This window comes from Callospermophilus lateralis, chromosome 11 (genome assembly GCF_048772815.1).
Source record: "Callospermophilus lateralis isolate mCalLat2 chromosome 11, mCalLat2.hap1, whole genome shotgun sequence".
Taxonomy (NCBI): domain Eukaryota; kingdom Metazoa; phylum Chordata; class Mammalia; order Rodentia; family Sciuridae; genus Callospermophilus; species Callospermophilus lateralis.
In genome coordinates, this window is record NC_135315.1 from 17951343 (window position 1) to 18078481 (window position 127139).

At 44.0% G+C, this 127139-nt stretch overlaps 7 protein-coding genes across 11 annotated transcripts; 4 read left to right on the plus strand and 3 right to left on the minus strand.

The window, feature by feature from the left end:
* The first annotated feature begins 6304 nt into the window (after positions 1–6304).
* Kif18b (kinesin family member 18B) lies at positions 6305–16534 on the plus strand. The gene is made up of 16 exons (XM_076870785.2): positions 6305–6608; positions 7241–7398; positions 7586–7690; positions 7893–8003; positions 8083–8280; positions 8428–8604; positions 9272–9346; positions 9474–9574; positions 9987–10134; positions 10379–10381; positions 10416–10543; positions 13644–13849; positions 14050–14623; positions 15576–15665; positions 16128–16213; positions 16428–16534. Exons 1-16 carry the CDS (start codon positions 6305–6307, stop codon positions 16532–16534), a joined length of 2571 nt encoding a protein of 856 aa, XP_076726900.2.
* Positions 16535–25410: 8876 nt separating this feature from the next.
* On the plus strand, positions 25411–33174 carry Gfap (glial fibrillary acidic protein). Its single transcript, XM_076870996.1, has 9 exons — positions 25411–25865; positions 26847–26907; positions 27092–27187; positions 28313–28474; positions 29607–29732; positions 29927–30147; positions 30694–30737; positions 32394–32479; positions 33133–33174. Exons 1-9 carry the CDS (start codon positions 25411–25413, stop codon positions 33172–33174), a joined length of 1293 nt encoding a protein of 430 aa, XP_076727111.1.
* Positions 33175–35417: 2243 nt separating this feature from the next.
* On the minus strand, positions 35418–36662 carry Fam187a (family with sequence similarity 187 member A). Its single transcript, XM_076869256.1, has one exon. The coding sequence runs from the start codon at positions 36660–36662 to the stop codon at positions 35418–35420; it is 1245 nt and encodes a 414-aa protein (XP_076725371.1).
* A 1029-nt stretch (positions 36663–37691) lies between these two features.
* Dnaaf19 (dynein axonemal assembly factor 19) lies at positions 37692–39504 on the minus strand. The gene is made up of 3 exons (XM_076871235.1): positions 39362–39504; positions 38837–38969; positions 37692–38144 (listed from the first exon to the last, which is right to left on the minus strand). Exons 1-3 carry the CDS (start codon positions 39502–39504, stop codon positions 37692–37694), a joined length of 729 nt encoding a protein of 242 aa, XP_076727350.1.
* Positions 39505–41160: 1656 nt separating this feature from the next.
* On the plus strand, positions 41161–81584 carry Eftud2 (elongation factor Tu GTP binding domain containing 2). 3 transcript variants are annotated; one of them, XM_077110462.1, is made up of 29 exons: positions 41161–41269; positions 41383–41451; positions 42598–42706; positions 50347–50512; positions 51169–51247; positions 52971–53046; positions 53563–53628; positions 54395–54430; positions 56077–56167; positions 57641–57723; positions 60483–60649; positions 63523–63647; positions 67888–67951; positions 68317–68407; positions 70428–70563; positions 72463–72590; positions 73412–73605; positions 74709–74820; positions 75317–75457; positions 76283–76384; positions 77189–77271; positions 77867–77953; positions 78159–78285; positions 78489–78576; positions 79349–79467; positions 79594–79688; positions 80116–80269; positions 80442–80549; positions 80914–81584. In XM_077110462.1, the coding sequence occupies exons 3-29, from the start codon at positions 42602–42604 to the stop codon at positions 81007–81009; spliced, it is 2919 nt and encodes a 972-aa protein (XP_076966577.1). In that variant the 5' UTR covers positions 41161–41269; positions 41383–41451; positions 42598–42601; the 3' UTR covers positions 81010–81584. The 3 variants fall into 3 exon arrangements, with proteins under 3 accessions (XP_076966577.1, XP_076725315.2, XP_076966578.1); XM_076869200.2 differs by lacking the exon at positions 41383–41451 and having other exon boundaries at positions 41162–41269; XM_077110463.1 differs by lacking the exon at positions 41383–41451 and having other exon boundaries at positions 41162–41254.
* Positions 81585–82025: 441 nt separating this feature from the next.
* Positions 82026–84651, minus strand: Higd1b (HIG1 hypoxia inducible domain family member 1B). Of its 2 annotated transcripts, none has more exons than XM_076869203.1 (4): positions 84565–84651; positions 83595–83745; positions 82758–82892; positions 82026–82152 (listed from the first exon to the last, which is right to left on the minus strand). In XM_076869203.1, the coding sequence occupies exons 2-4, from the start codon at positions 83692–83694 to the stop codon at positions 82091–82093; spliced, it is 297 nt and encodes a 98-aa protein (XP_076725318.1). In that variant the 5' UTR covers positions 83695–83745; positions 84565–84651; the 3' UTR covers positions 82026–82090. The 2 variants fall into 2 exon arrangements, with proteins under 2 accessions (XP_076725318.1, XP_076725317.1); XM_076869202.1 differs by lacking the exon at positions 84565–84651 and adding an exon at positions 83826–83955.
* A 10009-nt stretch (positions 84652–94660) lies between these two features.
* Positions 94661–121956, plus strand: Gjc1 (gap junction protein gamma 1). 2 transcript variants are annotated; one of them, XM_076870747.1, is made up of 3 exons: positions 94661–94771; positions 113182–113257; positions 115720–121956. In XM_076870747.1, the coding sequence occupies exon 3, from the start codon at positions 115740–115742 to the stop codon at positions 116928–116930; it is 1191 nt and encodes a 396-aa protein (XP_076726862.1). In that variant the 5' UTR covers positions 94661–94771; positions 113182–113257; positions 115720–115739; the 3' UTR covers positions 116931–121956. The 2 variants fall into 2 exon arrangements, with proteins under 2 accessions (XP_076726862.1, XP_076726863.1); XM_076870748.1 differs by lacking the exon at positions 94661–94771 and adding an exon at positions 108010–108067.
* Positions 121957–127139: the final 5183 nt, after the last annotated feature.

Here is a 127139-nt window from a genome sequence, read left to right on the forward strand (position 1 = left end):
GATGGAAAAACAAAGGAAATAAAAAATAATCTTCTACACAAAAAAAGGGAACATAACTTTAGTTAAATTACAAAGATTAAAAGAAAGTCTTCAATGGAACACCCTTTTTAAAAATGCTTTTGAAAAATTTCTAGGAAAAAACTTACCAAAACTGGCTCAAGAAGTTATGGAAATTTTTAATAGACCTCACACTACTGAGAAAACTGAATTCATTTTAAATATACCTTCATACACATAAAAAAAAAAAAGAAAAAAAACCTCACCAAATTCCATCAGGCCATTAGGAAAAATGATTCTATTTTTATATAAACTATCCCTAAAACATTTTCAGAATTTTTTATGATTCTGCAGATGAGAAAAAGAAAATTACAAATTAATCTCTTTTATAAATATAGTTGTAGAAAGTCTTAAACAAGCTGGGCATGGTGGCACACTCCTATAATCCCTGCAACAGAAGGGATTACACGTTCAAGGCCAGCTTCGGTGGTTTAGGGAGACCCTCAGCAAATTAGTGAGACCCTGTCTCAAAATAAAAAAAAGAAACGACTGGGGGATGTAATTCAGTGGTAAAAATGTCCCTGGGTTAAATCCCCAGTACAAAAAAAAAAAAAAAAACAAAAAAAAAAACCCTTAAAATATTAGCAATCAGAAGCCAGCAATGTATTAAAAATAATATGACCATGTTGAACTTATTCAGAAGTGCAAGAATGGTTTAACATTAGAAAATCTATTAACACAGGTATAGTGATATAGCTCAGTGGTAACTTGTATTCCTAGCATGCTCAAGGTCCTGGGCTTGATATTCCCAGTACCAAAAAAGGAAAAAGAAAAAGAAAGAAACTCTATTAATACAATTTACAGATTAAAGGAGGAAACATATTGCAATTAGGCACAGAAAAAATATTCAATAAAACTTTATACCAATTCATGATTTAAAAAAAAAAAAAAATATATATATATATATATATATATATATCAGTAAACTAGAAATGGAGATAAATTTCCTTAAACCAACAAAGTATAAAATACTAGGAACATTCCATATAAAATCAGGAAAGAAAAAAGAATGCTCATTTTTATTGCTTCTATTCAATATTGTACTGGAGTTCCTGTCAGAACCATAAGACAAAAAAAATAAATAAAAATAAAAAATAAGATTAGAGCTGGCTCGATGGTGCTCACCTATATCCCAGTGGCTCCTGAGACTAAGGCAGGAGGGGATCACAAGTTCAAAGCCAGCCTCAGCAATTTAGAGAGACCCTGTCTCAAAATAAAAAAATAAAACGGACTGGGAATGTGGCTTAGTGGTTGAGTACCCCTGGCTTCAAACCCTGGCACCATAAATAAAATAAATAAATAAATAAATAGGATTAGAAAGGAATGAACAAAGCTATTGTCAGTTACAGCCTTAGGATAGTCTATTTAAAAAACAAAGGACTGGGTTCAAACTAGCCTCAGCAACTAAGTGAGCCTTAAGCAATTTAGCAAGGAGACCCTGTCTCGAAATAAAAAAATAAAAAGGGCTGGAGATGTGGCTCAGTGGTTGAGATCTCCTGGATTCAATCCCAGGTACCAAAAAATAAAATAAAAATAATAAGCAAAACACAGCTCCTTCTTATATCTGCCATGCACAGGAAGAACCAGTGGTCCTGGGACACTGTCCTCTGGGTACCAAGGTGAGGAGAGGTAGGAGCTGCCAAAGCCCCATGGCAGGGCAGAACCACCTGAGGATGGAGTAGTGCCTCTGGTGACAGAAAGAGGTCAGGTTCTAGCCTTGCTTACTACCCTACCTGCTTGATGTGATAAGTTCCTTCCAGTACCTCCAGTTTCCTTGGTAGAATAAGAATGTAACATGGGCTGGGGCTGCAGCTCAGCGGCAGAGCAGTTGCCTAGCATGCTTGGGTTCGATCCTCAGCACCACATAAAAATAAATAAAATAAAGGTATTTGTCCATCTACAACTACAAAAAAAAAAAAAGAATCTAACAATTGTATCATACTCACATAATGATATTGTTGTGAAAGTTAAATGACAGCATTTGTAAAGCTGTCTGTGTAGTGTCTGATATTAGTGTAGTGTAGTGTCTGATACAGTCTGTAAACCACTCAGTAAATGATAATTATTTTTAGACTTTCGGATTCAGACTGCTCTTCTCTGGCTCTTATTCATTGATAGAACAAACATTATTCTGCATCTGCTGCATGTTCTCTTGGAGCTTAAGGATATACAAGTATAAAGGGTATAAAGGGTTCTGAAGGAACAATGAAGTGGGGTACAGAAACCCCTATAACAGTAGAATATCTAAGGGCTGGGCTCCTTTCCTGACTTTCCTAACTCCCAGCGTCTGCAGGGGGATCCCCTCAAGTCTTCAATAATTCTCCTTTAGAAGCTTCTATGGAACTTTTGCTTGTTGGGTCTGTCCCTAAGAGGGTGGAAGAAAAGGCCACCCCCAAAACAACTGAATCTTGGCTTCCCAGCCCTAGCTCAGTAGCACACTAGCCTCTGGGTTTTAATGAGCTGCCCTGGGTTAGAAATAGGACGTGACTGTGGCTGGCTGAGAACCCTGAAGATCTTATTAAAGAATCATCTCCCTTGTACTTTGGGCTGAAATGCTCTTTCCAACCAAGGATCAAAGCAAACTTGACAAACGGTCTCTCATTAATCTCCCCATCCCCCTAGGGTGGGAGCAGATAGGTAGCTTTCTCCCTGGCTCTCAAAGCGGGAAGCTGATGTGACATTGATGCTGGGTGGCTCTTGGAAAGACCTCCCCCTAAGTCAGATACAGAACAGAGACTAGGACCCAGGTGTCTTAGGGGCTCCCATGGTAAGTGTCACCCGTATCCCATACCCTGTGCCCCCAGCACTGTCTCAGGAAGAGGAAAAACATCTCATTAGGCAAACAGACTCGGCCTCGCTGGCCCTCAGGAGGCGGGGAGGAGAGAAACTGTAAAGGTTATGCACACTCCTTTGCCAGTGCCCTTTTTAATTTCCTGCTTGGAATGTTAGGCTGCTCTGTGTCTCCTCCTCAGCCAAAACCCTCCTGGTGGGATGCTGGGACTGCCAGGAAGGAGCTAGTGCAGACTTGGGCATCCTCTGACTTTATTTCCCACAGTAAAAAAGTGGAGTTTCCTGGGAGTAAGAATTCAAGGGCAAGAAACTCAAGCGCTAAAAATTAGGTTCAATCCACATGTCTACAAGTGTTTACTGAAAACATAATGTTAGTCCCATAAAGGGGATTATGATTATTATACTAACATAAGGGGCTATTACAAAAATGTGATCATCAAAGCATAATATATAATATTATCAGACACTCTGCGGTCAGACTGCCTGGGTTAAAATAGGACTCCATCACTCACTAGCATTGGGACCTTGGGCAAATTGCTTAACCCTCTCTGTCTCAATTTCCTCACTGAAAAATGAGTATAATAATACTATCTATCTTGTGGGATTGCAGTGGAGATAAAAGGAGATGATATGTGTAAGGTGCTTTGAATAGTCCCTGATACAGTGATAACTTAGCTAATATGTTTATTATGACAATCTGATTGCTGGAATAGAAATCAAATTATTCCACATTATTGTTCCTTGATGTCTTTCCCTTGTCTGCTGTGGGGAAGAAGTTTAGGAATAAGGGGATAAGAATTCCAAATCAGCTCAATTTGGCTCATTCTCCAGTGAGAGTGCGCTTTTCTTTGCTGAGTGCGCTCAGTAATTGTGACCTATCAGCCATACCTAGCCTTTACTGGGAAAGAGTTCTTTTGTTCATATCCTCCAGTAACAGTTTCCTTCTGCATTTCTTAACTCCTGTTAATATGTCCCTAGAATTGGGCTAAAGTTTTCCAGGAGATCTGTTAAGTTCTACATTCCATAATTCCATCCCCACTCTTGGTAAACTGCCTCAAAGGAGAAATGAAAAGCCAAGGGGTACCAGGCATGGTGTGACTGCCTGTAATCCTAACAACTCAGAAAGCTGAGGCAGGAGGATCACAAGTTCAAAGCCAGCCTCAGCAATTTATTGAGGCCCTAAGCAACTTAGTGAGACCCTATCTCAAAATAAAAAATAAAAAAGGGCTGGGAATGTTACTCAGGGGTTAAACACCTTTTGGTTTCAATATCTGGTCTTCCCCCCCCCCCCAAAAAAAAAAAAAAAAAAGAGAGAGAGAGAAAGGCCTGGGGAGCTATGAGAAGGAAGGGGACTTAAGTGTTTGTCATAATTACCAGATCAACACTGGGGAATCTGTTGTGTCACCCCTGGCATAAGAAGATTAAAGGAAAAATACAGAATGATCATTTCAGCAAGCCCCAAAAAGCATTTGATAAAATTCAACACTCATATCTGTACCCCTAATGGGCAGTAGAGGGTGGGCAACTAAATAAAGAAAAAATAGAACATAAAAATAGAACATAACTGTCATTATTTGCAAACTATATTATCATTTAATTGAAAGGCCTAAGAGAATCAATGGCAATCTATTAGAACTAATAAAGGAGTCCAGCATTGTGACCAGATACCCGATCTGCATACTGATCTGAAGCTTTGCCATATTCTGGTAAAAAGTGAATTTGAAAATGTAATTTTAAAAGGAGCCTATTCACAATATAACAAAGACTGTGTAATAATCAGTAATAAACCTATCAAGAAATATATATTACTCATGTGAGGAAAATTATAAATTTTTTCTGAAAGATTATAAAATTGTAAATAAGTAGGAATAGATACCAGGTCCTAGATGGGAAGACTCGATAACATAAAGGATTTTTCTCATATTAATCTACAAATTCAAAATAATCCAAATTAAAATCTTAGCAAGATTTTTCATAGAACTTCAGAACCACCAGTTTGCAGCTACACATGCTTGCAATCCCATCTACTCAGGAGGCCGCAGCAGGAAGATAACAAGTTTGAGGTGAGCCTGGGCAACTTAGTAAGACCCTGCCTCAAAAAGTTCAGTGGCAGAGTGGCCCTAAATTCTATTTCCATAAAAATCTAAATGTAAGAGAAGAAAAAAGTATTAGATTATATGAAAAGTGTTTATTACCTTAGAGAAGGAATGTCTTCTTAAATATGACATAGAAGCCACAAAAGAAAAGACTGGCATATTTGACTATTTAAATATTAAAAGTATTACTTTAGCCCAGGGTAGGGATTTTTTTTCCAGAATATACAGTTGGATTGATATCAGCAATAATATACCACAAGGAACAAAGACATGTAATGTATCGGTAGATGCCAAAAGGGTATTGAATAAAATTCTAGACTTTCCTAATAATAACTCTATATAAAATAAGAATAAGAGGAATAATTAATATGATAAAGACTCTTTATCCCAAACTCATTTCTAGAGAATGAGGCAATAAGGCCATTTTCTATTAGATCAGAAGCAAAACAGCATGTCTGTTATCATCAGTTATTCAAAATCATTTTTTATAAGTTCTAGAGACTGTAATATATAAGAAATAAAATAGGCATAAATATGGAGAAGAAAAGGTCAAACATTTTTTTATTTACTGGCACATAATTGTATACTTGAAGAATCAAAAAAAAAAAAAAATCCTAATAAGCAAATTGGAATTAAGAAAGTTTGAGGGTGGTAGATATAAGGTGAATATCTAAAAGATCAGTTGTTTCTCCATTTTAGCAATTACCAGCTGGAAATGGGAGAAAGTTTTTCCATTCATGAAAGCAAATAAATGTATAAAACACTTAGGAATTATATTTAAAGAACAACAAAATAAATATGTAAATGCAGATGTTTTGTTTTGAGGGGAGAAGGGGATCTGGTTTTGAGCAGAACTGATAAGGTTTTATGTTTAGGGTTTTTTGTTTGTTTGTTTGTTTGAGACCAGTCCTTACTAAGTTGCTGAGGCTGGACTTGAACTTTGTGATCCTCTTGCCTTAGTCTCCTGAGTTGGGATTATAAGTGTGCACCATCACTTCTAGCAGTAAAATTTTCTTAAAGACATTAAATACCTGGGAATAGCGAAGAAAATTATGAAAAAGACTTGTGAGGGGCTCTTGCCTTACTAGATAAAATCACAGTAAAGTTTCATAGTAGGAAGAGTGTGATGTTGGCATGGAGTAGATAAATAGCTCAGTGGAACAAAATAGAAAGTTAATACACCCATGGAAACAGAGTCATTTTTAAATATGGCAAAGGGGTATTTCAAGTGAGAAAGAGATATGTATAAATAATTGACACTGGTGCCAATATGGGAAGGGAGAAGGAGGAGGCCCCTGGCTAGGTCTGGGTTGGTTTGGTCCTCATCTCCATCATCTCTCTGCTCAGGTGTTGCCATGGTGATGGCTGTGGAGGACAGCATGGTGCAGGTGGTGGTGCGGGTGCGACCCCCCACCCCTCGGGAGTTGGAGAGTCAGCGGTGGCCTGTGGTTCAAGTCGTGGATGAGCGGGTGCTGGTGTTTGACCCTGAGGAACCTGATGGGAGCCTCAAATGGGGTGTTACCCATGATGGCCCCAAGAAGAAAGGCAAGGGCCTGACATTTGTCTTTGACCGGGTCTTTGGTGAGAAGGCCACCCAACAGGATGTGTTTCAGCACACCACAAGCAGAATCCTGGACAGCTTCCTCCAGGGCTACAACTGCTCAGGTAAGAACCTGAATCCTGCTTGGTAGCAGCCTTGCTTCCTTCTAAGGGGGGGTTTCCCCTGTCTCCTGACATAGGTCTGCCTGTCCCTCAGCTGGCATGACCTGTTGAGGGGAGCTCTGGCCTTTTCATCCTGTCTGGAGGGGGCCCATTCATTCACTGTACTGTGTGAGGCACTATAAATATATACACTAGAGCCTAGCATACAGTAGGCAGTCAGACAGACGCAGCTCCTGGTCTAAAGAGGAGAAGACACTGATCACAAAAACACAGCTGCATTTGTGTTTATGAACCACAGTGAATGCTAGTGAGGGAAATAGTGGTGGGTCTTCATTGGAGGAAGCTCCCTAGACTGGAGGAGCTGGTGATAACACCCACCCACAATGCAGCTCCCTGGAGTCCACAGACTTGTGGGAGCCAGGACAGATGTGTGGAGGACCAAGAGGCTGAGCATGAGTGCTGGGTAGGGTACAAGAGGTAGGAGCAGTGGAACGGCAGACTGGTGGACATGGATGAAAAAGGAAAGGGGCTTGGGAGAAAGGCAGGGCTGAGCTGGGTGGAATATGCTGGTAGCAACCCTGGGGGAGGCGGGCCTGGCCTTGCTGACACCCTTCTCCCCACTCTGTCCTCTGCAGTGTTTGCCTATGGGGCTACTGGGGCTGGGAAGACACACACCATGCTGGGAAAGGAGGGGGACCCTGGCATCATGTACCTGACCACCATGGAACTGTACAGGCGTTTTGAGGCCTGCCAGGAGGAGAAGCAATTCGAGGTGCTCATCAGCTACCTGGAGGTAGGGCTGCTGCCTCTCTCCCACCCACCACCCCAGGGCTCCATCCCTCATTCATCTTCACCCTGCAAAGTGCCTTGTGTCTGGTGCCTCAAATACACACCTGTTTCTTGCTTCCCTGTCCAGCAACTGTTCCCATTCCAGCCTGCACTGAGTTGAGAGTCCTCTCCCTCTTGTCCTTTCTCCTCAGGTGTATAATGAACAGATCCATGACCTCCTGGAGCCCAAGGGACCCCTAATCATCCGCGAGGACCCTGACAAGGGGGTGATGGTGCAAGGACTTTCTTTCCACCAGGTATAGGATTGGGCACAGGTGGGAACAGCAGCCCCACTTGTCCTCCAGGGTTTCCTCATAAGGCAATTTGGGGATATCCTGGATGTTGGGGTAGTGGCAGTAGCAAGAGAGGGGTGACATTGGCTCTGAAGATCAGCCCTTCCTGTTAGGGGAAAAGCCCTGGTGGGAGACCACAGCCCCCTCCCTGCCGTCTCCTCTGCAGCCGGCCTCAGCTGAGCAGCTACTGAAGATGCTGACCAGGGGGAACCACAACCGCACCCAGCACCCCACAGATGCCAATGCTACTTCCTCCCGCTCCCATGCCATCTTCCAGGTGAGCAGGGTCATGGACTGAGCATGATAACTGGGCTCCTGGTGTCCACATCCCCCTCACTCCTGCCCTTCCCCTCCAGATTTTTGTGAAGCAGCAGGACCGAGTCCCAGGACTGACTCAGGCCCTACAGGTGGCCAAGATGAGCCTGATTGACCTGGCTGGCTCAGAGCGAGCATCCAGCACCCATGCCAAGGGGGAGCGCCTGCGGGAGGGTGCCAACATCAACCGTTCTCTGCTGGCCCTCATCAATGTCCTCAATGCCCTGGTGGATGCAAAGGTAAAACAGTGCAGACCCAGCACCCAGGACAGCATCTGAGGCCTAAACCCAGTGGTCCTTGTCTTCAGCCCTGGGCGGGAGGCCACCAGACCCTGACCAGGTTAGTCTAATACAGCTGTGTCTCCCCTAATCCACTGACTGCCCCAGGGCCGCAAGTCTCATGTGCCCTACCGAGACAGCAAACTGACCCGCCTGCTGAAGGACTCCATTGGGGGCAACTGCCGCACAGTGATGATTGCTGCCATCGGCCCCTCTAGCCTGTCCTACGAGGACACTTACAACACCCTCAAATATGCTGACCGGGCCAAAGAGATCAAACTCACGGTGTGTACCAGTTAGGGATGGCCAACCTGAGTGTGGAGGGATCTCCTAACCTGGTAGGAGGATGGGACAGGACCAAGACAACTTCCTCAGATCCCTATTCAATGTCCCCAAGCAGAGGAAAGAAGTTCCCTGGGCTGTATGATAGGAACAACACTGTCCCTGCCTTTGGGAAGATTCCAGTTGGACCAAGACAGACAGTCTACTCTGAGGGAGACATGGAGCAGGGGGCCCAGTGGGCCAGTAGCCTGGTTCTGACTTGTTTTAAGCAGTAGGACCATAGTTTTAGCAAAATGACAAACACCCATGTATGTTAACAAAAGCAGAGGTGCTTTGGCCTCCGCCATACTTGCTGGGCCTTCCCTTATGGGCCTCCCCTCCCTACCTCCTCGGGAGCCCTGGCTCACCTGGAACTGCTGCAAATCAGCCCCCATCAAGCAAGAATGTCTTGTCCAGAGAGTCAGGCATCAGGTTCATAGGCAGGCACTCCTCTGTCCTTTGCTGTGGTCCCAGGCACATTACTGACCTTCTCTGGTCTGTTTTTCTACCTGTAAGAGAGAGTCCTTGGTACTGTAAGTGAGGTTCCTGTGTGATGCCTGGTCACCAGAGGTGGTTGATAACAGCTGCTTTGTATGAACAAACCAATCTTTTCCCTGTGTCTCCGTCTCAGCTGAAGAGCAACGTGATCAGTCTAGACAGTCACATCAGCCAGTATGTCACCATCTGCCAACAGCTCCAGGCTGAGGTGAGGAGCTTACCTGGGGAACAGACTTGGGGCAAGGAGTAAGAGACAGGAGCTGGGGTGCAGCAGGGCTCTCTGCCCATTCCTCACCTCTTGGGCTCAGCTGAGTTTAAGACTGCTGTCATTGCAGGTGGCCTCCCTAAGGAAGAAGCTTCAAGCGTATGAGGCAGGAGCCCGGGCCCCACAGCAGGGTCTCCCACAGTCCCCCAAGTTGAGCCCTCAACAGCAACAGTGAGTTCTACTGCCCATATACGTCCCACCCTTCAGCTCAGCTGGGACAAGGAACTGGGCCCCTTCTCTGTCTTTCAGATGTTCCATACCTAGGGTTGGGGATTCCCACCAAGGGCCAGCAACTGATTGTCTCCTAGAATGTCTTGTTTTGTCAAATGAGCATATAAGCAAGTGGAATCTACTCATTGAGAGAAAGTGAACTTAGAGTTTGGGTGTTATTTTTTTTTAAAGCAGAAAATCCCTGAAACCTTCTTCTACCCATCTGTCACTCAAGCATTGTTTCTGGGCTCTGCCACCTGGTGCTGCAGAGGTCCCCCTCCCTACTCACCCTTTCTGCCCCCATATCATATCTTTCAAACTTTTATTTCCCCCTTAGCCTTCTTAGCTCCCCTTTAGTGTCCCGTGCCCGCAGCCAGCCCTGGACCCCAGAACTCCACGTGGGATCTGGAGATCTTCAAGAGGGGAGCCTGGGGACAGAGGCCCAGGAACAGAAGGTCATAGAAGAAAGCTCTTCAGACCAGGAGCAGACTCCAGAGGACAAGGACGAAGACCCTACTGAGGTAGGGCTTAGGGGCAGGAGGCCTCGGCCTCCTGGGGGCTTGGGACTGGTAGAATATTTGAATAAATGTGTCTCTTTAACTCAGCGTCCCTTTAGTCCCAGTTCTCCTCCTGGGTTTCTTACGTCTGTCAGATTCTTGTGTGTTTGGAAGTGACTGGGAGAAAGCAAGCTTCTCCCAGGGCATGGCCATTCTGCAGGGAGCTGCCATCCTGCGCCTGCGGGAGGGAAGGGTTTTAGAGTTTTAGGAGGTCATTCTGGCTCCTCTACCCCCTTTTTTTTTAGGTTCCAACCCAGACACTGGAGCAGAACCTCAGACCTCCACTGTCAGAGTCTGCTGGTCCCACCCCGCAGCCTAAGCCGGTGGCCAGCTACCTATCACCACAGAACCTGGATGGGGACCGTTCTAAGCAGTGAGTGTCTTTTGCTTCTACTCTGGCCTCAAAGGTGGGAAGTGAGGGGCTTTATCCTCCTAGGGGTGGGACCTGGTTCTAATTAAGAGTCAAGTTGCTTTTCATTGATGTTATCCCTTATCTGCTTTCAACTCCTGGATACTATCACCTATCTATTTACTTAGCATCATCTCTATTCCTCCACGTAGCTGGCAGCCCAATAGGCGAGAGAAGCAAAACACCAAATTCCATCCGGACAGCCAGCAAGTGCTGAGCTAGGGCAGGCTGCTAGGGCTAGCACTTGGCCTGGCAATTTGAGGGCAGAGCTGCTGTCAGAGTGAGGAGGGTGCAGCTGGGAGGAGCTGGGTGTCAGGCGGAGGAGGGGTCAACCTTCCTGAGTCAGTTGCTTCTCATGCATCTTCATCAACAGATCGACTGTGGCTATTTTTTTCTCAGAAATAAATACAAACTTCCAACTTCAGCCAGAGAGGAAGGGTTTGGGGACCTTCCTTCTGTGCTTCACTGAGGGGTGCTGCTGTATTTTTCCCTTGGCCCCAGGTCCATAAATCCCCTGCCGCTTAGTGGTGCTACTGCCAGCCCTGCTCCCCCCTCCCCAGCATGCTTCACACTAGGCAGTGTATTTAAAGCTTCCGGACAGAAGGGCCTGTTTAATTTTATTTCTTGTTGGGGAGTGTCTGTTCCCGACTCAGCAAAAAATGCTGTGGCCTGAATAATCAGCGGCTCATTATCTGTCTCTTGCTGCCAATTCCCTGGGGCCTGGAGAGGCAGGGATGCACGGGTGGGATGTCCCGTTGGCCTCCCAGGGAACAACCACAGGTTCCCACAGATGACTCATGGTCTCTCTGCTTGGTGTCCCCTCTTATGAGGAGAGAGGACCAATGTCCTCATTTCTGCTCTGCCTCTGGTTTTGTGGTTTCCGGCAAGTTTTTTCAATCTTGGCTATGATTTGGGGATCATAATCTTTATTCTCCCTAGTTCTTGGAGAATACTAATGCAATATTAATGAAGTACTAATACAATATGATAGAAGACCCCCCTCGATTAAGGAGTGGCAGAACATTCTAGATCATTTCCATGTTTGGAAACACTCTGACAAGCAGATAATCGAAAATCATTTCTATTTGCCTTTCGAATTGAGAATCTTGGATCATCAGGACTTTGAACAGAGCTGAGATTTTCCAGTTCAGTGGTTTCGTAGGATTTTTTTTTTTTCAGCTGCACAGTCCTCTCTTTACATGGAATCTCACGCTGAGTTCTAATAGGTATGACAGACAGCAGAGTTGCTTGCTGTCTAATAGGCGTTTGAAACTTAATTTGAAAATTCCTGATTTAGACCAATTCCCCAATTGTTGGCTGGAGGGGGAGTGGGGGCTGAGGCTTCTGTGCAGGGCCAGACCTGGGTCATCTGACTTCCAGGCCCATTCATTTCCCTCCAAAACCCACTCTTCTCAGTAGTCTAATAGGCCTCAAAGCTGCTTTACCAAATGAGTGTAAGTTCCCTGAGCACACGTGACCGAGGGCCGTGGGGGTTCAGAGGTATCCAGACAGTAGTGTTCCCTGAAGGTAAATCATTTGCTATGAATAATCCTACTGAGGTAATTCTGTTTATTCTTTTATCATAGGTGTGCCTTACAGAAAGAAAATTTGCTTTATGAGAATCTAAATTTACAACATTAATAATCTCAATACCCTCAGAATTTCCTTTAAATAGTTCCCAGAGCATGTAAAATATGTGTTGATTCCCACATACTTTTTCAGGATCCCATACACTAAATAGAGGACACAGACCAAATGCCTTTTTGAGGGTCTTCTCAGAGCCACGGTCAATTTAACCTATCTTAGTTTGTCTCCTTTTAACCTAATGAGGTAGATGGTATTATTACCGTTTTGCATAATATAATAAACTCACAGTGTTTACTGTATGTGAGGTATTCTTTAAACATTCTATAAACAAAATAACTTTTTATTTTTGGTTCTGGTGATTAAAACCAGGGTACTTTACTGTTGAGCTATATCCCTGGCTCTTTTTTCCTTTTTTTTTTTTTTTTTTTTAATTTTATTTTGAGACAAGAGTCTCACTAAGTTGCTTAGGGCCTCTCTAAGTTGTTGAGACTGACTTCAAACTTGGAATCCTCCTGCTTTAGCTTCCTGAGTCACTGAGATTATAGGTGTACACCACCAAGCTTGGCTAAAATAACTCAATCTCTCCAACAATCCTATGAAGTGGGTGCATTTGTTATCCTTTTCTTAAGTTTATGGACCAGTGCATCCAAGATCACACAGCTGGGAAGGGTTGAGCTGAGAGTTGAGCAGGTATCTGGCAGTCTGACTTGAGCTGGGTTCTTTTTTTTTTTTTTTTGTACCTGGGATTGAACTCAGGGGCACTCAGCCACTGAGCCACATCCCCAGCCCTATTTTCTATTTTATGTAGAGACAGGGTGTCACTGAGTTACTTAGTGCCTTGCTTTTTGCTTAGCCTGGCTTTGAACTCATGATCCTCCTGCCTCAGCCTCCCAAGCCACTGGGATTACAGAAGTCCACCCAGTTTAAGCTGGGTTCTTAACTGCTACCTTATATCGCCCTCAGGGTAAATGAGCTTATGATCACAATGCTAATAAGTGGCAGGGCTTAGAGGAAACTAAGACCTTCCAAGTCCAAAGTCACTTAGCATGTTTCCCTACTTTCCATGTCACTGTCTTTGTCATGGGGCATGTATAATGGGTGATGCTTTTTTTTTTTTTTTTTTTTTAATATTTTTTAGTTTTCGGCGGACACAACCTTTTTGTTTGTATGTGGTGCTGAGGATCGAACCCGGGCCGCACGCATGCCAGGCGAGCGCGCTACCGCTTGAGCCACATCCCCAGCCCAATGGGTGATACTTATTACCCTTGCCTATGGCCATCTTGGCCTTTTGCAAGGATATGACAGAATTAGAACCCTGGATGAGAGGCCAGCCAGCTAGTGTGGGGCAAGGCAGGAGAAAACTAGGGCACCAGCTCAGGTATGCTCCTCAACCACAGCGAGTGATGGGGACAATGCCTGGCATAAAGGATCCTGGTCAGGCTGTATCTAAGTAGAGCTCCCTGTCCTTCTATTCCAGGTTGGCCCTGCAGGTGCTGTGCCTGGCCCAGAAGCAGTATTCCCTGCTCCAGGCAGCCAACCTCCTGACCCCTGAAATGATTACTGAGTTTGAGACCCTGCGGCAGCTGGTGCAAGAGGAGAAAGCCGACCCTGGGGACAAGACCTCCAGAACTCCTGGCCTGGCTGGGAGGGCCCCTCTGACCCAGGAGCTGTGTTCAGCCTCAAGTGAGTTTCACCCCTGCTCTGCCTGCCTATGGGTGCCCAGCTGGTTATACTGAATCATGCTGTGGTTAGGAGGCTGGACCCCAGGGATCGTGCACTTCTGCAAACAAAGAGGCCCCAGGAAACCTGAGGAGTTAAGGGTTCCTTCATGTCTCCAGTGTCTGGCTTCCCAAGTTCTTCACATTCTCTTTCCTCTTAGCTAGTCCCTGGTCTCTCCTCAGCACCCTCCTCTCTCTGCCCAGAATCTCCAGGGTACTGTGGCCCTGTGACCCGAACAATGGCAAGAAGATTGAGTGGCCTCATGCACCCTCTGGGGATCCCATCTGAGCCTGATTGCACCCTAACCTCAGCATCCCAACAGCCCACAGAGAAGAAGAAGAAGAAGAAGAAGAGAAAGAGCACAAGCCTCACAGAGCCAGACAGTCCCCTGGCCCCAAAGCTGGCGACCAAGCGCCAGCGCCAGTCTTTCCTACCCTGTCTGAGGAGAGGGTCTCTGCCTAAGGCTCAGCCTTCATGTGGACCCAGCACCCCCAAAGGGGCAAGGGCCTCCTCCACCTGCCATTCCCCTCGCTTCTGCCCAGCTACAGTCATCAAAAGCCGGGTGCCCCTGGGCCCTTCTGCTATGCAAAACTGCTCCACCCCTCTACCTGCTCGTGACCTGAACACCACTTTTGATCTCTCTGAGGAACCCCCCTCAAAACTCAATTTCCATGAGTTTGTTGGCTGGGAGAATGTCCCCCAGGAACTGAACCGGCTGGACCAGCCCTTCATTCCCAGGTAAGTCTCCCTCCCAACCTCCCAGCATAGGTCAGGGATCAGCAAGGGTGCTGCCAACAAGAATGGAAGACATTGGATTTAGGAGACAGGATATTTGCCATCTCTTTCCCTTTGGTCATGGTCAGCTTTGCCACCCAGTCCCAGGAGAGCAGAGTGTACAGAGGACAGGAGGCATGGCTTAATCAGGGGCTATCCTGTCATATCAGGGCCTTCATGCTCATATCCACCAGCTCTATGCTGGTTTGTGGCTTGCACATGCATAGCTAATAGAACCCCCACTTGGGAAGAGTCAGCAGGGAACCAGGAATTAATGAGCCCAGCCCTGTCTGTTCCTCTGCTTTGCTTGGGCACTATGTCCTGATCTGAGTTTTGTCCCACTAGAATAAAAACTATTTCTGCCACTTCCCCCCCCCCCCCGAGATTTTTCCCCTCTAGCCCAGCATCTGGAATAGAAAAATAAAACTTTCTTCAGTATTTTCCAGTGAGAAGGTCCAGCTGTTACCCTTGCCCTCCACCCACATGGCCAGAGAGAGGAATAACAACCAGCTCAGGACAGTCCAAGGCCAAGAACAAGTGGCAGGCTGACTGGGACCTGTGAGGCAGAGGCCACAGGCTGCCCACCTGCACTCCTGCACCTTCCATGGCCCCTGAACCTGCTCTCAGTAACAAGCTCAGAGCTGGGCAGGTGGAAGGGTGAAATTGTTTGAACTCCAGTTCCCAGAACGCACCAGAAACTGACATCTGGATGTTCTCCCAGAACAGGGCTGTCACTCAGCTGTCAGCCCAGGCCTGGTGAGGCAGGGAGAGAATCCACCTCTTAGCAGGAAGAAACTTCAGGTCATCTTGTCCAACCTCCCCGTCCTCGCAAGCTGGGAGTTAGAGGGAATAAGAGTAGCCACTGTCACTTCTGGTTCCTTCCTTATCTGCTTCTCTCCCTCTGCCCGCTCCCCAGTGAACCTATGCTCCTGCTCACCATGAAAGGTCCCAAACCAACATCTTCCCTCCCTGGAAACTCAGCCTGCAAGAAGAAGCACACCATGAGGTAAGGTCTGGAAGCTGTTGAGGTGAGGGCATGGAGAAAGAGCCCTCATTGAGGTGTTAGGCACCTAGGCTGACCACAGACCCCTTCCTGATGTGTCTCTGGACTCCTTGGAGCAAGCAGCCAAGGTCCTGTGAGCAGAGCCAGCATCTAATTCTCTGATTGGAATTTCTTTGGCCTTTGATTGCTATTATAGGATCATCCCAGAGTGATCATCCAAGGTCCCCTATCCACAGGGAGATATTCAGCATTTATTGGTTAATCCAAATGATTGGACTATCCCCTTCTTTATTCTCCTATGTCCCAAACTCCACAAGCCTCTCCAGCTCCAGCACCTGGCCTTGGAAACTCTTCCTGGTTCTCAGCTCCCCTGCCCTCAAGGCTTAGTGGATAGTGCTGTCTCCCCCCACCTACCCACAGTCAAGGGCATGGCTGTAACCTTCCTTCCTTCCCTTCCTCTCTCAGTTCCTCAGTCTCCCAGGGCCGCAGCCGCATCGCCCGCCTCCCCAGCAGCACCTTGAAGAGGCCAACTGGGCCCCTTGCAATCCCAGGTGACTGAATTGAGGGGAGGGGTGACTGGTCCACAGTGATAGTTGAAAATAGGATGCAGGAGGGGACAGAGTGGGGTTTGGATCCAGGTGAGAGGAGAGCTTAGAATACTTCTTCCAAGCATCTCAGGGACCATGAAGAGGGAGGTGGAAGATGGGACAAGAGGCAGGGGAGCTGTGGGGCAGAGCCTCACCTTCTTCCTGTACCCACCTGCAGAGCCATCCTTGAGTCCCCGCTGCCTCAGTGATCAAAGGACCCAGAAGGAACTGATTGGGACTGGAGGTGTGCTGTCAGCTGGAAACTGCATTGCCAAGGTGTCCTGACCTCCAAGCTGTCCAGCTCCTCCAGCCCCTCGAGGCTCAATGCCTTCACTTTGTCCCTGGAGCCTCGGACACCAGGAACCCTGACCTTCTTTCCTTACCTTGGAAAAATTCATGCCAACGCACCTTTCCTTTATTTAACACCCGCCCCAACAATTCATTCTGCTACTCGTCCTCTTCATTTTATTTTTGTTTTGTTGAGACAGAGCTCACTATGTTGTCCAGGCTGGTCTTGAACTCACAGTCCTGCCTCAGCCCCTGGGCAGCTGGGATTACAGGCATGCGCCACCACTCCCGCCTCCATCCTCTTTATTAATCTGTATAACACTCAGCTTCTCAGCATGTACATATTCATTTGTGAGTGTTAATGTGTTAATATTTAAAGGTTACTGCCTGTTTCCCCCTCATTTCCAAAGCCCACTATCAGGCCAGGGGCTCTTTTGGGCTCTGTTCGCTACCCATGTCTAACACAGAGCTCTGTGCGGGGATAGATGTCACCTCAGTGGAGGGATGAGGCAGGTGGGGGTGTTCTAGGGAGTCACATCTTGGCTCTTCATGTTTTCTGAGAGGGGAATCTTTAGCCCCACCCTGGCCCCTGTCCTGGTTATGATGGAGCTAATTATGGTGCCTTGATTTACAGAGGAAGCCAACTTTATTAATCTTTACCCATTATACATAGACACACATGAGTATAAGAAGAAAGGAGAATGAATGCAGCCTTAATGTTACCATCCAGGTATAAATGCTAGTGATTCCAGGGTTTACACCCTCCTGCTTCTTGATTTATGCATATATATGTATATGTATATAAATATATATATGTGTGTGTGTGTATATATATATATATGTGTGTGTGTATATATACACACACACACACACATTTACACACATATATGATGTATTTTTTTACTATAATGATTAATAAACCATTTCCATCCTTGGTGTGTGTTTTTCCTCTGTACACCTACGTGGGATGACAACACTTTCTGTTTCTCACCTTCTCATTCTTCAAAATTTCTGAGTATAGAAAACAACACCCACAGCCTCCTGCTGCAGGAGGTCTGGGGCTAGGACTGACCCCAGCTCCTCACTCCAGTTCCTAATCCTCCTCCCTAATGGGCCTTTATTTCTGGGGGAGCAGGGGTCAAAAAGCAACCTCATCTGGGGATCTGGTCCGTGCTACCACCTCAGGGGTGGGTTGCCTGGAGTCCTGCAGTCAGGGAGAGGTTTTTGTTTTTGTTTTTTTTTAAAGGGGGAGAGAGAGAGAGAGAGACTTTTTTTAATATTTATTTTTCAGTTCTCGGCAGATACAACATCTTTGTTTATTTGTGGTACTGAGGTGCCAGGCGGGCGCGCTACCGCTTGAGCCACATCCCCAGCCCCAAGGAGAGTTTTGTTTTTTTTTTTTTGGTACTAGGAGTTGAATCCACTGAGCCACATTCCCAGCCCTTTTTTATTTTTGAGACAGGGTCCCACTAAGTTGTCCAGGATGGCCTCAGATTTGCAAATCTCCTGCCTCTGCCTCCTGAGTCACTGGGATTTCAGGCATTCTGTGCCACTGTGCCTGACTGGAGAGAATTATTATTTTTTTTTTTTTAGTGGTTCAAGGTCCCACTGCTGGAACCCAGTGCAAGGGGGCTGGGGGCCTGCCTTCCTTTCCACTCAGTGGATTGTGTAGAACATAGTTATCTCTCTCCTCTCCATGAAGACATGGTTGACTGAATGAATTAATAGTGTAAATAAAATTACAGGAATCTGTGTTTAACTTGCTTCTGAAAACAAACATGTTAGGGGTATTTAGCACATTGTGAGTAGTGTGTAAATAACACTGCTAAGTTCAAGGCAGTCCTAGCTGTTCTGGGGGACCAGCCTCCCTGTCTGCTTGGTGTACCCCTCCTGCTCAGTCCCAGTCCCTTTTTGGAGGTGTGGGGAAGAATACTCCTGCAGCTGCTGGACTTCTTGGAGCTTCACAGCCTTACGAGGTGGATAATGGGAAACGGACCCAAAAAAGGGTTCACCAAACCTGCCCACAGTTAAACAGCATGTGCTTGGGATCCAACCCCCCGGGGTCTAGTTCTTTACTTAATGTTGGGCTGCTTCCCTTTGGAAGTGAACAGACATCATTTCTTTTCCCATGCCTGGGGTTCCCGCCTCTCCAATTAGCCTTAATGAGTTTTTTCCCCTTGTGTACTGTGATTCCCTTGGAATCAGTCAGTTTCACATCTGTAGCCCCTGGCAGCCTGGCATGGTGCCTTGACCTCGGGAGGCCTCACTGAATGTTGGCTGGATTCAAATTGAATAACTTCCCCATTTCCTGGGGCCCTCACATATATTATCTCATTTGATCATCACCGTCACCCTGGAAGGGCAGAGGCAGCAGGCACAGGGCAAGGCGGCTGGTGACTAGGGCCAGGAGGGCAACCTCCAAACAATAGGGTCCTTGCGCGAGGCAGAATTTGCCTGGGTTGGGGGCAGTCCTAGAGTGGGAGAGGTCACACTTGACAAGGATGTCCGGCAGCCAGCCATCCTCTTGGCAAACATTTGTGGCTCTGTGGTGCAAAATATGCTCTCGGGTGACCCATTAAATGCACAAAGACTGTGCTGATGGAGTTAAGCACGTGCAGCTCCTGCCCTCAATCATGGGAGGTCGGGCTGAGAGCGCTCGCTGTGTGGTGTCCCTCATGCCAGAGGCAGCCTGGCTTTGCAGGGAGCGGGCAGGGACTGAGGGGGGCAGCAAGCTGACAGCCAACCCTCAGCTGACCTTAGTGGGCAGTGAGGCTCTGGATTGTTCTCTGGATTGGATTGTTCTTACATAAAGAGAATCATCCATGAGACATGGCAATCGATGGCTTCCCATTCATTGCAGGCCCAGCTTGGCCTAACACCCCCTCACCTCTGCCTCATCCTAGCCCTCACTCTATTTCCGTGGGTTTAGGAGCCCCTCTCCCCAAGCCCCTCCACTCACCTCCTTTCTCATCCTGAAACTCATGCCTGGCCCTTCCTCGGGTACAAATTTTGCCCAGTTCATAGAACCAGGCTCAGTGCCAAGAGCTGCCAACGCAGAATAAGACATGATCCCGCCATGCAAGGAGTCAGGATGGCACCTGTCCCTGACACTTGAGTGTTAGCCAAATTCTCCAGTGGTGTTGGTACCTGTCAAAGGGAAAGAACAGGGCTTTCTCTTTGAGTCCAGCCTCCACCCAGCTTCGGCTTGGCCCTCACAGGGGACATCACCACCTGGGGAGCCTCCTTGACAGCAGCTAACTCAGGAGTCCTGTCCCAGAGCCCTGCTTGTCAGTCCCCAGATTCCCCCAGGAATGGGCCTCTCCCTCTTGGCTGCGTGTAGGGGATCCTGGTTCCCAGCCAGAATCTAGTTTGTAGTTGTCTTCTCCTCCTGCATAGTTCTTCTGTGAAGAGGGGCCCAGGAAGACTTGAGACAAAGGTCATGGGGGGAGAAAGGAACCAGAGTCACCCCAGGGGCTTCTGGCTATGGCTGTGCTTTCCAGCACCCCTCCCTCAACTAAGTACTCCCCTCAGCCAGGTGCATCCCTCCTGCCCTGTTCATCTGGTCCATTTGGAGAACTGCTGGTTTGGAAATAAAAGGCTACCCAGCCCCCCATCCCTCTCCTCCCACCAGGGCCACATCTGGTCCCCCACCTCTTGCCCTCCCAGAAGGACCTAATCAGGCAGGGACAGGAGGGGAGGGGAGCAGGGAACAGAACAGATCCAAGAAAGCAATTAAAAAGCCTATCTCAGGGTTAGAGGCTGGGAGTGAGGGGCAGGCTGGAGCCAGCCCTGGCTGGGGTGAGGAGAAGCAGGGAGAAAGGGCCCCAGCTTATTAACCCTGGGGTCTGTGAAGGTGAGTGAGCTTATGCCTCTAAGAACATGCTGAGAGGGGCCAGTGAAGAGGAGGGGATGGAGTCTGGGGTTCAGCCTGGAACTGTCCTGTAGCCACAGAGGTCATTTCTAAACAGAAAAGCCTGACTGGGCATGGGCTGAGCAGGGGGAGAAGGAATCGTCCCTGCTCTGAGATTGCCCCCTTCAAATGAAGGAGGAGACAAACCCTGACTCCAGGAACCATGGGGTCCAGTGGTAGGGAGCTCTGGTCCAAGGTGCCTTAGTCTAGGCAGAGGAAGATTCTACATTCTTAGGCAAACCTGGATTTGAAGGGAAGACATAGGTCCCAGGATCAGGAAGCCCCCATCTGTCGGGGGAGACATGGACCCTGTCCTTGGGAGTCCTCAGGCTGAGGTGCAGACAAGACCCACACCCATGAGAAGTGTCAACATATCCAGAGCTTCTGGAACTGGATGGAGTCGTGGGCCTCAAGTCTGGGGATGAGGAAAGGCAGATGTCAGGGAGGAGAGAATGCAAGTTAGGAAACAACTCTGCTAACCTCTGCTCCAAGTTTGCAGAGCTGACAGAAGGCACTTGCATGCATTCCCTGGAGAACCTAAAGCCACTAATGACTGGGTGTTTGAGGGCAAATTGTGCTGATTCCCTCCCTCTTCACTAGCAGCTGCCCATCTGCTGTCCACACTGCCAGGGTGGTGCCCACATAGTCCCAATGCAGCCAGTAGGACATGGCCACCCCCACTCAGCTCCCACTTCTCCCAGCCAAACCCATCCCAGATGCACTAGCATTAGACAGGTAAAGCACGCGGTAGGTGTTATTAAACGGAATGATTTGTCAAAGGCACCTGCCCTGTCCAATTTTCACTGATTTTTTGATTGTTTTTTGGGTTTTTTTGGTAACAGAAACTGAACTCAGGGGTACTCCACCTGAGTTCAGTTTCTGTTACCAAAAGAACAGAGCCACATCCCCAGCCCTCTATTGTATTTTATTTACAGACAGGGTCTCACTGAGTTGCTTAGTGCCTCAGTTGCTGAGGTTGGCTTTGAACTCGCAATTCTCCTGTCTCAGTCTCCCAAGCTGCTGGGATTACAGGTGTGCGCCACCGTGCCCAGCTAATTTTCACTGATTTTATCCTCACAATTATCTTGGAGAAATAGGTATGGCAAATCCCCATTTTACAGATGTGGAAATGGAGACTCAGAGAAGGTTCCTCAAGTCATCTGACTTTACAGCTATTGAGGAGCAAAGGCTTTGCGCTGTGGAGGACACAATCATAGCAGTCAGAGGCAAGTCTAGAGAATAAAGGGTTGATCTTTCTTGGTGATACAAACGTGGGTTTTAGAAAACCCACAGCGGGTTTTAGAAACGTGGGTTTTAGAAATCCCACAGCGACTTTTTCCCTTCCTGCGCACTGCTGTGGCCAGACGTGGGCAGCTGAGCACTGCCATCTAGTGGCACTGGGACTCAGCTCTCTTCCTCTGGTGGGAACTAAGGGGCCAACCAGAGGGACTTTAAGGCTCTTTATCCATCCTACCCAGCTTGTTCATCACATGATGGGCAGGCATTGGGTGAGAGGTGGGGGCAAAAGCACAAGCAGAGCCACTAGGAGGCAGTTAAGGGGGAAAATGGTCACTTGAGTAAGAGACTGGCGTATTTGGAAATCATAAGAACCTCATGTTGTGTGGGTTGAGGCCTGAGAGGGGTTGATTTGTCTCAGGAGGACTTCGGGATTTGCCCTGTATGCAGGAGTTCATCTAAAAGATTCTGGTTCAGGGAGAGGAGCACAAAGAGGTCATCTTGTCCCCACATCAGCTTGAGGCAGAGCATATTTTGGCTGCAGACTCTGTGAAGACACATCTGAAACACATCAGGTGTGTCTTCGATCCCAGCAGCTCAGGAGCCTGAGACAGGAGGATCACAAGTTCAACTTAGTGAAGCCCTAAGTAACCCAACAAGACCCTGTCTTGAAATAAAATATTTAAAAAGGGTTGGGGATGTGGCTCAGTGGTTAAGCATTCCAGGATTCAATCCCCAGTACACGCCCTTCACCAAAAAAAAAAAAAAATATATATATATATATATATATATATATATATATATATATATATCTCCAGGCATCTATCTACCAGTCGGCTTAGGCTTTGGCCTGAGGCTTTGGATGTTGGGGCCTTCCTGTTGGAGAAGCAGAAGAGGAGGCACCTCAGAGAATGAGCCCTAAACCAGACTGGAAGGATGGGTGTCCCATTAGAGGCTGGGAGGGCTGAGGGCTGCCTTGCTCCGGTGGCTGTGTCTGTCTGGGGCAGATGGGCATGAGGACAGTTTAGGAGAGAGAGAAAGGCAAACGTAACTGTCTAACAACAGGGCTTGGTTAAATGAACACAGATAGTAGAAAACCATGCAGCTGTTAAAATGATGATGTAGATAAATATTTATTGATATGGAAAGATGTTCACAACATATTGTTGAGTAAGAAAAGCAAATTACAAAATAATTTGTGCAGCATGAGCCTATTTTGGAAAATTGAGTTTATATGTGTAGAAAAAAGCTGGTATCTATCTCCATGTGGTAAAATTATGGCTAATTAAATTCTTTTTGTTTTTTAAAGAGAGAGTGGAGAGAGAGAGAGAGAGAGAGTGAGAGAGAATTTTTTAATATTTATTTTTTTTAGTTTTTCAGCAGGCACAACATCTTTGTTTGTATGTGGTGCTGAGGATCGAACCCGGGCCGCACGCATGCCAGGCGAGCGCGCTACCGCTTGAGCCACATCCCCAGCCCCTAATTAAATTCTTTTGTATTACTTATCTGTATTTTCCGATTTTTCTACAATAATTATTTCACAAAAAATAATGGTTATGAAAGTTTGCAAAACAACCATGACTGACTTTTGTCTCTGGTGAGATTCCTGAGAGAGTTTGGGGCTGATTGTCGGAGGGGTCTCAGGATCCTGTGGGAGTTGAGGATGGAACTGGGCTATAACAGGGCACAAGGAGAAGGCCAAGGGTGGGGAGCCTGGGTGACCCCATGTGCTGGTGCTAAAACAAACTCATGTCTGCATGCACAGGAGCAAGTCTCTAAGCTCCAGTGATGAGCACCCTCTGTTCTTATTGTATCTTTTCCCTCCAGGACCTCTTTGCCCATATTTCCCTTCGATTTACCTTAAAGAAGGCAGACCACACACTATTTCCTGTTGGGCAGCTAGGAAGGGTAGGCCACCCCAGAGATGAGGCTGGGGACAAAGTCTCCTGCCTTGTCTTGCTCTTTCTTTAAAGTACCTTGTCCTTCCCCAGCCTCCCAACCCACATCAGGATGGAAGGTCACCAGGACCCCCTCCTCAGGATTTCCCACATCATGACACTACTCAGGCCAGGGGCAAATGTCATTGGAGCCCAAGGCTGTCACCTCCCTCTCTGCACTGGGACTCATTGAGGGAAACCTTAGTAGCCAGATCATCAGATGTCCAATTGAAAAACATGTCCCCTGGTGTGGAGTTGAGGGTGTTGTTTTTACTGGAGCTTGGGGGCCTGAGCTGGCTTGAGAGTTGGGGCTAGGGCAAGCAGCCAGGCCTTGTCTGCAAGTGGGAGACCTGGCGGTGCTGGGCTGGCTACCCCCAGAGTCTCCTCCTTGTGCCTGCTGAGTGACTCACCTTGGCACAGACACAATAGTCAGGGTGGGCACACAGCCTGCTTCCTGCTGCACCCCAGCCCTCTTCAGATGCTTTCCGAGAAGCCCATTGAGCAAGGGGGCTTGCACTGTACCCCAGCCTGACATCCTGGAATCCTGGGATAAAAGCCGTACAGGCCTCTGGGGACTGCCCTTGCTGTATGGCGCCCACGCTGGCGGTGGAGAACAAAGCTCCATTCAGCAAGTGCCCTGGAGTAGAGATCAGAAGCTCAAGCCTGGGCAGCAAGGACAGAGTACTGGGGGAACAGCACTATCTGGGCACAGAAGGCTTTGGCGCCTGGGTGGGACCAGACTGGACAGGATGGATGGACCTAAAGTCTCAAGGGGCAACAGGACCAAGGACCTATGTTCCCAATTAAACCCAGTGGTTCCTGAATTCCCAAACCCACCCATTCCAAGAGGTCTTTCCCATCTCAGCCTGATGTGTGGGAACTTAAAAGACATAAATCTTCAGGGGGAGAGTGAGGGGTGACCAGGGAAACAGGGTGTAACAGGAACAAAGATTCGAGCTGGAACTGCCAGCTCATTCGTAACTGCTTTGTGGAGCTGTCAGGGACCAGGCTCTGGGAGACTGTGCAGGGAGGCCAGGCAAGCAGAGGGGAGCCGGCAGGACAAACACAGGGCTAAAGAGAGGCTCAGGGAGAAGGCCTGTCCCTCCTGCCCTATCAGGATCTCTACATCTCTTTCCCATAGCTATATAGAAACCTTAGTTGCCCCTCTAGAAATTCCAGGGAATGGGGAGAAAGCAGAAAAGCAGGACCTCTGTGCTTAGAGGGCATGACTCTGGATACCTGTTGGAATAGTGCTCAGCAGAAAACTGTAGCATAGGCTGTTCTTTGCAGCATGGCGTAGGTTCATTCTTCACCTAATTCCCTGCATTTAGCAGGCACAGGAAGAGGGAATGTGGAGTAAGGGAAGGCCTGGAAGCAGGTCAGAGGTCACTTGGCACAGCTCTTATGTGCATGTGCGTGCACACATGCATGCATATGTATAGTCCTAAGGATTGAACCCAAGGCCTCCTGCATGCTAGACAGCTCTCTCCGACTGAACTACACCCCCAGCCCAGGCCCAGTCCTTTCTTGACTCCTTCCTAGAGAGAGGGTCTCCTTGCTCATTGATCAGGGCTCCAGCCCCAGCATCCAGCCCTAGGTAACAGGAAGCCCTGCCTCTTGGTATAGTGACCTTGGTGGGGTGAGAGAACTCTCCCGTGGCTGGGCTGCAGCCCAGCCCCACCCCCTCAGGCTATGCCAGGGGGCGTCGCCAGGGCAGCCCAGGCAGGGCCAGGCTGGTCCACTCTCCCATAAAGCCCTCACATCCCAGGAGTCAGCAGAGGCAAAGCAGGATGGAGCGGCGACGAGTCACTTCTGCTCGTCGGTCCTACACCTCCTCCGAGATGTTGGTTCGGAGCCTGGGTCCCAGCCACCTCCTAGGTCCTGGCTCCCGCTTTACCCTGGCTCGAATGCACCCTCCAATCCCAGCCCGGGTGGACTTCTCCCTGGCTGGGGCACTCAATGCCGGCTTCAAGGAGACCCGGGCCAGTGAGCGGGCAGAGATGATGGAGCTCAATGACCGCTTTGCCAGCTACATCGAGAAGGTTCGCTTCCTGGAACAGCAAAACAAGGCGCTGGCTGCTGAGCTAAACCAGCTTCGGGCCAAGGAGCCCACTAAGCTGGCTGATGTCTACCAAGCTGAGCTGCGGGAGCTGCGGTTGCGGCTTGATCAGCTCACTGCCAACAGCGCCCGGCTTGAGGTGGAGAGGGACAATCTGGCACAGGACCTGGGCACCCTGAGGCAGAAGTGAGGAGCTGGGGCAGGGAAAGGGGGCTGGTGAGCAAAGAGGATGGAGCCTCTGAGAGGGCGAAGCTGCAGGGCTGCAGTCTTGGACAAGGGCTCAGCCTCTTTGCTCCCTGGGTTTCCCCACTTCTGGAAAAGTGGGGGCTATCATGCTCCTGGGAGGGACCAGGTAGCAATCTAAGACCTCAGGAATCTGATTCCCAAAGGACTTCTTCCAGACACTTCTTCCCAGACACTCTGGGTACATCCCCACAGGGGAAGGCTATGCCAGGCAGCCAAGGGCCCCACTAGACAGAGGTTTTGCATTTGATTCTCTGGGCATTGAGAAGTGTGTGTGTGTGTGTGTGTGTGTGTGTGTGTGTGTGTGATGGGAGGGAGTTGTCACCTATTCTGGGTCTGGGTCTATACAAAGGAGGAGTGACAAGAGGAGAAGGTGGGTGTCTACAAAGAGGCTTGGGCTCCAGGGTAAAGGAAGTGGGGGAAAGAGCAGGCAGGTCTGGGTGCAGAACAGAGGTGACTACATATCACTGGCCTCTGATAATATTCAAATCACTTTGACTTGTATGGCTATCAAGCAGAGATCACAGTAAAATTCATCTCAGAAGGTAGTACCTGGTGTCAGAGGAAACCCCAGAGGCATGGTGATTTGCTGAACAGTGGGCATGTACGTGCACCCTCCAATGTGGGAGGATGTGTGTCGAGCATGCAGCAGCAAGTGCACACTGGTGGATGCGCCTGTGTGAGCAGAATCAGGTGCACTACCCTGACAAGGCGTCTTAGTGATGAGTTAAAGCAAAAGCCTTTGTCTGCTCATGATCCCAGTCAAGGCTTCTGTCTAGGACCCCTCTCTGACCCTCACTCCTCCTGCTACTCTACTGATCCTGGGGGGGGGAGGGTCTCTGTGATAGCCACCTCCAGGGAGATAGGGGCAAGATCCAAGAATCCTACAAGATCCTGGATCCAGGAATTTGCTCCCCATCCCAGGCTCCAGGATGAAACCAACCTGAGGCTGGAGGCCGAGAACAATCTGGCTGCCTATAGACAGGTCAGAAAGGTGGAGGGGAGGGTCAGGGAGGGGGAAGGATTGATGGCAAACACAGCCCCCAAGCCTAGCCCTTCAGAACAGTGTGCTGCATCCCAACACCCCAGAAGGAGGGGTAAGACAAGGCTGGGGAATGGAGAGGAGGAGCCTGGAGTCAGAGTGGCCCAATGCCCCATCTCCACTCCAGGAGGCAGATGAAGCCACCTTGGCCCGTCTGGATCTGGAGAGGAAGATTGAGTCATTGGAGGAGGAGATCCGGTTCTTGAGGAAGATCCATGAGGAGGTGAGGCCAGGGCAGAGGGAGGGAAGCCCAACACACAGAGAGATACACACACTGAGAGAGACAGAGACAGAGATACTCTGAGACAGAGGAAGCAGATTGGCAGCAGAAAGAAAATGAGAGAGAGAGACAGAGACAGAAAGTGAAGGCAGAGACAGAGAGCATCCCCACCACCTGGTGAAAGGCACAGACATGCCCCCTGAACTGACAAGTGCAAGGCCTTGCTGCCTGGGTTTTTCTTTACATCATCCCTATGAGATAGGAGCTCTTCCAGCTACCTTCTTTTCACAGAGAAAGACATTGAAGTCTATAAAAGTTAAAAAATGTCCTAGCCGGGGATGGTGGCACATGCCTGTAATCCCAGTGGCTGGAGAGGCTGAGGCAGGAGGATTGCAAGTTCAAAACTAGCCTTAGCAAAAATGAGGTGCTAAGCAACTCAGTGAGACCTTTTCTCTAAATAAAATACAAAACAGGGCTGGGGACTTGGCTCAGTGGTCAAGTGACCCCGAGTTCAATCCCCAGGACCAAAAAAAAAAAAAAAAAAAGAAAGAAAGAAAAGAAATGATCTAAGGCTGAGGGAGCTTGGGTAACTTAGTAAGACCCTGTTTCAAAATTTTTAAAAAAAGTTTTTAAAAGTCCTAAGGTCACATAGTTAGTCTCTGATTCCCCACTGCCCTCTGTCTCCACTAAAATGAGAGCCATTCTTTTTCTCTCTGTTTTTGTTTTTTGTTTTGCACATGCTAGTTAAATGCTTTACTGCTGAGCTACATCCCCAGGTAAAACGAGAGCCATTCTTTAAAAAAAAAAAAAAAAAAAAAAAAACCCACTAATCTCTGACCTCCAATTCTGGATTCACAATCCACAGCCCCATGGAACCTGGAAACCCACAGGCGCATGTTCAGCACCTGCCTCCTACCTATCCAGCCCAGGAAGGACAATGACGAACTCTCTCTCCTGCTTCTCTTAGTCTGGGCCATGCCACTTACTCCAACAAGGGCTGTCTCATCTCCCTTTGCCAATGCTCCTGGCCCAGGGGCAGGTAAAAGAGGGTGTGATGCTGTGAGAATCCCAGCTGAAGCCTACACCTGGAGCCCTGACCCCTGGTACCCCTCCTCTCACCCTGGCCAGGAGGTGCGGGAACTCCAGGAACAGCTAGCCCGACAGCAGGTCCACGTGGAGATGGACATGGCCAAGCCAGACCTCACAGCAGCCCTGAGGGAGATCCGCACGCAGTACGAGGCAGTGGCGTCCAGCAACATGCAGGAGGCAGAGGAGTGGTACCGGTCCAAGGTAGCCTTGCTTGTGGGGCTCCTCAGTCAGCCCTCCTTGCTCCATACAAGAGGACAGGGGAAGGAGGGAGGAGGAAGCTAGAGGAATATCCTCTCAGTGACCGACCTCCCCAGAGAAGTAAGATAACCTGCCCAGGTCACACAGGCACTACTACTTCCAAAAGTACTCATTAATATTATTCCTGCTATTACTACTATTGTGCTACTAACATTGTTGTATGCCAGGCCCTGTGCTTTGAGTGGATTATCTTACCATGAAGCACTATTCTTCAAGAGATGAGAGAACTGAAACCCAGAGAGGTTAACCAACTTGCCCAAAGCCACAAAGCTCCTATGTGGTAAAGTAGGATTTCCAACCCTATCCCATTTCACTTGGGAGCCTGCATTCTTGATGCCTCTGCCAGTCTGCGTGCTGGGTTATGGAGCATTTACTGCATGCCAGGTTATTTGCTGGGATACAGAGAGGCATCTGAGCAGGGGGATGTGATAATGGACCTAAATAGGGCTGCATAGAGAAACACCACAGGGCAGTTTATTTGCACCGTTGGAACTAGGGAAGTCCGGTGGGGGACATTTGAGCTAGAAAGAACAGGTAGGTTACCTATATAAAGAGAAGAGGGACAGCAGAGTTTGTTAGGAGGCTGGAAGGTAGAACACAGAGAGGTAGTACTTGGAGGTGCTGATCCAGGGCGCCAGGGCTGAGGGGTGTGAGCAGCAAAAGCCTGTGACAGTCTGAGTAGGGTCAAGGCCTGCTGGAATGCTGAGTGCAAGCTGGGGGAAAGGGCTATTAGCACTCAGGGCTTTGCTGGCCAGGACCTACTATCCAAGGTGGGGACGGGTTTCAGGCCCATAGACAGGGCAGCCAGCACAGAGGTTCAAGATCCTTTGGCCCTGGTCATTCATTCGCCGGCTGAACAGGTACTGTGCTAGAGGCTAAGGCACAGCAGTGACTACTGTGTCTCCAATCAGGGGTCACTGTCACTGGGAATAATCCCTGCCAGGGCCAGTGTCCTGGGGGTGACCTGGGTCATGCCCATCTCCGTGATTTCCCAGCAGTCTCCTCGGGCCCACGCGGATCCCCTGGATATATGTATCGGGGCCCACCCCTCAGTTAGGGCTCTTTCCCCTTCTAGTTTGCTGACCTCACAGATGCTGCCGCCCGCAACGCCGAGCTGCTCCGCCAGGCCAAGCACGAGGCCAATGACTACCGGCGCCAGCTACAGGCCTTGACCTGCGACCTGGAGTCCTTGCGTGGAACGGTGAGCAGTGGGGGTCACCACCATGTTAGGAGATGCTAAAAGAAAAGGGCCTGAGTAGGAACCTGGCTGAGGGCGGGGCTCCGATGTTACTCCGGGCTGGAGGCCGGGGCTCGAAGCCTCTCAGAGTCACGCAGAAGTCCCAGCGCTGCGCAGCATGCCCGGGGCCCCGAGGGACAGGCGGCTACATCCCACAGAACGAGTCCCTGGAGAGACAGATGCGCGAGCAGGAGGAGCGCCACGCGCGGGAGGCGGCGAGTTACCACGAGACCCTGGCCCGTCTGGAGGAAGAAGGACAGAGCCTCAAAGACGAGATGGCCCGCCACCTGCAGGAGTACCAGGACCTGCTTAATGTCAAGCTGGCCCTGGACATCGAGATCGCCACCTATAGGAAGCTACTGGAGGGCGAGGAGAACCGGTGAGCGGAGACCACAGCCCTCGGGAAATTCTCCCTGCTGCCTCCCTCCCTTCAGGGCCTGAGAGTGATCCATCCTTGGGTCCAGTTATTCTCCCACCCAGTGCCCAGCACATTGCCTGACCAACACACAGTACTATTCAATAGATGTCTGATGAATGGCTCCAACCAATATTGATTAGGTCCCAGGGTGGGGGGTACCTGGTCACCCTCCAAACTAAGGGTCTCACTCCTCAGCCTCTCAACAAAGACTGGACTTCTGTTCCCCTGACTGATCTTTTCCAATTCTTGGCACTTTCACCATTTTCTCCTCTCCTCTGCCATGCAAGTCTCCATTCTCCTTAGTGGAACATGTTCCTTGGCAGATAACACCCAAAACTCTGGCACACTTTTGGAGCTACGCAGAGAGCACTGGCTGCTGCAGAAAGCTTGGGAGACTCTCCTGGCATGGCAAATGGCCCTTTAGGTTGTCATGCCAACCCTTGTCCAGAACCTGGCCTGGGATGTCCTAGGGCAGCCTGGTAACCCCATCCCTTTGCTGTCTTTCAGCATCACCATTCCAGTGCAGACCTTCTCCAACCTGCAGATCCGAGGTCAGTAGAGTGGGCCTTTGTAGGAAGGGTGTTGGATGCCCACCTCCTCCCCCAAGATCATGGGCTGTTCTGGCCTGGGGCCAGAGACCAGGGGAAAGAGGTCTGGGCTTTCCCTGAGGGTCTTCATGATTCACTGCAGAGCTCCTACCCAGAACACAGCATCCCTGGCACTCACAGGTGGGGCTTGCTGCTGCTCTTGTCTTGCTCTGCCTGTGTCCCTTCCTCCCCTCCCTACACCCCATTCCACAGCAGAACTGGATGAGGTCTCTGCCTCTGCCTGCTCTGCATGCCTTGGGCAAGGTCTGCCCTTTTGAGTGTTTCATATTTTTGGTTTTTTTTTTCCAACTGCTTGTCACTACAGGGGGCAAAAGCACCAAAGAAGGGGAAGGTCACAAGGTCACAAGACATCTCAAAAGGCTCACAATACAAGTTATACCAATACAGGCTCACCAGATTGTAAATGGAGCCCCGTCGGCTCTCGGTTAGCTGCCTGCCTCTCAAATGAGTGCTTTTCTCAGCTTGACAGGGAGCAAGCAAGTCTCAGCAAGCCCATTTTCCTGGTCCTCTTGGGCTCACTCCTCCCAGGAGTCCTAAAGGACCAGAACTGTGTCACTTTCCCAGGAACCTCAGTGCCCAGCACAGGGTAACTGTAGGTTAAACTAGCAGATCTGGCCAGTGTTAAAGGTGGCAAGTCCCTGGGTACTCAGATGAGATGCTCTCATCAGATGCCAGCCTCTGCCTCACCTCCTCTGTCACTGGGAAGTCCCCTTGGGTCTTGCTGTGCCTGGTGGCCAGGTTTTATGCTTGATCCATCTGTCCCCAAGGCTCTGTTGCTCTTCTCAGTGCAATGCAGCCCAGAGGATTATTTCCCTCAGGAGTGCTACTCTTGTAGTGAATGAAATTTTATGTTCTCTGCTCTTAATTTTAAATAATAGTGTGACATGTTATATTTTTCTCTCTAAGGGGAGACTAAATTACTTTTTTGTTGATATGTGGCCATCAATGATAGATAAGGAAAGAAAATTCTCTTCTTCTGGGTGAGGATATTTAGGAACACCAGATGTGTTTCCAAGGCTTAATTCAGCATCAGAAATCTAACCATGCTGACCAGGTAGTGAAAATCTGCTGAGTGCTAGACATTGAGGGATCACATAAGTGACAGACAAGTAAGAAAGGGGAAGGGACCTATACGTATCAATTACTAATATGTGCCAGATGCTTTACATACATTATTTTAGTTAATCACCTTCTTACTGCCACCTAGAGACCATCTTCCCCATTCTGCAATACGGCTGAGGTCAATTATTTTGTACATATGGCTGGTTAGTGGCTGAGCTAGGGCTCAAGCTCTGGTCCACCAGATTTCAAAGCCCACGTGCTTCTTCTCTGATGCAGTACTGGATTGCCAGAAAGCCAGATAGGGATTTAAATGAAGCCAGGTCAGAGATGGCAGAGCACTGGATCGCAGTGGGATGTGCCCAGCACCATGGGGACTTGGGAGGTCTCTAGCCCTTTTGGAAGAGCAGGGACTCTCCCTGCCTGGATGGATAGGCACTTGTGCTGGTGATTCGTGTGTGTGATGGGGAAGTTGGGTGTAGGAGAGGATGTGTAGTGTCCTGAGGACCCACGGGAGGCCTCTTCTCCCAACACCTGTAGAAACCAGCCTGGACACCAAGTCCGTGTCAGAAGGCCACCTCAAGAGGAACATTGTGGTGAAGACTGTGGAGATGCGTGATGGCGAGGTGAGGAGGGATTCTGGCTGTGTCCGGGGATACTTGGCAAGGCTCTGGAAGAAAGCCTGGGCCAGGCACACAGGAGATCCTCGGTGACTCCCAAGAGCTCCTGGAGTGCTATGGACTTTGGGGAGGAGCCTGAATATCACTCCTTTCTTCAGTCTCCATGGGCAGTGAAAGGATCTAGGCCACTGGATTGGGTCCCAACTCAGGCTCTCTCCCTTTCTCACCCTCCTGACTCAGGTGCTTCTGGAAATAGGACTGGGAGAGAGAGGAAGGAAAGCTAGTAGCTTTCACTCCCAACTCTGGCTGGGAAAGTTGGGAAGAGGAAAGACTTTCAAATTTTATTCAAAGGAATCTGCCAGAAGGACAGGAGAAGGGATTTGGCATGCTGCCCCCTTGGCATTCCCAGTTGGAGTGGCAGCAAAAGTAAGGCTACTCTTATACCATAAGCCCTGTGTGCCAGGCATGGTGCTAAGCACTGTACAAGTTCTCCTTTACTACCCACTCCGACCACTGCACAATGAAAGGCGGTCTTAAGAAAAGAAAGTTCTAGGATGGTTGGGTACTTGCCTTACATAAGTTACATAGCTTAGCATGGGGGACCTGGAGTTGGTGAGCTCCTAAACTGTTGCACTGTGCACCTTCCCTGTCCCCTGCAGGTCATTAAGGAGTCCAAGCAGGAGCACAAGGATGTGATGTGAGGTGGGCCACCAGGTGGCCCCACAGCATGAGGGGCCTGTAGTGGGAGCAGTATAGTTGCTTCTCCTTGGATAGCTCATTTCTCCAGACCTGATTCCTAACTGCTGCTCCCCTCCCTCCTCCATCTCTACACCAGTCTGCTGCCCTAGGCTCAGTCAGCATTCGGCCTGCCAGATGGCACTCACCCAGCACCTAGCAACTTCAACTAACAGGGCACTCACACCAAAGGGGCAGTCTAGAAGTGTGGCCAGCAGCTTGGGTTAAAATTGGGAGCGAAGGAATAAGTTGGATAGGGCAGGGGGCACCTACAAATCACCCTGTTGTTATGGCAACTGTTGCCAAAGCTGGAGGTCTCTGGAGTCTCTGGGAACTGGGCTTTGAGTTTTCTTAGGCTGCTGGAAGGGGAAGTTCTCACAGGCAAGGCAGCCCTGGGCAGAGGCTTGTTCTTCTAGAATGACCCTGACCAATGTAGGAGAAGTCCTGCTACCTAGACTACAGAGAAAGGTCCCAGTAGGCCTCCTGAGTGGTAATTCAAATGTCTTAATCCCATTGAGTTGCCATCCAGGGAACCAGTCTATAGGCAGGAAGGAGCTTGATTCTCAGCTCTCGGGGAATCTACAGTTAAGTGGAGAAGGAAGGAGTGTTAGAAGGGCAACGAGGGGGGCTTCCTGGCCCCTAGGTGTGGATACAGAGAGGTCAAACCCAGGAAGACTCCCCCATCTGGGGTAGAAGGGACACTGGTAGTGAAGAGGCAGTGGGGATGATGCCAGACATCGGAGTGGGGGTTGTGAGTAACCAGTTACACTTGGTCTCTGGGTCATGGGAATCCAGAAAATGACTCATCCTTTTGAAGATGCTGAAACAGGGGAGAGAGGGCTGCTTTCCATGGGGGCAGAGTACCACTGTCTCAGTTCTGAAGGCCTCTTATGTGCTGCATAATCTTTACTGCTGCCTCCTGACCACAGTGAGGCCACTACCCTCCACCTAACCTTCCCCACCTGTAATGACTAGCTGCTGCTCTTCCCTACATGAAGGGCCCCTTGTGTCCCCTTTTACCTGCGTATAAAATGTACCCCACCTGTATTTTAGGCAGCACCCTAATTTATAGTTTGGGAAACTGAGGCATGAGCAGAGCAAAGATACTGGCTCATTCTCCTGCAGCCTGAAGCAGGGGCACTCGGGCACACTCTTCCACCCCAGAACACCTGCTCTTCTCTCCCTGGGCAGGCTGGTGGGCAGGTGGTAGATATTTGTGCCCAGAAATGGGGCTGGAAGGGCCCACTCCATGGTCCTACTCCCCTCTGAGGCCAAGAAGGAAGGGGGGGTCCCTCAGGGGATCCCTCCCTCTTCTCAAGACTTGGTGCCCTCTCTTCACTCCTTGCTACCATCTGCTGCTGCTGTTGCTGCTAACCTTCAGGGAAGTGCCACCATCTTTACTCACTGAGGAGAAATAAAGATGCATACCATGGCCTTCCCCAGAGTGTACTCTCATCTCTTCATGGCAGGGGTGGGGAAGCTGGGGTCAAGATGTAGCACTGGACAAGACTCAACTTACCCTTTATCTCTTATTATCTTGGGAGTCCAAGTCCCCATGGCAGTAGCCATATACCAAATCCCATTTCTGACCTGCTCTGCCACAGTAGGCATGGTACCCTGGCCTCTGCTCCCCACTCCATATTCTCATCCCCAGCCTGAGTGCAGTGGCTCAGGAAAGCCCAGAATTTGATCTCTGCTCCCTTCACCATTCCCCATCCTGGTCTTCATCTTTACTCCCACACCTGCTATTCCTACCTGCCATTCCCAGAACGATGCTGGGGAGAAAGCCAAGGAAGACATGTGCTAGCTCCCTTCACTTTTTTCTTCCTTCCTCTTGTGCCACCCACAGCTCAACCAGTGCCCCATCAGTAATCCTCAAGGGCACCTCAAATGCGATCCAACAGCAACAGGTGATTTGGTGGGTATTAGTTCACTTCCTCCTCTGTCCTAAGTGTGAAGTCAGAAAACATGTGTCCCTGCCTACTTCCCTTCTCCTCAGTCCCCAAGCTATCACCTGCTTTAGGTTTCCCCACTTCCCAGATCAGGACCCATACCTGCTCATGAAATTGGGAAGCAGATTGTAACTAATAGATTTGTCTGCATCTTCTTGCCACATGTCCCAGCCCAGGACGCCTACCCAGAGGCATCTGGTATCATTTAATAAACACATTGAAGCACAACTGGTCTTCAGAGCTTGGGAAGAGACAGCCTAGGGTGAGAACATGGGACGAAAGCGAAATGAGTAACAGCAGCAACGACAGAGGTGAACGGTGACAAAAATTGCCGTGATGAGAAGATAGCTTATCAGGGTGAGCTCCACAGCAGCACGAGTCTCAGGGTCAGACAGTGAGGCTGGGTAGTGCCCTCGGGATGTCACACTGAGTCGAAACCCAGCGATCTGCACCCCTTGCCGCCAACAATAGTAAATGCCCCGGTCACTTAGCTGGGTGAAACGAATGTGGAGCTGGTTGCCATGGTCAATGAATACTCTCATGGATCTGTTGACACCTTTTAGGTATTGTGTGCGGTAGAGGTGCTGGTGGTCCTTGTCCCAAGCCACAGCATGCTCTGGCCGGGCCCCAGGACAGGAAATGATGAGTCCATGGCCCAGTCTCTGCTGGTGAAACTGAATGGGCACTTTGGGCACCCAAGGCTTGCTACCCACTTTGGACACGTAGTTGTATATAGCCAGCACACTCTCCCGGAACCGATTCTTCTTTTCACAGGGCACCAGGCAACTCTGAACCAGCAACTCAGGCATGTGGTCCCTGACTGTGGTGCGCAGTCTCCTAGGCACAGCCTGTGAACCACAGGACACCACATCAGACTGTGTCCTCCGGTACCGTGGGGAGAGGTCAGGGCTCCTAAGGTAGCAGAGGCCAATGCGCCATTGCTCCCCACGCACCCCACAGCGGTCACAAGGGGTCCACTCCCAGAAGGTGGTGAAGACATGGAGGTTCCCATAGTACTCATCAGCAAAGGGCTTCTGGCCCATGTCCTTGAAGGTTGCCACCATTCCCTCATTGCTCTGAATGTCCACATCGTAGGCATAAAAGTATTCCCCTTTGCGGGTGCCACAGAAGTACAGACCTGAGTCCTCAGGCTGGGCCCGGAAAACCAACAGGCTAAACATGCGGATGCTGAAACGGACTAGCATGTCACTGCCCACACGCACCTGGGCTGCCTCGGTCAGCACACGCCCATCAAAGTCTGTCAGCACTTTGGTGTGGCTGCTACCCACATGCTTTTGATAGTACCAGACTACAGCCGGCACCTCCTCAGGCTTGCAGTGACAGGGAAGCTCAAAGCTCATGTCAGCCAAGTAGGCAGCATTGTCAAACATAAGGAAAGCAGGGCAGGGGGTCTTCAGAAAAATGTTCTCCTTCTCCACTATTTCAAAGGCCTGGAGACTGCCCCAGGCCCATAGGAGCACAGTGGTGTGGGCCAGGCTCATATTTACAGGAGGGAGGGACAGAGGGGCAGGGAAATAAAAACCAAGGCACTGAATACCTATGGGGTTTCTAGAAATCACTGCCAAGAAGAGGCCTCTATATGAGGAAAGAACTAAGCAGCCAGGAAAATAAGCAACAGTCTTCACAGGAAGCAGCCAAATGCAAGGCAATTTATTTCCAACTGATGTACTAGATGTCCTTGGAATGTTCCAGGCCTGATCTTGAGGGAAAATCATTCTAGAACTTGGCCTTCACTCACCTTTCTAGAACACTGGCACTCCCCTGCTCCAAGAATGGGTCAAGGAAAACCAGATTGAGCCATAAGGCCCTTGTGCTTCACTGATCTAGGCCCTGCCCGACCTGCCCCATATAAAATATCTTCCCTTCCATCGGTCTGGAAGCCTTCCCTCCAATACACCTGGCCATCCAGGACATTGGACATTGGGCTTCCCCAACCTGCACAAAAACTCAGCCCTTAGAGAAAAATTCTGCACCTGAAATGAAGTAGCATTTGGTCACTGTTAATTAAATGTCCATTCACTGACTTCGAGCTACAAATATTCTGATTAAAGAATTATGAGTATCAGTGTTTATTTGCCATGAAAGATGAACAAGTTTGCTTTTTTCTTTTTCTGAGTGGAGGCTGTACCTGGTGTCACCCGCATTTGGTTGGAAACACATCCTTCTCTCATGACCAGTGGGTTAGACTCAAAAAGCGTGGGAAGCAAAACTGATTTCAACCTCCTGGACCCTTTTCTGTCCTGTGGATTCACACAGTTCAAAAGATGGATACAGTGACTGGAAAAGTTAGAGAGACTTGATTCAAGTTTTTTCTCTGAAAATTCCAAGCTGAGAAGGGAAGTAGATGTGGGTTTCTCATTAAAGTCCTGCAGAAACCCCAAGACAACCACCAAAAAAATGTCTCTGATGATCACTGAAGCTCATGTCAGCCAGGGAGGCAGCACTGTCAAACATCAGGAAAGCAGGTCAGGGTGGTCTTCTGAGAGGGACTCTGAGGGCAGCCAGTCCTATCAGTGAATCTGATACAGCCCTAATAGCTCCTGCAGGAGCCCCTCCTCCTCCTGGAGCCCACCATCTTGCTCCTCCACAGCCTGTTTGTCTGGGCAGCCCCCCTCCTGCAAAGATCTGGGGGTAGCCATGGCCTGCAGCTTCTGAAACAAGTCTCGGCAACTCTCTTGCTCAGCGTGGCTCAGGAGGCTCAGGTTCAGGGTAAAGCGTCCCGTGCCGGCCAGGCTGCGAAGGACCCCCAGCACTGTCATCCTGTCAGCTGGCCTCACATGATCATCCAGTACCATGAGCAGCTCTCCTAGAAGTCCAAACCCCACATCTGTCTGGAAGAGGTGACCCAGTTTGGGACCTCCAAGCTGCAGCAGGGCCTGGTAGCGCTCTGGTCCACTCTGCAAGTGTCGTCGCCAATCTCGGTAGAATTCTGCTGAGGTCTCAGGCTGGAAGGGAACTTTCTCCTGGGTCACAAAGGAAGCAAAGGGGGTCCAGAGCTCTTCTGGTTGCTCTGTGACAGTGAGGTTAAGGGGAGCCTGTGGGTTTTCATCTTAATTCTGGGATTGCTCTCTAAGCACTGGGTAGGCTACTGTGCCTGTGGGTCTCATTTTCAAAGGAGGGAACTGGGGATGTGAGAGAGGGAGGGCCCAAGGAATCCAGGCCATAATTTGGCCTGGATTCTCACTTATGCTGGGATTTTCCTACTGATGAATGGGATGTAGCTCTGGTTTTCAATAGTAGATCAGTATTTGCTCTGAGAAGGGTGAAGGATTTAATGGGAAATCTCAGGAAGAGAGAAAGGAACACAAAGTGAGTGTCAAGGACCTGACAGGCTGGGTCTCTCTCCCAAAACTGCCACAGGATTGTTGTGCTATCTGTGATCAGTCTCAGAAGCTGAGCTACCCAATTCTGATGTAGGAATGAAAGTCAAAAGACTGATGGAAGGAGACCTCCCTACCTTACTTTCTGACTCATTCTGCTCAGTTCATCTCAGCCCTATCATCTTGTGGTTGCTTTTCTTTCTGTGACTAGAGGCAAAATCCTGTCTCTGTTGTCTTCCATGAGATAAAAGGAAGAAGTATGCGTTGTAAGAAGACACCGTTGGAGCTTTAGGACAGAGCATTCTGCTAGTCTAAAGAGGCTGGGCCTTACCTACCTGGGAGATTTCAGTGGCCACATCTTGGGAAGGCTGCCCTTGAGTAGTGTGACAATTCCAGGGCACAGTTCTCTTTCCTCCCATCTTGTCCTTCCGCTCCAGAGGCTTCAGATGTGATGCAAGGACAATACTCCTATAGATAAAGGACAGAGAATGGGTAGTGAACTTAGTGCTGTGTCTTGGGAGGGAGGTAGCTAGATTTTGCCTGATGTAAGGTTGAACTTGTTGACAGGATAATATGACAACTATGATAGCAGTATAGCTAAAAGTTTTCGAACTCTGCACATGAAGCCAGATACTGTGTTCAGAATCTTACATGCAATAGCTTATTTAATTATAGCAAAAGTTATTCTCTTTACAGATGAAAAAATTGAGGCTCAGAGAGATTAAGGAACTTTCAGAAGATTACACCAGTAGTAGAGGTTGAGGCCAGGAGCTCAGAATGATCTGATTCCAGAGTGCTTGCTGTTAACTACTGTATCCCATCATAGCAGGATGGCCTGAGAAAAATGGCAGTGAGCCAACCTGAACTCCTCATAGGAAGGCACCCTCTGTTCCACTGCCCGTAGCTTGGCAGCATTCTCTCGTTTGTACTTCTCATCAGCAGCGAGCGCATCCTGCAGCTCTTTCTCCAAAGCTTTGAAGTCAATAACATCATTCCTTTCCATGGCCTGTTCCTGGGAAGGAAGGCATAGGGAATGAACATTAGTGGAGGGCCAATATCAGGAAAAGGAGGATGCCTCTGGATTATTTTTTAGTATTTATATTTTAGTTGTGGATGGACACAATATCTTTATTTTATTTATTTATTTTTATGTGGTGCTAAGGATTGAAACCAGGGCCTTGCATGTGCTAAATAAGCACTCTACCAATGAGCCACAAACTCAGCCCCACCTCTGGATTCTTTACCAAAACACAAAATGACCCCAAAACATTATGACATTTATCTTAGCAAGCATTACAAAAACCTGGCTTTCTACTTTATACAAGTTGAGTTGCACAGGGAGGGCTTATATAAGACTTGTCACTGAAAATACAGAATTCTGACTTTCAATTTGGAGCCCTGTCTTGATTTTGTTCTCTACTCTAAAAATATTTATAGCTCAGTAGTAAAGCACTTTCCTAGCATGTGCAAGGCCCTGGGTTTGATCCCCAGCTCCATAAAAATAATAATTTTGGTGCTTTAGCTGAAGAGGCATTTGGATCTCAGAATTCAGGCCATTCATTCTTTCACATAGGATCACTCCATAGCAAGTTGTTCCATTGAGGATATTACACAAAAGCAGGAGTCTCGTTAGCTACCAGAGACCAGAGATAGCATTGCATCCTTCCTGAAATGTCTTTAATGGGAAAAGATAGTTTTAACCCAAACCAGAAACAATGAATGAACAGGAAACTGAAGTATCAGAAGAAGGAGCTCAATAATCTCCATCCCCAAATCTTTGTGTCCAACCCAAGGCTGGAGGCACAGATGTCTAAGTACATGGGAAAAGTCTTTAGTTCTGCCGTTGTACTTTTGTAGTCTCAGAGCAGAGTCTAACTGGCCTTTTCTACAAGAGAATCTTCCAGATGCGTTCCAGTCTGGGTTCTGGCATTTACTTGTGAGACCTTCCTGAGCTTCAGATTCCTGGTAAGTTGAGCTAGATTTTGTGGTTCACCCAGGAACAGCACTAGAGCAGGAAAGCAGGAGGTCTACAATCAACCCCATGACCACCCTGACCCCCACCTCGACGTGGAGAAGCTGAATGCTGAGAAGGGAGTTGGGTTGGTCAGCAACTGAATCTAGGTATCCCGTTCCTGTCCAGGTTTTTGTTGCTGTTGTTGTTTGTTTTTTATCTTCCTGGTTTAGCCTTCTAAGCAGCTGAGACTATAAGCCCGACACCTTGTGTGGCTTTCTATCTAATTCTCAGGCCTCTCCTGTCATCAAATGAATAGAACAGTTCTTCCTTTCCCATTACTCAGCCTCCAGTCCCTCACCCTCGCGACCCTGGCGTTGGTCCCCTTGTTTTCTTTGGGGATCCCTGATATGCTAGAACCGGAGATAGCTCAGTGCATTCTTCTCCCCACAGCGGTGGTTGCCCGGCAACTACGCCAACCGCCTTCCCACGTGACCGGTCCGAAGGCCCCCTTTCAGGGTGGCTCCGAGGAGCCTGATCAGATTTATGTGTCCTCAGACCTCCCTTTCTTTGGAGCAGCGCAGACCTTGATTTGGAGACCCACAAGTCCACTTTGCCGGTTCCTGTCTTCGCGGTCAGCAGTCCTTGGAGCAGATTTGCAGGCAGAGGTCAGTCCTCCGAGAAACGCGATCGTGGCGTCTGCGAGGTCCTTCCTGGCGGCGGGCGCAGACGTTGTCGCGGCGTGGGACGAAAGCGCGGTGTCCAGGGGCCGACTCGGAGCACTTGGCTGAGCGGGCGGGAGGTGAGCTGCCGCGGGGTAAGCGCTCTGGAAGGTTTTTTTTTTTTTTTTTCCGGGTGGAATGGGAAATTAAAGAACGTCATATCTGGAGAGGTGTTGTATACTCTCTGTCCCTTTCTCTTATCAAATAGGTAAATTGAGGCCTGGAGTGGGATCGACACATGCGCACCGGTTCCGGGCTTTCCTTGTTTTCTCAGAGGGTAACGTCCTGTCCCTAGGCGGAAGCTAGGCTCTAACTGTCCAGTCCCCTTTCTTCCTCCTCCATCTATGCCGACTTAATCCCTTCTTTGCCAAGTTCCCACCTTTGAGAGCCTGAAATCTAGCGGAGAAATGCAGATTTAGTACACAAGAGATCCGGATTTGGGGTATCTGTGGGAAAGTCTGTATGTGCAGTGTTGGAGTCATTAATTCACTCAACAGATACTTATTGGGGACTGTTTTGTGCCAGGCACTGTTCAAAGTAAACAAAACAAAGTCCTTGCTTAAATTGTAGTTGGAGAAATGAACAGCAAACAAATTACTATACATGAGTTACCGGTAAATGTTAACTAGACAGTAGAAGCAGAGGTTGGAAAGCATGTATGGAGGACTTCAAAAAGCGACAGAAAAGGTGACGTTTTAATAAAGTAACAAGGTATACATATCCAAGGGGCAAAAGAGAATGACAAGTCAATGGTTCTGAAACAGAAATTAACTTGGTTTGTTCCATGAACAGCCTTCTAGAAAAGTTTCTGCAGGCACTTAATGGGAGTCTTTTTTTTTTTTTTTGTAATCTTCAAAAGCCATGTAAGTCCAGAAAGACTAAGAAACTGTTCTAGATTGAATGAGAATAAAAACACATCAGCTAAATGCAGACAGTAATCCTGGATGGAATCCTTGGTTGTGCGGGACATTATTGGAACAATTTGTAAAACTTGAATGGAATATGTGTATTAGGTGTTAATTCTGTGCTAGTTTACATTTTTCAATTATGGTGGTTGTGTTGTGATTATATAGGACAGTGTTAGTAGTGTGGTAGAACACTTGCCTCACACTGTGAGGCACTGGGTTCAATCCTCAGTACCACATAAAAAAAAAATACAGGTATTGTGTCCATCTACAACTAAAAAATATATTTGGAAAAAAAGAAAGAAATGGAGGAGAGAGTATAGAAGTAGGGCATAGAGGTGGGGAAGGTACTGGGATTTGGAGGGAATTAGTCAGTAGGTTAATCAGTCTTTAGTCACATCTGGAAAAGGGGCATGAGAGGTATCTGATCAACCTTAAAAGTAGAAATACAAGTGCTTGCCATGGAGTCTTTGATTATCTTGCCAGAATCTAACTCTTCTCCTCTCTTTGAATTTTAGCATCATGGATACTGACTTGTATGATGAATTTGGAAATTATATTGGGCCAGAACTTGATTCTGATGAAGATGATGATGAATTGGGCAGAGAGACCAAAGATCTTGATGAGGTACAACAAACATATTGCTTTTTATCATCTCTCTTTTAAAAAGATCAGTAAAATTCTGAATCCTCTGTATTTCCATAATGCCCTGTATATATCTCTTAACATTGCCTTTTTTACAGCCTGACTTATACTGCCCCACAAAAACTCAGCTACTAAAGATCCAAAAGGGAATATAAGATAGTTTCACTGATGAGGTGTTTTTTTTTTTTTTTTTATACCTTTATTTTATTTATTTGTTTTTATGTGGTGTTGAGGATCGAACCTGGGGCCTTACGCGTGCTGGGCGAGCACTCTACTAGGAGCCACAACCCTAGCCCGATGAGGTGGTTTATATTCTGAGCTCTGGTTCATCTGAAAGTAGCTCTTCTTCCATTTGCCTGAAGTATCTTTTGACAATCATGTGTAATTCCAGTTTAGAAAAAGTAATCAGCTTTTCTGGGCTGGGGATGTGGCTCAAACGGTAGTGCGCTCGCCTGGCATGCGTGTGGCCCGGGTTTGGTCCTCAGCACCACATACAAACAAAGATGTTGTGTCAGCCGAAAACTAAAATAAATAAATAAATAAATTCTCTCTCTCTCTCTCTCTCTCTCTCTCTCTAAAAAAGATTTTAAAAAATTAAAAAAAAAAGAAAAGGTAATCAGCTTTTCTAAGAACATCTACACTGGGACCTCCCTCACAAGCTCAGGTCTACCCCCCCCCCCATATTTTTTATTTTTTGTTTTTGGTACTGGAGATTGAACCTTGGGACACTCAACCACTGAGCCACATCCCCAGCCTGTTTTTGTATTTTATTTAGAGACAGGGTCTCAGTGAATTGCTTAGGGCCTTGCCAAGTTGCTGAGGCTGGCATTGAACTTACCATCCTCCTACCTCCGCCTCCTGAGCTGCTGGGATTATAGGCATGCACCACCACACACAGCCTCCCCCATATTTTTTAATTGATGCATTATAGTTGTATTTAATGATGGGATTTGTTACATATTCGTACATGCACACAATATAACAATATAATTTACAAGCTTAGATTTAATATATATATATATATATGGTTGTATTTCACTTATTTATTTTTATGTGGTGCTGAGGATCGAACCCAGGGTCTCACATGCGCAAAGTGAGCACTCTACCACTGAGCCACGATCCCAGCCCTACAAGCTTAGGTTTGTAAAAATGCACAAAAACAATAAAAGGGAAAGTATAGACTTCTTTAATTCCCCTTGAGGAAGGCTATGGAAAATGTAGTCCAGATGATCTGAGGCTTGCAAAAGACACCTAAGGTGGCTTTTTGTGTGTGTGTGTAGATGTTGTGACATAATATCTTTATTTATATTTTTTTATGTGATGCTGAGGATCGAACCCAGTGCCTCACATGTGCGAGGCGAGCATTCTACCACTGAGCTATGACCCCAGCCCACCTAAGGTGGCTTTTTTGTTTTACAATTATTCAGAACGTAATCTAGAGGTAGAAAGGCCTGTTGTTAACAGTGAATTAGTCTGGATTAGCAGTGCTTAGGGAGCTGAGATAGTCATGGGACAGCAAGAAAGTAGAACAGAAATTCTGGCTCCATCTATCTTTTCAATTGGAAAAAATATTCATCAAACTAGAAAAGGATAGAATAAACTGGAAGAAAAAGAAAAGTTGAAGCCATATAGGTGATGTGACGTGAAAGGAGAACGTTTTGTGTGTGTGTGTTCAGATCTGTAGGGCCAGGTGATTTATATTTTGGCTGAGGTGTGGGGAAGACCTTGCAGAGATAAGCTCACTGTGGTCATCTTTAAACTGTTGGGAGTGACTGAGGTACCAAAAAGTAAATTATACAGCTCATCCCGATTTTTAAAGATGGAGATAACGTGCCACATTTTAGATTAGTAAGTGTGATAGTGTGATATGCACCCATAATAATAAGTAATTCATGAATACATTCTCATTCAATCCCTGCAGATAGAAAAGTCTTCTGTCCTCATTCCATTTTACCCCTTTTCCAAATTAAGCACTGTGGCTCTTGCTGTCCTTGTGAAAAGATTTGGGCTATGTCGGAGTACAATTAGGGAATGCTGCAGCTGATTGAACAATGGAACCCAAAAAGTATTGCCACCAGAGCTCTTGTGACATGTTTTAGGCATCTGTGCTTGATTTGTCTTTTTCAACCTTATCATTAATGATTTGGGTGAAGATACAAAATGGAAGTTTATAAAACTTATTTGGGACATAAGCTAATATATTTGAATTCAAAGTGATCCCAATAAACCTAAATTCCAGACTAAAGCTCAATAAATTCATTTGTTAAATATTTATGAAGCTCTTTACTATGTTCAAAAAATCATGATGCAGAGAGAGCAGAGATACTGCCCCTACCCACAGGAAACCTTCTACTAACTGGGGGAGATAAAAATACAAAAAATTTATAATACAAAGCAGGGGAAGAGGAGTATGCTGTTTAAGTTATATTCACTTCATGCTGTAGTAATAGTATGTGAGAAATAATTTCTGACTGGGGTGACCAAGAAAGATATCTAAAGAAATAACTTTCATACTGGAGCCAAAGAATGGATAGGTGTCTGTAGAGATGGGAAGTGAACAATTAGTGGTAGTCTGGGTTGGGGATGGAATTGGGAGGTGATAACTTAAGAGTATGGAACTCCTTTTTTGGGCTAATTAAAGTGATCTAAAATTGATTGTAGATATGGTCGCGCAATTCTGTAAAGACACCAAAACCCATTGAATGATGCACTTAAAATGGATGGATTGTGGGCTGAAGATATGGAGTAGTATAGTGTCTTCCTTGCATGCACAGGGCCCTAGGTTGAATCCCCAGCATAAGAAGGAAAAAAAAAAGGAGTGAAGGAGTGAATTGCATGTGGAAAGTGGGTCTTATCTCACCAAAGCTATTAATAAAAATATAGAAAAAAAATGTAGAAATGATGATTGTGATGACTAGTGCATTTTAGGATCCATTCGTTTCTGTGAGTACGTTTGGTCTGTGACATCTGCTCAGTTCTTCCTCGTGTGCATCATTCTCTCAGTGATGGACACCCAGGTTACCTGGACCAAGCCTTTCCTCACTACAGATAACACTGCAGTGAACTTTCTTAGTTGTGTCCCTTAATGCATGATGTGAAAATTTTGAGGAGTGTTATATTCCTTTGAACAGAGTTGCTGATTATGGAATTATACAAATTAAACGTGTTTCTAGGGCCTGGGGATGTAGCTCAGTGGTAGAGTGCTTGTCAAGCATTCTTGATGTCCTGAATTCAATCCCCAGTACCACCAAAGGAAAAAAAAAAAGAAATGTTTCTACTTAGGTAATGTTTTGATACTAAATACTGTCAGATTACTATTCAGAATGGCTGAGCAAGTCTGTACTCTTCCAGCAGAATTAAGGTCTATAGCCTAATCCACATGAGATGCATAGAATTATTTTTAAATTTTTTATTGCGTGTGGGGGCTGGGGTTGTGGCTCAGCGGTAGAGTGCTCGCCTAGCATATGTGGGGCCCTGGGTTCAATCCTCAGCATCACATAAAAATAAATAAGTAAAATAAAGGTATTGTGTCCAACTACAACTAAAAAATAAATGTTAAAAAAAATTTTATTGTGGTATAGAATTGTAAAGAGATACGTAAGATTTTAATAATGTAAATAGGAAAGAAGGGTGTCCGATCTAGAGAGGAGTTCAGTGAGCTGGGGCCCCGGGGTAGGTAGTATATAAAGGCAGGACTACTTCTCCACATCACCATAGCACGGTTCCTGAAGGGCAGCTGTGGATATGAAGCAGAGGACATGAGGCCAGAGGTTGAAGGATTTGAATGGAGAACTGAAAGTGAGAGATGACATGGTTCAAGCAAAATGCTGGACCCTTCTATTATAATTTAGATATTAAGTGTCCCCCCGAAGCTCATGACATGAGCAATGCATGAGAGGTTAGAGGTGAAATGATTGGGTTTTGGAGCTCCTAACCTAATCAGTACATTAATCCCCTGATAGGAATTAACTAGATGGTAACTCTAGGCAGGTAGGGTGTGGCTGAAGGAGGTGAGTCCCTGTGGGGCTTACCTTTGGGGTATGGATTTTGTCCTTGTTGAGCAGAGCTCTCATTTCCTGGTGCAGTGTTCTCAACTGCTTTCCTCTGTCACCATTCCACCATGATGTTCTACCTTATCTCAGGCCCCGAGGAATGGAATCAGTCCTCTATGGACTGAAACTTCTGAAACCATGAGCCCCCAAATAAACTTTTTCTCCTCCTATTGTTTTTGCCAGGTCTTTTTGATCATAGTAATGAAAAAGCTACTAAAAGACCTTTCTTTACTAAAAGGAGAGTTTGGAGGACTGGAGATTAGCCAGGAATTCATCACAATAGTCTCAGAAGGGCATGAAGTTGTGGAGTTTGGCCATTGTTTGCATGCAAGAAGAGAGAATGAGGGAAACCGGAGTGTCTAGAGGAAAACTGGTTATTAACAGACAAAAGGAAATGATAAAAGGATGCTTGTTTAGTTTTATTTTAGACTTGTTAAGTTTGAGCTGCTGTCAAGATCTCAGGTAGAAATGATTACAGGTAGTCAGAAATTATTACATAAAATCCTGCAGTTAGATTTATAATACATTCAGCAGCATGGAACAGGAGAAAACTGGCTTGACTGCTATTTTGGAGTTATTATCAGTAGGATATGTTCGGCTGCCAAAAGAGCTAGGGTAATCTCAGGCTACTTGAGTAGAAGTAGAGTGTGCAGGTGGTAGGAGGTAGCCAGTCAGCCCACCACTGGAGGGTTTTTTTGTTCTTTTTAAGAAAGAGGTTGGCATGTAGAATTTGTGTGAAGGAAAACAAGAACCCACCATTATATCTACCTACCTCCCTGGTCTGTACCCATGTAGAATGCCTGCCTTTCTTTCTTGTGGATGATTCATTTATGTTTCTCTCTACTAGAAACTAGATCCTGTCCCTTCTCATCACTCAAGACCTTCACTCAGCAATTCTCCCCTGCCTTTCCAGCATCATCAGTTTTCCTTCTCTACTGGATCATTCCTATCAGTATACAGTCATGTTATTTTATCCTAAAATCCTCCCTTGACTCTATAACCCCCTTCAGTTACCTCCCTATTTCTCTGCCTTCCAATACAGCACATTTCAAAAGAATTGTCTCTTTTTTTTTTAATTTATCATTTTAGTTGTAGGTGGACACAATACTTTTATTTTATTTAATTTTATATGGTGCTGAGGATGAAATCCAGGGCCTCCCACATGCTAGGCAAGCACTCCACCACTGAGCCACAACTGCAGCCCTCAAAAGAGTTCTTGAGGCTGGGCGGGGTGGCACACACCTGTAATCCCAATGGCTCTGTAGGCTGAGGCAGGAAGATTGCAAGTTCAAAGCCAGCCTCAGCAACAGTGAGGCACTTAGCAAATCAGTGAGACCCTGTCTCTAAATAAAATACAAAATAGGGCTGGGGATGTGGCTCAGTGGTTGAGTGCCCCTGAGTTCAATCCCATACCAAAAAAAAAAAAAAGAGTTCTTGATACTGGCTGTCTCCAAATTGATTTATCTTTCCATTTTCTCTCAAGCCCACTTCCTTCCTTTTGCTTCCCTGACTCCTCAGAAACTACTCTTGTTGAGGTTACCAGTGATCTCTATCCTGACAGATTCAAAAGTCAGTTTCTAGTCTTCTTATTTGACAAGCCTGAAGCATCTGATCCAGCCAGCCATTCCCTCCTCCTTAAATACTCTCTTCCATTGGCTTCCAGAGAATCCTCTAGGTTTGTTCCTCACTAGCTGTTTCTTATGTCTTTGCTACTTATTCTTCTTCATGTCCTTGACCTCCACATGTCAGTAGGATATTTCCTGTTTTCTGCATACACTCACTGTCCTGGTGATCTCATCAAGTCTTATCAGGTAGCTTCTGTGCACTGAGAACTCTCAGATTGATATTTCCAAACTGCATCTTTCTCTTGAACCTTAGGTTTATATATCCAATTTCCAACTTGGCTTCTCAACTTAAACTATAAGAGAATCTCAACTTAGCATATCTAAAACTTAGCTTCTGAGCTTCTGCCCCAAATCTGCTCTTACAGATTTCTTCAGCTTACTAAATACAATGCCATCTCCAGTTGCTCAGGCCTCTTCTCTTTCTTATCACATCTATTTTTATTCATTAGAAAACATTTTGGGGGGGCTGGGGTTGTGGCTCAGCGGTAGAGCGCTTGCCTAGCATGTGCGAGGCCCTGGGTTCAATTCTCAGTGCCACATAAAAATAAATAAAATAAAGGTATTGTGTCCAACTACAACTAAAGGAAAAAAAAAATAGAAAACATTTTTCAGTTTGAGGCCAGCCTGGGCAGCTTAGTGAGACCCTGTCTCAAAATAAATTAAATGGGGGCTGGGGATGTGGCTCAAGCGGTAGCGTGCTCGCCTGGCATGCGTACAGCCCGGGTTCAATCCTCAGCACCACATACAAACAAAGATGTTGTATCCGCCGAAAACTAAAAAATAAATATATAAAATAAAAAAATAAATAAATAAATTAAATGGGCTGGGTGGTAGAGGTCAGTGGTAGAGCACCCAAGGGTTCAATCTCTGGTACTAAAAAAATAAACCAGCAAATTTCACAGTTGCTGTGGTCAAAGCTACTACCACAATCATCTCTCCTAAATTACTGCAGTAACCTCTTAACTAATCGCCTTCTTTATGGTCTAAATAAATAAATCTGTAGCTCATTTGTAAAGTGCTTGCCTCGCATGTGTGAGGCACTGGATTCGATCCTCAGCACCACATAAATATAAATAAAGATACTGTGTTTTCATCTATAACTCAATAAATATTACCCCCCAAAAAAATCTGAGTGAAAATTTTAAAGGTGTGGACTTGTTCTCAATTTCTTTCTCTAGCTCCTCCTGGTTTTTTTGTTTTGTTTTGGTTTGCTTTGGTTTGGGTTTTAATATTTTTTTAGTTGTAGATGGACACAATATCTTTATCTAATTAATTAATTTTTAGATTATTTTGTTGTTGTTGATGGACCTTTATTTTATTTATTTGTATGTCGTTCTGAGAATCAAACCTAGTGCCTCACACATGCTAGGCAAGTGTTCTACTACTAAGCCACAACCCCAGTCCTATTTAGTTATTTTTTATGTAGTGCTGAGGATTGAACCCAGTGCCTCATGCATGTGAGGCCAGCGCTCAACCACTGAGCTACAACCCTACCCCTCCTCCTGGTTTTTGCTGGAGAAAGTGGAGTTTTTGGTTTTGTTTGTTTGTTTGTTTGTTTAAAAAGGTATGCTGTAATGAGCCATTTTTTTTTTCCCCTAATCTCAATCCACTTGTGGCCATTGGCCCACATTCAGGAAAGGGCAAATTTGAGAGCTGGGCATAACCTTGGCTTACAGTGTTCTCTTTGTGAAAGATCTTGCAGGAGTGGAACCCTCCCCACTGGCAAAGAACTTGAAATAAAAAGGTGACCAGCATGTGACGTCAGTACCTTTATTTATGTGATGCAGTCAGTTTTTGTTTTTGTTTCATAGTGTTGGACATCAAATCCAGGACCTCACACATGCTAGGCAAGAGGTCTACCTCTGAGCTCCATCCCCAACTGTAGTTGGTCATTGAGCAGGAAAAGATGTGCCTGTTCAATATATCCTCCTTTCCTCTCTTTCAGATGGATGATGACGAAGATGACGATGATATAGGAGAGCATGATGACGATCACCCTGGGATGGAGGTGGTGTTGCATGAGGATAAGAAGTATTACCCCACCGCAGAGGAGGTGTATGGTCCTGAGGTGGAGACCATCGTTCAGGAAGAGGACACCCAGCCTCTCACAGGTACAACAGAGGGTGCTGGATGTGAGGGGGACATCCAAACATGAACATTTCATTTTGTAACTTTCAACAGATCTTAAAGTTCAGGGAATGAACTGATCAGTTTTTCTTTACTAGTTTCAGGTACTGTTTCTGGATTAAGATTCAGTTAACACCGTTTGAATAGTCATCAAAACTTTTGGCTGATTACTAAGCATATAAACTTTATTTTTTTTGTCTAATTCCTATTCAGATGCTTAAAGGCCATTATTAAGTTCTCCCTGTGGTCTGATAAGTTCTTCTATCTAAGTAGTCCCAACCCCTTTTACTAATCTTCACAGTGCTTATTTGTCCACCTCTTATAAGTTTTGGAAAGTAATTGCATTTATATCTGTAAGGAGAGATTTTGAACAGACATTAACCTTAATCTGTACCTTTCTCCACCTCCTCCCACCAAATAGAGTGCAAACTCTTCAGTTCACAGTTTGAGATCCTTCACTGTCACGTGCCAAACAGCATTTCCAGAACGTTCTCAACATGATTGATTCTTAAGAATAAAATAAATTGATGTTCTATATCATACATTCTGAAAGCTCAGTCTGATGAAATGGGGGTCTGTATTTTTATGGTTTATGCCTACTTGCACATCATAACCTTTTTCATTCCCCCCGCCCCCTTAGAACCCATTATTAAGCCAGTGAAAACCAAGAAATTCACCCTGATGGAGCAGACATTACCTGTCACGGTGTATGAAATGGAGTAAGTTATAAGATCTTTGAACTTCTCTGTAGTAGCAGTGTGGGTTTGTTTTTTCATGGAGACAGAAAGAAGGTTGTATTTGGTTTAAGTAGCTAGTGGATTGTGGCAGCATTTCTTCATAATTTGTCACAGTTTTCCTCAGCTTATTTGGCTACTGGGATATGTAAGCTCAATCTTAACTTTTCCCTTGGCCCTCATCCAAATCTTTGTTTCCCTCTTCCTCCACACCTTTAATTTGTTCTTGGAAGCCAGCCTTTGAAACAGAGAGGGATATTATAATTATCAGTATTGTGGCCACCAGAGCTAATTTTGACTCAGTAAGACTGCTTAGTATTTTGGGACCAATTGAATGCTTTTTATTTTGAAATGGAGGGTACAAGACAGTGGAGTGTGTGTAGAAGGGTTTAGCTTTTTGTGTGCACACTGTATTTGGAAACATTTTGACTGACAAAATGCAATTCTAAGGTCCTCATGTATTGAAGTGCTTGTGACTCACTATTAGGTAATGAAACTATTTTTTATTTGTTTTTAAATAGAATCTCATCCCAAGCACAAAAAATGGGGGGGGGGGGCTCTTATACTTCTAAAAAAGAAGTAGGGAACCTTCTGAAACAATCAGCTTACCTGCCATCATTCAGACATTTTAAAAACAACCCTTCAGAAGCTTTAAGAACTTGCTTCAGGACTGGGGTTGTGGCTCAGAGGTAGAGCACTTACCTAGAACTTGTGAGGCACTGGGTTCTATCCTTAGCACCACATACATACATACATACCTACATATATACATGAAATTATTTGTTTATCAACAACTGAAAATGTTAAAAAAAAAAAAACTTGCTTTATATTCCTTTGCATTCTCAGTGGTGATTTTTAAAATCTCTGATCTTTGAGCCACATAAAAAGCTATAGTCAGGGGCTGGGGATGTGGCTCAAGTGGCAGCATGCTCACCTAGCATGTATGAGGCACTGGGTTCGATCCTCAGCACCACATGAAAATAAAATATTGTGTCCACCTAAAACTAAAAAATATTAAAAAAAAAAAAAAAGCCATAGTCATCCAAAGTCTACTTGCCGTAAGTAATATGGGTGATAAATATGAAAGACAGTGCTGGTATGACCCGAATGGAAGTCCCCTGGGCTTAATATCAGTAATGACAGGGGTTTTCTTTAATGCTCTGTTAACTGCTCTGACAGCAATTCCAAAAGAAGCTTCCCAAATGATTTTAAGTCCTCCTGGCATCAGTGGGCTATCAGTGTAGCCTAAAGCTTTAGTATTCTTTTTTTAGTTGTAGATGGACACAATATCTTTATTTGTTTATTTTTATGTGATGCTAAGAATCGAACTCAGTGCCTCACGCATGTGAGGCAGGTGCTCTACCACTGAGCTATAGTCACAACCCTAGCCTAAAACTTTTTAAAGGGACAGTTCTCATGGAGCTGTGTTAGTTCAGGTATTTGGTTTTCTTTTTCCTCTATTTTTTTTTAATCTCATTATTTGACTGTTGAAATCCCTAAGATATTTCATTCCCAGATTGTGTCATCTCATGGATAAATCTATTTCGTTCACAGAGGCAGAACTATGTAGATGTAGACATTCTGTCTGAGAATTCTCCAGTTGGTTGGAAAGCTGTTTCTGGCCCAAAATACCTGAAACACCTTTGTGCTATTCTCCACTTGAAAACTTATGCCAACGCCCCTTTTCTTGTTTTCTTTCTTCTTTCAGTTTCTTGGCAGATCTTATGGATAACTCGGAGCTCATCAGAAATGTGACCCTTTGTGGCCATCTCCACCATGGCAAGGTGGGAGAACTTTCAGCTTAGAACAGGATTTCTTTTTGTATCTGCTCATCTTTTGAGCCCTCGGAGTCACAGAGGTGGAGATTTGAGTTCATAAACCTGGACATCCTGACTTGGGGACCAGGATGGGGGAAGGGGGACAGGGTCAACATGTGCCTCTTATGAAACTGCTATGAAATTCTAGCTTTTCTGAGTAGCAGGTGGAACCTGTTCCTAAGCTACTTGCATGCTTAAGCCTTGTGTCTACATCTGGACAGAAAAAGGGAAATTGAGCCTTACTTTGATTTTTATAAGTTTTCATTTCCTAGGGGATGCCTGTCCAGGAAAGATTTCATCTTTCATTTAAAAATAATCCTGTGGCTTCGTGTTAATCATTTGTTGTCCCATAATACTCCTTGTTCCCCTCTTCCTCTCCTCATCCTTAAATTACATGGTATGTTAGGAGCTCTGGGAGGAGGTCACAATAGATTTTCATTTTCCTTTGCACTTGGCAAATTATAACTTTCTCTTCCCTTTTAGACCTGTTTTGTAGATTGTTTAATAGAGCAGACACACCCGGAAATCAGAAAGCGTTATGACCAGGATGTAAGTAGAACTTCTACTGAGGGTTTAGAATGAATCATTCAAAATACAGAAAGATGTCTCTCCTTCCCCTTCCTCACCCTTCCCACTCTTTATAAATAGTGACACCTACAGAGTACTGCTTTATAATTGTAATCTCTATTAATAGGCTATAAGAAAATAATTTCAATTTTCTCAGGCAAAGAGAATACTAACCTGCAGTATTTTTAGATGATCTGTTCTGCACTTGGGATCCCTCCTCAGTTATGATATATCCTGACTTTTATAGTCTGTTCTTTCCTGTCATAGTATTAATAGCCTGCTCTATAAATATCATACAATTGGACCTTGTTGTTTTCATGGTAAATTTAAATGCCTGTGAATGAGGCCAACTGTGGCAGCAAGTCTCAGTGCAATAAATGTTCAGTCCGCCAGATTGACTGTTTTGACATGTGGGGTTCCTTGAAGGCTGGCATGTGTCTCCCTTTACCACTCTTAAGATAGAAGTGTATTTGATAAAATTTAGCTCTCCAGCCATTCCTGGTCCTCAATGTGAGGCGGGGGTGGGGTGGGGTGGGGGGAGGACTCCACACATCAAGGAACATTTTCCAGCTGAGTGGGCACTGGTCTCATTGTCTGGAATTGCTGTGGGGACACCCTGCTGTTTTCATCTGTTCTCCTGGGGCAGAAGCCCTAGCTGGGAGGTGGCGAGGAAAAGTGATTGATGGTTGGTATGTGGAAGAGGAGTCTGAATTCAGATGGTAATGACCTTCTTTTTTTTTTTTTTCAGTTATGCTATACTGACATCCTCTTCACAGAGCAAGAGGTAAGTGTACCTTGGGAAATCAGATGGTTACCCATATCAGACCCACCAGTAATAGTTTTGTAGAAAATGTAGAGAGGCCTTTATGGCAGCATTTTGGTCCATAGCCCACCTGCCCTTCAGCTCTGACCCACACCTCTTCTCCCCCTGCTCTTCCATGATGAGAACTGGGGAGGCAAATTGGAGGGCAAGATGGGGCCTTCCTGTCCTTGACTGGATTTAATTTGGCCTAATAAAGCAAATACTAAGAGGTGAGTCTGATTTGTGAAGCCCAACATAGTTTTTAAAATGACATCCATATGATGAGTCCATCCATAGGATGATCTCTTCCAAGGAGTAGCTTCTCTCTGAACAGGTTCATGTATCTTTATGCTTCTTTTTATCTTTCCATCTGGATCTTTATCCTTCCCCTATGACCTCTTCTGTGTCCTTTTTCCTCTATTTCTATTCCTTTTTTCCTAAATGAACACTTGGAAGACTTATATGTTCATAGATATGGTTAACTAAAGGATCTTGGAACAGAGGTAGCATGTGATAAGTAGTCAGTGAATGTTAGCTTTTTTATTATTATTATTATTATTTCTTTGTAGTTAGTCACAATACCTTTATTTTATTTATTTATGTTTATGTGGTGCTGATGATCGAACCCAGCGCCTCACATATGTTAGGCAAGCACTCAATCACTGAGTCACAACCCCAGCCTTAATGTTAGCTATTTTTGTTTCTAAATATATTTATAAATTTGTTCGACTGGGCTATTTTTTAAAATACTTATTTCCTGTTACAAGTGTTATAGAAACTGTATCTGTGTTTGTTTGTTTGTTTTAACAACAACAACAACAAAAAAAAAAAACGAATATGCCCCAGATTATTTCTTTTTTTCCTGCTTTTTGTGGGACTAGGGATTGAACCCCAGAGCATTCTACTCTGAGGTACATTACCAGCCTTCTGTATTTTATTTTGAGACAGGGTCTTGCAAAGTTGCTGAGGCTAGCCTTAAGCTTATGATCTTTCCACCTCAGCCTCCTGAAAAACTGGGATTATAGGTGTGTGCTACTATGTCTGTTTTTTTGTTTTTGTTTTTGTTTTTGTTTTTTTTTTTTTTAGTTTTAAAATAGTCCACTGTTATCTTTGTTTCTAGTGTATGAAGAGATAAGATTCTCTGGGCATGGCAACACACCCCTATAATCCCAGGCTGAGACAGGAGGATTGCAAGTTCAATGCCAGCCTCAGCCACTTGGCCTGACCCTCAGCAACTTAGTGAGACCCTGTTTCAAAATAAAAAGGAGGGCTGGGATTGTGGCTCAGTGGTAGAGCGTTTGCCTAGCACAGGCGGGACCCCGGTTCGATCCTTAGCACCACATTAAAAAAAAATAAATAAAGCCATTGTGTTGTGTCCATCTACACCTACAAATAAATATTTTAAAAAAATAAAAATAAATAAAAAGGATTGGGGATGTGGCTCAGTGGTAAAGCACCCTGGATTAGATCCCTAGTACCAAAAAATATGTTTCACCTTCAAGGTCAATTTGGTTAGAATCAGAAATAAAAATTATACCCGTTATAAAGAGAGACATCATTGTAATTTGCTATACTGCACCCTTCCAGCAAAGCAAGAAGTCTTGACCACTGTCTCTTGTGACTTTCAGAGAGGTGTTGGCATCAAGAGCACTCCTGTGACTGTGGTCCTGCCAGATACCAAAGGAAAATCTTACCTCTTCAATATCATGGACACGCCAGGTGAAATATTCCCTTACTCTGTGTGGTTGAAACTTGTCCTGGTTTGGGCTCTATGCTCCTGCTTCCAGAGCAATGTGAAGTAGCACATTTTTGTTTTTATCTTCCTTTCACACTTTCATTCTTTATTGAGGTAGTTTTCATTTTTCAGAATCTTCTTTGCTTCTTACTAATTAGCAAACACTGTGCTTTGTGCTTGTCTTTACTTTCCTCTAGAATATTTTAATTTTGGGGAACCTTATGTATTTATTCACTTCAGCCTGTATCAGGCCCCAGGCTTGCCCCTGGAGAAGTAAAGGTTAGTTAGACCTTGTCCCTGGCCTCTGGCACTCAGTGTTTTGAAGGAAACCAGTGGACATGGAGATAACTGTGGGAGCAGTGCACCTTGTCTTGTAGCTGACTCTTGTGGAAAGGACTGACTTGTTGCCATCCCTGGTATTGCCAAAAAAGAAGATAGAGAAGAAAGGACTGACTTGGGGCAGAGTATTTTTGAGGCTGGGGATATAGCTTTAAGGGACCTAACATATGCAAGACCCTAAGTTCAATTCTCAGCACTGCAAAAAAGAGGACAAAAATTAGAACTTTACATTTTGGTAGATTTGCTTTCATTACACTATCAGGTACATAGTGCCCTGATACCCTCAGCTTCTACAGAACACTACCTCTCCCCTCATCAGCATCTTATCAGGAAACTGACTTCTTGAGCAGCACCCCACATCCCTTTGCCCTTTCTCCCTCCTCCAGATTGTCTTAGGTCCCACAGAACTCTGCTTACAGAGTAAGCTGGTATTTCAGGGTAAGCTCACTATGCCCTCCTAGGTAAAACTGTCTATCTCTTATATATGGGGACCTCCTGTATAAAATATTAATCTGGGGCTGGGGATGTGGCTCAAGCGGTAGTGCACTCACCTGGCATGCGTGCGGCCTGGGTTCGATCCTCAGCACCACATACAAACAAAGATGTTGTGTAAGCCGATAACTAAAAAGAATAAATATTAAAATTCTCTCTCTCTCTCTCTCTCTCCCACTCTCACTCTCTCAAAAAAAATAAATAAATAAAATAAAATAAAATAAAATATTAATCCACCTGGGTGTAGTGGCACACACCTACATGATTCCAGCATCTGATGGTAGTGGGTATTGAGGCAGGAGGATCACGAGTTTGAAACCAGCCTCAGCAACTTACTGAGACCCTGCTCAAAGTAAAAAGGGCTGCAGTGTAGTTCAGTGGTACAGTGATCCTGGGTTCAATCCCCAGTACTGCAAAATAAACAAACAAATAAATAAATAAATAAATGATGAATCCAAGGATGTGACTAATGGAAGAAATTTGTACACTGCCCAAGGAGTTGTGAGAAGAAGTGAAAGCAGATGTTTGTGAGTTTATAAACTTCAAAGTGCTCCTTAGATCACACAACAAGTTAATTGTGCCTCCTCACTTACCATTTGGTGACTTACTTAATATTTGCTTTTCAGGACATGTGAATTTTTCTGATGAGGTCACAGCTGGCTTGCGCATCTCAGATGGAGTGGTCCTTTTCATCGATGCCGCTGAGGGGGTGAGTCAGGCTGTACTCTCCTGTTTGCCCCCACACAGTGCCCAGAGCATTAGGTGTGCTGGGAGCCAGCAAACATGAAAGTCTGGGATTAAGGCTTAGATTTGCTCTAAAATTAGTGCAGCAAATGAAGTTCAAAATTAATTATCAAGATGGCTCTCTTTGCTCAGTGAAGCTCAAAGTGATAAGACCCATTGCCATTCAAGAAATACAAAGATAATGACAGATGTAAATTAAAGGAAGAGAGGAAAGCATATTCATATAAAGGGATTTTTAAAAGTTAATAGGTTTTTCTGAGATTGGAGTTAAAAGGCCAGGGTGTCTTTTATATTTCTAAATTGAAAGATTCGGTACCTTGACTAACCTGCATTTGTATTGTCAGTGGTGAGATAGCCAGCAGAGGAAGAAGTCTTGACCATTCTTTTTGTGAGTGAGTTTTTAAAGTTGACTTAATTTTGACTGTGAAATAATTTCAAAGTTAGCGAGAAGTTGCCTGAGTAGTACAAGGAGCTCACCTTTATTTTTATTTGCTCTGGAATTCTCTCTCTGAACACAGATAAACACACATGTATATATATATTTTCCCTTTATACCATTTATTTATTTATTTTTAATTTTCTAGTGTGTGGTGCTGAGGGCCAAACCCAGGATCTCATGCCTCCTAGGCAAGTCCTCTACCACTTGAGCTATACTCTCAGCCCCTTTGAACCATTTAAAAGTACAATATTAGCTGGACACTGTGGCAAAAGCCTGTAATCCCAGCTACTGCAGAGGCTGAGACAGGAGGATTGCAAGTTCAAGTCTGGTCTCAGCAACTTAGGTCCTAAGCAATGTAGTGAGACCCTGTAGCTTAGTGGTAAATAACCCCTGGGTTAAATCTCTGTACCAAAAAAATAAATAACGGTAAAATATTTCATGATTTCTTTTTTGTTTGTTGTTGTATGATTTTTTTTGTTTCTTGGTTCTTATTTTTTTTGTGGGGCTGGGGATTGAATCTAGGGCCTCATGGATGCTAGGCAAACGTCCTACCACTGAGCTACAACTTCAGAGCTTTTTATTTTATTTTGAAGCACAGTCTTACTAAGTTGCTCAGGCTGGCCTTGAACTTGAGATTTTACTGCCTCAGCCTCCCAAGTAGTTGGCAGAATTTATTTTATAAGGATAAGTACATTCACTTACAGTAACCATAACCAGGAAATTGACATTGATACAACACTATCATAACTGATATTTTTTGTAGATCTTATTCAATTTCACAAATTGGCCCAGTAATGTCCTTGAATTTTATCCCCTAATACAGAATGGTGCATCTTATTTATGTGTTTAGTTCCTTTTAATTGAAACTGTTCTTTAGCTTTTCTTTGTCTCCTATGACATTGGCATTTTTTTCAAGGGAATAGGGCATTTATTTTGTAGAATTATCTCTCAATTTGGGTTTACTTAATGTTTCCTCATGATTAGCTTCAAGTTACTTTGGGCAAGAGTACTGCATAGTTATGTTCTTATGAGTCCATCACATCAGGAAGTAGATGATGTTACCTTATCCCATAACTGATGATGTTAACTTTAGTCAGTTGGTTAAAGTAGGTTGGCCAGGTTTCTCTAGTGTAAAGTTACTATTTCCTCCTTTGTAATAAATAATTTATGTGGAGATACTTTGTGTGTTCTATTTGTTATCAACCTTTCCCTGATTATTTTATCGTGCATTGATAATTCTTGGCTTTTATTTCTATAATTATTTCAAATGGTGATTTTTTTCTCTTTTATTTCTTCTGTATTTATTGGTTAGAATTGTGTTGTAAGGAAGAACTCTCCCCCAAATTTGCTTATTTATTATCAGTATGGATATATGGGTTTTTATTTTATTCAGTGGGTTATAATTCCTTGTTGTTATTAGTATATATACTGGTGCTCTAGTTGTCCCAGATTTGGCTAGTAAGAGTTCCTTCAAGCTGGCTGTTTCATGCTTATGACCTGTGCATCTATTTTTGAGCATTTCCTTACTCTCTGGCACAAAAAGATGTATGTTCTAGACTCATCTTATACTTTTCCTGAGATCCTGGAATCATCCAGTTCATCAAGGAACTTGGGCTTCTTTTTTGTGTGTGTGATGTTGTGGTTTGAACCCAGGGTCTTTTGCTTGCTAACCAAGCACTCTACCAGTGTGCTACACCCCAAGCCCTTTTTATTTTTTTTGAAAAATTGTTCCACTAATTTACCCAAATTGCCCTCTAACTTACAATCCTTCTTGCTAAGCCTCCTAAGCAGCTGGGATTGTAGGCATGTCCCACCATGCCAGATGAGCTCTGACTTCTTAGAGTAGGAAATAGGATTTAGAAGCAAAGTTCCAGGTGTGCTCATTGCTCTTGGGATACATCACTTCCTGTCCCTTTCATTGAGCACTGGTACATGTGTCTTTAATTGTTTCTGTACATGTGTATTGAAACTCATTCATCCTAATACCCACATTCTATTCTAGCACCATAGGTCTTCCTGTCCTTCCTGGTTTCTTCTTTGTGCTGAGAATCCTGGCTCCCAGCATCCTCAGTGTGTTTATTCATATATTTCTCAGATCTACAGAGTGCACTCTTAAAGTTCCTACATCTGCCTTTAGGAAAGTGCATCCTTCCTGGCAATCTTTCCCCTGCCCTTTATTCTTTTGTATTTCTTGTTTTGAAAGTTTGGTACCCTCTCTGACTCTGCTCTAGGCTTTTCTGCCCTCTTTGTTCTTATCAACACCTTCTGAACCCTGTGTTTGTTAGGTGATGCTGAACACTGAGCGGCTAATCAAGCATGCAGTGCAGGAGAGGCTGGCAGTCACCGTGTGTATCAACAAGATTGACCGACTGATCCTGGAGCTGAAGCTGCCTCCAACTGATGCTTACTATAAGCTGCGCCACATTGTGGATGAAGTCAATGGATTAATAAGGTAGTGGATGAAATCAGTGGATTAATAAGGGAGTGGATTTCCTGTCCTTGGAGACTCTGGTTTTTATAAATCTTAATTTTACCCAGGAATACCTCTGGGAGTAACTCATAATTTATTTCTTGGCATGTGTTGATGAGCTAGTTGGGCAGAATTCAAGGCATTTTTCAGGACCCTACAGGGATTGACTCCATAGCCTTGTCTCATTAGCCCTGTGTCTTAACTAGTTGTCCAATTTAAACAGGTAGTATTGGGGTCAGTACCTTGGGCTTTAGAAACAGTCTCATCTTCACGAGATAACTGTGAATTGGACAGATTATTTAAGCTTAGTTTTTGCTTCTGTAAAAAAAAAAGTAATAATATTTGCCTATTGAAATGTAACAACAAATGAAATAGATATTTGGTATAGTATTCTAAACAGAGCTTACTTATGGCAACTGAGTGCTGAATAATGTTGGATGCTATTTTATTAACATAGACTAAGTAAATTAAGGAACTGTTTACTGTATTTCTGTGGATATACTTGCTTCTCAACAAGGTGGATTTAGAGCTCACTTTAATGATTATGAGTGATGGGATAGTATACAGTATCTAAGTGGCATTTTGGTACTTTTTTCTTTCCTTCATTTTGTTTTATTTTGGTCCTAGGGATTGAACCCGGGGACCCTTATTAGTAGTTATAGATGAACAGCATGCCCTTTATTTTATTTATTTATTTTTTTATGTGGTGCTAGGGATCAGATCCAGTGCCTCACTCATGTTGGGCAAGTGCTCTGCCATAGAGCTGCAGCCCCAGCCCCTAGCCCTTTTTATTCTTTGTTTTGAGACAGGATCTCACAAAGGTGATGAGGCTGGCCTTGAACTTGCAATCCTCCTGCTACCTCAACCTCCTGAGTTGCTAGGATTACCAGCATGTGCCACCAAGCCCAGCTCTCAATATATCTTAAAGGCATTCTTATCTGCAGGCTGAAGAATGTAATGTATGACTTCTTACAGCCCCTAAAATAGGCCTGGGAAGAGGCCATCCTATTGAAAGAATGCCTTTCTAGTTGAGGATTGAGGGTTACCCCTATATATCCAGAGACTAAGTTACCTTTAGGAGACTCCCCAGTTGGTAGCACTAATTCTCAACAGGAATATTTTCTCCCTGTTTCTGGAGAAGCTGAGAAAAAATAATAAAACCTTTTTTTTTTTTTTTTTTTAAATAGGAGATGAAATTAGCTTAAATCTTGATCTACCAAAATAGAAAGTCAAGAGTTATGCTTTAAACCTATAAATAAGAAAAGTAATAATATGTTGCTTAAATACTTAGAGATATCAAGGTAAATACTCCAAGAGCAGCAGGGTTTGTTGTTTTGTTTTTTTTTTTTTTCCTCCCTTGCTGTACAGAGGATAAAACTCAGGATCTTTTTTTATTAATGTTTGTTCTTTTTTTAAAGAGAGAGAGAGAGAAAGAGAATTTTTTAATATTTATTTTTTAGTTTTCAGCAGACACAACATCTTTGTTTCTATGTGGTGCTGAGGATCGAACCGGGCCGCACGCATGCCAGGCTAGTGTGCTACCGCTTGAGCCACATCCCCAGCCCCAAACTCAGGATCTTGAATGCTAGGCAAACGTTCTAACAGTGAGCTGTATGCCAACCCTATGAGCAGTTTTTAAAAAGTCAAAAGCAGTTGCTTCTTGAGAGTATAACTTCAGGGTAGATGGAAGCAAGAAGGGAACTATTCTAAGCTGATACTTTTATTTCTAAATTAGAAAATTCTGTACCAGTAAGGCTAAAATTGTGGATTTGATTCATGTATACACTGGTTTTCTTATAAATGCAAATGGGCTTGGGGTGGTTATTATGGCTTCTGCATGACTTTTTTTCGGGAGGTGGGGGTACCAGAGATTGAACTCGGGGACACTTGACCACTGAGCCACACCCTCAGCCCTATTTTGTATTTCATTTAGAGATAGGGTCTCACTGAGTTGCTTAGTGCCTCACTTTTGCTGAATCTGGCTTTGAACTCATTATCCTCCTGCCTCAGCCTCCCAAGCTGCTTGGGATTACAGGTGTGCACCACCATGCCTGGCCTTCTGCGTGACTTTTAAGATTGAAAGTTGTACGGGGCATGGTGGTACACGCTTGAAATTCTGGAGACTTGGGAGGATGAGACAATAGGATTGTAAGTTTAAGGCCAGCCTTAGTAATTTAGTGAGCACTATCTCAAAATTTAAAAAGGGCTGGGGATGTAGCTCAGTGGTAAAGTGTATCCTGGGTTAAATCTACAGTTTTAAAAAATAAATGAATGGGGGAATATAGCTCAGCTATAGAATGCTTACTTGACATACACAATTCCCTGCGTTCAGTCTTCAACATAGCAAAATATAAATAAATAAGTAAAAAATAAAATTTTATCATAAACTTTTAAAACAAAGCTGAACAAAGAAAAACAAGACAGTAAATTTGGGGAGCAAAGTTGGTCTTTTTCTTTCTTTTCATGAGTGGTACTTGTACGTAAGTCTGTTTGCATTCGCGAAATTGGGAATGCTCTCAAATGTGTTCCTCTCTGATCACATTATATTCATTTCTTGTGTTCCAAGGTCTTTGTCTCTGTCCTCCAGGTTTCCCCTTGTTTGTCCTATGTGGTTAGCTTTTCTAAGATTCTGCAGAATGTTCCCAGCTCGGGAAGTCAGCTTGTTACTGGGAGTTAGGGAACAACTCCATCATGTCACTTTCTTGGACCAGGCTGTTGGCAAACTAAGAGTCTTATGCAAGCCCCTCCTCAGGGCTGGAGAGTGGCTGTGACACAGAGTTCCTGCCCTTCCCCCTTGGCAGTGCATCCGAGCTGCTGCACAGCCTGGCACTGGCTCACCACGTTCTCTTTTTCAGCATGTATTCCACCGATGAGAACCTGATCCTTTCCCCGCTCCTGGGCAATGTCTGCTTCTCCAGCTCCCAGTACAGCATCTGCTTCACGTTGGGCTCCTTTGCCAAGATCTATGCTGACACTTTTGGTAAGCTCTGACTGGCACTGTGTCTCACCAGATTTCCCAGAGTCATGTGTGCATTTCCTGCTGAATGGCTCAGACTGGCTTCATGTCACAGTACCCTGTTGGAGAGGAAACAGTTTATCACCTATTATTGTCATATTTGGGGCTCTTTTTGACCTATCGTTTTCTTTAGGTTTAATAGTTTCTAACAAAAGAAAAACAAAAGCAACTGGGAAGTGAGGCAGAGTTTACAAAGTAGGAATTATCCATGCCTGCAAAGCAATTTCAGGCTTCCTTCTTAAAGCTCTGTTAGAGCTTCTGTTTTTCCAGCTGTAACTAAGCACATATAAATTTGATAGGTCTAATTGAGAACCCAAATTAGACTGTACAAGCCTCCACTGGCAGACCCAGTTGCATGAGTCTATGGGTGTCCAGAGAGAGCATTGACACCAGATCTCTGAGGTCAGCTTCCCTACCTAAGGGGCTCCCCAGCTTTTCCATTTCTGTTGCCTCACCAGTTACCTCCAATTCCAATAGGAACCATGTATTGATAGTCTTATGTGTGTCAATGAAGTAATTCTTTCATAGGGAGTTGTTACCCTATTTTCAGGGCTGAAGATACAGGCCCTATGAGAGGTCTCACAACAGAGAGATAGTGGGGGACCACCATTTCTGTTCTCACCAGTCACACCACCTCATTCTCAGGGTGGATGGCTTTGTTCCTTTGAAAAAACAAGCAAAACTTATTTTTTAAGTTTAGCCAGGCCCAGTGATAGATGCCTGTAATCCCAGTGACTTCGGGAGGCTGAGGCAAGAGGATCGAAAGTTCAAAGCCAGCCTCAGCAACTTAACAAAGCCCTAAGCAACTCAGTGAGACTTTGTCTCTAAAAAACTGGGCGGGGGGCGTGGGGGGAGTGTTAAGGCGGCTGGGGATGTGGCTCAGTGGTTAAGTGCCCCTAAGTTAATCCTTGTTGACCACCCCTCCAAAAAAAAAAAAAAAACAACCCCCTAAGTTGGTGTTTTGGGGCTTTGTTTTTGTTTTTTTTTTTTTTTGTAGTAGTGGCAATGGGGATAGAACCCAGGGCTTCATGGATGCCAGGCATTGCCCTATCAATGAACTAGACCTCCAGCCTATCGTTTTAAAAACATATGTATATTTAATAGGTGTTTATTATAGGAAAGTGGAAAATACAGTAAAATCTGGTCAAGAAAATAAAATATACCCATGACTTCTTTACCCTTGCCACTGTTAACATTTTCTTTTTGGTTCTCTCTTTTCCTGTTTATTACTTTACATTAATGAGATCATATGTATACCTATTTCCTGGGTTTTCACTCATCATTGGATCATTCACCATTAGATGAATATTTGATTTGTTTCCAGACAGTGCTTTTTTAAAAAATGGATAGGTGGACAATGAATGAAATTCATTTGGTGGGCTTCCAGTACAAGTTTGTCCTTTGTATCAACTTGTCCATCTCAGTGTCCTTTGTATCAGCATGGAAGCAAAATCAAAGACCCTTTCTGTAATTATAATGTACATATACTTTAGTTTCTCTTTGAAAATGTTCTGAGCTATGGGAAAAACTGTTACTACTCCTTTGGGCCACTTTTCAGTATTATCATCACGAAAAGCCGTACATGCACTTCTAGAAGGTCAGCATTGAAGGTAATATCAGAGATATGTAGTCCTTCCTCTTCATTTTTCATAAGCAGTACATATTGCATTTTATTTTACATATTCACTTTACACAAGGTCACAGAACTTGGTGGAGTTGGTTCTCTCAAATCATTTGCACCATACTGCCAAATCAATTCTGAGCCCTCTTGCTAGGGATACAGTATAACAGTGCATGATAAATATCTCTGACTTCTAGGAGTTTCTTCCACTAGTCAAAATCACAGAGTGAGGAATGGCAGTGTAAGGTGATTACAGGAGCTGAGTGCCAAGTAGCTGGAGTAGGCAGGTAGAGCTCAGGGAATGGCAGGGAACGTCAGCTTCAGTGACCTAGCAGCACGGTAGGCTGCACAAAGAAAGGCAGGCTTGAGCAAGTAGAGACTAGGGAGCCAGGCATTCCACACTCATAGAATTGGAAGAGGGAGTGTGGAGGCAGTCATTGTCGGTCATGGCCTCTGCAGAAAACAGTGGGCTAAATTGCCAAGGAGAAAGTTCAAATCAAAATTGCTAGTGAGGGGTCTGGGGTTATGGCTCAGTGGTAGAGCACTCGTCTGGCATGTGTGAGGCACTGGGTTCCATCCTCAGCACCACATGAAACAAATAAATAAAGGTATTATGTCCATCTACAACTTAAAAAAAACTACTAGTGGCTAGTTTTGGACCACATAGAGGAGGATTTGGATTCCAGGTACTTTATCCTGTAGGAAATGAGAAACTATCAGAGATTGGAGTGGTATCTGCAAATCTGATGAAAGATAGACCAGAAGGAGGATGGAATGCGAGATATTTTGCCAGTGTTCAGATATAGGATTGTGGGTATTCAATTAGCATTACCTGTGAAATTTGAAAAGGAAGAAATGGATTGGAGAAGTGTTCATTCATTCTTTCAGTGATCATTTATGAAACCTCTGTTAAATTTGGGGTACTTCTTATAGGTATTCAAGAAGTTCAGTACAGCCTAGCACAGTGGCACATGGCTGTATCCCAGCTACTTCAGAGGTTGAAGCAAGAAGATTGCAAGCTCAAGGCCAACATAGGCTGCTTAGCTAAATCCTGTCTCAAAATTTAAAAAATGGCTGGGGATGTAGCTCAGCAGTGGAGCACTCCTCAATTCAATCCCCAGTACTGGGAAAATGAAAAAATACAAATCCAAGTCTGGGAGTTCAGTGGTAGAGTATAGTTCAATGGTAGAGTGCTTGCCTAGCATGCAAGAGGCCCTGGGTTCCATCTCCAGCACTACATAAGAGGAGAAGTAGTTCAGTCCAGTGCTCCAACACAATAAGAGCAACAGTAAGGGCGTCTAAAAGACATTGCATATCAGAGAAGAATGAACATTTTGGTAACTACTGAAGTGGGACAGAATGGAAGACTTGGTAATTAACATGGGGAAGAAAAAGATTTGGAACTTATTTGAAATGTTGTGGTGCCTCGCAAAGAGATTGAAAGGTCTGAAGGGGAATGTGACTTTCCTTTGTGTTGCCTCAGGTGAGAAAAAACAGCCTGACATCTGGGAAGAAATATCCAGAAGGTAGTTGTTTTGTCAGTGACCTAATTGAATTTTTTAGGAGGTTTTTATTGTTGCTGTTTTTGTGGCGCTAGAGATTGAACCGAGGGTCTCACATGCTAGGCAAGTGCTTTATCACTGAATTCCAACAACACCCCCAGCCCTATTCATTCATTTATTCGTTTGTTTGTTTGTTTATTAGAACCAGGGATTAAACCCAAGAGTGCTTAATCACTGAGTCATATCGCAGCCCTTTTTTTTTTTTTTTGAGACAGGGTCTCATTAAGTTACCTAGGCTGCCCTTGAACTTGGAATATTCCTACCTCATCCTCCCAAGTAATTGGGATTTCAAGCATTTGCCTTTGAACTTGGCTTTTCAGGAACTCATGACACTTGAATTTCAAGTCAGTTGCTTGGTTCAGTCTGATTAAGTGTAGCAGTTGCAGTCAGCCTAAAACTATTAATTGATAAAAGATGAGACAAAGATTGTTTTTGGTGTTTTGTCCCTGGAGGGCTGAATGATTGCCTATTAGAGTTTTAGGGCTCATTAGAGCCTTATGCAGATGCTTCAGTAATAAGTTAACCCATACTGGAAGCAGAGTAGAGCTTTTAGGTGGATCAAGAAAGATTGAAGGACTGGGGATATGGCTCAGTGGCAGAATGTTTGCCTAGCATGCATATGAGACCCTGAGTTCAACCCCCAACACTGCAAAAAAGAAAGAAGGGAAGAGAAAGGAACCATTAAACTGTGCTTCCTTAGAAAGACCGAGGGTTAGATGCAGACAGAAAATGTATATAGGCTGTTGAGCTGTTGTTTCATGCCTTGTCTATAGCTCAGTCCTAGTGCTTGCTGAAAAGGGAGAAAAATACTTGTGTTCTCATTTTGGTTTCAGCGTAGTCTTGTCAACTTTAGGCCAGTCCTGAGTAACTTTGTCTGACTACTTGGCTAGACAGAAGTGTCTGGACCCTGGAAAGGAAATACTAGAATTCCTCAACATGGTTGAGGACCACTTGTAGCACCTGAAACAGATTTCAAACAACCCTGTGCTAGGTAGATTATAATTGTGTGACTTTTCTGTAGGTGACATTAATTACCAGGAATTTGCTAAAAGACTCTGGGGTGACATCTACTTCAACCCTAAGACGTAAGTAGAGTGTGGTTCATGACTCTCTGAAAGGGTGGTGGGGTAATTCATTCTCCCCAGTAAGCAAGGACAAATAAAGAATTTCCAAGATAAAACCTACTTGTTTCTTAGACATGAACTGCTGTCCTTGTTCCCCTGGATTGGTGTCTAATATTGTATGAGAGGCTATTTCTACTGAGGTCCTCAGGCATGCAGGAGGGTTGTAATCATGTGTCCTCTCAAAAATATCTCTTTGGAAACTATGATCACAATGCATTCCTCCCTTTGCTCCTGCTCAGACTCAGAACTTAGGCAGTGCAGCCTTGAGGTCAGTGACACTGCCTTCTCTCTCCTGGGTCACTCAGAACTCTTATTTCTCTTTTTAGGCGAAAGTTCACAAAAAAGGCCCCAACCAGCAGCTCCCAGAGGAGCTTCGTGGAGTTTATCTTGGAGCCCCTTTATAAGATCCTTGCTCAGGTGAGTGTCAGGCCACCTGCTTCAGGTCTGCTCTTGTAAGCACAGATGGAAAAACTGGTGAAGTCATATTCCCCTCTGCCCTAAACCTGCTCACCTGCTCAGTTTTGTTTTACTGAGCATGAGGGAGTGGCTGTCAACATTTTGTTTTTTGTTTAGTACCAGAGATTGAACTCACATCCCGACCTATTTTTTATTTTTTGTTTTTGCATGCACAAAGCCCTTGTTTAGGCTGGCTTTGAACTTGTGGTGCTCCTGCCTCAGCCTCCTGCGTTGCTGGGATTATATATCCTCTTTAGAAGAATAATTTTGGTTGTGGGAATTTAATTTACAGGTATAATTGTGACCTCCCGGTTGTTTATATATTAAAGATTTTTTTTTTTTTTTTTTTGGTAATATTTTATTTTTTAGTTTTCGGCAAACACAACATCTTTGTTTGCATGTGGTGCTGAGGATCGAACCCGGGCCACACGCTTGCCAGGCGAGCGCACTACCGCTTGAGCCACATCCCCAGCCCTATTAAAGATGTTTATGTTAACAAGCTATGGTGGTGCATGCCTGTAATTCCACCTACACAGGAAGCTGAAGAAGGAGGATGACAAGTTGGAGGTCAGCCTTAGCAACTTAGTGAGACCCTACCTCAAAAAATAAAAAGGGGCCTGGTGCAGTGGCACATGCCTGTAATCCCAGCAGCTCAGGAGGCTGACAGGAGGATTGCAAATTCAAGTCTGGTCTCAGCCACGTCGAGGTGCTAATAAGCAACTCAGTGAGACCCTGTCTGTAAATAAAATGCAATAATAGGGCTGGGGATGTGGCTCAGTATTGAGTGCCCCTGAGTAAAATCCCTGGTAAATTTTTTTTTAAATAAATAAAAAGTGGGGCTGGGATATAGCTCAGTTGGTAGAGTGCTTTCCCTGCTTGAACAAAGCCCTGGGTTCAATCCTCAGCACCACAAATAGATAGATAGATAGATAGATAAATGAATAAATAAATAGGGCTAGGGATGTAATCCAGTTTTGGGGGGAGACTTAATATAACATTTTGTTTATATGAATTTGTGCTACCAGAAGTGGAAGTGCAGGACTAAAAGGGTAAAAATGTTACATAGGAATTTTCATACAGACCTTTCTCAGTGAAGAAATATGCTTAATAAGCATCTTACACAAAGGACTCTCTCTCTCTCTCTCTCTCTCTCTCTCTCTCTCTCTCTCACACACACACACACACACACACACACACACACACACCCACACACCCGGAATGTGTGTGGCCATTCCAGCTGATAAAAGAGCAAAACATAGCAACAAGGCAAAATAGCCATTAAAATTTATCAGCACTGAAAAACACTTAGTATCTTTTGTCAAGACTGGAATGGATTAATAAAAGAAATTTATAGAATCTGCCTCAGTGGAGACCTTGAGTCTGCTGAGGATAATTTAGTGTGGCATTGTCCTGACAGAATGAACTGCTAGGTGGCCTTTTTTGGTTCCTTCCAGTCCCTTGATCCTCTAAATCTGAATAGTCTCTTGAGTAGGGAGGGGTAAGGGATTTCCTGAGTAGAAGTGATCTGCTTTTCAGACACCTGGGGGCAGCACCAACAGAAATCAAGCTGAGTGCTTGGTTTATTGGCAGATGGGTATTTCACCAAGTTGGCTCTGCCCCACTTTGGGTTGAAAGGTAGGTACGCTAGGCTGCTTCTTTTTTTTTTTTTTTTAAGAGAGAGAGAATTTTTTAATATTTATTTTTCATTTTTCTGTGGACACAACATCTTTATTTTTTTATTTTTATGTGGTGCTGAGGATCGAACCCAGTGCCCCACGCATGCCAGGCAAGCGCGTTACCGCTTGAGCCACATCCCCAGCCCCCACTAGGCTTCTTGAAACCAAACTATTGTCCTTGAAGAGATCTCCCTGTGGAAGAGAACCAGTACAGCAGCTTTTCAGATTGCCCTTTGCCCTCCCCGTCTATAGCACCACACCGGGGCTCTTAACTGCAGTTGACCTGGTATCTGGTTCTCCCACAGGTGGTGGGTGATGTGGACACCAGCCTGCCGAGGACCCTCGATGAGCTTGGCATCCACCTGACCAAGGAAGAGCTGAAGCTGAACATCCGCCCCCTGCTCAGACTGGTCTGCAAAAAGTTCTTTGGCGAGTTCACAGGTAATAAAGAGCTCACCTTCTTGTGTCCTGTCACAGGTGTCACCAGAACTCTTTTTTTACCCTGTAGTTGTGGTCCAAGTGCTGAGGCTCTTTAAACACACCATAGTTTGGGATACAGAAGCTTTCTATTTTTTCCGAGCTGCTTTCCTTAGTGGATGATAGCAAAACTCCTGACTTGGGAACTTAAAGAAATTAGATCTCCCTAACAGGAGGAGCTTCCAAGTGACAAAGATAAGACAAATTCTGGGTTTGGAATATTTGCTAGGGAATAGTCAGGAAAGCAAACACCTGGGGGAGTGACATAGTAGGGAAATTTTAGGCTAGGATTCAGGAGACTTGGGTTATAAACCCAGGTTTCCCTTTCCTACAAGGTGCTCTCCTGTGTCTTAGTGACATAGGAGGTCCATAATTGCTGCTCATTTTCCCCTATGAGAATATATAGAAGGAAAAGCACTGGGCTGATTGAAAACAGACCTGAGATTGTTATTTGGTACTGGGGATTGAACCCAGGGCACTCAACCACTGAGCTACATCTCTAGCCCTATTTTATATTTTAAGACAGTGTCTTAGGGCTGGGGATGTGGCTCAAGCGGTAGCGCGCTCGCCTGGCATGCGTGCAGCCCGGGTTTGATCCTCGGCACCGCATACAGGCAAAGATGTTGTGTCCGCTGAAAACTAAAAAATAAATATTAAAATTCTCTTCTCTTCTCTTCTCTCTCTCTCTCTCTCTCTCTCTCTCTCTAAAAAAATAAAATAAAAAAAATATAAAATAAACTTTAAAAAAAGACAGTGTCTTACTAAGTTGCTTAGGGCCTCGGTAAGTTCCTGAGGCTGGCTTTGAACTTGTGATCTTTCTGCCTCAGCCTTCCAAGTAACTGAGATTACGAAAGTGTGCTACCATGCCTGGTTGAGTGCTTTCTCTTATATGGCTTATTGTTCTGTTAGGAAAATAGTAATTTATTGAATAGAAATATGGAGAGTTTCTCAATTCAGTAATTATTTGAGCAAGAAGAGATAGGGTGCTTTTCTAGGTCAGTACAAGCTCTCAGTAAATGTTTATAGTCAATAAAAGCATGGATCTCTGTGGCCGTGGATTGCTGTAGAAACTTTAAACTGTTTTGTCAGCCGAGTTCCAAGAAATCTATATCACTAAGACCTGCTTCTTAAACTTCTCTGAATCGGTACAACTCCAAATCTTTCAGCAAAATCCTTCCCTAAAATCATAGTTCCATTCTGTTTGCAACTAAAAGGCTCAGGGGTTACTCCAGTTGAATAACTGGGTTAATTGGGCTGCACAAAATAATCACACAAGAGACACAAATACCTTTTTCTTTGGGATCGCTGTGATGGCTCCTCTGACCTTAAGGGTCCGCAGGAAGAGAGAGAGCAAGAACACATGCTGACCCATTTTATTGAGGAGAAGCTATTCAAATGAGGCAAGGGGTCAGGTTTCAGGGGGCTGAGTCTATCTTCACGATGTCCACTGTCAGCAGGTTGACTGACACCTGGGTAGGCCACACTCAAGGGCACAGTAAGAAAAGGAGATACACACAAGGCACTTCCATGGAAGATTCTATTCTAAACAGGGTAAGGGGTTATATTACAAAGGAACAGGTGAGCGTAACTTCACACATGGGGCTGTAGCAAGACACACCCATGCATGAGACACCAACCCTCAAACCCAAGAAGGGTGGTGAAAGCTCTGCCACATTTCTGTGATTGAGCGCCTCAGCACCCAGCCGGGGAGTGTGACTCAGTCACAAGTAAGGTTGGTCTCCCATAGTTCCATAGTTTTTAGAACCAAAATCATACTCCTTGCATTTTCCTCAGTGTCATGAGACACTGCTCATTTTCCCCTATGAGAGTATGTAGTCATGGCTTTCTCTTCTCTCTCCACAGGCTTTGTGGACATGTGTGTACAGCACATCCCTTCTCCAAAGGTGGGTGCCAAGCCTAAGATTGAGCACACCTACACAGGTGGTGTAGACTCTGACCTTGGCGAGGCCATGAGCGACTGTGACCCTGATGTAAGTGAACATGGCCCCCAGTTCCCTTCCTGCATAGGCATACTGATTTTTGGTCTTGGGAGTAATGCTCTCTTTCCCATCTTTGCCTCCCACTGAACCCTCCGTGAGCAGAGTCAGGTCTGAATTCACAGCCAGATGTTGCCAGTACTAGTGAACACTCTCATGCTTTCTGACTCTCAGGGTCTTGTTCTGTAATGTGAGGATAATATGTGAGCAGTTGTTACGACAGTTAAACAAGATTAAGGAAGTATTACAGTTGTGTTTAGCATGGTGCTATAGTAAAGATTACTGGCAGATAGTAAAGATTCAACAAGTGATATCTGTCTTGTCAGTCTGGGGTTTAAAAACACCTTTCTAGGGCTAGAGTGTAGCTCCATGCTAGAGCATATGCTTAGCATGGATAGGACCCTGGGTTCAATCCCCAGACACCAAAAAACAGCAACTACCAAAAAAAAAAAAAAAAAAAAAAAAAAAAGAAATCTCCAGCCATTCCTTAGGCAATGTAGTGTCTCGTCATAAGCATATGGTTGGTTGAGAATTGTGAGTTACATGTTCAGAGGAAATTTAGGGCAAGTAATTTTGTCAGTATTGTCAATTTGCCATTCCAAACCTGCTTGTCTTCCCATTACCTTAACCTATGTCTCCTGTTAACCCTCCAGAGAGGAAGGGTCAGACCATGGTTTGGAACTTTCTTGGGTGATCACCATATCTTCCTTAGGTCTGGGTTCTCCGGAGTTCATGTAGTTACTGCCAAGAGGTGAAGACAGCGGTACTTACCCGCAAGATGTATGTAGTTGAAGCTGCCCTGTCTCTTCCTCCAGGGTCCCCTGATGTGTCACACTACTAAAATGTACAGCACAGATGATGGAGTTCAGTTTCATGCATTCGGCCGGGTACTGAGTGGCACCATCCATGCTGGGCAGCCTGTGAAGGTGCTGGGGGAGAACTATACTCTGGAGGATGAGGAAGATTCCCAGATATGCACTGTGGGCCGCCTTTGGATCTCTGTGGCCAGGTACTGCCAACCATAGCCTCCCGGGGCATGTCTTGGCCTCTATCCTGGGACTTCCCCTAAAATCTGGGAGGAGTGAGCCTCCTTGGAAGTACAGTGGCTGCCTGGCTCTTTACAGTGGCGGGAGGGTAGGAGGACCCTCCCTCAGCATAGCTATCACCTTCCAGTTCTTACTACTCAGGGTGGCTAGGGCCAAAGAGCAGCTACTGTTGGAATAATGCCAAAAGCCTTGCCTCTGTTGTTTTTTGTTGTTTTTTCATTTCTGGGATTAAACTCAGGGACAGTCTACCACTAAATGACATTCCTAGCCCTATCTATCTATTTACCTATCTATTTATTTGAGACAGAATCTTACTAAGTTGCCAGGGGTCTCACCAATTGCTGAGGCTGACCTTGAACGTGGGATCCACCTGTGTCATCCTCCTGAGTTGCTGGGATTAAAAGCAAGCACCACTGCCCAATTTACCTCTGCATTTTGAACTTTTATAGGAAGATTTCCATTTTTATTCATCTTAGTTCTCTTCATTTCTTCTGTGATCCTTTAAGTTATAACCTTTCTGTTTCTACCCAAAAGAAATTATTTCCCAAACTTTATTGTCTGTGCTTTGACCAAGGTAGAAGACTTCACTGGATCCTCAGTCAAATTTACCTCTGCCTCTGGCTGCCTATCAGTTTATGATGTAGGCATCTCAATTGGCAGGGAGAACCAAGGCAGTCCTGTTCCCTAATATGTCTGCTCTGCCTTAACCAGGGTCCCTTTTTCCTCCTCCAAATCTACCAAATTCTCTAGAAGGCAAAAGAAAATCAAAGAACAAAGAAAGTTGAAGTATCTTTCATCTTTTGATATCCCCTTATGTTGGACACCCCAGGCAGTGACTTTTACCATAAACCTCTGATTGAAATTACATTCTCCTGTTATGTCCTCTTCTGATTCCTTATACTTTTTTTTTTTTCAAGGCACTCTTTGCATACATGGAATTGTATGATTATATTGTTTGCCTCTCTCGCCTGCAAGAAGTACCTGGTCTGCATGTCTCTGCTCCTGCGTTTTTATGTAGTGAATGCTCTTCCTAAGTTCCATGACTGCTTATTGGATGTTGTTCCAGGTACCACATTGAAGTGAACCGTGTTCCTGCAGGCAACTGGGTTCTGATTGAAGGTGTTGATCAACCAATCGTGAAGACAGCGACCATAACGGAACCCCGAGGCAATGAGGAGGTAGCATTTCTGAAGAGGCCAGCTGGAATAGCTTAAGCTAGAGGGTCACGAGGAACCAGGGCACATGTGAACAACAAACAGGAACTCCAAGGGGTCTAACTCAGAGTCGTTGCCACTTCCTGGTTACAGGCCCCAGCATGGACTCAGCCTTTTAGTTCTGACCCTGCTGGATTCTCCCTGTACTTAAACTCAGATGTTAGGAATATTTTGTTCTTTTCCACTTCTTTTTGTTCTGCCAAAATATGTGGGAATGATTGGCCTTTTGGGTTGTCCCCAAGCAGCACAGAGGCTCCTGTTTGGGGAATATCTGACTCTCAGCAAGTCCTCAGCTCTCTCATATGCCTGCCTGCATCTTTTTATCCAGTCACTGTGGTGCTGGGGGTGGGATCTGGTCCTCACACACACTAGGCACACTGCTTCCCTGCCCAGCTTACACCTGCACCTTCTGTGCCTTCTCAGACCAGATGCCCTGACTCCTCTGCATTTTGAATCTCAGGCTCAGATTTTCCGGCCCTTGAAGTTCAATACCACATCTGTTATTAAGATTGCTGTGGAGCCAGTCAACCCTTCAGAGCTACCCAAGATGCTCGATGGCCTGCGCAAGGTCAACAAGAGTTATCCGTCCCTCACCACCAAGGTATGTGTGGGACCTGCTGCTGCTGCTACTGCCAAGCCCAATTTGCCCTGGCTGCCTGCTCTGCACCACCTTCTGCTTCACATTCTCAGGTGTTCCTGAACTGTTGCTTTTGGCAAATGATAACAGGAGCAGTCATGCCTATTAATATTACTTGAGGGCAGGATAAAACCTGTGTATGTAGGTTCCCCCAGTGTCTTTACATAGAAAGAATATATTCCTTATGAATACACTTTGAATTGATTTTTCCAGAAAAGTTATTCTTGTCCTTGAACACTTCTAATCCTGAGTAACTGGCCAAGCTAAAGGGCTAGTTTGTTGTCCGTGGACATAGGGTAGGGTTTCTCCTAAATGGCTAAGATAGGACTGAAGTCAATGACTTTACACTCAGTAGCACTGTGCTAAGTGCTCCCACCTTCTCAAGGACCAATAGGTAAGGAAGTATGCCTCACTGAGGTGGTTTTGTTGTTGTTCGGTACCAGGGATTGAACTCTGGGTCACTTGGTCACTGAGACATATCCCCAGCCCTATTTTGTATTTTATTTAGAAACAGGGTCTCACTGAGTTGCTTAGAACCTCACTTTTTGCTGAGGCTGGCTTTGAACTCACAATCCTCCTATTTTAGCCTCCCAAGCCACTGACTGGGATTACAAGCATGTGCCGCTGTGCCTGGCCTTACTGAGGTTTTTTGAAGAGGCTGGAACAGTCACTGTTTCTGATAGTAGGTTGAGGTATCCCCTGTCCAGCCCTGGCCTGGATTCTATTTGCATATGCAGTTGCTCACACAAGAGCGTCTAGGCTGTGACCACCAGGGCTGTTGTGTTTCAGGTGGAAGAGTCTGGCGAGCATGTAATCCTGGGCACTGGAGAGCTCTACCTGGACTGTGTCATGCATGATCTGCGGAAGATGTACTCAGAGATAGACATCAAGGTAAATTAGTGCACCTTTCTTTGGCCCCTCCGCCTATCCAGCAGCCAGAATCCTTGCTCCAGGCAGATTTCACTGGATGTCCAAGAGAAGAGGGGTGAACTGGAAGATATCCACTTATAGAAAGCACTTTCTGTTGCTTCTCCTTTGTGAAGGCTTTGGAGAACTTTTTTGTCCCCTCACTGGGTTATTCTCAGTGTCAAGGTTCCCAGGCCAGTTATTTTTTGTCCTTTTGTTAGAAAAATTATTTCACAATTGTAGTGATGGAGGGCTTGGAGTGGACGGTTTTGAGGTGAGTGGAGGGTGGCTCTTGCAGATTCATCACCACCACTTCTGATGTGGTCCTTGGCCTCCATCTCCCAGTTGAGGCACACTTTCTTCAGTGTCCGTTGCTACTTGGGCAGGTACCCTCAGTACCTCTGTTAGACTCATCTGGTGATGTGCATGAGTGAGCATCAGGGAGCAGGTGTTCACCAGGATCTGTTGCACCCCCAGGAATTGTTCAGTGACTGACGGTGGGGGGCCAAGCACATGTTGGAAGCTGTCTTGAAAGACTATAATTAAGGCCCTTGTTTTGATCTCCTACTTACTCTTGGCTCAGGAATAAAATGCCTTTACTATCTTCTCAGGCTTTTTAGTGATGGCATGGACAGTGCTACAGCCTGCATTGTGCCTGTTACCTGTGCTGGTGAAGGAACAGGGGGTTCTCAAAGAGGGAGAGCCAAGGGCACTTCAGAGTTCCCTTAGGTAAAACTTTGCCCTTCCAACAAAAGTAGACTTTGCCTCAGCAATTTATTTTGTTCCCAGGTGGCTGACCCAGTGGTCACATTTTGTGAGACGGTGGTGGAAACATCCTCCCTCAAGTGCTTTGCTGAAACACCCAATAAAAAGTAAGCTGGGAGCATAGTGTCCCTGGACTGGCAGCCTCAAGGACACTGTCCCCCTACACTCACCCCAGTTCCACCCCCAGCCCAGCACTGTGGAAGTAGAGACACCCAAGACAGGGAGAGAAGGTGCTTGTGCTTAAGATACCTGTGTTTACTCCAGCCCCTTGTCCCTTATGCTTTTGGACAAGATGCTGTATGAATCCTTTGTCTTAGATATTACCAAGAGGAGTTCCATAGTTGCCACTTCTTCTCTGTCATGTGACAAAATAAAAATTTGCCCCAAAATCTAATTGTTGGTTGTTTTAAATTATTATTATTATTCCTGGTATCCCAAAAATAAATTATTGTTATTTATTTTTTTGCTACTGAGGATGGAACCCAGGGCCTTGCATGTGCTAAGCATGTGCTCTACCACTAAACTACATTCCCAGCTGTAGCTCCACTTGTTTAACAAACTAATACACTGAAATGAAAGAAGATAAGTCCTTTGTTCCACCCTGCCCCTGAGGCTTCCTCTGGTGTCACTGCCTCAGCTTTTCCTTAGGAATGCCCCACTAGTCCTGTGAGCCCTCCTCATTGCCTTTGTCTTTCTCACCAGGAATAAGATCACCATGATTGCTGAGCCTCTTGAGAAGGGCCTCGCCGAAGACATAGAGAACGAGGTGGTTCAGATCACATGGAACAGGTGGGTGCATGGCTCTGCCTCTAGGGCCGATGCCACAGTTTACCTGCCACACATCATTCTGGGAAGGAGTTATGTGTCCCGCCTTTGCTAATGTTCCGAGCACAGCATGGGCTGAATGGGGTGACTCTTCTCCAGAAAGGGAGGGTCCATGGTCCCAAAGCCTTCAACAGAGCTGTCTGATACCTCCATTTTCTCCTTTCCCCAGAAAGAAGCTGGGAGAGTTCTTCCAGACCAAGTATGATTGGGATCTGCTGGCTGCCCGGTCTATCTGGGCTTTTGGCCCTGATGCCACAGGCCCCAACATCCTGGTGGATGATACCTTGCCCTCTGAGGTACTGCAGAACTGATGGGAACCACGTGGCACTCTTTATAGCTCCTGAGTAGAGGAAACTGCAGTGTGCCCTCCTTTTCTCCAAAAATATTTTGAGTTCTCTGGTGAAGGAGAGGGTCTTCTCCTAGCTGTACCTCTCTTCTCCCCCTCTCAACTTTTCGGTTGGTAGGAGGACTGCTGAGGAGCCTTCATGTTTCTCTACAGGTGGACAAGGCTCTTCTTGGCTCAGTGAAGGATAGCATCGTTCAAGGTTTCCAGTGGGGAACCAGGGAGGGGCCCCTGTGTGATGAATGTAAGTTCATAGCACCTCCCCCATCCATGGGACCCAGCCAGAGAAGCAGCTAGGAATGTATATTGGGTCTGTCCCATGTCCTGGGCTAACTTCCTCCCCTTTCCTTATCCCATTGCCACCACTTGGCACTTCCTAGAAATGAAGTCACTTCTAGACCAACATTGCTTCTCACTCCTGAATAGGAGCTGTCTTTGGGTGTATGTGACAAGAGATATAGTGAAGACTGAGATTGGAGTGGTTTATTGACCCAGATTGGACTTCATGGGACTAAATGTGAAATTCCTAGAACTTGATTCTGCTTCCAAACAAAAACGTTTAATATCTGCAGGGGGAGAAAAAAAAAAAAAAAAAACAAATTTGTAGAAAAGCTCTTATGGCCTGAATCAAATGTATACTTAACTGCTGACCTCTTTTACCACACACCTTCTTGATCTGATTAGAACACCCATTCTCAGATAGTGTGTATATAAGGAACTGAATCCAGGGGTGCTGTAGCACTGGCTACATCCTCAGCCCTTTTTTAATTTTTATTTTGAGACAGGATCTTGCTAAGTTGCTCAGGTTGGTCTCAAACTTGGTACTCCTGCCTTGTACTCCTGAGTTGCTGGGATTAACAGGTGGTGTCACTGTGCCCAGCTCCAGTGTGATTTTTGTACCACATTTTCTGTGGCTGTGATGTATGTAATGTAGCAAGATTCTGTACTACTCTGCTATAGCCCTGTGACTAGCCCCAGAACTAAACCTCACAGAGTTGTCCTCATCTCCTTTTTAGTGATTCGGAATGTCAAGTTTAAGATCCTGGATGCGGTGGTTGCCCAAGAGCCTCTGCACCGGGGTGGAGGCCAGATTATCCCCACAGCCAGGAGAGTTGTCTATTCTGCCTTCCTTATGGTAAGAGCAGGGCTGTCGGGGACCATCCTGTTTCCCTGGACAGGGCAATAAGTAGAGGACCAGGCTCTAGGCGCCTGGAGACATTTTATCCAGGGTCTCCCTTCTCAGCCCTCCCCTCTGTTGCAGGCCACTCCTCGTCTGATGGAGCCTTACTACTTTGTAGAAGTCCAGGCCCCTGCAGACTGTGTATCTGCCGTTTATACTGTCCTGGCCAGGCGCAGGTGAGCAACCCCAGTGTGTCAGGGAGAATGCTAAGATCAAGAGCAGAACAGGAAATGCCTCAGCTGCTGAGGGGGCAGAGTAGAGCTTGGCCTCAAATCTGTCCACTCCAGACCCAGTCAGCACACTTTCCAGAAGGAAGTAGAGAGGAATGAGGCAATCTCTGGCTTTATCACAAATTACAACTGAAATTTCTTGGACCCCTACTCAGAGAGCTCCTGGGGGAAGTACTGAAACAAGTCAACCCTGTGACTATCTCTAGGACCCTATCCTGTCTGCTTTTTCTGCTCTCTGTAGAGCATTCTTGGTTATTTTTTCTTTGCTGGGAACTCTGGGCTAGGTTGAATCTGGGAGCAGCAAAAGCCAGATTGCTCCTTGGCTTTTCGCCTCTGTATACGTAAGGATTCAACCTTTGCCTTTCTGTCCCAGGGGGCATGTGACTCAGGATGCACCCATCCCAGGCTCCCCTCTCTACACCATCAAAGCTTTCATTCCAGCCATCGACTCTTTTGGCTTTGAGACTGATCTCCGGACTCATACCCAGGGACAGGCCTTTTCCCTGTCTGTCTTCCACCATTGGCAGGTAAGAAAATGGGGCAAACCAGCCAGCCTGGCCTTCCACCTATTCAAGCTGATCCCTATCTAACCTATTTCCCCAACCCCCCAAGTGAGGTGTTTAGTATCCTAGAGAAGAGTCCTGCTTTGGGCTTGAAGCCTCTGGAAGCCTAGAACATTATAAACCCTTTGCCTTTCAGATTGTACCTGGTGATCCTCTGGACAAGAGCATTGTCATCCGCCCCTTGGAGCCACAGCCAGCTCCTCACCTGGCCCGGGAATTCATGATTAAAACCCGTCGTAGGAAGGTACATGTTCCTCAGGCCCATTGTAGTCCCTCAACCCCCAGAAGCCTCAGCAGAAGTTTGGTTCCTTTCTTCTTCATGAACCCTTTTCCTGAGGGCCTATAGACTGAGAATAGTTTACGGCACAGTGTGGAAGGAAGTGATTTGTACATTCCTTAGACAACCAGAACTGGGGCCTTTAGGGAAAAGGGAGCTGGGAGAGGAGTGTCTTCTGGGCTGTGACAGTACCCTAAAGGCACAGCTTCTGAATAGTTATCTACATTCCAGCTCCTGCCAGCCTCCACCTCCAGCCCAGGTCTTGGACAGCCCCTAGCTCAGCCAGTCCCCATATGGAGCTCACTCTTACACTTGCCCCCATTCTCCACAGGGCCTGAGTGAAGATGTGAGCATCAGCAAGTTCTTCGACGATCCTATGTTGCTGGAGCTCGCCAAACAAGATGTTGTGCTCAATTACCCCATGTGAGTGGAGATGTTCCTGGCAGTTCCTGGACTTGAAGCTGAGACCTGTATGACTTGGTCTTTGTGTTGTCAAAGAGTGTCTGAGAATTGCTGTGGCCATGATGAACAACTCTCAAACCTCCAGTCCAGAGTCCCAGTGAAGAAGGGCCACTTGGCCTCCTGATTCTTTCTGTGACCTCTGCCTGGCTCCGTTCCCAAGGAACAGACAGGAGTTTGGGCCCAGGGAAAGAGAAGAGGATGAATGTTATTTTGTTTGTTAGTTTGTTTATTTGGAAATTTTATGTGGTACTGGGAATTAAACTCGGGGGCACTCGACCACTGAGCCATATCCCCGGCCCAATTTTGTATTTTATTTGAGACAGGGTCTCACTGAGTTGTTTACCACCTTGCTAAATTGCTCGGGCTGGATTGAACTTGCAATCCTCCAGCTGGGATAACAGGCATGCGCCACCATGCCCGGCCTGGAGGATGAAAGTTTTTAACCCTAAGAGCCACTGTCTTCAGGATTTACATGGAATTTTATTTTTTACAAGTTCAACCTTAGTTGTGTTTTGTAAATGAACAGAAAATTCTGACCTCTGCCTTGGCCTGCTTCTTTCATCCTCCGCACTCCCATCCCATCTAGTCCTCGTGCTTACATTCTGGATATATGTCATCTCCCATGAGGCATCATTGCCTCTGCTCCAGCTGCTGCCTCCTTCCTGCCTGGGTCCCCAGGGAAAGCAGTCGGTGGAGGAACGCCTTTCTCTTACTTCAGTGTTCCCATGAGCCTCAAGGCCCCTTCGTTGCCCCTCCATCCCGTGCCCACTCCATGCTGCTTCTGGGCAGACCTGAGGTGGTATGGGAGTTGATGGGATTCTGGGATTTAAGGTCTGCCTGTCTTGACCTTAGGAGACCACTGCCCCTTATATGTCTCCCTGTCCCTGGAGTTGGGGACCAAAGCTCAATGATATCCAGCCTTTCTTCTAGGTCCCTTCCTCTGCTCTCTGCTAGTGAAGAAGACACTTGACTTTCCTCAGCACTGGTTTATTAGGCACATACAAAGGCTGAGGAGGGGGTCAAGCCACCCAGCCCCCTCAGGAGCACTACTTCTCCCCAGTGTCCTGTGCCGTCCTCTTGTAATCTCTGTACATCGTGTACACAGCACCTGTGTGAGGAAGAAGAAGAAATGCCCCTTGCCATCTGAACACTGTACCCATTCTGTGGCTCCCCCTGGTGTCCCAAAGTTTCCATTCTAGCTGGTCCTTTGAGAGTTGGCATCCTTGCTTATCAGTCCCAACAGCTGCTCCATGCATCTAACCACACAGCCTGTGGGAACAGCCCATTCAGCAGTTCACAAAGCACTTTAGTGTGTATTCTGTATCTGAGATACCTCAGCAATCTGTGAAGTGGGCAAGCTGGGGTGACTAGCTGTGTTATACATCAGAAAGGCTCAGTGAGGGGATTGGCTTGCTGTCACAGCAAGTAGCTTCCTGCCTTTTTTATCAAGAAAGAAAGAGATCCAACATGTTCTGCTGCATGACATTTCTCATTTCTAGGGCAACCTCATGAAGCAGGCTGCACACCATCCCACAGGCCCAGGGCAGGAGACTGAACAGGGAACCCTGACAATGTCTCAGTTCAGAAGCCTCTTCAAGGGTTTGATGTGCATCCTATGGGAAGTCAAGGGCCTTTTGATTGTGAGAACTCAGACTTTTACCTCAGCCAATTTGCCCTTCTCCTGTGACCTGCCCCCCACCCCAAGCTGCTTACCTAGCATGATTGCACCCACAGCACAGGCCTGTGCTGCCACTCGGGTGTGAATCAGATGTATGGACATCTTGGTGGAACCACGAGCTTTCAGCCGATAAATTCTGTATGCTGCCACCAGCAGGCAGCCTCCCAAGCCTGTGGGCAGAGAATGTGACCAACCCCTGGCCTTGGCCTTCAAGCTCAATTGTCCTCTGATGAGACAGCCTCTAGACAGGCTGGGAGGCTAGATAAGTGGCTGCTTTTGTGCAGTTTGAGAGGGGAGTGGGTAGCATTAGGTTGAGCTGATTCCCCTTGATGGTATTTTTAAAGTGGCTGTATCCCTTCCCCATATACAAATAGCCCATCCCCATGACCATGCCACCTTGGCGCTGGGGCCCCGTCTCTAACCACAGCTGGCTCCCACATCCTGGTACAGCTGTTTTTCTGCTCTCCCAGGGACTTAAAGGAATCCCTGAGGAATCCCAAATTATAATTCTGACCCTCCCCATCCTGAGGCTGGTGTTGGTGCCCCAAGTTTCCCTTTGTCCCATGCATTCAATTCCTGTCCACTTCCACCCATCCAGACTCCCTTGTCTCATTGTGAGGGTTTGTTCCTGGCGCAGTGCATAGGATCACTTAATTTCTCTAACCTCTACCTCATTATTTTTTTTTTTTTTTTTGTAGTGGTAGTGGTGGTGGTGGTCCTGGGGATTGAACCCAGGGCCTCATTCTTGCTAACCAAGCACTGTACCACTGAACTAAATCCCCAACCTCTCATTCTCCTTTGGAAAGACCAGAAGTCACTATCTCTTTTGAGAGAAGTTCCCCTTTCATGTCCCCATTCTTTTCCCTACTCACCTATGGGTACCAATGGAGAGTCCCTGGTCTTCCTTAGGAACTTCTCAGACACGCTGTCCTCGCCCTCAGGTGGCACCCACCAGCCTTTGTTAGTAGACATGATCCTGGACCCAGTTGTTAACAGTCGGGGGTCTTAGACTTCAGCCCAGTCCTAGGAGGTACCCCACAGTAAGAATTCTGGTTCTCAGTCTGGAGTGGAAAGGAGCTGGTTACCCGCTAGCATCCTCTCACCATGCTAAGCACAGTCTTCTCTTGAAAAGATGTCCCTCCTGGGTATCCTGTCTCAGGTGTTTGGGCCACTAGCAGCCACTTCCTCCATGTCTTTCCTAATGTCTGCCTCTTCCTCCCAACATCTGCTTCTTCCCCAACTCATTCTGACTTTACTGTTTTTTCTGCCACCCCCCTTCCCTCCATTTGCATCACTGGGTAAGATCCTTGGGCCAAGAAAAACAACTGGAAAAATCCACAGAGACTGAGAGGAACAGTCCTTGAATCTTGGGGGCCTCCACTGGTCCTGGTTTTGTGACAGTTACTCCTGAGGGAGCTAAAGAGTAGGATCTGGCCCTAGGGAGCCAGAGTCATCCCAGTTACAGTACTGAATACTAAATCACCAAAGGCAGAGGTTCAAACGATGGGACATTGATTTATATATAATTTAGCATATATTTTGCACGTTAATACTGGAACAAATTCTGGTCTCTGAGCTGCTCTTCAAACCACTACCTCCATTTCTAGGGAGAAAACTCCTACTGTTCTAACTTGCCAACCCCTGTAAGTATCTGCTCTGCTCACAAACTAGATGTAGTCCTGGTTCTCACAGCGGGATTTCTGCCAGTGGGATGCCTTCTTAAGTCCAACCATAAGACCAATTCTCCCTACTTGAGTCAACTTCTCTTCCTAGTTGCCCCTTCTCTTCTCCTGGAGGAGAAATGACCGGTGGCCCCACAGGTCTCAGCATGCTGGTGCTTACCCTAGGAGATGGTAGAAAGTGGAGCGTGAGCAGCAGGGCCAGGGCTCAGCATCTGCTGTTTTGAACCATCCAAGAGCTGATGTCGGAGCTATCACTATGGGGTCAGGGAAGCAGTGACTAGAGCTTTATGCAGACTTTGAAGTCGGGGAAGAGATGGGTGGAGAAAGGACAGAGCATGGGTCTTAACCCCCCATCTGCTGAGCTCCAGACACTGAAAAAGCATGTTGGACTGTAGTGACACCCCCTCCTCCACAAAAAAAAAAAAAAAAAAAAAAAAAAATCTTAACTAAGCTTCTCCAGAAATTTTCACCATAATTGGTTTTAAGACTATAAGCAGGGCCAGGATTGTGGCTCAATCATAGAGCGCTTGCCTAGCCTGTGTGAAACACTGGGTTCAATCCCTGGCACCACATAAAAATAAATAAATAAATAAAGATACTGTGTCCATCTACAACTAAAAATGATTTTTTAAAGACTGAAGCAAGGGGTTGGGGTTGTGGCTCAGAGGTAGAGCACTTGCCCAGCATGCGTGAGGCACTGGATTCGATCCTCAGCACCACATAAAAATAAAAAATAAAGATATTGTATCCACCAATAACTAAAAAAATAAATATTTTTTTAAAAGACTATAAGCAAAAGAGTCTCTCAAAAAAAAAAAAAGTTCAATGTAGTTAAACTTCCTATTTTCCTGTTGCTCTATTTTACTTGGCCATTGGCTAGGAAGAAATCAGCACTCCAGGTGCTGAACACCCCTTTATTTGTTTTTCACAAACATGTATCCAGTATAGTAGTTTGTAGAAGCGTGTTTGCAAATGTAAAATGTAATAAAAAGGACAAAACCTTTAAACAAGGCCTCTGTCCTTGAGCTGGGGCTTCACAGAGATGTCTACATTTCTCAGATAAGTTACCAATTGGGCTCCCTGGTAACAGGCTGGCATGGAGAGGAAAGAAAGGGGAGAAGAAGCTCTCCCCTTCTCAAGGGTTGTCCTTGAAGGGTTAACTTGCCCAAATCAAGTAGAAGAAAAAGCTGCTTTTATGTGAACTTCTAGAAACTGTGAACTTCTGAGCCCCTTCCCTTATTTGCTGGGTATAAAATTCTGAAACTACCTGCAGGAGTTCAGGGGATTGATTACAGCAAAAGCTGTGCCTTCTAAACCTGGCTGCAGCCAAATAAAACTGTTTCCTGTTGTCTTGGGTGCCCTGCCTCCTTTGTTCCTACAACAAGACCAGATGGAGAGGATCCTTTAACAGATGTGATCTTCTGGTTCTCAGATGGTGGGATGAGACGTGGTGGTGATATGGAGAACTGAAATGAAGATAAAGAAGCAAAGTTGGCCAGAAATCCTAGGTTTTCCACCAAGGTACTGGGATTTGAATCTACAAGTGCTTTACAACTGAGTCATATCCCTGTCCTTTTTATTTTGGAGAACAGGGTCTCACCAAATTGACAAGGCTAGCCTTGAACTTGGATTCTCCTGTCTCAGCCTCCCACATCACTGAAATTATAACAGGTGTATGCCACCATGCTCAGCTGCTTTCAATACGCTTATAGTCTATATGGAATATAAGTAAAATACCTATTTGTGAGAAACTGACTCTCTGGTCTTGGTGTTGGTCTCCTCTCAGGAATGTTTTCTGGACCAAGGAGATTTGTCTGGGGATTTGAAACAACTGGGACTTCATGTCTCTAGAGCCCTTTGTGCTGCCTGTAGGGTTCTCAGGTTCAGAGATGACAGTGACTAGCATTATTGCCATTGTGTATTAGACACTTATCTTTCAGACTTCTCAGAGAGGAAGGAACTGAGCTTCACAGAAACCAAATGATTTATCCAAGGTACACAACTAATGTTGGTATTATAATCTGAACCCAGGTCTGGCTGCCTCAAATTTTCTGGTCCTAACTGCAATTCTAACCAGAGAGGACCAAACTGAAACCTTCTGGATTGATATTGAGGGTTAGGCATGCAAAGCAATTGCAGTACCTTTGACTGAAGAGGGAAAAGCACTTGCTATGCAAATTGGGAAAGATGAGGATACACCTTGGAGGGTCTCACACCATCCCAGGCCTTTGTTCTTTCTCTAGATTACTTTTAGCCCTGTGTATGTCCCAAAGGGGCCGTTTCAGCACTGGAAATTTGTCCAGCAGCTGATGTTCCTCTTTTCTCTAACACTCACTGTTCTATGAAGAGACTCAGGGTTATAGCAACTCCCCAGAGCCTTCACATATCCCCGAGCGTCCATGGGAACTCTCTTCCCTGTCTTTCACACACACACACACCCCGTGCTGCCTCTTGAACTTTCAAGATATGGATGGTACATATTCTTGCTCATCTAGGCAGGATGAGGGGGATAAAAATGTCTGCATAAGACTACAGGAATCGGGAGTAACTTCAAGTTCTTTGAAAAACAGGGGCCAACCTATGGAAAGCCAAGTTCTGCTTTTCCCTGTTGACTTTATAATGATGCTTCCACAGCATAATTTCAGCACAGAGCTGAGAAAATGGTAACAGTTGCTGTGATTCACTGGATTTACTGAGCACCTTCTATAGGCCAAGCGGTGTGCTAATTACTTTATGTAGATAACCCCCCCGCATCACGTCCACTCCCTGCAACAGGTCCTGGGGATTGAACCCATTCCCATGCCCCCATACTGGCCTTGAATTTGTGATCCTCCTGCCTCAGCCTCCCTAGTTGCTGGGATTATAGGCATGCACCACCATGCCCAGCTTCCGCCCAGCAATTTTTTTTTTTAATTTCAAATCTACAAAGTATTTTTATTTCAAAAAAACTTCTGAGAACATACAGTAACTAAAACTTCAAGGAACAAATTTCTGTAGAGTCATGCTTTAGGATAAGATAAAATTATGATAGCATGATTCTTGTTAACATGCCAAGTCTTTAATAATTGTTTCCGTTTCATCATTTCTACATTAGTAATTTGCTTGGTAAACCTCTTTCCCTTCCAAATCAGGGCACGTTAATAGAAATTTTAATGTGGAGGGGTTGAAATTAACGATGTAGACAGAATTGTTGTATAGTCCAAAGTCAGATATGGAATCAACTAGCCCATAACTGTAATGATTTGATCATGCCATTGGACCTCTGAGTCTATGTACTCGCCTGAGAAATGCGGGTAGCATCTGCCATAGGATTACTTCAAGTGTTAAATAGGATGGTTGTCAGAACTTCTCTGTTCACGGTCTGTTCCTCTTCCTCCAGAAGGAACAAGTGACAGGGAATGGGTATCAAGCTGGAATACCCCTGACAATAGATTGGGAAAATCTTAAATTTTCCCAAATCTCAAATTCAGCACATCCTTTTTCATCCTGCCCTACCCAACATTGTCGGCACCTTCAAACATGTTCTCTCTGTTGTGTTGAAGGGGCAAGGATGGGGGAGGTAGGGCTGAGTCTCCAAGCTCTGGCCACAATCTAAGGCACAGCTGTACTATATATAGCCCAAGGGAGCTGAGTGGGCAGATGGGGGAGGGAAGGGATGCGTAGCTTTTGCCTGGAGGGAATGAAAGCCATGAGTGCGGGGATGGATGATGGAGAATGAACTCGACAAGGAACAGAGAGGATGCTCCCTGTTGGGACTGGAATGGGAAGGAATAGGGCTGAAAGGCTGGGGGAACACAGGGGAGAAAATGTGGAGCTATATAGTAGAATCTGGGGATTTGAGAAGAAAAATGGGGTAACAGGACCAGGCAGGGGATGTGGAAGTTTCTAGACAATGTGGCTAAATTGAAGTAGTCTCTAGGAGGTACTTGGGATGGGAAGGGTATAACACCCTCTCTCCTTTTAAAAACAAGCACTGGGGCTGGGGCTGCAGCTCAGTGGCAGAGCACTTGCCTGGCATGTGTGAAGCCCTGGGTTCCATCTTCAGCACCACATAAAAATAAATTAAAAAAAAAAATAAAGGCCTGCTATCCATCTACAACCATATTTAAAAAAAAAGGAATTAAAAAAAAAAAAAAAGAGCACTGAAGTTCAAAGACCTTGTAACATTTGTTCAAGGACAGCCTCAAGAGCCACAGGCCTGGTGCCACTAAAGTGTCCTGGGTACCCATTAATCTTTCTGTTCACAGCTTTTAAGAGGTCGTGGATACAACTGGGCTTGGTGGTCCATACCTGTAGTCCCAGCTACTCAGGAGGCTGAGGAATTTGAGACCAGTCTCAGCAACTTAGTGAGACTGTCTCAAAAAAAAAAAAAAAAGAGGGGGATGGATAATAGTGAATGAAAGACTGAGCCTGGCTGTAGTGATGGTGACATAAGAGGACCCTATCTTGTGAGGAATAATTCTGAGATGCAGAAGACCTAGTAATTGAAAGGTCTTCCTGTTGAGGGCTTTTTTTTTGGCGGGGGTGGGGGGAGGCTTGTACTGGGGATTGAACTCAGGGGCACTCAGTCTCTGAGCCACATCCCCAGCTCTATTTTGTATTTTATTTAGAGACCCCTTCTCACTGAGTTGCTTAGCGCCTCACTTTTGCTGAGGCTGACTTTGAACTCATGATCCTCCTGCCTTAGCCTCCCTAGCTGCTGGGATTACAGGCATGCACGCATCCAGAATGTTGAGGGCTTTTGAATTCACAAATTATCTAGCTTTCTCTAAAACAGCCTCTAGGAAGGACTAATGTCATGAGAACCTGCAGGGTTTGAGGACTTTACATATTTTATTTGACCCTTACAGCTGCTGTAACAGGTAAATCTTGTTATTCCCATTTCACAGTTGAAGAAACCAAAAGTCAGATCACAGAGCAAGTGAATGGGCTGAGCCTTCCAACCAACAATGATAACCACTGTCAACCATTTCAAAATGTAAAATTAACATATAGCAATTTATAATGTGATTTTTATATATGTTTCGATATCTTGTTCTCACAACCATCTTTTTAAAATGAGCAAAAAAGTATGCAAACAGCTGGACAGAGTGAATTTTTTTTTTTGAATGAGGATTTAACCCAGGGGTGCTTTATTATTTTAATTTTTAAATATTTCATTTATTTATTTTTACAGGGAGCTAAAAATTGAACCCAGTGCCTCACACATCCTAGGCAAGCTCTCGGTCACTGAGCTAAAAGCTCCAGCCCCTTTTTTTATTTGGAGATAGGGTCTCACTAAGCTTGCTAAGTTGCTGAAACTGGCCTTGAACTTGTGATCCTCCTGCCTCAGCCTCCCTAGTTATTGGGATTATAGGCCTATGCCACAGCATCTGGCTAGAGTGAACTTTTGAACCCAGGGTTTCCAGACAACTCAGGGTCTACACACTAGCCTCCCATTGCCTCTTACCAAGGAAAGTTCAGTCAAAGCCAGCACATTGTGTTCTGAGCTTGCCCAGAAGTCCTTGTCAGGTGGAGAAGACCAGGGCAGAAATCCGTAAGTCTCCCCTACCCCTAGCTCCAACACACACTACACCTAACCCCCACTCTCCCAAGAAAGTTGACCTTAATTCAAAATCCAGCACTAATACACAATAAACTGCTAACAGGGTTCTAGAGACACCTGGTAGGGGTTCATCTTGCTGTTCCTTTTATACTATTTGAATTACCTATTCAAAAAAGTTTTTTTGGGGGGAGAGGGGTGGTACTGGGAATTGAACCCAGGAGCACTTAACCATGGAGCCCCATCCCCAGCCCCTTTATGTATTTTATTAGAGACAGGATCTTGCTTAGGGCTAACTAAGTTGCTGAGGCTGGCTTTGAACTCGTGATCTTCCTGAGCAGCTGGATTACAGTTGAGAACTACCATGCCTGGTTTAAAAAGTTTTGACGACCAAAAAAAATCTGCTTCAGCTAACTTCCAGCAAAGACAGGAAGAAAGAGCATGTGTCCCACAGGGTTACCGAAACTGCTAGGGATTAGAGGGGAGAGAGAGAGGTTTGTGCTATTAATACCATGCTCCCAAGGAAAATAAAAAAAGAAAAAAGAAAAACTTCCTCACAATTCTTTCTTCCTATCCAGACAGGCGACTGCTTGTTGCCAACAGGCAGTGTTCCCAAATCCTACCTCTCTGGGCCTTGGCGCCCATCCTCCAAGACAGAGGAATCAAATCTGAGTTTACTAGCCAAGTAGGGACCCTGAAAAATGTGTAATGGAAACAGTGACACACTGCAGGCTTCAAGTTGACCTTACTGTTCCCAAACCACAGAGCCCCAGGGTGACTCTTGAGTTCTCAAATTGGGTTTTGATCCTTCCCTCCCTGGGCCCCATGTGGATAAAAGGTGATGTGGTTCTCACAGCACTAGGCTCAGCCACTCCCTGCCAGAGGCTGGAATCCAGACTCATTTCCCAATTTGAAACTTGGGGCTTCCTCCCCCTTCCTTCCAGCAACCTTTTTTGTTCTAGGAATGGCAAGCCTTCATTCATTCATTCAGGTCATACTTCCTAAGCACCTACTACGCACCAGCCTGTGTTCTAGAATCTGGGACTCAGCACTCCTACTCAGGGAGCTCACATTCTAGCAGAGACCCTGGTGTGCTCCAGACCCTGAGGAATACCTGCGCCTAAGAACCTCCAGCCTTGGTGATTTTGTTTTTGTTTTTTGGTACCAGGGATTGAACCCAGGAGTGCTGCACCACCGAGCCACATCCTTAGCCCTTTTTATGTTTTATTTTGAGACAGGATCTTTCTTAAGTTGCTGAGGACCTCACTAAGTTGCCAAGGCTGGCTTTGAACTTGTGGTCCTCCTGCCTTAACCTCCTGAGTTGCTGGAATTTCAGGTGTGTGCCATCACACTTAGCTTAAATGTTTTTATGGAAGTATTCATATGCTCAGAGTCAAGTGCAGTGGTGCATGCTTGTAATCCCAGCAACTTGGGAGGCTTGGTGATTTGGCAAGACCTTTATCTGAAAATAAAAAGGGCTGGGAATGTATCTCAGTAGTAGAGCCTCTCTGGTTCAGTCCCCATCACCAGGAACAAAAAAGCTACAGAAAACTGTATTATCGGGCTGGGGATGTGGCTCAAGCGGTAGCGCGCTTGCCTGGCGTGCGTGTGGCCCGGATTCGATCCTCAGCACCACATACAAACAAAGATGTTGTGTCCGCTGAAAACTAAAAATAAATAAATAAATTAATTAATTAATTAAAAAAAAAACTGTATTATCAAAAGTATTGATAATACTTTTGTCTCGCATGCATGAGGCCCTGGGTTCATTTCCCAGCACGACACACACACATACAAAAGTATACAGTTAAGGGCGAGGGTATAGCTCAGTTGTAGAGCATATGGCTGGACACTGGGTTTGAGCTCTAGCATCTCAAATAAAACAAACAAAAAAACATAGTCTACAGTACAATATACCAACTGAGTATACCTGTGTACTTTAGCATCCAGATAAAGCACAGAACAGTTCCAGCATCCCAAAAGCCCCCTCATCCTTCCCTCCAGTTAACTATCCTGCCAATTAGGTAACTACTTTTCTTACTTCTTAGCAGCACAGATAAGGTTTTGCCTGTTTTTGTTCTGTTTTGTGTTTTTGGTACTGGGGATTGAACCCAGGGGTGCTCATCCACTGGGCTACATTCCCAGCCCTTTTTAAAATTTTTTGAGACAGGGTCTTGCTAAGTTGCTTAGGGTCCAATAAATTGCCAAGGGTGAGGGTGGGTTTAAATTTGCTGCAGTCCTCCTGCCTCAGCCTCACAAGTTGCTGAGATTACAGGCCTGCACCGCTGCACCTGCCTAGTGTGTGTGTGTGTGTGTGTGTGTGTGTGTGTACTGGGGATTGAACCCAGGGACACTCAACCACTGAGCACAACCCCAGCCCTTTTTATATTTTATTTAGAGACAGAGTCTCATTGAATTGCTTAGGGCCTCGCTAAGTTGCTGAGGCTGGCTTTGAACTTGCAATCCTCCTGCCTCAGCCTCTTGACCACTGGGACTACAGGCGTACGACACTGTGCCCAGCTTTTTAATTTTTTTTTTTTTTTGGTAGTTGTAGATGGGCAGCATGCTTTTATTTTATTTGTTAATTTTTGTGTGATTCTAAGGATCAAACCCAGTGCCTCACATGAGCTAGGCAAGCACTCTGCCACTGAGCTACAATCCCAGCCCAGAAACTTTTGTGAGATCCATTTCTCTAGTGTGTAATTACAGATTCTCAATGCTGCACAATATACTATTATGTGATTATAACATATTTATCTACCCATTCTGTGGTTCATGGGCATTTTCAGTAGTTCCCAGTTTTTTGGCTATTGCAAATAGTGCTATGAATACTCTAGGACAAGTATTTTGGTACACGTTTCTGTGGACTTTCCATGGAATTGCAGTCATAGTGTATTCCTAGGTTTGGCTTTAGTAGATATTGTCAGCTCTCCAGAGTGATTTGAACCAATACACTAGCAGACTTAGAGTTTTAATATTTTAAAATCAAGATGTCCAATAATGGGTTTTGTGTTATTTTATTTTTGAGTACCGGTGCTTGACCACTGAGTCACATCCCCAGTCCTATTTTGTATTTTAGAGACAGAGTCTCACTGAGTTGCTTATTAGCACCTGGCTTTTGCTGAGACTGGCTTTGAACTTGTGCTCCTCCTGCCTCAGCCTCCCACTCCTCTGGGATTACAGATTTTGTCACTGAGATCAGCATGTTTTGTGTTGTTTTAGTCAACCTTTTTTGTTGTTGTTGTTGTTGTTGTTGCAGTGTTGGAGATGGAACCCAGGGCCTCACCAATGCTAGGCAAAAGCTCTATCACTGAGCAACATCCCAGCCCTACTGCCTTTATTAATATTTTCATCTCACTTGTCATTTCAAATACCTCTGTAGAGAGGTAATGTGGTGAGGGAGGCAGACTGGGGCATGCCAAGTATAGAGAGAAGTTCAATACTGGGAAGGCAGGCAAGTAATGCCTTAGAAGTAGGTACCACTTGAAAAAGAGGCTAAAAGTGAGATTTTTTTTTTTTTTTTTTTTTGACTCTTTAGAGAGAAGTCAGCAATCTGGATTTAAAAATTTTGGCAACTAATAGTTTTGGAAAACACCATACTGGCCGAATAAAACTTGTCAACAAGCCAGCTGCCCAGCCCTCAAGTTATGAACCCCTGAACTAGCCCTTAGGGATTAGTTTCCGGTGCAGGAGTTGGACCTGCAGCAAGTCACCTAGCTATTTAGAGTTTAATTTCTTCTCTAGTCACAAGGGCAAAATTAAAACCTATCCATTTGTACTGTAATGCTCAAATAAACTAATTCCGGAGCATAGGAATTGTGAGACACTGCGCTGTATAAAGTCGTCCTCCATCTCTTTACCAATCCTTCCTTTGTCACATAGTCTCACTCTGCTTAAAGCATTCCGGGGAATTCTTCTCGATAGGCAGTTTTAAACTGGGGAATTCCTATGCATGCAAATTTTAAAACGTACTTCGAATGGGATCCCTGCTGGGATGTAAGGAGTTAAGAGGAAATGGCTTATTAGGGTCTTGCTAATTCAAGAAGTCTAGGACCTCAAAAGTCTCTAGATTGCCTCCAAAATCCAGGATTCCAAGAAGCTAGGATGGTTGACTGACCGAGGGCCTGTAAGACCCTCCAGTAACTGTATTGCAGAACTTAGAACGGCCGTCAGCATCCCACGGTACGCTGGACCAAGGGCCTGGCAAGCCGCACACAAGACAACTCCGGAGCTCCGGGAACCAACCCGGGATACCCAGGTGAGGCGTGTCCTTACGGCGCCGTTAGTGGCCCTCTCACACTGGAGGCACTGCCGGCTGGGGACCCCCGTCCGCAAATCAAGCTAGAAGACTGCACTGTGGGGGAACGAAGTGTGCTCCCACACCGGGTTCAGACTCCACACGGGGGGGTCCTACCCGCGCAGTGCCCCCGGTGGGTCCGGGACCGCCCAGGAGCGTGCGCGGACCCAGCAGCGGAAAGTTGGCGCTCGCGCCGCACCCTGTGGGCTCCGGGGCGCCCCCTCCTACTCCAGCGCCACGAGCAGCTCGACCCCCGCTCCCAGGCCGCTGCGGGACGCCCCCGCCCCCACCGCGGCGTGTAGTGCGCAGGCGCTTCCCCGCGGGTCCCGGCGGCGGGAGCGGGAGGCGGCGGCGGCGGGAGCGGCTTCAGCCTCGGTTGGAGACTGAGGCGAAGGCGGCGGCGACAGCGGAGGAGGAGAGGCGAGGGTGGCGGCGAAGGCGATGGCGACGCGGGGCACATGAGGCGGCGGCCGGCGGGACGGGCCGAGGCCCGGCGGAGGAGGCGGCTCCGGGGGAACCCGCCGCCGGGTGAGGGGCGGCCGCAGGGCCGGCTGAGGGGGAAGCGGGCCGGGGCGGGGTCCGGTGGAGGCGGGAGAACTCGTGGGGAGCTCGGAGAGGGCCCGAGGAGATCGGGGGCCCGGGGAAGAGCGCGGCCGGCGCCAGGGGGTCGGGGCGGGAGAGGGGCGTCGCCGAGGGGTTCCTGCCGAGCCCGGAGGGGCGTCGCCGCCCGCGTCCTGCCGCTGCCCCGGGCGCGCCCTCCCTCTTTGTCCACAGGCGCGAGGTTCCCAAATTGGGAGGGAAACGGCCCGGGGACCGGCCCGGAGCCGGGGCGGCGTTGGAGCGCACTTGCGCGGCGCCCGGGCGTGCTCGCAACTCCTCCGAGCGGTTAGGGGCGCAGGGCGGCGCTGGGGCGGTCCGCCGCCGCCCGGCGCTTCGCGGGCTGCTCTTTGTCTGCCCGACCGCGGCCCCTGCCATCACGGCGTGCGGCGTGCGGGTTCGTTTGCCTCCTTGTCTAACATCTCCCCGCAAGTCTCCCGCCTCCCGGGGAGGGTTTAGAGGAGGTTTAGCTCGAGGGCTGGAAGCGGGAGAGAGGCGGGCGGGAGGACTGGGCTAGTCGCCTCTCGATGGATGCGTTTTCTTTACTTAAAAGGACTTTTCCCCACTTCGTGGAACTTTGGAGCATTGCTTTTCGTTGTTTTTTTTTCCTTGAGTCTCCAGATTCAGAATTGAGAGAAGGCGCTAACGCTGTGATTGTGGGCTGGTGGCTGCGCTTGGAGCTTTGAAAGATTTACATGGACTGTGTGATTTAGAATTTGATTTCTCCCGCTCTTTTTTTGGGGGAGGGTGGCGTTTGATTGGGATTGTTTTACCTTTGCGAAATAGGAAGGTGTTTTTGTTCGTTGAGAACTGGCAGTGGTACTGATTTCTTTGTGCTTATGCTTCATTTTGTTAGCATCAAGACTAGGTGAAATTGAGCTAACAGGTTAGAATAAGTTCTGGGAAAGTGTTGTCTTGTGTGCCTATTAAGTCTGAAAGTATTTTTTATGTTGTAACACGTGCATGTGAATATATATGAAAATGCTATAAACCCAAAAACTATGTTAATAAAGGAGTTTTAATTCTCTGATAAACAGAAAACATCTCGAGTACATTAATAACTGTAGAATAGAAGGATTAATAATGTAAATTTGGAGTCAAATCCTTTTTCCCCTAAAGAGATTTTGGATGTTATTCAGAATAGAATGCAGAAACAAAAAACCTAATTTCAGAGCTCCTGGCTAAAAATATTTTGAACTGTGATTAAGTTTGTCGATTTGTTTTGGGGAGGGAATTTATATTACATTTGCTTTGAATTTCTTAAGCGTTGTATAGTGGCAGAATGAAAGAAACAAGGAACTAACCCTTCTGTGCAAAAGGTAAAAAGCTCTGGTAAACAGATCTGTGTCTTGGTTTACTTTGTGCTCTCAGTGCTGTACGCAAAGTACTTTACAAAGAGAATTACTTAGAAATTATTTGGAAGTTTTGTAAATATGTGACCTGGTTTGTAGTGGCTTGATATTATTTACTACTTGTCTTAAACTGTTGTGCATTTTTCCAAAGCATTTTAAAAAATTAGCACCTTAACTTAAGCATGTTGTATAATTTGAGAATTGGTTTTCTACTTGTTTAGATAACCCTCCATGATTATATTTTTTTTCATTTCATGGAGTTTGAATTGATTTTAGCCTTTAATCCAAAGGATTTAATAAATTAACTTATCTCAAGCACAACAACTGTTCTTATCTTTTGTTAATTAATTTTATATTTGTATAATTTGGCCAAAGGGAAGGAATGCAAGGTTCTGTCTTTGATTATCTACAGCCCCTTGCCTCTTAGCTCCAGGCTTACCCATCAAATCAGTAGTTGGGATCTTAGAATATAAGATATGTAATGAAAATCCAGAGCATCATTCTCTCAATAAATACATAGTGTTTGTTTCTTGCTTAATTCAGTGCAGAGTGATGTGTTCTAAAAAACTGTTGCTTTATTTGAAGTTCTTATTTCCCTTTTCTTTTTGTGATACTGTGATTTGAACCCAGGAAGATGCTACCACTGAGCTGCATCCCCAGCCGTTTTTTATTTTGTGACAGAGTCTTGCTAAGTTACTGTGGCTAGACTTAAATTCATGATCCTCCTGCCTCAGCTAGGCATGTGCTGTTGTGCCCAGTCCAGTGCTTCCTATTGGGAGGGGGTAGTTCTCAGTTTTATTGACTTTTTCTGCTTATGAAAATATTGCGTGCTCTTCATTCAGAAAACTTACAAGCTGGGTATGGTGGTGCTCTCCTGTAATCACAGCTGACTTCCAGCTCAGTGGAAGAGAACCCATGTGTTAAATCTTCAGTATCGAACCCCACCCCCAAGAAAAATTAAATGAGAAAAACGATTTAGAAATAGTTGTTATAGTTAGAAAAGGGTGACCTGAACTAGGATGGGGATAAGAGTCTGACCTTGGAAAATTGTAGAAATGAAACATTGAAGTTCTAGGTTTAGAGCCAAGAGAGAGTTCAGTCTGTAAAACTCAATTTAAATTACTTCTGAGTATCTCAGTTGAAACCCTGAACAGGTAGCCAGTATTTAAAAAAAAAAAAAAAAAAAAAAAACCAGGATCCTGGTGTCTCAGTCTCCCAAGTTTCTGGGATTATAGGCATGTGATACTCAGCCTAGCTCCTTATTCAGTCACATTCAAACTCACGTCCTTTCTCTCTCTCTCTCTCCCTCTCTCTCTTTTGTACTCAGGTTGAACCCAGCAGGTCTTTACCACTGAGCTACACTCTCCAACCCTTTTATTTTTTATTTTGAGACGGAGTCTTGCTAGATTGCTGAAGATAGCTTCAAATTTATGATCCTCCTGCCTCAGCCTTCAGAGTCACTGGGATTATAGGTGTGTGCCACCACTCCCAATCCTTATTCACTTTCATATTATTGTTTAAAGTATTATAAGATATTTGAGACAGGAAAAGTTGTAACGAACACCTGTGAAGAAAACCTGTGAATAGACGAATAAATGAACAGACACAGACATGGTAGAAGCGGGCAGACAAGTTGGAGCAGAGCGAAGAAGAGTAGAAGTGAACTCTTAAGTTCCGCTCCTGCTGAGTTTTTTGTATTTAACTCAAAAAAAGTTAAATACCACCGTTACCATGACTACATTCTAATTAGTATTTTTTTAACCCTGAGTGCTGGCTGAGGTCATTGCTAAGGAGACCAGATAGTGCACCTGCATAGTTATCCTAGTAGCTTCAAGGAGGGGAAACTGCTGGGCATTCCAAGCCTGGGAAACAGGGTAAACTTGTGAAGAACATTGCTATGGCAGCTGGGCATCCTGTGATTTTTGCACAGGAGTTTCCTAGTAGCCAGGTATATCCTAGTAGCTGGGCATTCTGTGTCTTTGCACAGAAACTTCCTAGTTACCAAGCATGTCACGATCACCAAGTTTGTCAAAGACCCCAATCCCAAACACAGAACTCCTCCAAAAAGTGATGAATAATGCTATGATGAATATTTGTGTGTCTACCTTATTCAAGAAAGATGTTATCATTATAGTTGAAGTCCTGTTTTTCTACCTGATTGGGTCTTCTCTCCCATACCCCATTATAGGTCTCCTTATTGAGCTAATCATCAACTTGATTTATTATTCCTTTGCATTTCTTTATACTTTCGTTATATATTTTGCATTTCTTTATATTTGTGTGTGTATATATGTGTGTATAAGCAATATACCATCACCTACTTTTTTATTTTTATTTTTTTTATAGTACTGGGGATCAAACCCAGGATACTTAACCACTGAGCTACTACCTTTTTATTTTATATATTTTTTTTGTACTGGGATTGAATCCAGGGATGCCCTTCCACTGAGCTACATCCCTCACCCCTGGTCTTTTGAGACAGGCTAAGTTGCCTAGGCTGGCCTTGAATTTGCAATCCTGCTTCATTCAGCCTCCCTGATCACTGAGATTATAGGTGTATGCCACTGTTCCCAGCTAGAATTGTCCTTTTAAAGTAAATCTAGTCAAGCACTTTATCAGAAAACTTACATTGCTTTTCCTTTAAAGCACCGAATCTTTATTTAATGAGGTGTGGTTTGACCTTGCCTATTTTTCCAGCATCATTTATTTTTACATTTTTTCTTACTCTGTGTGATCTAGCTGTACTGATTTTTTTTTTTTTTCAATTCCTGTTCCTTGAAAGTTCAAAACTCACCCAAGGGCCCTTGTACATACTATAGCTAATTCCTCTTCTCCTTATTCTTCAGAACCTCCTAAATATCACTTCTGCAGAGAAATCTTTCTCCTCTTCCTAGAGTAGTTTAGAGACCCCTAAAAGATAACTCTTTTTCTTAAGTATTTATTTTTTAGTTGTAGTTGGACACAATACCTTTATTTTATTTATTTATTTTTTATGTTGTACTGAGGATCAAACCCAGGGTTTTGCATGTGCTAGATGAGCTCTCTACCACTGAGCCACAACCCCAGCCCTAAAAGATAACTTTTTGTCAGTGCTGGGGATTGAACCCAGGGCCTTGTGCATACAAGGCAAGAACTCTACCAACTGAGCTATACCCCAGCCTTAAAAGATAACTCTTATAGTAACTTTTACTTATTTTTTGTAGGCTTTATCACCACTTAAATTTAATAGCTGGGCACTGTTGTGCATGCCTATGATCCCAGTTACTTAGGAGGCTGAGGTAGGAGGATGGCAAGTTTGAGGCCAGCCTGGGCAATTTAGTGAGATCCTGTTTCAAAATAAAAAAGTCTGGGGATAGAGCCCAGTGGTAGAACTCAATCCCAGTACATCCCTTGCCAAAAGACTTTAATTATTCCTATAATGTCTATTTCCCCATTTCAATTCAGTATGTTCTATAAAGTCAAGAGTAATGTCTGTCTAATAGCCAAGTGTCCCTAAGCACCCAGTTTATGTATTCAACAGTTATTTTGGTAGTGCACACTTATAATCCCAGCAACTCAGGAGGCTGAGGCAGGAGGATCACAGGTTTTAAAGCCAGCCTCAGCAACTTAGCAAGGCCTTTAGCAACTCAGTGAGACCCTGTCTCTAATAAAACCTAAAAAAGGACTGGAGATGTGGCTCAGTGGTTAAGTGCCCCTGAATTCAGTCTCTGGTACCAAAAACTAAAAAAGTGCTGGGAATGTGGCTCAGTGATTAAGCTCCCTGGGTTCAATCCCTGATACCAAACAGTGGGGCTGGGGTTGTGTCAGTAGTAGAGCGCTCACCTAGAACGTGAAAGGCCCTGGGTTCGATACTCAGCACCACATAAAAAGTAAATAAACAAAATAAAGATATTGTGCCCAACTGCAACTAAAAAATAAATATAAAAAAATTATTTCAGTGCCTGCTAATATTTTATTTGTAATTATTAGGCATACTGAAGTACTTTTTTTTCCCTGAAGTACTTCTTTTTTTTTAATATATATATTTTTTTAGTTGTAGATGGACATAATACCTTTATTTTGTTTATGTGGTACTGGGGATCAAACCCAGTGCCTCACTGCATGCTAGCCAAACACTCTACCACTGAACCATAACCTCAGCCCCCTGAAATACTTTTGATAAAGTTTTTTTTGTTGTTGTTTTATTTTGTTTTTGTGGTGTTGGGGATTGAACCCAAGGCTTCAGGTATGCTAGGCAAGTTCTCTACCAATGAGCTACACCCTAGCCCCTTATGTTTTTCTGTTACTAGTCTTACATACAAATACAGAGCTGGTTTATTAGTAAATACTTACTAACATAAACTTATTAATAGCTATGACTTGATCAGTTACCATTAATTAATTAAAGGTATTATGTCCAACTAAAAAAATTAATATTAAAAAAAAAAACATCTGGTTGAGTAGGACGTGTTGAAGCATTCCTGTAATCCCAGTGGCTCTGGAGGCTGAGGCAGGAGGATGACAAGATCTAGGCCAGCCTCAACAACTAAGTGAGGCCCTGAGCAATTTAGTGAGACTGTCTCAAAATAAAACAATTTTTTAAAAGTGTCTCAAAATAAAACAATTTTTTTAAAGGGCTGGGGATGTGGCTCAGTTTTTAAGTGCCCCTGAGTTCAGTCTCTAATGCCAAAAATAAAAAATAAATAAATAATTGAAAGATCTGATTGACTATCCTATCTAGATTTGTATTAAAAATGCTTTAGTGAGATCTGAAAGGGTCTTTGTTATTGGTGTGTCTAACTTGAATAGTTTGCTTTGATCTCCCATTTCAGTTCAGTTGTAGGTGTTCATGTTTTTTAGAGTGAAAACTTAGTAATCATATAGGCTGAGCAGTTCAAGCAGATGTGTACTCTTCACATTCACAGGAGGGAAAGCTCCCCATCTTGCCTGCTTCCTTCTGCTGGGGATCAAACCCAGGTTCTTGTGTATGCTAGGCAAGTACTATACCATTTAGCTATACCACATGGCCTGCTTGCTTTTGTGTTTAGAAAAATTATTAGGATTCGGGGGGGGGGGGCTCAATTTTTAAAAAATGGAATTGCATACGTGGTCTTGAATTCCATTTTAGCTATCTTCAAAGCTAAAGTAACAGCTTATTTTGGATTTTTAAAGAAAGCCCATTTTCTGCTATCTATTTAGTATTGCTCTAGGTCTGTTGGGTTTGTACATGGACAATTGTTATCCCAACAGAATAATCGTGATATGAAGGAGAGAACAGGAAACAATGATTAAGATAGGAAGAATGATTTTGTAACATTTTCACATCAAGTAAACATTTAATAGAACTCACTTGTAAAGGAGACTGGGAAGTTTTTGGTGGCTGTTTTGTTGTGGTGTGGTACTTAACCACTGCCCAGCCCTTTTTGTTTTTTATTTTGATACAGGATCTTGCTAAGTTGCTTATGGCCTCAGTAAATTGCTGAGACTGGCTTTGAATTTGAAATCCTCCTGAGGTGCTGAGATTACAGGCATACACTGATGCACCAAGCTTTGGTGGCTGTTTTTTTTTTTTTTTTTTGGTATTAGGGATTGAATTCAGGGATACTTGACCACTGAGCCACACCCCCAGCCCTATTTTATATTTTATTTAGAGACAGGGTCTCACTGAGTTGTTTAGCATCTCCCTTTTGTTGATGCTGGCTTTGAACTTACAGTCTTCCTGCCTTAGCCTCCCTAGCTGCTGGGATTTATCCCTACCATATCTGGCTAGTGGCTATTTTAATAAACAATTTCTCAAAATAAGGCTAACTTCTTCAATGCCAAATGATAATCATCAGGGAATAATGGTAAAAGTGTGTGTTCCAAGGGAATGTTGCATTTGTTAATTTTCTTTGTTGATTCTGTACTATTTTATATTGGGTAGCTAAAGAAATAAGAAGAGCAGCATTGTGAAACTAAGCTGCTATAAGATTATGTCAGAGTACTATCATCTTTCACATATCCTTCCAAATTAAAAATTACCCTCTGGGCTCACCATACTATATTTTACTCCAGAGTGGAATTTTATTTAAGTTCTGTCTTGGATCTCTATATCCATGGGGGTTTAGTAATTATACCAAAGATTCTGTGATGAAGTTGGCATAATATAAATACCAAGATGTGATCTCTAGGAAGATTTGGGTATTATATCTATACTCTTCTGTAGTTTATTACTTAATTAAATCTTTATTAGTGTATGCAAATATTATGAAATTTGTACCTTATCCTACTTTTAAAATTTCTCAAAGGGCTTTTGTTATGAAGTAAAGCTTTGCTGATTTCATTATTGCATGTTTATTGTAGAAGATATTAAAAAGCATAAAGATCAAGAAGGTAGATCATCCATAGGCTGCTGTTGATGTTGATGTATTTCTATTCAGACATTAGAGTAATTGACAAAAGAAGGAGAGCAAGGGAGGGGGCTAGAGAGCTAGTAAGAAACAGGCAGATAGGAGTCTAAGTTGATATAACCCTTTTGGAAAATGACTAATCTAAAGCTCACACACCTATGCCTTATGATTGCAGTTCTATTTCTAGATAATCAGTAGAAATGCATACATATGTTTACCAGAAAACATGTGTACAGTGTTTATAGCAGTGTTATTTGTACTAACCCCAAACTGCCTGTAAACAGAATTAATAACTTGTGATATGTTTACACAATGGCAATATAATAAAGCAAAGAGAATGAATAGACTAGAGCTAAATGTTCTTTATGTTAGCTACACAAGAAGATCTATTTGTGAATCCTTTTATGTAAAGTTCAAGTGGAAGACAGTCTTTCCTTCTAAGAGGCATTTGGCAATTTCTGGAGACATTTTTGGTTGTCACAAGTGGAAGAGGCTAGGGATGGTACAAAGCATCCTAATTATCCATAATGTCAGTGTCAAGTCTGGCCATGGATTAAACTAATCTACATTGTTAGAAGTCAGGTTGCTGTTTGCCTTGAATAGTAAGGGACATATGGTGGTTCTGGGTAGCTGCTAATGTTCTTTATTTTCATGCCTGTTACAGGGGTATGCATACTTCATAAAAATTAATTGAGCAGTACTCATATTTGTGCATCTTTCTGTTTTAGTCTTTAATTGAAAACAAAAAATCAGATTGCACATAGAAATCCAGGTTAAAAGAGTCTTTGTTTTATTTATTTATTTATTTTTGTAGTGCTAGGGATTGAGCTCAGGGCCTTGCACAGGTTAGCAAGTACTCTTCCACTGTGCTATAAAGTCCTAGCACTTTCTTTAATTTTTATTTTATTTTGATACAGGGTCTCATTAAGTTCCTCAGGCTGGCCTGGGACTTGATTCTCCTGCCTCAGCCTCTTGAGTGGGATTACAGATGAGCAATAACGCTGCCAGTTTAAAGAATTCTTTTGAAAGATAAGATAATATCAAGCTGATAAACCCTCACAGCTGGAGCTAATAAACAGCCCTTTTCAGATAGATATTTGTATTGCTTTACCTGGTATGGAGACATTTTTTTAAAAATTAATTTTATTTAAAGATATAATTCAGGCACCATATGTCTTGCTGATTTAAATTGCACAGTTCAGGCCTCAGCAACCTTAGTGAGACTTAGAGAACTTAATGAGAACAACTTAATGAGAACTTAATGAGAACCTGTTTCTAAATAAATTAAAAAACTGGGTATGTAGTTTAGTGATAAAGTACCCCCTGGTTTCAATCCCCAGTACCAAAAAATAAAATAAATAAATAGCACGCTTCGATCTTTTTTTTTTTTTAATGTTTATTTTTTAGTTGTAGGTGGACACAATACCTTTATTTAATTTTTATGTAGTGCTGAGGATTGAACCCAGTGCCCCATGCATGCCAGGCAAGCACTCTACCTCTGAGCCATAACCCCTAGTCCTCAACGTTTTTAATATGTTCACAAAGTTATATTGTCATCACCAAAATTAATTTTAGATATTTTTGGTTCCTCCAAAAAGAAACTTCGTACCCATTAGCAGTCACTTCCCATTCTTCTTCATCCTACCCAGGTCTAAGCAACCACTAATCTGCTTTTTGTCTATAATCATAAAACATTTGAATTTTATGTACTCTGTTCTTAAAAAAATGTGTAATGATTGTATATTTGATTATAGAGGTTATGCCATAAATCTTAGAATAAATACACTATGTTTATTTAGGATAAATTACTAGTTGTGACATTACTGATTAAAGAATATCTTTTTTTTTTTTTTTTTTTTTGGTACCAGGGATTGAATCCAGGAGTGCTTAACTGAGCCACATCCTCAGCCCTTTTTTGTATTTTATTTAGAGACTGGGTCTCACTAAATTGCTTAGGGTCTCACTAAGTTGCTGAGGCTGGCTTTGAACTTGCGATCCTCCTGCCTCAGGCTCTGGAGCTACTAGGATTGCAGATGTACACCACTTCGCCTGGCAGAATATATACATTTTAAGTTACCCTGCCCCACACCAGGTAGTGGTGACTGAACCCAGGGCACTGTATCCCTGAGCCACATCCCCAGCCCTTTTTATTTATTTTTTATTTTATTATTATTTTTTTAATATTTATTTTTTAGGTGTAGATGGACACAACACAATGCCTTTTATTTTTATGTGGTGCTGAGGATCGAACCCGGGTCCCGCCCGTGCGAGGCCAGCGCTCTACTGCTGAGCCACAATCCCAGCCCCCCTTTTTACTTTTTATTTTGGGATAGGGTCTCACTAAGTTGTGTAGGCTGGCTTTGAATTTGCCATCTTCCTGCCTCAACCTCTAGAGTTACAGTAGTGTCCACCATGCCTGGCTCAAAGTTATTGATAATCAGTATTATCAAGATATCTTCCAGTAAGGTTGGAATAGGTTGCATTCAACACTGCCATATTATGGCGGGGGGTTTTTTTTTTTGTTTGTTTTTAAGAAGTTTTGTATTGTAAACCTAGTCATATTAGAAATATACATTTATTCTTATCTTAGACATGTCTAGTTTCCTAGACTGAGCATTATTCAGATCATTTGGTTAGACTTCAGCTTAGGCTGTTTTGGACATGTGAGCCAATACTGTCCTTTTTACATGAAGACAGTTCCACTTTTGATACATTATGAATGAATACATTATTCCAGATTCCCCATACTTCTCCAGCTGGTTCCTGAATGTTCTTAAATTCAAGTAGAATGGCTTTTTGCCAGTACAGATTGGCACTTCAACCCACAATGGTGTTTTATTTCCTTGTTGGTTGATAGAGCCAAGATTTCAAACTACTCTAGGAGGTTTTATAATTTCATTCACTATAAATTATATTTTTGTGTTTCTCAGATATTGTCCATAACCAGAAGCTCTTTTGAAAACAAGTGTATTCATGTTTATAATACATAGATTACTGTTTGCTGGTTAGCTGCCATAATGCTTTTGCATAGAAATGTCACCAACTAGTTATTAAACATCTATTATCATTCATGTGGAATTAACTTCTACTTAAAATGTTCCAGTTAAACAAAACTTCATTGTAAACCCTTTAATTGATTTCATTTCTGTGCATAAAGCAGACTCATTCAGGGATGTGAGTCACTAGTGTGATTCTTAGTGGATTGCTCAGCTCATAATCTGAGATACGCAGTTAATACTTAACTTTAGAATCATGTTTCAGTCCATATTAAAATTTTTAGTTTAATCCCATTACAGATTTTGGGATGATTGTTTAGAAAATGTCTTCTTGAACATTTGACATCTTGCTGAGTACAGTGATGCATGCCTATAATCAGCGGTTTGGGAGGCTGAAACAGGAAGATTGCAAGTTCAAAGCCAACCTACGCAATTTAGTGAGGCCCTGGACAACTCAGCAAGACCCTGTCTCAAAAATAAAAAGACAGAGATGTGCTCAGTGTTGAGTGCCCCTGGGTTCAATCCCTGGTACCAAAAAAAAAAAGAAAGAAGATTTGACATCTTATTATTGTTTAATTTCACTCTTTGCTTCCTTCCTGCCCCTAGGGAGCAGAATTCCACATAATAGTTCAGTTTTATGAATTTTACTGTGCTGGAAATAATTTCATCAAATTTTTACTCAAGGACCTTTAAAATCCTCTAATTTGATATTCTCCATTCATTTCACAAATGAAAATACGGAAAGGAAGAATTTGCTCCTGCAGTACCTGATCACATTCCAGAATTAAAATCTTTGTGGTTTAGTGCTCTCAGTTTTATAAAATTTAAGATTAAGAATCATGGACTGGGGATGTGGCTCAAGCGGTAGCGCGCTCACTTGGCATGTGTGCAGCCCGGGTTCGATCCTCAGTACCACATACAAACAAAGATGTTGTGTCCGCCGAAAACTAAAAAAATAAATATTAAAATTCTCTCTCTCTCTCTCTCTCTCTCTCTCTCTCTCTCTACTAGGACTGGGGATATAGCTCAGTCAGTAGAGTACTTGCCTTGTATGCACAAGACCCTGGGTTCAATCCCTAGCACCATAAAAAATAAGAAGAAGAAGAAGAAGAATCACTCTAATATATGGGCTAGGATTGTGGCTCAGTGGTAGAGCGCTTGCCTTGCACACGTGAAGCACTGGGTTTGATCCTCAGCACCACATAAAATAAATAAATTAGTAAAACAAAGTATTGTGTCCATATTTAACTAATTTTTTTTTTTTAAAAAAAGAATCACTCTAATAGAAAGTTCATTTGAGTTGTTTAAAAAAGATTGAGATTTTAAAATGTGGCTACCTATCATGGGGTTTTGAGTGGGATTTTTTTGTCATTTTTATTTTATTTTTTCTGTTGTAGATGAGCACAATACCTTTATCTTATTTATTTGTTATTTTTTGTGGTGCTGAAGATTGAACCCAGTGCCTCACATCTGTTAGACAAGTGCTCTATCACTGAGCTACAACTCCAGCCCACATTTTGGGTTTGAAGATTAAATTTGACTGTTATCCATTTGCATTTGGTTGTTACACTTACAAAACATATGGAACACCACTACATGTTTTAAACCTGGTGCTGAGGATTGAACTCAGGGCTGCATATGCACTAAATAAGTGCTCTACCTCTGAGCTACATTCCTAGCCCTACTTTAAACATTTTTATTTCCTGATTTTTATAGTTAAGTGACCATTAAAACTTGATGTTCATTTAACTGTAAGGCAGAATAGGAAGCACCAGGAATTGTGTCTGCTTACCTAGGTAGCAGTTGCTCTTGCAGAACCTAGCTGATTTAACTGTTTTGGAACTCTGGGATATGTGTGTGTGTGTGTGCGTGTGTGTGTGTGTATGATGTCTTTGCTTGCACACGTGCACACATGTTTTACTGAGGATTAAATCCAGAGCCTTGGCACATGCTAGATAAGTGCTCTACCATTGTTTCATATCCTCAGCCTCTCTGTCTGTTAAGCTTTTGTCTTCCAGGAAAGGTTTGGGAGTTAATTTTCATCAATGTAAGCTCTTAGCACACTGGTAGCTACCCATCCTCTACTGTTGTGTCTGGCTGCATGTGCTTGTGTTCCTGAAGTAACCCATTGGTCAGAAAAGCACCCTGGACAAGCATGGCTTAATCCCAGGGACTCAGGAGGCTGAGTCAGGAGAAGCGCAAGTTCAAAGTCAGCCTCCTCATCTTAGTGAGACCCTGTCACAAAATGAAAAGTAAAAAGGGCTGGTAGTATAGCTCAATAGTAAACCATCCCTGAGTTCAATCCCAAGATCCCCAGATAAATACCCACAGTCCATGCCCCTGCAAAAAAAGTGAAGAGAAATTAAAGCATTCCCAGATATACAAGTTGAGGGAGTTTGTTCATGCTAGGTCTGTCCTGCATGAAATGCTCAAGGGAGTTTTGGAAGGTGAAATGAAATGACGATAAACAGTAATATGAAGTTATATGAAGAAGTAAAGATCTTAATAAAGGTAAGAACATGGGCAATTATAAGAGCTAATATTATAACAATTGTTTATAACTCCACTTTTGGCAGGGGTAGGTACTGGGGATTGAACTTAGAGGCATTTGGCAACTGAGCCACATCCCCAGGCCTATTTGTTTGTATGTGGTGCTGAGAATCGAACCCGGGCCGCACGCATGCCAGACGAGCGCGCTACCGCTTGAGCCATATCCCCAGCCCCCCAGGCCTATTTTGTATTTTATTTAGAGGCAGGGTCTCACTGAGTTACTTAGCACCGTGCTTTTGCTAAGGCTGGCTTTGAATTTGTGATTCTTCTGTCTCAGCCCCCCGAGCCACTGGGATTACAGGCATACACTATCGTACCTGGCCACTTTATTTATTTATATATATATATATATATATATATATATATATATATATATAATTTTTTTTAAGAGAGTGTGAGAGAGAGAGAATTTTTTAAAATATTTTTAGTTTTCGGCAGACACAACATCTTTGTTTTTTGTATGTGATGCTGAGGATCAAACCCGGGCTGCATGCATGCCAGGCGAGCGCATTACCGCTTGAGCCACATCCCTAGCCTTCTATATAATTCTTTAAGACTTCCCCCACCCCCCAAATTTCAGCACAGGACAGTCAGACTTCAAATAACTGAATGATCTGGGCAAATTATATAAACTTTCAGAAGCTTAATTCCTTATCTTTTTTAACAAAATTTTTGGGGGCTGGGGATATGGCTCAAGCGGTAGCGTGCTCGCCTGGCATGCGTGCGGCCCTGGTTCGATCCTCAGCACCACATACAAACAAAGATGTTGTGTCCGCCGAAAACTAAAAAAAAAAAAAAATTAAAAAAAATTTTTTTGGTAGTTGTAGAGGGACAGCATACCTTTGTTTTATTCATTTTTATGTGGTGTGGAGGATTGAACCCAGTGCCTCAAGATATTCTAGACAAGCACCCTGCCACTGAGCCGTAGTCCCAGCCTGACTTACTTATCTTTATAATGGTTCTAATAATAGAATCTACCAGCACCACCACCACACAGAAACACACACACACACACACACACACACACACACACACACAAAGTGATGATGCTACCATTCATTAAAGAAGTCCATGGTTCTTTATTTCAGAAGGAAAATTACCCTTCCTCCATTTTATGAGATGCTAGGGTTAAATTATTATGCACATTTATACAAAAAGAATATGTATAGTGATTAGTCAGTTTTCTGTTACTGTAACAAGATACCTGAGGCAGTCTACTTTTAAAGAAAACAGGTTTATTTAGCTCACAGTTCTGGAGTTCAGGGACATGGCATCATCTTCTGCTTGTCTCCACTGAAGCCTTATGGTGGAAGGTATAATGGCAAGAGCCCATGGGTGGGATCAGGAAATATCATTGCCAAACAGGAAACCAGAGAGATTCAGGAGTCAGGCTCAGTCTTTTATAATTCTCTCCTTCCCAAGAATGTGGGAGACCAACATTCTCTTCTGCGAGCAGTGCCCCCAAAGAATTCCCAATAGGCTACACTAAGGAAAGCCTCCAATATGTGAAGGTTAGGGGGTACACTGGAACCAAAATAAATAGTAAGTATAAGCCAGTTTTACCAATAAACTCCTTTGTAAGTTAGTAACATTTTACACTTGGAAAAACTATTCATATAGTCAGGAAATAAAGAATAAACAAACTTTTTTTTTTTTTTAAACTGGGACTTGAATCCAGGGGTGCTTAACCACTGAGCCATATACCCAGCCCTTTTTATTTATTTTTTTTATTTTGAGATAGGGTCTTGCTAAGTTGTTAGAGCCTCACTAAATTGATGAGGCTAGCCTCGAACTTCCTCCTGCTTCAGCCTCAAAGTTGCTGTGATTACAAGTGTGCCTCATCATGCCTAGTTAACCAAAACACTTTTTTTAGTTGTAGGTGGACACAATACCTTTGTTTATTTTTATATGGTGCTGAGGATTGAACCCAGTGCATCATATGTGCTAGGCAAGCGCTCTACCACTGAGCTATGACTCCAGCCCCTAACCAAAACATTTTTAAAGGGCTGTGATTGGGGTTTATGTTAGTTTCCTTTAATGTTATTGACCCCCACTAAGAATTGTATTAAGGCCGGGCATGGTGGCACATGCTTGTAAATTCCAGTGGCTCTGGAGGCTGAGACTGGAGAATTGTGAATTCAAAGCCAGCTTGAGCAATGTCAAGGTGCTAAGCAACTCAGTGAGACTCTGTCTCTAAATAAAATACAAACTAGGGCTGAGGATGTGGCTCAGTGGCTGAGTGCCCTGAGTTCAGTCCCCAGTACCCCTACCCCCCAAATAAAAATATTAAGAAAAAGAAAATAGGGCTGGGGTCATGACTCAATGGCAGGGCACTTGCCTCACACATATGAGGCACTGGGTTCAATCCTCAGCACCACATGAAAATGAATCAATAAAATAAAGATATTGTGTTTATGTATAACTAAAAAATATTTTAAAGAAAGAAAATGAAATTAACCTTTTATATCCCATATATTAGAGGACCTAATATACAGATTACCCACTTCCCTAGGTCATTTTGTAGTCAACAACATGAACTGCAGGAAAACTACTCCACAGACATTTCAGGGTGTGTGTATCTGATGCTGTGCCTCTTAGGAAAGCCCATGGAAAACCAGGCTACAAAGGTTCGACATTTTTGTAAGCTTACAGTTTAACCAATGTGTAATCCTTACCTCTGGGTGTGTTAAAATAGCTGCTTTAAAAATTATGTAACTTTCAAAAAAATTTGTCATTAATTCTTCTCAACAAAAGTTGAATTATTATATGAGATGCTGAATTGTTGAATAAAATTTTTGGCAGCAGTATTTATTGGAAAAGGTCCTCATTGGTCTGAGGTTGTGGCTTAGTGGCAGAGCACCTGCTTGCCTAGCATACATAAGGGCCTGGGTTTAATCCCCAACACACACACACACACACACACACACACACACAAATTAATTTGTCTATGTGGTTGCATGTGTAAAGGATGAGTTTTTAACTATTGTATTTTTAAATTTTTGTCTTATTTGGTATTAAATTGAATTTTAGGCTTGAGGGGAAAATGCTTTATGAATGGTATTTGGGGATCTGGACTTGTAGGGAGTTTGTGGATGTGAATCATTATGGAGTTCTGTTATAAACCTGGTTTACATTACCATTTAAATATTGCACATTATTCAAACCCAGGCAAGCACTCCACCATTGAGCTACAACCCTAGCCCATATTATTCAAATTTTAAAACTGTTTAATTGTTGATGTACAAATGATAATTTTTTGGTATGGTTCCAAATGTATGTAGAAGAAATAGTAAGACAATTGTATTATAAATGGTGGAAGGTAAAGAGATGTAAAAGGAAATAATTTTTCTATGTTGCACTTGAAATATAAAAATGAAGACACCAACAATAAACTAAAATAAAGATTGCATATTATTAAGCCACCGTGGTAGCGCACTCCTATAATCCCAGGGGCTGGGAGGCTGAGACCGGAGGATTGTGAGTTTAAAGCCAACTTCAGCAAAATTGAGGCACTCAGCATCTCAGTGAGACCCTGTCTCTAAATAAAATACAAAATAGGGCTGGGGATGAGGCTCAGTGGGTGAGTACTCCTGAGTTCAATCCCCAGTACCCCCCCTGCACCCCCCCCAGAAAAAGATTGCACATTATTTACTTCTTGTTTTGTGGTTTTATAACTTTATGTATCCAGTAAGTGGAGAAGTGGGCTTAGTTGAAGATCAGGGGTAGAAATGGGAGCTGTACTTGAGTTATGTGGTAAGTTCTTTTTTGTGTCAGATTATATATTTGTTTGTTTATATGTGGTGCTAAGGATCGAACCTAGCGCCCCGCACATGCCAGGCGAACGCGCTACCGCTTGAGCCACATCCCCATCCCATGTATGTAAATCTTGAGTATGCATTCTATATAGATGCCTTCACTTTCTCTTTTTTATTGATTTTGGAAATTGTTCTAGGATTTGTTTGTTTGTTTCCTGTATTTCAAAAAAAGAATAACTTTTGCTGGGGATGTGGCTCAGTGGTAGAGCTCTTGCTGGCCTGTGTGAGGCCCTTGGGTTTGATCCCTAGCCAGAAAAAAAAGAAAAGAAAGGCAAAACAAATCATACAAACAAACAAGAAAAAATCAACTCTATTCCTACGAATATATGACACTCAGGGATTGTTTTTAATTTGTTAAATTAAGCAACAGTAATGAACAAAGTTATGGATGACTTGACCATAGCTGTTAAGAGTTAGCAGAACTTGATAATGAGCTATAATTCATCCTGGAGTTTTGTGGGGTTTTTTTGTTTTCTTTTGTTTTTTAATTTTCTTTATGCTTTTATTTTATTTATTTATTTTTTCTGTGATGCTGAGGGTTGAACCCAGGGCCTTGCACTTGGTAGGGGAGTGCTCTACTGCTGAGCCACAACCCCAGCCCCCGCCCCCCCCCCCTTTTTTTTAGCAAAATATTTCTATAGAAGTATAGGTGTGTGGTTTTAATTGATTTATTTGTTCAGTGTTGTTGAGTTCTACATGTTTGCTGAAATAGATTCCATTATGTATAGCAAAATAAATGTTTTGTTTTTTAATCACTGTACAGACCACAGGTGTTTTCTTTCTCTTTGTGAGCAGTTGAATCTGTAAATCACCTCCTGTGGAGACCAGTGTCCCAGTGATTGATCCAGCTGTTGGGTGTTGTAGATGAACAACTTGCTCCTACTTGGCTGCTTCAGGGAATAGGGCACGCAGGGTGAAGAATTTTGCTAGGCCCTTAGGAACCGGTTTCAGTTTGCTTGGATTCTTTTTTGGCTTTTTGCTATAGGTGCCAAAGTTTTCACAAATGACTCATCTTCCTCTCAGATTTTCTTAGGCTGCAGTGATTTAAGAATCTTTGGGTCACTGTTACATAGTTTCTCCTACCACATGGATTGTGGGGGATAAAGTAGTCATATTGAAAGTCAAACCTGTTTCCATCTCATTCTGAGTGATTCCTGTGGTACATAGAAAACTTTGTTTCTTCCTGAAAAATGGTGTTTTAGTGATTCATTGTTTTCTGTGGGAGGAAGTTTATGACCTACTCTTCTTTTTCCCTTCCAGAGGGAATTTGGGAAAGTTGCAAGCAAAACATCATTTCTCAAAGAAGATTTTGGGTAACAGAAGTTCTGCATAACAGGTAAAGTGCATTTAAACTTCTTTGGTGGTGCTGACAAATCACCTATAATCTGCAGAAGTAAACTGAAAGAGCAGGGAGAGAAAGTTGAAAAGTTAAATCTACTTTGTGTCAGGGGTTGTCAGGGACTTGTTACATATATTTCACCTATATGTTTTTAACCTAGATTTCCCCCACCTCCCCTCCCTTGGTACTGGGGATTGAACCCAGGGGCTTTTAACTACTAAGTCACATCCCCTGCCCTTTATTATTTATTTTGAGACAGAGTCTCACTGAGTTGCTGAGGGCCTTACTAAGTTGTTGAGGCTGGTTTTGAACCTCACACTCCTCCCAAGCCAGTGGCTCTGGAGGTTGAGGCAGGAGATTCACAAGTTCAGAGCCAGCCTCAGCAAAGTAGTAAGGCTACTCGAAGTTCAGTGAGACACTGTCTCTAAATAAAATACAAAAAGGGCTGGGAATCTGGCTCAGTGGTTAAACGCCCCCTAGGTTCAATCCCAAGCACTTAAAAAATCTTAGAATAAAACTATCCTTTAAAATGTGTTTTAAATGGATTTATTAATTGGTTTATTATACCAGGGATACTGAGCCAAATCCCCAGAATTTCCCTCCTTTTAAAATTTTGAGACAATTAAGTTATTGAGGCTGGCCTTGAAATTGTGATCCTCCTGCCTCAGCCTCTCAAGTGGCTGGGATTAGAGGTGTGTGCCACCACGCCCAGCAGCAAACTTGTTTTTATATCTTCCATAAAAAAAAATACAGATATAATAAAGGAGTTATAAAATTTGTTGCAGAGTATTCATTGTAGTCTTTTAAGTAAATTAGAATCTGCTCTGCTGTTCCATCCAGCTAGGGAATGTCTTTCTAGTTCCTTTCTCTCTGTTGTTTTAGTCCATGATCATTTCCAGTTGTTAGCAGCTGTACCATCTCCTTAATTCCTTTCAACACTTGTCAGCTAGTCCAAAATTTAAGCTTCCTAATAAGCTCCCTGTTAACTAGGAAGTCCAGCCCAAAGGTCTCCTTTATGTTCTGAGAGATATTCCCTTGTGATTGGATTGGAATAACTGTATGCATTTTTTTTTTCCTTTTTGTGGTGCTGGGCATTGGACCCAGGGGTGCTCTACCACTGAGCTAGATATCCAACCCTTATTTATTCATTTATTTTTTTATCATGATTATTATTTTTTTGGTACCAGGGATTGAACTTAGGGGCACTTAAACGCTGAGTCACATTCCTGGCCCTTTTTATTTGTATTTTATTTAGAGACAGGATCTCACTTAGTGGCTTAGCACCTCATTAAGTTGCTGAGGCTGGCTTTGAACTCGAGATCTTTCTGCCTCAGCCTTCCAAGCCACCAGGATTACAGGTTTGTGCCACTGTACCCAATCCTTTTTAATTTCTTGACTCACTAAGTTGCTCAGGCTGACCTCAAACTTGCCAACCCTCCTACCTCAGCCTCCCAAGTCACTGGGATTATAGGTGTCCACCACTGCATCTGCTGCATCTGGCTGCATTCTTTTTTTTTTTTTTTGTCCACATTTTTTATTGGTGTGTTCTAGTTGTACATGATGATGGGACTTGTTGTTACATTTTTATACATGCACACACTATAACAATATAATTTGTCCATTATCACTCCCTAGCATGTCCCCCCCACCATCACCTTTCACTCCTTTGTATTATTTCTTATCTGTATCTAAGAAAGTTCTGAAGGTCTCATGAACTAATACATGTCAAAAGCCCTATGTGCTACATCTGAGAAATATATCTCAGTTAATGAGACCTACAATAATAATTATTCTTTGTGGGGTTTTTTTGTATTTTTAAAAATGTCTCAGTTGTTGATGGACCTTTATTTTTTATTCATTTATTTATATGTGGTGCTGAGAATCAAACCCAGTGCCTCACACATGCTAAAGGCAAGTGCTCTACCACTGAGCCACAACCCTAGCCCCTTTACTGCATTTTTATTGTTGTTTGTTGTTGTTATTATTATTTGTGCTGTGGATCAAAGCCGGAGCTTTTTGCATGCAAGGCAAGTGTTCCATCATTTAACTATATCCCAGCCCCACAATTTTATTTTATAACCCGAGGAAGACATGAAAGTCCAAACAAGTTCTTTTGGACTGAGGTGAATAAATTATCCTGTCTAAGAGTGGTAAGAATGAGGTGTTTTAAATGGATTTGCCTGCTGCTTGGATATAATGTTATTTACTATAACATTTGTTCTAGTATTAGCCTTGTAGTTAGATTTTGAGTATGTACAGAAGTGGTATCTAGCAATATCATGAATTGAAATTTACATTGTCAATATTTTAATAGTCTTTGGGGTTTGGGTGTAACTCAGTGGTAGAGTGTGAGCTTAACATGAGCATAACCCTGGGTTTAATCCCCCACACCAATAAGGGGAATAAAAATATTTTAATATTTGTTGTTTTTTTTCCCATGATATTTTCCACTTTATCAGGACAAACCAAGTTTATCACCATGAGTTGGAGCTTCCTGACTCGCCTGCTAGAGGAGATTCACAACCATTCCACATTCGTAGGGAAGATCTGGCTCACTGTATTGATTGTGTTTCGGATTGTCCTAACAGCTGTAGGAGGAGAGTCCATCTATTATGATGAGCAAAGTAAATTTGTGTGCAACACAGAACAGCCAGGCTGTGAGAATGTCTGCTATGATGCCTTTGCACCACTCTCCCATGTGCGGTTCTGGGTATTCCAGATCATTCTGGTGGCCACTCCCTCGGTGATGTACCTGGGCTACGCCATTCATAAGATTGCCAAAATGGAGCATGGTGAGGCGGACAAGAAGGCGGCTCGGAGCAAACCCTATGCAATGCGTTGGAAACAGCACCGGGCCCTGGAAGAAACAGAAGAGGACCATGAAGAGGATCCCATGATGTATCCAGAAATGGAATTAGAAAGTGAAAAAGAAAATAAAGAGCAGAGCCAACCGAAACCCAAGCATGATGGCCGACGACGGATTCGGGAGGATGGGCTCATGAAAATCTATGTGCTACAGTTGCTGGCAAGGACCGTGTTTGAGGTGGGTTTTCTGATAGGGCAATATTTCCTGTATGGCTTCCAAGTCCATCCATTTTATGTGTGCAGCAGACTTCCTTGCCCTCATAAAATAGACTGCTTTATTTCTAGACCCACAGAAAAGACCATCTTCCTTCTGATAATGTATGGTGTTACAGGCCTCTGCCTATTGCTTAACATTTGGGAGATGCTTCATTTAGGGTTTGGGACCATTCGAGACTCACTAAACAGTAAAAGGAGGGAACTTGAAGATCCGGGTGCTTATAATTATCCTTTCACTTGGAATACACCATCTGCTCCCCCTGGCTATAACATTGCTGTCAAACCAGATCAAATCCAGTACACCGAATTGTCCAATGCTAAGATCGCCTATAAGCAAAACAAAGCCAACATCGCCCAGGAGCAGCAGTATGGCAGCCACGAGGAGCACCTCCCAGCTGATCTGGAGACTCTGCAGCGGGAGATCAGAATGGCTCAGGAACGCTTGGATCTAGCAATCCAGGCTTATAATCACCAAAATAACCCCCATGGTCCTCGCGAAAAAAAGGCCAAAGTGGGGTCCAAAGCTGGGTCCAACAAAAGCAGTGCTAGTAGCAAATCAGGGGATGGGAAGACCTCCGTCTGGATTTAATCTTTGCTGGGCTTAAAACTTGGGCTTTTCATAGTTTATGGTAAGCAACGGCTCACTGAATAATGACTTCCATTGAGTAAACATTTGGCTCTGGTTATCTTCAGGGATGCTGTTGGCTCATGATCCAAACTCAGGGGACTCTGAAGGTGGGGCTGGGATGAGTGGGGAAAGGGAAACACAGTGTTCCAGGGCACATGTTCTCAGCAATAATACAGTTGTAGAACTTTACATTTGTGTCTTCCAGATCCAGAGAAGAACAGATATATTTAAATCATTCTTGTTGAACAGTTTTTGTATGTACAGTATTATGGTACATTTTTTTTTCTTTTTTCTTCTTTTTTTTTTTTTTTTTTTTTAGTATGAGAACTTTTTTGTATTTGTACATTGAACTGCTGTAGTTATACTTTTTTATATTAAAGGAAAAAAATCCTTGTAAGTAATGCCTATTAGGCTAGTGTTATTACTTTGTTTAGCAAAATCTACCCTGGGTTTAGAGTTTTAGTAGATGCTACATTCAATACAAGTGCCTCTCATGTTGCAGGGAACATTTCAATGGAGACTGAGGAGGAGATACCAGTTTTCTGTCTTAGAATGGAAGACTACATTAGAAAGAGATTGAGATCTTCTCTCTTCTACCTGAGAAATCTGGGAATCTCAACTTTTATGACCAGAGCTGTAGCCATTCTTTGAAAACATGTTTCCAAAGGAAGTAAATAATTAGCTGCAGGATTTCTTCAAATTCCAAGCATTTGCCAGTATGTGCTTTGATGTTATATACATAAGTTCTTTCAAAAGACTGATATGCAGTGGTGTCCCCCATCTAGTAGCTACCTTCAATATAAGTGCCCAGGAGCAGTATGAAGCGCCTGGCTAGATTTTGGTGCTAAGCTGCTTGTCTCAGAGAGCTCAGTCGCGCCTGGGAAATGAGGCCTAATAGGATGTTTAGCTGTGAACCTTTTTGATTGGCTTTAAGCCTCAATCCAGAAATCTGCCCATCTCTCTGGTTTCTCAAGCCAATAATGAATCTTTTCCATACTTGTTAACATTAGAAATATAAAAATTCCCTTATAGACTAAGAATATTCAAAACTTCCTATACTGCAAATGGCAGAAGGCTTAAATCCGGATTTTTAAATTTCTTTTTATAATGGAATTTACTTCTGCCAATGTAGGTATCTGCCTAAATGGCCATTCTCACTTGGGATTTGTCTGTAAATAAACCAAAAGAGGTGTTCAGTATTTATTCCCTGTTGGTATATGTTATTTGTTAATGACAAGCATTATTGTTTATGAAACTAGTGTTTTATAAACAGTATTTATTGCCATCGTTTTTTTTTTTTTTTTTCCAACCTGTTTATTGAACCCAGTGCCTCACACATGCTAGGTAAGAGCTACATCCCCAACCTTGATTTTTTTTTTTAAATAGGATCTCCCTGAGTTGCCCAGGCTGGTCTTGAACTTGCCTCCGCCTCCCTAATAGCTGGGATTACAGATGTATACCACCACTCCCAGTACCATCTTTACATTTTGTTGGAGAGCTGAGTTCTCCCATCCCATTTTTGTGGTTTGTCTTAGTGGTGAAACTTGGTAAAGGTGTCAGGGGGTCTTTGCTTTACCAGGGAGCATTCACTTGGGTGTCTTCCTCTTTTCTAACAGAACTGCTGCAAACCACTTCTGACTTTGAAATTCCAAAGGTGTTACGCTTTGTGTCTTCATTTTTAAATGCCATTTCCAGGCTATTTAGAAGAATATGAGAATAGCACCTTTTGAACATTTGTTGTTTCTTTGTTGTTTCTCCATTTGCATTCCCCCTCCCCCCGCCCCCATGCATACCCAAAAAAACTTAGAAAATTTAACCTTATCTTCTAGCCATTCATTGACTTATATATGTGTATATATATTTTCTAATCTTTATATTTTAGCTTGGAAAAACTCCTCAGGATCTCTCAAAATTTTAAGCAGAAAATAAGCTCAGGTGAGACTGAGAGGGAAATTTTAGAAAATGACATACATGTATATCATGAATAATCAATGGGCATTGGCAGTTTCCCTCAAACCAAATGGTTAATAAGGAAATTCATATAATTGCTAGAAAAAAAGGCAGGAGTTTTACTAGTTAAACCTCATTGCGATACAAAACTACCGATTCTTATGTTGCTGGAGCTTCCAGCAGATTTCTTAATTGAAGGACAGAAAATTCACATCCACTCAATGCCATTTGTTCAGAGCCCGGAGGAAAAGAGAGTGGCTTTGCCAGCAGAAAGGTTGGGAGTTTGAGTGGTGGAGAGGGAAGGAGTCGAGCAGAAACGCCTGGAAGAACCAGGCAAAGGCATTTGGTGCCAGGAGCATCCACTTAATTCTACAGCAGCCCTGGTGTTTCATCTTGGCTTATGCTGCTGAGAATGTTAGCTTTTGTGTCTGGCTAATTCTTCAACTTTTTAAAGTATATAGAAAGATGTCACCTCACAAGCACACACTTTAAAATCTATATTTATTCTCTTGCTAAAGTTTTTGTTTGTTTGTTTGTTTTAGTACTGGGGATTGAACCCAGGGGCGCTTAAACACTGAGCCACAACCCCAGCCCTTTTTAATATTTTATTTAGAGACAGGGTCTTGCTGAGTTGCTTGGGGACTCACTAAATTCCTGAGGGTGGCTTTGAACTCACAATCCTCTTGCCTCAGCTACCTGAGCTGCTAAAGTTTTCATTATGACAGGAATTTCCCTACTTGCTGCCTCCTTAACACATTTCTTTTATTCACCTTTTGAATATAAGAGTTTGCCATAACTGTTTTCCACTCATAACATGGTATAAACCTACATAAAGAGAGTGACTCCTCTTTGTCTAATTTATTAACACATTGATTCTACATTGAATCTGTGAAAATATTGTTCTGGAAAGTACAAGTATTTGTATCAAAAGTCTGCCAATAGTTTTGTTTTTTCTATCAAAATTATATTGTGGGCTGGGGTTATGGCTTAGTGGTAGTGCACTTGTCTGGCATGTGTGAGGCACTGGGTTCAATCCTCGGCACCACATAAAAATAAATAAATAATCATATTATTTTAAATTGCTGGATAGGACATGCTATGTCGTGATATTTCTCCTCTAAATGGAAGTTAAGTACTCAGTCCTTCACATTGTTAGAATCGGGATAGGAGCAATAACATGTTTATATTCCTTAATGTACTGGTGCATTTATTAAGATGTTATGTGTCCACACTTGATATTTTGTTAAAATCTTTTATTCAGAAGAGATTTGCAAAAGGAACAGGCATCTTTTTCTTAGTTCAAATTTGAAGGGAGAATTAGATAACATTTTCCCCTAAAGAAATATTAATGTTCACTTTGTGGCTTTGTCTTTGCTTATGACTTCGTTTTGCCTGTTTCCATATTTGTTCATTTAAAACCACAAGCGTATTATTTCAGTTGAAGTCAGTTTTTCTGGTAATTTTCCTTAACCAATATTTATAGAGTCATTTGCTCTTGATAACAATGAACTTTGCCATTCTAAAATGGCACTCACAGTTCAGGTCTTTGGCATATCTGTGTCTTTTAGAGGGCCACCTATATCTTTAAAGGGGGAAAAAATCAGTATTAGTAAACTTAACTGTCAGTTCTTCACAGTTTGAAATCAGGCAGATCACTTTTCGAAGTTCAGGAGTCACTTGCCTCTGAGTGTTAACCAGTAGTAACCTCTGGTAAAAGGTGTTCAAAAAATCAACTATCAGGAGGGTAGAACACTTGCCTAGCATGCATGAGGTCCTGGGTTTGATCCCTAGTACCACAAAAAAAAAAAAAAAAAAAAAAGACCCTCTTATTATTGGTCATTTGACTGAGCTTGGAGCTTCAGAACAATAGTGAACTGTGTAATGGTGATAAGGCATGCTGGAGTGCCCTTTATTGTGGGCCTCAGTGATGGTTTACAACACTTGATCCAAGCAGTTTATACCAAGAATGGACTTTTAAATATTCTTCTTCTTAGTCATACCTATGATTTACCCGTTCGGCATTTAGATGTCCATGCTGTATGCTTTCTGTTTCATGTAAGAGGCATTCACTTCTAAAAATAACACCTCTGGGTGATGATAAATTTTTGGCCAGCCAGCATTTGATAAAAGGCAAGGATATTATACTTGAACTGACTTTAATGAATACCTTTTTTTACTTATAAATCAAAGATCTTTCCCAGCTGTGAAGAAGATACCTGAAGTCAAAGATACACAGCTGCTGGTCATTTTGATTGGAAGGTTCCAGGTATTAGATTAATTTTATGTATAAAATCATGTAATCTCTTGAAAAATCTTACCACCCTATAGTGATAAATCCCCTTTATCTATACAGTGCAGTTGGGAAATAAAATGTCAGCCTACCTACATATCATAAATCTGTGATAATTCAGTTACCATCAAATGTTAGAATCATTAGGTTGAATTACATACTTATCACTCATTCTAGCCTCACATCATGGAGACTTTTTAAGATTTTCATTTGCTGTTGTCCCTAATGTAATCTTATTGCTTTGTTGTTTATAATAACAAATTAAATGGCTTTTGCTCATGCATATTCCGTATTAAAGAAGAAATTCTCAGTATTCTAAAATCCAGGAGTTCCACTGCAGTGCAAAATCAATACAGAGATAAAAAGTAAGTTCTGCCTTTTAGGTTGGCTTGTTGAACCAGAAAAAGACAGTTGGCTATGTGCTTCCCAAGATTGAAAAAAAAATTAACTGTTCTCTCAATTATGTTTTCTTTAGCAAATCTCCTACAGAAGTCTCTACCTCAGTCATTAAGTATTGTGATATGATTAGCATATTGATACCAGAAAAACTTAGCTAGGACTTCCAACTTTTAAAGAAAATTTAAATGTAAAATTCAACTGTTAACCAGGAATCAAATGTCATGTGATGTGCAGTTTGGATATTGCATGAACAGCTAAGGATTTACCTGTTTCATTGCCAAAGATGATTTGTCATTGATTTTGTTCTGTACAGTTTATGTAAAACTTTCATGGTAGAGACAGGCTCTGTGCTCAGGGTCTTGTCTCTGGGAAGATTTTGTCAGTTTTATCAGTTCCAAATACAGTTTAGAAGATTCACTTGTGGTCTGTGCATCCTTTCTCAAAACTCGAAACCCTTTGAAAACTAGGCTGTCAGGAAATTTCATGGTTGGCATGTATACCATTCTTTGTATTAAATTGTTTCCAAGAACTTAATGGTTTACACAGAAAATCTGATATGAAAATCTCTTCTTGTACATTCACCTGTAAGTTGATCTTAGTGGGAATACGCGAGTAGAGAAACTTCCAGCTAGAAGTCTGGCCTCAAAAGAGGCCCTTTTGCATAGCAGGGCTGGTGCTCCTCTGGGTCTAAGTGGATTGGTGAATGTTTACTGTCACAAACTGGGAAGTACTGGTGGTCTCCTAGAGGAGGGGAAGGCTGGAGTCTAAGCTTGGGTGCTGGGAACACCCTTGTCTCTGACTTCCTTTGGTTCTGAGAGGCCTTTTCTGGAGGAAGAGTACCTTCCCCACCTAGGCACAGCCTCATCCACCTCTGAAGAGCGGTGCGGGTGTGGGTGAGGGGAGCAGTTATCCTTAGCCGAAACAAGACTCTGTTCCCAGATATAGGATAGCTGACTGGTAGGTCTCACACACCCCACCCTCAGCAGCAAAATTGTGAACTGGTCAGCTAACCATATTTGGTAATAAACTTGTGAGCCATTTGAAAGCTCTTGGGGCAGTTAAATCACTCCTGATTCGTAGTTTTAAAAGTGGATTATTTGGTAGATTTGCCATCAGAACAAATACCTGGAGAAGGTATTGGTATCAAAACTAAATCTCTGCTCTATTTTTTTACCCAGAGCTTAAAAGCTTTTTTAAGTTTTATTAGACATGGCGTTGCACACATACATGGGTATATAACCCAGGGACTTGCACATGCTAAGCAAATAGTCTAACATTGAACTATGTCTCCCAGCCCTTATTTTGTATTTTATTTTGAAACAGTTTCACCAAGTTGCTGAGGCTGGCATTGAACTTCCTGCTCAATCTCCTGAGTCACTAGGATTGCAGATGTATGCTACCACACCTGACTTACAAAATTTTAAGACCTTTTTTTTTTTTTAGTTGTAGATGGGCACAATACCTTTATTTTATTTATTTATGTGGTTCTGAGGATTGAACCCATGCCTCACACATACAAGACAAGTGTTTTACCACTGAGCCACAACCGCAGCCCACAAAATTTTATTAATTTACATGCAGTAAAATTCACTCCAGCCCCAAAACCCACTCTTTTAAAATGTGTAATTCTAAAAACACAGTTGATTAACCACTGAAAGACACCGAGTGGTTGCATCACCCAACAAAAATTCTATGTTTTGTAAATGACTCATCTTGGGAAAATATTTTGAAATGTGAGCCAGAATAAAAGGGAAGAAATGAATTATTTTAAATTATCTCCTCTGTTCAAGGAGATTTAGACCTGGCATAGCACATGAATTTCATCTCTTCTGCCAGCTCCAAATGATTGATGGCTGGCTGGAGGGGAGGACTTTGTACAAGGTTCAGACAAATTACCCCTAAGTGATTTTGGAAATGGCAGGGGATACTGGGAAAAGCATGCCATCCATTTATTTATTTATTTATTTATTTTTGGTAAGGCGGATTGAACCCCCTGGGCCACATCCCAAGTCCTTTTTTATTTTTATTTTGAGACAGAGTCTTAGTAAGTTGTTAAGGTTGGCTTTGGACTTGTAATCCTCCTGTGTCAGCCTTCCAAGTTGCTGGGATTACAGGTGTAAATCCTGGCCCTACCTAGTTAAAAAACTAGTATAAATTTTCAAAACATGAAATAGGATTCAGGACTTCCTGGTTTGTGACTGTAACTAGACCCATGGGAAAAGACCCATCCTACCTTGCATGTTCATGAGTGTCATTACTCAGAAATTTCTCCACCCCATATTAGATGACATCTTGGAAGAAGTAAGACATAGGAAGTGACTTAGAATTAGAAAACCACAAGGGAAAAGATGGTGACATGAGGACAAGTATTCATTGTCCAATAATTTCCTCTGCTCAACCCCCTCATCCTGATGAAAATGCCCTGTGCTGCGCTGCCCTGCCCTTCACATGCCAGGCCTACTTAAACTAGACTGGGGAGTTGTGAAAGAAAACTAAGGAAGCCCCTTGCTGGTGTCAAGGAAAAACTGACTGGATTCCCTCTTTTATCCTTGGTCGAATCTCCCACAAACAAGTGTCCTTATCTTTGCTCTCCTGAGGCCATCCCAGAAGGCCCAGGGAGGCCAGCCTCTTTGAACTCCAGGCAAGGCAGAACCAAGCAACTGTTCATAACTGATTTCAGCACATGGCCAGTGACCTGAATGGGACCTGACCGTGGGGGAAAATGATACAGAACTAGATGGGTTTTTAACATTTTTATTTTTAGTATATGTAGTCCTGTGAAAGTGAAATGTTATCTTTGAGCCAGGAACATTGAAAAACACTGACAGGGAGCTGCTTTGGCCTGGCCCATTTTTCTGAAGGCACATTGCAGCTGTGGCCTCAGCCCAGCAGGCAAAGGCATGTTGGGTCTGTACCCAGGTGCTGTTCAGAGCAGTGACAGGTCTCATCCTCTGACTGCAGAGGGGTCTGCAGGAAGACTGGGGCACCATAAGAAACTTTGAACCTTAAAAACCCTGGAAACAGTAAATGCAAGTTGTCAGGACTGTTTACTTCACATTTCAGATTGGAAAGTGATCAAGACTTTGGAAACAACAGGATCTGGACCAGTCAGATTATAGACCAATTTGTAATTATACTGTTGGTTCCAGAATTCTACTTTGCTGGGGCAGAGTTTGGGGGGGGTGACCTAGAAGAAATAGTGTGGGTGGGCACTTTTATTTAATACACAGCCCTTAAGCAGTGAGTAGCCATTCACACCAATTCTTCTGAATAGCAAGCTATGGTCCTGAGAAATAGCTAGAAGGCAGAGTACAGTATTTGGCAGAAATGCAGGATAAAGATGTTGGGGAGATGATGTCTTTTTTTTTTTTTTTTCTTCTGGTACTGGATCAAGCCCAGGGGCATTTTCCTCTGAGCTACATCCCCAGCCCTTTTTATTTTTTTGAGACTTCGTTTCACGAAGTTGCTGAGGGTCCCACTTAATTGCTGAAGCTAACCTTGAACTTGGGATCTTTCCTCCTCAACCCCAGAAGGATTATTGTGAGATGAGAAATGTGGACCACTAGTCTAGCCAGGGTCTGCCTGAGAAGAGTGCAAGAAGGTCAGCATAGATTGGCCTAGAATAGATGCCTGAGCAGAAGCCCCTGACCCTTGATTTGGCATTACCAGTTAAAATACAAGATGTCTGTTTTTATTTGAAGGTCAGATCAGCAATGAATGACTGGTTTTTATATTACATGGAACATACATCAAAAATTTCCTTTGGGGGGCTGGGGTTGTGGCTCAGTGGTAGAGTGCTCTCTGGGATGGTAGAGTGATCACTGGGTTCGATCCTCAGCACCACATAAAAATAAAGATATTGTGTCCCCCTTAAACTAAAAAATAAATATATTTAAAAAAGGTTCCTTTGGGCTTGGGGTATTTAGCTCATTGTTAGAGCACATGATTCCCTGGTTTTCAATCCCTAGCACCCTGCCAAAAATTGTTGTTTATCTAAAATTCAGGTTTACCTGTTTGTCCTGTTTTTATTTGCTAAATAATTTGTAAATTGTATTTGTTAATGAATCTGCAAATTTTAGTTTGACATGCATTCTGAAGTCTGGTAACAGGATGGAAAAGACTTTAATCAGATATTAAGAAAACTATGAACTGTTGACTTGAGTCTGAGCTGCTTCACACAGAGAGATACTTAGTCGTGTTGCCAGTGAGGAATATTGGTTTTTCCTGTTTATGGCGACTCTCCTATGATGTAAAACATTTTTTGGTTCTGCAATTTCCTCAGTAAGTAACAATATATAATACCACATTAACCCAAACTCAGGCTAGCAGCAACCTGCTTTTGTAAAAAACAGTCCAGGGCTGGGGATATAGTTCAGAGGTAAAGCACTCTCCTAGCATGTGCAAAGCCCTGGGTTCAGTCCCCAATACTGCAAAAAATAAAAAAATAATGAAAAAGTCCACTCCTGACTATATTGTCAAAATAATTGGAATCAGGATATCAAGGAGATATTTGCATATCCTTAAAACAGCATTCTTCACAATGCCCAAGAGGTACAAACAGCCCAAATGTCCATAGAGAGAGGAATAGATTAAAAAATGTCATATATCCATGCAGCAGAATTATTCAGCCTTAAAAGAAGAAAATCCTTTTATGCTTACAACATGGATGAGATTTGAGGACATAGACTGAGTGAAATAAACCCAGTCACAAAAAGACATCTGTGTGAGTATGAATCCACTTATATGTGGTGTTTAAAAGAGTAAAAATTACAATAATAGGCTGAGGACATAGCTCAGTAGGTAGAGTGCTTACCTCGCATGCACAAGGCCCTGGGTTCAATCCCCAGCACCACCAAAAAAAAAAAAAAATGAAAAATTACAGGAACAGAAAGTAGGATAGTAGTTGTCAGGGACAAGAGGGAGGGAGAAATTAGTTGGTTGATGGATAGAAATTAGTTGATTGATGGGTAGAGTTTGCTTGTTTGTTTTGCTACTGGAGATTGAACCTAGGGGCACTCAACAACTGAGCCACATTCCCAGCCCTTTTTATTATTTATATTGAGACAGGATCTTGCTAAATTGAACTTCTGTCTCAAACTCTCGAGTTGCTGGGATTACAAGTGTGCACCACCACGCCCAGCCCCAGCCCTTTTTTGAAAATTTCGAGACAGGGTCTCACTAAATTGCGTAGGGCCTAAATTGCTGAGGCCGTCCTCCTGCCTCATTCTCCTGAGTTTCTGGGATTACCGGCATGAGCCACCATACCCCAACATGCCCCACCCAGCCAAGATTTTGAGTTTAGCACGATGAATATAGAGCTCTGTTACATAATAATGTGCATATAATTAAGACTACTGAACTATCCACTTAGAAATCATCAAGAGGGCCAGGCATGGTGGCACACGCCTATAATTCCAGGAGGAATTCCAGGAGGAATTGGGAGGCTGAGGAAGAGAATCTCAAAATCGAGGCCAGCCTCAGCAATTTACTGAGACCTTCAGCAACTTAGTAAGACCTTGTCTCAAAATGAA

Bases quoted from the DNA above. Each gene is read 5' to 3' on its own strand.
- Kif18b (XM_076870785.2), top strand. From the start codon at position 6,305: ATGGCTGTGGAGGACAGCATGGTGCAGGTGGTGGTGCGGGTGCGACCC. The intron at 8,004-8,082 runs GTGAGCAGGGTC...CTTCCCCTCCAG, and splicing joins GCTCCCATGCCATCTTCCAG to ATTTTTGTGAAGCAGCAGGA. The intron at 9,575-9,986 runs GTGAGTTCTACT...CCGTGCCCGCAG, and splicing joins TTGAGCCCTCAACAGCAACA to CCAGCCCTGGACCCCAGAAC.
- Gfap (XM_076870996.1), top strand. From the start codon at position 25,411: ATGGAGCGGCGACGAGTCACTTCTGCTCGTCGGTCCTACACCTCCTCC. The intron at 30,148-30,693 runs GTGAGCGGAGAC...GCTGTCTTTCAG, and splicing joins CTGGAGGGCGAGGAGAACCG to CATCACCATTCCAGTGCAGA. The intron at 30,738-32,393 runs GTCAGTAGAGTG...CAACACCTGTAG, and splicing joins CTCCAACCTGCAGATCCGAG to AAACCAGCCTGGACACCAAG.
- Fam187a (XM_076869256.1), bottom strand. From the start codon at position 36,662: ATGAGCCTGGCCCACACCACTGTGCTCCTATGGGCCTGGGGCAGTCTC.
- Dnaaf19 (XM_076871235.1), bottom strand. From the start codon at position 39,504: ATGGAAAGGAATGATGTTATTGACTTCAAAGCTTTGGAGAAAGAGCTG. The intron at 38,970-39,361 runs GTTGGCTCACTG...CTTTATCTATAG, and splicing joins CCTTCCTATGAGGAGTTCAG to GAGTATTGTCCTTGCATCAC. The intron at 38,145-38,836 runs GTAGGTAAGGCC...TTTGTGACCCAG, and splicing joins TGGCCACTGAAATCTCCCAG to GAGAAAGTTCCCTTCCAGCC.
- Eftud2 (XM_077110462.1), top strand. From the start codon at position 42,602: ATGGATACTGACTTGTATGATGAATTTGGAAATTATATTGGGCCAGAA. The intron at 63,648-67,887 runs GTAAGCTCTGAC...ACTTTTCTGTAG, and splicing joins GATCTATGCTGACACTTTTG to GTGACATTAATTACCAGGAA. The intron at 76,385-77,188 runs GTAAATTAGTGC...TTTTGTTCCCAG, and splicing joins ACTCAGAGATAGACATCAAG to GTGGCTGACCCAGTGGTCAC.
- Higd1b (XM_076869203.1), bottom strand. From the start codon at position 83,694: ATGTCTACTAACAAAGGCTGGTGGGTGCCACCTGAGGGCGAGGACAGC. The intron at 82,893-83,594 runs GTGAGTAGGGAA...CTCTGCCCACAG, and splicing joins CTCTCCATTGGTACCCATAG to GCTTGGGAGGCTGCCTGCTG. The intron at 82,153-82,757 runs GTAAGCAGCTTG...TTCCTCACACAG, and splicing joins TGTGGGTGCAATCATGCTAG to GTGCTGTGTACACGATGTAC.
- Gjc1 (XM_076870747.1), top strand. From the start codon at position 115,740: ATGAGTTGGAGCTTCCTGACTCGCCTGCTAGAGGAGATTCACAACCAT.